Here is a 121,896-nt window from a genome sequence, read left to right as displayed (position 1 = left end):
CTTCAGACAAGCCTTGTGCATTACTCTAAGACTGGCTACAAATGTTACAGCTAGTCTTAAATGAGATTTAACCATTGTTTTAGTTTTCTTACAGGATCCCACAGAGATACCATCACCCCCTAGACAACAGGAAGCAATTCTAAGAAAACCACACCCATCCCCTCTCCCAACAGGTTTTATTGTCTCAGGGTTATGGATAATTGTCATCTGTTAGGGGTTGGTTGTAAGTTAATAGGGTTGGGGGTGAATCAATAAAGTTTAGACTCAGGAATCTGTTTGGAAAAGAAAAAAAGGGGGGGGATAGATAGGATAGGATAATAAGGTAGATTTTTGTATCTACTTGTAAACTAACTTAGCAAACTATCAGTTCTAGATACTTTGCATGGTATGGATTCTTATATATTGATACAAATGTAAAATTATATTTCTTAAATTATCTTAATACACCTATTTAAGCCAGGCAGTGGTGGCACATGCCTTTAATCCCAGCACTTGGGAGGCAGAGGCAGGTAGATCTTTGTGAGTTCAAGGCCAGCCTGGGTTACAGAATGGGTTCCAGGAAAGGCACAAAGCTACACAGAAAAACTCTGTCTTGAAAAAAACCAATATATATATATTTAAGATATTTTGATTTAAGGTAATTTGTATACTGATACAAATTCAAGCTGTATTTGTCATATTGTATATATGTTCCCACTCCTGCTAAAAATATTTTTGTATATTGGTACAAATGTAAAATTAATTCTCATGCTATATGTTTGTTTTACCTCTGCTTAGGATATTTGTATATTGATATATATTAAGAATATTGTTTTATGGCTTTATCAAAAGGCATCTTCTGAGGCCAGGACAATATGGCACCATCCCTGAAGTGGCCTTCGCAATCCGGAAAAGGTACAGTGCCCTTTTCTTCGAAGGCAGCTGAACAGGCAGTGGGCTGATGGCTTCTGATGTGCAATGGAACAGCAGCTGAAACAGTTATTCTTGAAGAGTAACTAAGCTCATGCCTCTCAATAGTAGACTGGCATTTAATAGAGGGATGTGGAGAAAAACAGGATGCTGAGATAAAGCCATATATATATATACAGCCAAGAAAAATGGACAGCTAAATTAAAAAACCATCAATAATTTCCAGAATTTAAAATCCTGAATCATGACATGACACTAGTGGAATTCAGGTGTTTCTGGTACATAGACTGCTCTCACCTAATGTGAGGTTGAACTGTTGACCTTGTGTACATCCTATATCACAAATGAGTCTGTCAGATACGCTAAGCCTATAGGCTAAAGATGATGCCCCAGCACTTCGGAGAAACCTCAGGTGACTATCCAGGCAGCTGGCTGTTTCTGTCAACTCACAAATTTTTTGGAAGTTGTTTGCATGCACTTTCTGTTTTTATTTTTGTTAGCTAATATTATTTCCTTCTTGGGTCTCTGAGGGAGTTGAAGATTAGTTAATTATAGTTAAAAGTTAGTTAGTTATAGTTAAAGATTAATTAGGATAAAAATAAATTAGATACATTTTGGACTTACCAAAATAGGATAGATAATAAAATTATTTTCTCTAAATTTGTCAAATACAAATGGACTAGACATTGTTTAGGTATTTACTTGTATATATTGTATATAGTTATTGTACTTTTGTATATAGTTTTTCTTTTGTTAGTTATAACCTTTTGCTTTTTTTCTTTTTATTAAAATAAAAAAGGGGAAATATGGTGGAAAAAAGAAGAATATTGCTTTCGGGGTTGGGGATTTATGTAGTGGGTAGCCATTCCAGCTTGGATCTGGAAGTTCCAACTCCCATTGAGACTCTGGCAACTGTCACGCCTACGAGGCAGGGCGAGGGGAGGCGCCTGGGGACCCGAGAGCTGGATAGGCCAGCGCTCTCTCTGTGCGCTCTCTCGGTGCCGGTGCCGGTGCCGGGACGCGGAATGGTGAAAGGTGAATTGTGCAGAGCTCCGGAGAACACCGCTGGATTGCAATACACCTTCCCCAAGCCCCACAGTCCCACAATCCACGTATAAAATAATCACTCAGACACTTATATCACTTATAAACTGTATGGCCGTGGCAGGCTTCTTGCTAACTGTTCTTTTATCTTAAATTAACCCATTTTTATAAATCTATACCTTGCCACGTGGCTGGTGGCTTACCAGAGTCTTTACATGCTGCTTGTCCTGGCGGTGGCTGCAGTGTCTCTCCCTCCTTCTTCCTGTTTCCCCAATTCTCCTCTCTCTTTGTCCTGCCTATACTTCCTGCCTGGTCACTGGCCATCAGTGTTTTATTTATATAGAGTAATATCCACAGCAGATTTAGCTCAGTAGTAGAGCGCTTGCCTAGCAAATGCAAGGCCCTGGGTTCAGTCCTCATCTCTAAAAAAAAAAATACCACTCTTGGGCATATACCCAAGGAACGCTGATTCATACCACAAAGACACATGCTCAACTATGTTCATAGCAGCACTATTTGTAATAGCCAGAACCTGGAAACAACCTAGATGCCTGTCAACTGAAGAATGGATTAAGAAAATGTGATACATATACATTATGGAGTACTACTCAGCAGAGAAAAACAATGAAAGCATGAAATTTGCAGGCAAATGGATGGAACTAGAAAAAAATCATCCTGAGTGAGGTAACCCAGAAGGACAAACATGGTATGTACTCACTCATAAGTGGATTCTAGATATAAAATAAAGAACAATCAGACTACAACCCACAGAACCATGGAGACTATATATATAGCATGGGGGACCCTAGGACGACTGTGGCTTATAATAAGTTTTGGGTTTACTCAATTACTGAGCAAGCCTCAATGAAACATTTCACTATTAAGATAAGAATACATACTGTATCAAGCTGATAATAGAAACATAATTAATTAATTAATTTAAAAAAAGAAAAGAAAAATTTGAACTATTAAAAAAAGAATATTGTTATCATATTGCATTATACATTTCTACCTCTGATTGAGATATTTTGTTGTATATTGTCACAAATTTGAGGTCATTGTCTTTATACTGTGCATCTGTTTACAGATTGTTTATTTTTATAATGTGAAGCTTTAGTCTTTAGGTTGATAATCATTATAGGTTAATAGTCACCCATGCTTATCATACTTATAGTTATGTTAGTTAGGTTTCCTAGATATGCAGAAACATATGTCAGATGGATAGGTAGTCTTCAAACACTTCATAGACCTAGAGGATATGGCATTTAAATGTTTTAATAACTTAGAACTGTGTTGATATGAGACACAATTGCTCCTGGTAGCACCAATCTACTCTCAAGAGGATGTTGGGCATTGAAGATACTCCATACTGAATTTGCCTTCCTCTTGGCATAAATGGCCTGTTGGGCATAGAACTGTCCTTGCCTTGACTTCTGACAGTAAGCATGCTGTACATTCTGGAGAAGCAAGACGCAAGGAAAGTAACTGCTGAACCTTGCCAAGCTAGGGTAGGACAGTCTTTCAAGAATTTTCTGCTTCTGAAAAATGGTCTGTCAGATATTCTAGGCCTGCAGGCAAAGATGGTTGCCCCAACATTGCAGAGAAACCTTGGGTGACTGTCCAGGCTGCCAGCTGTTTCTGTCATTCCTTGTATTTTTTGGAATTTGCTTGCTTGCACTCTCTGCTTACTCAGGTAGTATTATTTTCCTTCTCGTGAAGACTAGATGGTTACGGTTACAATCCCCTCATATCAATCATATCATATCTAAGAACCAATCAACCAAAAAAGGAACACACACACACACACACACACACACACACACACACACTCCACAAAAACACAAAAATGAATAACAATATAAACAAGCAAAAGACCAATAAGACAAAAAAATGCCCAGGCAAAAAATCCACAAGAAAACCACTGAATTTGCTTAGTTCAGTCAGCTACTGCTCGGCATGAGGCCCACCCCTAAGTGTGGTTAACATACCCAGTAGAGCTTTTTTGGAGAAAACTGATTTTTCTTTCACAAGTGGCTGTCAATTGGAGATGGCTTCCTGGTTAGGGATGGGAGCTTGTCTTGACTTTCCCCTCAGCGCTGGCTCCCTCCCCACCTGGCTTGAACCGGTGCAGGCCCTGTGCATGCTGCCACAGTCTCTGTGAGTTCATGTGTACATCAGTCCTGCTGTGTCTGGAAGACACTGTTTCCTTGGGGTCATCCATGCCTTCTGGGTCCTACAATTTGCCACTTCCTCTTCACAGAGATCCCTGCGCCCCGAGGAGAGGGTTTGATGAAGACATATCACTTAGGACTGAGTGTTCCAAAGTCTCTCACTCTCTGCATATTGTCTAGTTGTGGGTCTCTGTATTTGTTTCCATCTGCTGCGGAGGAAGTGTCTCTGATGAGGGCTGAGCAATCACTGATCTATGAGTACAGCAGAATGGTGTTAGGAGCCATTTTATCTCTATGTTCCTTTAGGAGAACTATAGTATTCGATTTCCCCTAGACCTGTGACCGATCTAGTCTCGGGTTCTTGGCTACCTGAGCAGTGTCAGGTATGGATACCATCTCATGGAATGGTGCTTAAATCTATCGGATAATGGTTGGTTCCTCCTACAACATCTGTGCCAATATCGCACCAGCATATCTTGCAAGCAGGCTAGTATTGCAGGGTTTGTAGCTGGGTTGGTGGCCTCTTTTCTCCTCTGGAAGCAAGCAGAATGCCTTTCGGGACCATGGACACTAACTAGTCAGCAGGGAGAAAGCTTGATAGTTAGGCACCAGACTTCTCTGTGTTCAGTGAGGTATGGAGGTGCTGTCTTCAGTAACAGGGCCTCTCCATCAGGTTGTAGAGAGTAACAATAACCTTGGCAATAGTTTGTGATGTATTTGGGGTTTCCATGGGGTCCCTTTGGCCAATGACTCAACAAGATATAACCCATTCCTGGCAATGGAGGTTTTACTTGGTGACATAAGATGTCTAGTTTGGGTATCAACTCCCCTATGATTTTGTGACTCTGTTTAGATTCCTTTCATATATATGTATAATTTAGGAAGCTTCTGCAGCAGTAGGTTTCCATTCAGTTTTACAAACAGCCTTTCTTGTTAGTTGTCCTTTCCCATATCCCCTCCTTTACCCTTCTCTTCCATCCCCCTCCCTGTTTAATCCTCCTATTCTAGTCTCCCCTTGTATCTCTATAACAATACGTTCTATTTCCCATCCTTGAGACAGCCTCACTTCCCACTTAGTCCCTTACTAGGTACCTGTGGTGGTTTGAATAGGGATGACCCCCGTAGACTCATGTGCTTGAATGCTTGGCCCATTGGGAGTAGCACTAATATTATATAATATTAGGAGGTGTGGCCTTGTTAGAGGAGGTGTGTCACTGTGGTGGCGGGCTTTGAGGTCTCATATGCTCAATCTATGCCCAGTGTGGCACACAGTCTCCTTCTGCCTCCTGCAGATCAAGTTGTAGAACTCTCAGCTCCTTCTCCAGATCCATGTCTGCCTGCATGCTGCCATATCACATGCACCATGATGATAATGGACTAAACCTCTGGAACTGTAAGCCAGCCTCCTAAGTGCTGGGATTAAAGGCAGGCTACAACACCTGGCTTCTTCCACATCTTGTAATGTGTTGGTGAGAATAAGAATTTTGTTTACTTCCTAAAATGTTTATTTCCAGCTTTATTTCTGTTTCAGATTTCTTTAGTGATTCTATTTCTTTGGTAAATTCAACTTTCATGTCTTGAATTGTTTTGATTATTTCATTCAACTGTTTGTATTTTCACAGACACCACCGAGGCATTTATTCATATCCTCTTGAGGTCCTTGAACATACTCATGGCTGCTATTTTGAAGTCCTTGTGTTGTGCTTCAGCTATATTGCATTTCTCAGGGCCAACCAGAGTAGGATTATTGCCTTCTGGCAAAGGCATCATGTCCTGACTGTTTCTGTTTGTTTTTGTGCTGGGATCCATATCATCTGGTTATGATATTTCAAGGGTGTTTTTTGGTGTCAGTATCTGGTGTTGTCTTTGTTGGGTGGGTGGTCTACTCTCTCATTGCTCTTGCCCTCTGGATCCTAGGCATTGTGGTGGCGTGGGGTCCCTGGTAGAGAGTGCTTCTGTGGGGTGGTGGCTGACAGAAAGGGATGGAGATGGGCTAGGAGGAAAGGCTGAGAGCAGCTTCAGGAAGGAGCGGGGACTGAGATCGTAGGACATGCGGGTGGCGTGGAAGGAGAGGCTCCTGCCAGTGGACACCACAGGGCTAGAGTAAGTCTGGAGAGAGCCTAGCGGAGGACGGTGAAGACTGCCCACCGCAGTCCCAACCTGGCGTAGCCTGAAGCTCCCTGGCAGAAAGTGTTTCTGGAGAATTGGCAGCTGACTCGGAAGAATGGAGATGGGTTAGAAAGGAAGGCTGAGAGGGTCTGCCAGAAAGAGCTAAACTGGGTCTGAACAAAAGGATAGAGTTCCCAGGAAGTGGAGGTAGGATGGGAGAATGGTCTTCTCCAAGCACACTGCTACATGACTGAGAGCCAGTCTGGAGAGGCCATCATGGAGGACCAGAGGATTGGTAACTGGATTCTGGAATTTGGTCTGCTGGGATATGGTGCTTTGGCAGACTTGTGTGAGAGTTCAATCACCCCTTATATAGAGGTAGAAAAAGAAACCATGTGGACCCCTGATTGCTGCTCTAGGCTAAAATGCAGGTTTTATAACCACATACACATACTCTAGCAGACTGTGAGCAGTGACCCCCTCAACAGACAAGACAAAAACACTGTTTGGAAAGGGCATCTAGCCAGGCAGTGGTGGTGCGTGCCTTTAATCCCAGTACTCAAGAGGCAGAGGCAGGTGGATCTCTGTGAGTTTGAGGCCAGCCTGGGCTACAGAGTGAGTACCAGGACAACAAGGGCTACAACAGAGAAATCCTGTCTCAGAAAGGAAGAAATGGGGAGAGAGAGAGAGAGAGAGAGAGAGAGAGAGAGAGAGAGAGAGAGAGAGAGAAGAAGAAGAAGAAGAAGAAGAAGAAGAAGAAGAAGAAGAAGAAGAAAAAGAAGGAACTTTAGAAGTAGCTATAATCAAGTCCCCATAATAAATACTCTTTATTTACTTATTTACTTTTGGCTCTTTTGTGTTTGTTAGTTTTGTCTTTTTTTTTTTTTTTTTTTTTTTTTTTTTTTGAGACAGGGTTTCTCACTTTGTAGACCAGGCTGGCCTCCAACTCAGATCCAGCTGCCTCTTCCTCTGGAGTGAATGTACCACCATGCCTGGATCCCCATACTATTGACCTTTTGAGACAGGATCTCACACTGTGGCCCAGGTTGACCTGGAACTCTGTAAGCCCAGGTTGACCTTGAACTTGCAGTGATCTCCTGCCTCAGTTTTCTGAGTGCTGAGGTTGCTGGTGTGAGCTACATGCTCCACTAAAGCCCACCATTTCATATAATTACCACATGCTAATGAAAATGTCTGAAAATTCAAAAGAAGCCACAGTACTAAGTGGAACAATTTTGATAGTTTGAAATTGAAAATTGAAAATTCAGCCCAGCAGCCAGTTCCGTTTTTTTTAACCCTGAGGCATCTGCCTCATCACATAGCCTTGGCCACCAGGTGGCTCCCACTCACAGCCATGTCTAGAAGGATCTAAGGCAGGATGCTTATTTCCTAGTGTTAGGTACTGGTGGCCAAGTCACTAGAGCTCAAGAACCCTCCCACTTCCCACCCTCGCTTTCTTCCACAGAAGAAAAGAGTTGATCGAATAAGGAAGATGAAGTCCAGGAAAAGAGAAGTTAAAAAAAGAATATAATAAATACCGCAGGGAAGATGGCTTAGTAAGTACCTGGTACACAAATATAAGGACCTAAGCTCAGGTTTCTGCATCCACTTAGAAAGCCAGGCACCTTGGCATGTGCCTATAGTCCCCAGCACTACATTGATGGGGAGGGTAGAGACAGAGGATCCCCACAGTTTGCTGGCCAGTGACAGGCTCAGTGAGGGACCCTGTCTCAAAACCTGAAGTGGAGAGTGACTGAGGACACAGGTACTCACAAACTACAAGTGGGGTTTCTGGTTTGCTTGATACTTTTTTGAGTAGGTGGGGAAGAGGTGGGTGGATCTCTGTGGGATCAACGCCAGCCTGGTCTACACAGGAGGTTCCAGGCCAGCCAGAACTAGTAGTGAGACCCAATCTCAAAGAGAGAGAGAGAGAGAGAGAGAGAGAGAGAGAGAGAAACTAGGGGGGGGAGATGGGTGTGGTGGTGCACACTTAGGAGGCAGAGGCAGAGGTTGGCAAATCAGTGTGAGTTCAAGGCCAGCCTGATCTACATAGTGAGTTTCAGGCTAGCCAGGGCTACAGAGTAGGACCTCGTTTCAAAACAAACAAACAAACAAATACACCAAGACAACAATAAAATATGAAAACAATGACAAAACAAAACCAAGTAGCAAAAGGATATTTATATACAATTGAGGGTTTAGAAATGAACCTCAGCTGGGTGGTGGTGGCACACGCCTTTAATCCCAGCACTCCGGAGGCAAAGGCAGGCGGATGTTTGTGAGTTCGAGGCCAGCCTGGTCTACAGAGCAAGATCCAGGAAAGGCGCAAAGCTACACAGAGAAACCCTATCTTGAAAAACCAAAAAAAAAAAAAAAATAAAATAAAATAAAATAAAATAAAATAAAAAAAAAGAAATGAACCTCTGCATCTGTGGATTATTTACTTATTTATTTTAATACTTGAAATGAAATGGAACCAGGTTCTTTGAGTATACAACATTCCAGCCTGGTAAATTGATTTTCTGGCTTTTGTTGTTTATTTTTAGATTTTGTTTGTTTGTTTGTTTGTTTGAGACAAGATTCCTCTGTGTAACAGCCCTAGCAGTCCTGGAACTCACTCTGTAGACCAGGCTGGCCTCGAACTCACAGAGATCTGCCTGCCTCTGCCTCCAGAGTGCTGGGATTAAAGGCATGTGCCACCACATGCCAGCTAGATTTATTTTTATTTTATGAGTGTTTTGCCTGTGTGTACTCATGCCTAGTACCCATGGAAGTCAGAAGACGGCATTGGATCCCCTGGAACTGGAGTTACAGCTGCCACGTGGGTGCTGGGAACTGAACCCTGGTCCTCTGGAAGACCAGCCAGTGCTTTTAAACACTGAACCATCTCTCCAGTCCCATCATTACCCTTTTTATTTCCCTTCTACTCTCACTTAATCTCCTTCCTCAAAAGATTCTTTTCTCATTGAATTGTCTTAGTATTCAAAAACCAATTTAGGGACTGGGGAGGTGCCTCAATGGTCAGGAGCATTTGTTCTTCTAGAGGACCTGGGTTCAGAAAATCTGGGAATGTAGCTCACTAGTAGATCCCAGTACTGCAAAGAAAAATGCACATCATTAAAACTAAAAGTACTTGTGTTTGAAAAGACACCATTCAAAGCTGAGCATGGTGGAGCATGTCTTGATCCCAGCACTTGGGAGGCAGAGGCAGGCAGATTTCTGAGAGTTGGAGGCTAGCCTGGTCTACAAATTGAGTTCCAGCCAGAACAGCCAGGACAGACACAGTGATTCTCTGCCTTAAAAAATAAAATAAAAGGCACCATTCAGAAACTGAAAGTCAAGCCAGGCAATGGTGACGCATGCCTTTAATCCCAGCACTTGGAGGCAGAGGCAAGTGGATCTCTTGAGTTCACTGCCAGCCTGGTCTACAGAGTGAATTCTAGGCCAGCCAAGGCTACACAGAGAAACCCTGTCTCCAAAAGTCAAATAAATAAATAAATAAATAAATAAATAAATAAATAAATAAATAAATAAATAGGGGTTTAATAAGAAGCAGTTAAGAGCAATAGCTACTCTTCCAAAGGACCTGGGTTCAATTCCCAGCACCCACATGGCAGTTCACAACTGCTGGTGGAGTTTTCCTGTTCTGACTGCCTGCTCCCAAATAACTGACACAGAGACTTATCATTAAGTATACATTCGCGGCCAATAGCTCAGGCTTGGTACTAGCTAACTCTTACACTTAAATTAACCCATATTTCTTGTCTATGCTTTGTCACATGGCTCATGGCTTGTGACCTCATTTTCTACATGTCCTGCTTCCTTGGCAGCTTGCTGGCATCTCCTCTGACTCTGCCCTTCCTCATCCTATCATTCTCAGTTTGGCTTTCCTGCCTAACTTTATCCTGTTCAGCTATTGGCCGGTCAGCTTGTTCATTAATCATGGGGTCATATATTCACACAGTGTACAGAAGGATTATTCCACAGCAACACAACTGTCTGTAACTCCAGTTCCAGAGGATCCAGCATCTTCATACAGACATACATGCAGACAAAAAACATGTACATTAAAAAAAATCATTTAAATAAAGAAATAAGAAAGGAAAGAAAGGGAGAGAGAAAGGAAAGATGCTTCCGTGGTTAAGAGCACTGACTGACCTTCAGAAGACCAAGGTGCACTCCCTAATACCCACATGGTGGCTCACAATCATCCTTAACTCCAGTCCCAGAGGATCCAATGCCCTTTTCTGGCCTCTGCAGTCACTGCATGTACATGGTGCACATATGTGTAGGCAAAACATATATACACTCCCCTTTGTTGCTTTGGTCACAGCAGTGAGAAACGTTATATTAACTAACACACTCTAATACGGGTACCTCCTAAATGCTGCTCTAACACAGAGACAACTCCCCAAACCCCAGCAATCTTACCGGGAAACATGTCACTTTGCATGTGAAGGAGCTGATTCCTGCCTGCCAGCCCCTTAGGCAGAGGATGGGGCCTGGTCATCTGAAAGACCAGGGCAGGACTAGTGTTGGGACTTTTCAGCCCTGTCTCCTGAGCCCTGGGTAAAGAGAGGAACTGAGGGATACATTGACTTCCGTGGCCAGGATGGAATTAATCATGTTGTCTTGGTTAGTTAGTTAGTTTGTTTTTCTAATCAACTTGATCCAACAACTTGACCCAAGCTACAGTCCTCTGGGAAAAGGAGCCTCAATTAGGAAAATGCCTCCATCAGACTGGCCTGTAGACAAGTCTGTAGGGCATTTTCTTGATTAATAATTTATATGGGAGAGCCCAGCCCTCCAGGAGACGGTGCTAACTCTGGGTGAGTAGTCCTGAGATGTATAAGAAAGCAGGCTGAGTGCTGGGTGTGGTACCACAAGCCCTTAGTCCCAGCAATTAGGAGGCAGAGGCAAGGGTATCTCTGAGTTCAAGGCCAGTCTGGCCTATGCAGTGAGTTTCAAGACCAGCCATAGCTACATTGTGAGACCCTGTTTAAAAAGAAAAAGGAAGCAGGCTGAGCGAGCCTGGAGAGCAAGGCAGTAGGCAGCATTCCTCCAGGTCTGCTTCAGCCCCTGCCTCTAGGCTTCTGCCTGAACTCCTTCATGATGGACTATGATTGTGGGCTGAAGAAAGGCCTTTCCATCCCAAGTGGCTTTTGGTCGTGTCCTTATCACGGCAATAGAAATCTAATAAATACACTCATCTATGGAAAGAAGTCCTCATAAAGACTCTCAAGGCCAGGGCTTGGAGAGCTAACAGGCAAGTGTGGAGTCTTGGAGGGTGCCGCCCAGAAAGGTCATGGAAGCCCAGGCCCTTCCCCTGTACCTTGCTTAAGTGTTTCCTTGTCTGTGTGCTTTGTAATATCCCTTCTAATAAACCTGGGCTCGAGTTTTTCTGCCTTGCCCACAGTCAGGACAAATCTTTGCCACCCGCCAGTCCCACAGTCGCTCAGACCCAACCAAGTAAACACAGAGACTTATATTGTTTACAAACTGTATGGCCGTGGCAGGCTTCTTGCTAACTGTTCTTATAGCTTAAATTAATCCATTTCCATACATCTATACCTTGCCATGTGGCTGGTGGCTTACCAGAGTCTTCACATGCTGCTGGTCATGGCTGTGGCTGGCAGTGTCTCTCCGCCTCAGCCTTCTGGTTCCCAGAATTCTCCTCTCTCCTTGTCCTACCTACTTCCTGCCTGGCCACTGGCCAACCAGTGTTTTATTTATTGACCAATCAGAGCAATTTGACATATAGACTGTCCCACAGCAGGCACCACTGAAACAAATCCATCAAAACCAAAGATGGGTTATGGAACTCCCGATTTATTTGAGACTGGGGCCCACTGTGTAACTCTGGCTGACCCTGACCTCACAGAGCTCCACCCACCTCCACCTCCCAAGTCCCGAGGTGAAAGGTGTGCGCCAGGAAGCCCAGCATGGGACCCTGCTTCAGAGCTGCTTAGTCAGGTCAGGTGAGCCAACAGAGGGCTTCTGACTGGCTCAAGCGGAGGCATTCTTGGGGACAGTTCCCTCAACACGTGGGACCAGACGTGACACCCAGGTAGACCAGAAGGCAGGCTGCTGTGCACTGATGCAGGGCGGCTGGCTTGCTGGAGCGAGATAGCCCCACATGTTCCGAGGTCACAGAAGCCTTGTGTTGACAGATGTGGGGTGAGAACAGAGGAAAAAGTCACTTTGGTTTTCCTGACACACAGGTATAAACTGAAGACCACTGGAAGGTAGGTGTACAGGAGATCCACCGCCCAGAGCATAGGCATTAAAAACACAGAATAAAGGTCAAGAAACTACCACAGAACATGTCTAAAAACTGAAGGATATGGGTCCCGAGGCTGACAGCTCTGAGTGTTCAGTTTCATGAAGAGGCACGAAGCCAACAATCTCTGCCAAGGAACATCTTCAGGAAGCAGAAAGGGAACATCCTTCACGCTTCTAAGAAAAAGGAACCACCAGGCCCGAGGAGCGGGAACCCGGTGGCGCACATCTGTAATCCCAAGACAGGAGGAACATGAGCTTGAGGCCAGCTACACAGTGTGACTGTGTCAAAAACCCAACCACAGATGGCATTAGATGCCTGTGACTCTGGAAGCAGGGGGACAGGGATGATGGATGCAGGCTAGCTGCCGAATTTTCACTTTAGAATTTTATGCCCAAGCACATTTTCAGTCTGGTAGAAAAAGAGGGATTTTCATCATACAATTTTTTTTCCCCCCAGGCACAAATCATACAAGATCTGGCATCTGGCAAAAATAGGATCCAACCCAGGAAAAGAGACAAAGAGAACTCCAGAGACGACAGCTGTTTGTCAGGGTTAGAAAGCAACCTCATCCAGACTGCAGGACAAGACATTTGTACTCCTGGAAAACAGCCTGGCCCTGGACAGATGCTCCAGAGACTGAAACAGGAAACCACGGGGGTGGGTGGGGGGGTTCCACCCCCGTAAAAGGGGAAAAATCTCAAACAAAACCAAACCCTCTAAAGGCTTAGACAGTGATGCAAATTAAAGAAATAAGGTAACAAGTCTAAAAGGGAAAAAATAAACATAACCATAATATATTATCGGGGTCAAAGACTACTCACATATGGCCTTAATATTTATATTGAAACTCATCATCTAAAGATTATGACAGACCTAGATTGAGAAACAGAGGGTGGAGTAGAGAATATAAGAAAATGACTACTATACACAGTTAATAATAGAAAATATTTAAAATAAGTAGATCAAGATGAATCATTAAAAACATGTTAAGGCAAGAGTGGTTGTCTGGAGAGAAATACCAAGAGATGGAAGATGATTTTTGTCCTTTTCAGTTTTTTGAGACAGGGTTTCTCTGGGTATCCCTGACTGTCCTGGAACTTGCTCTGTAGACCAGGCTGGCCTCGAACTCACAGAGATCCACCTGCCTCTGCTTCCTGAGCGCTGGGACTAAAGGCCTGCGCCACCACCGCCCGGTCATAGGTGATTTTTGTCAATATACTTTTTAGTCATATAAAGCTGGATGTGACAGCACACACCTTTCTTTTCAGCACCCAGCACCTTCAGGCTAAGGTAGGGGCAGCTCAGGAGAGCAAACTGGAGTGAACAGATAATCCGTGTAGTCCGAATGAGATGTCCTCCACACTCATAGGCATCTGAACGCCGGTCCTCAGTGGTGTTTGGGAGGCTTAGGAGGTGTGGTCTTGGTGGAGGTGTGTCACTAGAGGAAGGTCCGAGACAAGGCCATTTGGAATGTTAAGATGTCAATCCTCAGCCTACCACTCCTGTGACCCAGCCTCCACTCCATCATCATGGACTCTAACCCTCTGTGGCCAGAAGCCCAAATGAACTCTCTTCTAAGTTGCCTTGGTGGAGGTATTTTACTGCACAGCAATAGAAAATAACTAATACAGTCTGTCTATAGGATGGGAAAAAGACCTTTGCCAGCTACACATTAGACAAATTAATACTGAGGATGTATGATATTAAACATCAAAAGATAAAAGAAAAAGCTAAATCATACACTCAATAAAGGGCTAATAAACAGAATAGAAAAAGAAACACACTGTTCAACAAATACTTAAAAACACATTCAGCACTATTAACAGGGAGACACAAATTAAAGCAACTTTGAAGTTCAATCTCACTGAAGTCAGAATGGCCATCATTAAGAAAACACATACTGGCAAGGATGCAGAAAGAGGAAGGCTTATTCTCAGGCGGTGGGAATAGAAGTTTGTATAGCCATGTGGAAATCAGTATAGAGGTTCCTCAAAAGGCAAGCAAGCTAACAAAAGAGAGGCAAGCCTGGCACTATGGTGCACACCTTTAATCCTAGCACCTGGGAGGCAGAGGCAGGCAGAGCTCTGAGTTTGAGGCCAGCCTGGTCTACAGAGCGAGTTCATGGATAGCAAAGGCTACGTGGTGAGACCCTGTATCAAAACCAACCAACCAACCCAGAAACTGAATGTCCACTTGAGGAGGTTGTTTCTAAAACCTTAATGGGATGCTATGGAGTAACAATAAAGAGTGAAGAGAGCTGGGCGTGGAGCTTAACGTAGCACTTGGCATGCATGCGGCCTTGGGTTCAATCTCAGCACTGCTAAGAATAAGAGCTTCCGTGCTGAGACCCACTGTCAAGAAAACGGATGGAAACAAAACAAAAAACCACAGTGTTCTTGTGGGCTACAGTGTATTTCTCCTCATACTGCACTTCTCCCAGGATGCACACCATGGCCATTTGTGGTCTATAGGGAAATGAAATGACTTTTTAAAGCATATGACTGGATCTATTCAAAAGAAAGACTACCCCAGAGTAAACCAAATGCCAGAGTAAACCAAATGCAAACTATTTCAAACAAAAGGCTGTGAGCTTGGCAGTCTTCTCCAGTGTGACAATAACACTGTTCCAGGGGAGAGGCTGTTTTGGCTTATGGGCAGCCTGTTCCCCGTGTGGGCCTGAGGTGAGGCTGATCTCTCAGCAAAACAACGCACTGTGCTGCTGCAGACAGAGTGGCGAGTTAGGAAGGGGCCAGGGCCCAGCATGCATCCCCCGGGGCTTCCTACTCCTCCTCACCTACTTTCTACCACCTCCCAGTACCGTGAAAAGATGCAGCAAGGATTAATCCCTGGGTTAAGGCAGAGCCCCTACCGTCCAGCTGCTTGTAACAGCATCACAGCTTGAGGGACGCCACACTTCCACCCCAGCAGTATCCACACTTCCACCCCAGCAGTATCCCTCTTCCAGGCTGGGATGACCCAGGAGTTGCAGCTGCTTACACTTGATTTGATTCCTATCGTCTCTTTTGAATCACAACCCACTCAGAAACCCTAACGAGGCATATTTATCCCAATTTTACCATTTACAGATGTCACACGATCTTAGGTTGATCTGGACTCACTCTCTCTGCCCTCTGTTGTCAGAAACCTGGTGGCCGGTAAATCAGTAGGAAAATGCTTATTCTGTAAGACCTTACAGGCTTCAACAAAACACCACCAACGAAGAGACTTGGATTTAAAGTTTTAATAATAAATTGTGCCAGTAGAAGCTTTCAAAGGCAATGATATATCAATAAATAATAGTTAAATCGAGTTCCTGAGAAAGAACCTACCACATGAAACTATGTCAGAGCGCTGTAAATAACACGGCATTACTACAAAATAGCAAGAATACTGTAAGTCACAATACAAGCACAGCAGACTTCAGAATATGCCATTCATACAAATGTAAACCAGGACACAGGAATGTTTCTTAGACATAGATAAATTTGTAAGTGTTTCTGCCTAGATACATACTAAGTAACGGATACATTATGCTAAGAACCTCAAGGAAAGTATGTGGAATAGTATAATGAAAATGTGATGCATTCCATCTTTTAAAAAGCAAAAGAAACTGAATGTATTCAAATATAATCACTTTAAATAGGAACCATACTAATTTGAAGTAAGGAATATTTTGTGTGTTTATCTATAGTTATATATACACCTATATGTCTAAGAAAAAAATGTATGGCTTGTTTTTGTACTTCAATGTCACTTTGAAGAATCTTTTTTCTTTTTACAAAGTTAGAAAAACGTGTTGGTTAAGCCATCTTAAGATCTGACACCTCGCCGTGTGAGAAGCCCAGGAGGACTGAGTCTCACGGTGACGCCTTGGCTGACCGAGGAAACAGGACACAACACTTACCTCGCCTTTTGGTGCGGGAACCCCTTGGTGAAAAAACTTAGGTCCCCGCTACAGCTTTCCACATACCAAGACTGACGGCATGCTGGACTAGAAAAGTGGACAGAGTGCTACGATTATACCCAACGTTTTGGCATAGCTGAATTAATCCCTTTTGATGTGTTTCATATATGACAAACGTTTACATTTGCTTCCCAAAGAACCCAGTCATATCCAAGACACACACGTTTAAAAAAAAAAAAATCACACTTCAGTTACATATAAGCATTTCTTTAACAATAAGGGCTACAATCATCACCCACACAATACATTATCAGCACACTTTCTAGAATACCTCATTTAAAAACATATTCACAGGACCTGCTGTGAATGGCAAGATACGGTAATTTATAATAGAAAACTGCTCCCGCAGCACTTTCCACACCTCAGACACGGCCCGCCCATCACTGCCTGTGTCACTCTCTCTAGGATACTATAATAGGCAAAGAAAAGGAAAAGCACAAAAGCAGCTTTTAAACATTACATCACAACTTTGAAATGTGGGAAAACTATAAAACAAAGCCACCGTGTAGATACACGGTCTGCGTGACTTGGAGCGGAGCGCGGTCTTTTCTCTCACTTATTGCACAGACTTCTTATCACATGTTCTTCAGTTCTTACTTCGTTTCTACATGTGGACAAGTGCTATCAGATAAAACACATACGGAAGTAACAGCAGCATGGTTTGTCAAAGTTAATCCTTATAATTTAGTAAGAAAAAAATGGGTATCCATAAAATAAGTGCTCTTTCCATATTGTACTAAATTTTTAAAAATATTGTTTTAATGCAGTGAAGGTCCTCAGAGGACCAATTCCAAGTCATGGTGACCCTCCCTGTTGCCCATTAGCCAGAACTAGAAATGAAGGATTCCTAAACTTGAGTTTGTCTTTATAAAAATCTTGTTTGGGGTTTTCTTGTCAGCGACCAGAGCTTCCCGAGATGTGATCGCCGAGGCCCCGGGCCGCTTACACGTACACCGGCTGGCAGCTCTCGGCAGCGGCGGCGGCGGCGGCGGCGGCGGCACTCCCCAGCTCCGCATCCTCGGGGTCTGCGCTCTCGGCCGGCTCCGAGGGCTTCGGGCACCGGAAAGGGTAGCCGTTGTCGTCGAAGAACCTGCGGAAGGTGAACTCGTAGAAGGCGTGCTCTGGGTGCTTGCTGTGGGGGGAGGCCAGCGTGTCCCAGGCCTTGGCGCTCTCCCCGCTGGCCTCGTGCCAGGGGCTTTCTTCATCCACCGGGTCAAAATTGGAGGTGTCCATGGGGTGGCTGATGGTGGGGACGTAGGGCGCGGGCTGCTTCCGGATGTCGCGGGAGAAGTCGATGGCGCTGAAGAAGGGGTGCGCCTTGAGGTCGTCGGCCCCGTCCCTGCCCAGGCGGCTGTCGGCCGCGCAGCACAGCCTGGTGATGAGGTCGCGGGCCTCGGCGCTCAGCTTCACCTGCGCGGGGATGTGCAGCGTGTTCTCCCAGTTGATGACCTGTGCGGGGCAGAGCGAGCGGGCGGGGTTAGAGCTTCCGCAGCCTAGGTCCAAACTCTTGGGCGATGGCGAGGGCTTTCTGCCGGGCCACCACAGTGCTCACTTGGTATGGGCTGCGGCTGGCGGCTGGCCTCTGGAATTTTTCTTTTCTTTGAGAATAACTGACCCCAGCTGGCCTTGGCCTCATCTGGGTGGTCATTAACTATTATCTGTCACGAAGCCGTGTGTACCGGGAAGAAAAAACTAACATCTGCTTTGGTCAGGCTTAGGCCCAGAGTGGGACTGGACAGTGTACCCGAGGGCTGCTGGAGAGGCTCCACCTACAGCAAGTGTATCAGAGAGACTGAAACTATGAAATGTGAGCCGGGTCTCTGTGAGTTCGAGGCCAGCCTGGTCTACAGAGCGAGATCCAGGACAGGCACCAAAACTACACAGAGAGACCCTGTCTCTGAGAAAAAAAAAAAAAAATTATGAAATATGACCCAGGTCTTCTTGATTATGATACCAAGACACCAGCAGGAAAGAAAAAGTATGTTGGGTTTCATGAACATTACAAACTTTTGTGCTATGGACGATGGCACACATCTAGCATCTCAGTGCTTCAGAGGCGGGGCAGGGCAGCTGCAGGCTCAAGGCCAGTCTGGTCTACATGGGGAGTTCCAGGCCAGGCAGGGGTATGCTACTGGGACCTCACTAACTGAACTTACTAAGAATGAAGAGTACCCATCAAACAGACTGCATCTGCAAAGCATACATGTGTAGAGGACTTAATATCTAAAATGCATAGAGAACTCCTCCAACAAATAATCTGAATTTTAGAACAGGATTAAAGACAATTGGCCATTCTCATAAAACTATACGATTGGTAAATGAGTCCGGGGGCACATGCTTAATATCACTAACGACCAGGGAAACCCGAATGAAAACCCTGGTGACACACTACCTCACTCACACCCACCCATTAGGATGACTGGGTTGGTGGTGCATGCCTGCAATCCTGGCACTCGGGAGGTGAAGGCAGATGAGCACCAGCAGGTGGCGGCAAGGATGGAGATAAAATGGTACACCTCTGGAGTGAAATGGAACACAGATGTTGCCAAGCACCGTGGTTCAGATGTGTAATCTCAGAATTGAGGAAAACTGCAAACTGAGACAGGAGGATGTCTCAAGCTTAAAATTAGTCTGGTCTATGTATGGTGAGACTGTCTCAAAAAAAAAAAAAAGATGGATGAATGAATACATGCATATAAAACAGTGTGGTTGTTCTTAACAGTTTGGCAGTTCTAAGAGGGAAAATCCAGAATGATTGAGGAGGGCTTGAAGCAGGAGCAGAGCACCTGTGTGCAGAGACACACTAGTCACAGGAGCCAAGGGACACCCAGACACCTGTCAGCCGGTGAATGGGTTATGAAAACACGGGGCACACACTTAAAGGACGGTAATTCAGTCTTAGAAGGAAGGAATCCACACACACACACACACACACACACACACACACACACACACACAGGGACGAACCTTTGAATCCATATATATATATTCATATGTATATGCTATATACATATGAATATATATGTGTGTGTGTGTGTGTGTGTGTGTGTGTGTGTGTGTGTGTGCGCTAAGTGAAAGAAGGCAGTGAAAATAAGACAAACAGTAAGCACAGAACTCCACAGCTATGAGGTACCTGGTCAAATTCTGAGACAAAGGGTACCAGGGCTGGGGAGAGGGGACAGGAGCAGTTATTCAATGGGTATGAAGTTTCTATGTGAGACAAAATATCCAGAAATGGTTTGCAGAGCCCTGTGTGAACACACTTAAGGCTGACAGATCATACACTTCAAAATAGTTGAGTGTAAATTTCCTGTCATACCTATTTTGCCACAATAAAAAAAAAAAGTATCTGGTTTACTATCACGTAGGCAGATCAGTGAGTGGTCAGTTCAGCTAGTAAGCAGAAAATGCCAAAACCAATTGTGCTGTTCAGAGTTACACTGAGCTTTGATTCAAAGCCTGTCTGTCTGTCTCTCTCTCTCTTCCCCTTCCCTCCCCTCTCCTCTCCTGACACAGTGCAGTTTTCTCTGTGTAGCCCTGGCTGTCCTGGAACTCCCTCTATAGACCAGGCTGGCCTTGAACTCAGATCCCCCAGCCCCTGGCTCCTCAGTGCTGGGATCAAAGGCATGTGCCACTACCACCCAGCTGTTCCAGTTTGTTCCACTCCACCATGGACTGATCAGGACATAAAAACTCCCTAGACTTTTGCTTCTGTAAATCCACTCAAGAGTTCAGATTTTCAGCTTAACTCTGAACTAATTAAGGATTACTCATTCAGAAAGTGGCTGTGAATCTAAAATGAATTACTGAATGATTAGCTGATAGGTTCAATTATTTCAGTGAGTATTGGGACTAACACAAGTAGCCTGACCACTGAGCTGCTAATTATAGCCACGGTGAGTGTCCACATAAGCACAGGGCTGATGTTCTCCTCAGGACACGCCAGGCAGGGGGCTGATCCACAGCTGCCACCTGAATTTCACTGTGTGTAGTTCCTGCCTGGACATACAACCAGGGCAGACAGACAGACAGACCAACAGACAGCAATGGTTTAAATAAAGCTACAGGTATACAAATACATTAAAACTCAGGTCTAGCTTTGTTTTAATATAAAAAACTTCAAAAGTATAGGAAAAATAACAGAACCTTTCTTTGGAAAATCCCACTACAAATGACTGCCATTTCTATTCTATTGAGTGTAAGAGGAGAGGTCCAAAACTGGCCAAGGGTTGTGAAAACCACGGTGTTCTGCATCATACGGGCACACACTCCTTGCTTACCTTCAGCTGGGTTTCCGTGGGGGTAGGTGCCAAGAAAGGTGGCTGCCCAACCAACATCTCAAAAAGAATCACGCCAACACTCCACCAGTCACAGAGCTGTGTGTACCCTGAAAGACAGCATTCCCTCAGACACACAGCAAAGACTCCCCTCAGGCATGCGCACTTAGATGGACTACGATATCACACTCCACCAGTCCCAGAGCTGTGTGTACCCTGAAGACAGCATTCCCTCAGCCCCACAGCACAGGCTCCCCTCAGGGCCTGAACACTTAGATGGACTATGATGCTAAAAGGAGAGAGCTACTTAAATGCATGTCCTCAGGCAGGCGGCTCAGACTGGCAGATACAATGAGCTCACACAAAGGTGCAAATAGATATCACACGGCTACAGACATTTGGATTTTCTTATTTTTGATCACTAGTCTTCATAAACACAGGATGCTTTTATAGTAAGAAGACAAGACAGTAATTAATTTTTTATAACTATTTGAGAGCGAGCGAGCAAGTGTGTGTGTGTGTGTGTGTGTGTGTGTGTGTGTGCATGCACTATGGCATATGTCTGGAGGTCAGAGGACACTCTGTGGGCGTCTGCTCCCTCCTTCCACCATGTGGGTCTCAAGGACTGAACTTGGGCGTGGTAGTGCTTTACCCACTGGGTATGGGGCAGGTGTAGAAAGTAGGGCGACTTCCCAGGAAGTTTACAAATCTGTTTAGGATGATGCTGAAGAACATGGAGACTATGGAGAGACCCTGATGTCTCAAAAGCAAAAATAAACAAGAAGGAACATGAAGGTAGCCCACTGTGGCAGTGGACAATTAGCAGTTCACCAAGGCACTGGTGAAGCCAAGTATCCTGCCAGAGCTCCCACCTCGGGTGGTCGGGCTGCCTACAAGGAGGCTGTGGAACAGGTTCATTTATCTTTGAAGTTTCCCACTGTTCCTTCAGGGCCGCACACCTCAGTCAAGCACGGCTTGGTAGTAGGCTCTGGAACAGGAGTAACGAGTTGGAGCATGGATTCTACCTTCATCAGTCCCTCTTGGCACTGATGGCTGCAGAATAATCCTTGCCCATGGGTTCTATAAAATAGTACTCATGGCTGGAGTGTGGGACCTCTCCTGGGCACCAGAACTAGCATTTGCAAGCTTTCAGGAGACACCTTTGTGTACAGGGCTGAGTGGATCAACAGCCCACATCAGACCGTGACCACACTGATGGAAAACCTCATCCTGAACCGAGTTAGACTAGGTCTACAGATACAATGGGAACGGAAAGACTGTGTCTAGATTAGCTACAAGGTTAAGGTGACAGCCCACTGTCACGATGGACACACTTGGGGTTCCTCCAGTTCTGATGCAGACACTGTCCAGACTATCCAGGAAACAAATTTCACCAACAACTAGTAATCTGATGCCCATTAAGGTTTGCACACACTACCTCCTAGGAGTTCTAGGCCCAACACGGAGAATTAATCTGTGAGTCAGACATGGAGTAACTCAGCCTGGACAAGAGAGAGGTAAACTAGAGCTTGGAAATGATGGGCTAGGGAGGGCAGTGGCCCTATGACCCCAGACAGTTTCATCAGTTGACTGTATTTGTTAGTTAATTTATTTTTATGTGTATGGGTGTTTCCCCTGCATGTATGTGTATGTGCCATTTGTGTGCAGCACCCATGGAGGCCAGAAGAGGGCACTGTATCCCCCTGGAAACACGGTTGTGAGCAACCACTTAGATCTGGGAATTGAACCTGAGTCTTCTGGAAGAACAGCCAGTGCTCTTAACCAGTGAGCCATCTCTCCAGGCCCTAGCTGACTCTGAAAGAGCCAGTTAATTGGAGAGTCATTCTGTTGGATCTGAGGTAGAAAGCCCACAACCCACACTCCTCAGTTAGAGGGTGCAGGAACACTGGCTTAATCACGGTGAAGCAGAGGCCCCTCCAGATCAGAGGTGAGATGATGGAGCCCTGTTGCCGGGCTGGCATACCTTTGCGGAGAAGCACCTCGGGTGCGATGTAATTTGGGGTCCCGACCAGAGAGTGAGCCAGGCACCGCTGGTGCTGCTTCTGCGCTCTCTGCTCCAGGGTCTTCAATCTGTCTCCACAGCGACAGTTGGAGACGTCATCCCAGAGGTCACCAGGCTCCATGCTGTCCTGTCTGACGTGGTTCCCTTTACCGAGGGAAAAGGTGCAGTGACAGAAAAGAGCAGAAAAGAACATCAGTTTTGAAACTCAACATTGCAGCAAATCCACAGCTTAAAACAGAAGAGTAATTCAAGATGTCAGTTCATGCCAGCACACGCTCTTTCTCCTTCCACTGACAAACCCAGGGCCTTCTGCATGCCAGTCAGATCTCTTTCACTGAACAACTACTCCAGGAGCCTTGAGACTTATTTTTCAAGGTTTCTTTTAATAGGGCAGTGTGGGAGTTCTTTATAAAAGCCTTTAGTGGTCAAAAAACCATCGTAAGAAAGTCCGCTAACAAAGAAAATACCCTCCACATAGCATAGCACTCCTTTAGGAAGGGAAGCATACCACACAAATCACAGTAACCCACCAACAGATCATTTAGAAATGAGCAGGTGCCATAAGGACTATGTGGCACGTGGCGGGGCTGTCCCCAAGGGGGTGTGGGGGTGACACAGAAGGCCTGAAGTAGTACCTTTCTGGTAGTACTTGGAATTGTGAGTCCACCTGAATCCGGTGCAGAGGCCAAAATCTGTCAGCTTAATGTGACCATCCAGGTCGATCAAGATGTTGTCAGGCTTGATGTCCCTGTGGATGAAGCCCATCTTGTGGACACTCTCAATGGCCAGAGTCAACTCTGCAATGTAGAATCGGGCCAGGTGCTCAGGGAAGACTTCCATCCGGATCAGCAGGCTCATCATATCCCCACCGGGGATGTAGTCCATCACAAAGTACAGGCTGTCCTTGTCCTGGAAGGAGTAGTAGAGTTTGACCACCCACTCATTGTCTGCCTCAGCCAAGATGTCCCTCTCAGCCTTGACGTGGGCCACCTGGTTGCGGTTCAGGACGTCTTTCTTCCTCAGAGTCTTCATGGCATATAGTGCGTGGGTGTCCACCTTACAGGCAAGGCACACTTCTCCAAAGGCACCGATGCCCAGAGTTTTGATTTTCACAAACATGGACTTGTCCATTTTGGCCCTCTTCAGTCTGTTGTAGTTGGACTCCTTCTGGTAGAGGATTTTCCTCATCTGCTCCTGCTCAGCCTCACAGAGTCCAGCCTGCACACAAGGAAAATCATAAAGTCATGTTATAGGGACCCCGCGGCAGCCAAGTGTGTGGGGCAGGGACACCTTGGACCAGCGAGGGCTCTTCAGAAAGACGACGTCTACCGGACTACAGGTGAGGTACCAGCCAGCCTGGATCTTTGTATGTGGACGTGGACATCTATCTCTGCATGAACATCCATACACATATATGCAAATATGGAATCCAGAGAAAATTCTTTCTCTAGGTGATTTTAGGTTCTAAAAGCCAGGGAAAGCCACTACTACTACTACTAAAAAAAAAAAAAAATTGTGGAAAACATTCCTGGAATTTGTAATCTAGTGTTTTAGTAGTTCAAAGAAAACAGGAAACAGGTAATGAATCTGGACCAACAGGAAATGAAAACACAAACTTAAGTTTTAGAATTTGAAATGACTGGCTCGTGCAATGTAATTTACTATCACAATTAAATTTAAAGTAATGTCATAAAAATTACCTTCTCTAGTACTCTACAGTATCAATTATAGAATGTTCAAAACACTATTTTACTGGAGTAGGAGAGATGGCTCTGTGGTTAGGAGAACTGGCCACTCTTCCAGAGGACCCAGGTTCAGTCCCCAGCACCTACATGGTGGCTCACCACTGTCTATAACTCCAGTTCCAGGGGATCCAAAGCCCTCTTCTGGCCTTCACAGACACAAGCAAATATACATTCAGGCAAAACACTCATACACATGAAAAGAAAATATATCTAAATTGAAACCAAGGTTGGATAAAGCACAGGGACAAATAACCAAATGAATGGAAACACATGAACTATGAACCAAAGGCTGAGGGGCCCCCAACTGGATCAGGCCCTCTGAATAGGTGAGACAGTTGATTGGCTTGATCTGTTTGGGAGGCATCTAGGCAGTGGTACCAGGTCCTGGGCTCGTTGCATGAGTTAGCTGTTTGAAACCTGGGACTTATGCAGGGACGCTTGGCTCAATCTGGGAGGAGGGGACTGGACCTGCCTGGATTGAGTCTATCAGGTCGATCCCAGTCCTCGGGGGAGACCTTGATCTGGAGGCGGTGGGAATGGGGGGTGGGCTGGGGGAAGGGGAGGGGGGCAGGAAGGGAGAGAACAAGGGAATCTGTGGCTATTATGTAGAACTGAATAGTATTGTAAAATAAATTAAAAAAAAATTAAAAAAAAAAAGAAAAAAAAATGTATCTAAAATAACACACACACACACACACACACACACACACACACACACAGTCTCCTGGGCTGGGCACTGTGGAACATACTTACAACCCTGGCATCTGAAGCTGGGGCAGGACTGGGAGACCCATTTCAATGGGGGCTACGGATGAACAAGCCGTCTCAAAGAAGCAAACTAAAAGCACTATTTATTACTCTGGATCAATGGACCACCAATATTGCATTTCTCTCTAAAAATATCTAATTTAGGAAACTTTTTTAAACGTTCTTTTAAAATGTTAATAGCAGGTAAACCTTGTACTTTCTTTAAAAGTAAGGCCACACCACACTGATCAGTTTGCTGATGTACTTGTTAGACAGGGTCCTCAGGAGGAAAGCAAAGGGAGACCACACACTGTGGCTTCTCCCAGCGCCTGGCTCATGCCCATGTCTATGAGGTGGGCGTGTGGTGAAGGTGCCTATCTGCTGCTGTGGACAAGGAAGCTGGGAACAGAGTAAGAAGGAAGTGAGAAATTACTTTGGCCATTTCCTGCTCCAGCTGCAGCCTCCGGCTGACCTTCTGCTGGTAGGTTTTGATGACATTCTCCACGTGTTGTTCCATGAAGAACTTGAAGGCATACGGGGAGTAGCTCTTGATGCGTGACTCTCTCTTCTCCTCATCCCTGCTGTTCTTGCGGACCGGCACCGGGGAGGTCTGGATCTGCTTCTTGTCCCTGCCAGCTTTGTCTCCCTTGGCGCCCTTGTGGCTCTTGTCGCTCCGTTCCTGCTCGGCGGCGCCCCCACGCAGACTCTGCTCCACGCCGGTGCACAGGCTGTCCAGGTCCAGGTTGTACTGCTCGGCCTTGCTGGGCAGCAGCAGGTGCTTCGGGTAAGGCGGCGGCGGGCACCTGCGCTCGGAGCCACCGTAGTCCACGTCCAGCGGGTGCTGGCCCGGGCTGCCCTCCTTGGTCTCCAGGCCCTCGGTGGCAGGAGCTGTGGGTGCAGGCACCCAGGCAGGGTGTGAGGGCCCCACGGCTGTCTGGGGCTCGGGCCGCAGCACACGCACGCTCTTCACAGGGTGCAGGATGTGAGCAGCTGTCACCGCGGTGACCGTGTTGGGGGCGGGCAGCGAGGGCTCGGGCTGTGGGTTGCTGAAGGAGTTTGTCCTGCTGGGGGCCGCCCGGAAGGCCACGTGCTGCCGGGTGGCCTCTAGACCCTGCTTCTGCATCGAGTCGCGGCGTGCCAGTGGTGCTGCCGACCAGGACACTGGGGAGCCCAGCTCATACAAGTCGGCGGCGTTGAGGCTGTTCCTGGATGGCGCTAGCACTGCCTGTGGGGGGCTGTCGCCGGAGAACGTGGGGCCCCGGGCACCCAGCACATGCAGTGGGTGGGCCCCGGGTGCCACAGCGGCCGGCTTGTGGTGGGCAGTAGTGTACAGCCCAGCGTGGGCAGGGAAGGCGAGGCTGGCAGGAGGGCCGCCCTGGGCTTTGGCCAGGCCGGAGTAGGCGTCTGGTGGTGTCTTGCTCTGGAAGGAGGGGCTGCGCTGCACCCCGTATCCCGGCTGCTCCGCTAGCAGGTGAGGACGACCATAGTGTGTGCCCGGAAAGTGCGCACCTGCCTCCACCGCTGCGCTGTAGCCTTTGGGAGGGTGCTGGTGACCAGGGGTGCTGTGAGTGCTGACCCCAGGGAAGAGGAAGTCTAAATATTGCCGTGGCATCTCCTCCAGCGCGGCGGGGCCCTCATAGTTTGCAGCACCCAGCTGGTGGTAGGATGGGAATGCTTCCCCCGGGCCCTCGAAACTGGGCCTCCGTGTCACCGGGGTGGGCACCAGGCCCTTTCCTACAGAGGAAAGAGTGAGAAGTCAGCCTGAGAGCACGTGGGACCCGTGGGCTGATACTTGCAGGCTGGTCCTCACACTAGCCTTATCTTTGGGGTTGGGCAGATGTATAAGGTCTTCTACTGCGAGTCCTGACAGGGTGGGTCCTGCCCTGGCAGAAACCAGTCTCTCTAATGTGGCATGCAAGGTAGGGGGAAATGGATGATGGGGCTAAAGGCCAAAGAGCATATGGAAGGTCATGGGTCGGGGGTACGGTGCCCTAAGAGGACACAGCACCCAAGGTCAGTCTCCAGACACGATAGGGGACTACCTGGACAGTCAACTTTGTTGTCTCCATGACATGCAGCTATTCTGGGGAGCCAAGTTTTTGTACTGTCATGATTTCCAAAGGGCAGGACTGCACCCATTTCTTTTCACTTATTTTCCAAACTAAAGATTTTCTGGGTTTCTGCCTTTATTAACGACAAACAAGGTAATAGATACCCAGCACTCACTAAGAACAAAACCATGAAGAGGAGGTGGAGAAACAAACGGCTCAGTGAGTCAAGAGTGCAGAGGACGGAGTTTGGTTCCCAGCACCCATACCCCGTGGCTCCCAATTGCCTGTAATTCCAGCTTTTGGGGACTCTGCCCCTGCACGGCATTCCAATTGACAGCATGTGCATGCGCGCACACCCCCCCATTAAAAATAAAAACCTTCTAAAAACTCCTTAAAAACAACCCCAAAGAGTCCCTCTCTGCAAACACCCAGACACGTGGGTGGCTGATTCCTTATTCCTGGCTTCTCCATTTTGAAAATCTTTCCTCATTTAAAGAGGATGCCTGGAAAGGACAAAGGCTCCTTTCACTTCCCTACTTGGATTCCTCTGCTCTGCCTGATCTGACAGAGGACCCTGACACCCAAAGGCTGTGTCTTATTCACTCTAGGGATAAGCCCCATGCCATCCCCTAACATACCCGACAGAAATAACCCAGCAGCCTTGGCACCGAACAGGAGTTAGTTGACGGGTGGCTCTGTGTACCTGACTGAGCAACGCTACTAGCACACCACACCTCAACCAAGCAGGAAGGCAGCTGTTACAGAGCTGGGCCCTGTTTCCCTGCGGCACTGCTCCCCAGGACAGACCCCAGAATGCCAAGAATCCATCCGAGAACAATGGCCAGTCAGAGCCGGTGAGAGAAATTTCTTTTCTCAAGAAACCAGAACACAAACACTTTGAAAGCCCTTGAAATGTCCTCATTCACCAGGGGAGGCTTTACCCCGGGTCTGCCACCAAGCAGGGGATTACATACATTCGTTATTTTACCCAGGAATCCACAGGCTATCTACTCCACCTAGGAGAGGACCATCCTGACATCTGGGGAAACAGAGTGGGCATCCCCTGTCCCTTCCAGGGCTGAAACACTGCTCACAGCTGCAGACCTTGAGAGCTGCCAGCTATCAAATGTGAAAAAAGGTTTTTGGAATTGATAAGTCTCCCTTTTCAAAGACACCTCCCCCCCCCCCCCCCGGCCCCAATAAAAGGATTTAAAAAGTTGAACTTTTTTCTTCCCCCTTTAAAGATGGAAAAATTCAACAGACACATAAACCCTCTCAACAGTAACACAAGCTGCCATGGAGAGGTGTCAGAGGGTCAGGTGAGCAGCTAGGTTAAATTCCAGGACTGACCGACTACCTGTGGATCACCCCACCACCCCAGGATCAACTTTCAGGGGCAGGCCTGCCTCTCTGGGTGGGGCCTGCTCTCAGACCACACCGCCAGCCTCACCTGGGGAGGTCTGCTTGATGACTCGCACAATCTGCTCATTCCTGGGGTCCAGGTAGCCCATCTTACTGATGTACTCCAAGGCTGCTTCAATACTTCTACTGCCTGTCTGCTTGAGAGCTCTGCCAGCCATCTCCTAGGAAGAAAGCAAGGGATATCATCGATGTCTTCATCATCATCATCATCATCATCATCATCATCATCACCACGCCGCCGCCGCCATCTTTACTACAACAAAGTCACTGGTGACTCCTCTCTGTGGCTGCTGGGGCCCCCTGCCAGGTGCTGCAGATGACCTGGAGCACACATAGCAGTTGCAACCATCTACACATACCACACCGTGCACCCAAGAATGTGCAGGGTCTCTGATGGTGGGTCTGAAAGAGACTCAGGCTCTTTAGAGAACTCCAGTGACCACTGGTGGGTCCAGAATGAAGTAGCATGGCAGTAGGAAACTGGCCTTGATCCCAGCTCCTCGGCTCTGTGCTAACTCTGGAATCAGTGGAAATGCACTGGATGGGAGCAGGGAGAAACTGCTGAAGCCATTTATGAGATGCTTGCTGAATGCCTCCTGTTGACAATGACCTCTGCCATCTACAGCAGTTAGGGAGTACAGCAGTCTCCGAGAAGCCCCTACAGCTCTGTTCGCACAGGGCATGTCCCTTAAAAGTGTTTGTAGAATAAACACACAGCGGGAAAGGGCAGGTAAAGTAGCCCGAGTTAAAGAGATGGCTCCCTTCTCCCCAAAGGTAAGACATGGCATAGGACATGCCCTTTCAAGGACAGATGTATTTGGAGAAGGTGGAAAGTCTAAGTGGAGAAGGTTACCCAGGGACGATGGGTGAGACAGAGAAGCAGCTGTGGGTGGGGCATGCTGGGATGGTGGTGGCAAGACCCAGGAGCATGTGATGTGACAGGGACCCCCATCTAGGGTGGGGCCACCCTTGGTTCTGCTTATTTACAACACCAAGGGAACTTTCAAACAGGGACATACATAGTGTGAAGATGAACTGGGGGCCACTGGGGGTGCAGACTTCAGGCACTCTGGGGCAGAGATGACAGAAGCAGAGGGGCAGGGCAGGGCAGCGGAGGCCCTGTCTTTAGGACTGGGAAGGCGGCTCAGCAGGCAAAGGCAGCAACAGAGGCTTTGGGGGTTTGGGGGGAGGGTACCAAGCACTGTAAAAGAGAAATGTGGGAAGAAGGCACTGGAAAGGGGCAGGATTGGGGAGACCCTAGCATGGGAGCAGGGGACAGAGGGGACACACAGAGGTCTTCAGCAGTAGGCAGTCCAGCTGTGGAGCAGAGAAATATTGTGACTAGAGAGCACGGTCCTCGCTGTTCCTGGCCAGGCCCGATGACACCTCATTTATCCCGGCTCGCTTCCTTAGGACTGGGAGGAATCAGCTGGGTATGGGGGCACGCTAGGTAGGCACATCTCTGTATGTTTGAGGCTAGCCTGCTCTACAATGCACATTCCAGGACAGCCAGGATTACACAGAGAAACTGTCTTAGGGGGAAAAAAAATGAGAAATCTGGCAGGGTCTAAATCTCCACATTATACAGCTTCATCCACCCACTTCACACAGTGCCTAGAACAAACCAAGCGCTTACTACTCCCCATGTGATCATCCAACATTAAATCATGTTCTCTGTTCCTGGCTGTGTGACAGCTGAGTGGTGGGACAAAAAAAGGGGGGGGGGTGGACTCCCTGTAAAGTCCCTGGCCAGATCTGGGACTCAACAAGACAGAGGGCCAAAGGAAGCAAGGATGAGCCCCGATGAAGGTCTGAGGGGCCGCTACCTAGAAACGGGGGGCAGCAGTGAGAGCTGAAGACGCAGGCTGGGAAACAGTGGTGGGGAATCCATGAGGCGGTACTTTGCCTGACGGAAGAGGCAACGTTCATCATCTGGAATTGCCAAGGAGGAGGCAGCAGAGGTCTCCTCACCTGGAGCCGGGGGATGACACCTCACCTTCCCTACTTCATGGCTAAGCTATGCGATGAGGTCATGTCTGCACAACTCTCAAGGACTTGGAGGCTGCTCTAAGACTGCATCTCAGCACACCACTTGGAGTCTTTTGTTCCCACTAAAAATGTGCCAAGTGGAGCTGCCCCTAACCACAGGCCTTTGGCACTAAGAGGCTTTGTGTGAACGACTCTGTCTCTTCCAGGGCATGTTATCTGCCTAAGCTCCTCACTTCCAGGACTTGCCGACAGCCAGGGAATGGACAGCAGGAGAAAAGGGCTTGTCACCTGGACAGGAAGCCGAGCTCCCATGACTTCAAGATCTGTGACTTATCCAGGAGGAGTCTAGCGAAGCCTTAGGTGAAGACTTGGAGTGGCAGGCATGTTTTAAATCACGAACCCAAGTGGCACTCATGAGCCAGCGTGTTTATAAATAAAACCTGCAGCCCTGCCCTTTGCGTTATCTCCATCACCACAGGGTCAGCAAGTCTGCAGTTTCTACAGAAGCTCTCAAATAGGCTCCTGTACATATTCCAAACGATGACGGGCTTTGGGTTTGTTCTGTGGGGCCTCACACGTGACGGCAACGCTCCACCACTGAGCTCCACCCCGAGCGAAAGGAAGCCCAGAATCTGTCCCTAAGTCCACCAGGAGCACAGCTCTCGGCGTGCAAGGACAATACATACGAAGTTAGGATGGGGTGTGGCAGGAGGTCTCCAGAGGACTGAGGGAGGCGAAACTCCAGCAGAGGAACCCGGCGTTTCCCCTTCCCTTCTCAGAGCACTGAGCCAGTGTTCTGAGTCCTGATCTAGAACCGTCTATGGCCACTCCAAAAAACAGTACTGAGATCAGATACAGAGGCAAGCTACTCAATGCGTATGTGCACACATGTGTACACACACACACACACACACACACACACACACACACACACACACGAGCGCGTGCAGGTATCACTCTTTGCTGCCAAGCAGCCGGGCAGCCTTCACAAGTCTTCTGTCTACTCCGAGCATCTGTTTCCTCATCTGGGAAGTGAGGCTACCTAGGGCTCTAGGGATCGAGGGAGGTGACTGGTGTCCCGTGTTCCAGGGCCATTTCCACATCAGCTGCTACACTTCTCTCGTTTGTCTCTGGTAGAAAATATAAAGACGACGTCTGTTGATTTTAAGTGCATTTCGAATCAAATACCTCTAATACTTCGTATTTTATTCTTTTAACCATAATTACATAAGACAATGTGTTGAGCTCCTTCTACCAGGCCTTAATACCTATCTCTGGCGTTGTCTAGGTCACCTCAAGGCCAGCTTAGGCTCATGGAAACGGCAAAGCCTTCCCTCTTGGTCCCTATGTGAATGGTGACAATGTGTACAGAGAATGTCCGCCATAGATTCCTCCCCACCTTCCATGATTACTGCCTGAAGACTACTCCACTGAGATTAGCTAAATCTGCTTCCTTGGTCCAGCTGAACACCATAAACGCTGCCTCCTTGTTTATCTACACGAAATAACCACATCTCCTTGCTCAACTGTATGCAACAATTCTGCCTCTGTTCGACTGTATACAATAGACACACCACAGCTTCTCCAGCTGGGAGCCCAGACTTCCCCAGGCCGGCTTCTCTGTTGTTCTGGGTCTGGCTGGTTATTGTTTCTTCACTCCCTTGCCCTGCAGCCCTAGTCAGGCCGAGTCCCTGGTTCTAAGAACCCCACCATCCCTAGGCAGCAGGCGCAGCTGCTTCTTGACTGATGTCCTCCTGCCAGCCTCTCAGGACTGTCTCTCACGTGAGGGCATCTACCCAGCTTCGGAGCTGTTCTGAAAAGTGCAGCTTCACTTCCTGTCCTCCCTGTCCAAGCACACCTCAGGCTGGGAAGCCCTGCCTCGTCAGCCTGGCTACCCACATGTCAGGAACCAGCCAGCTGGGAGGCTCCCATCATACTGGAAACGCCAGTGAGCTCTCTCTCTCTCTCTCTCTCTCTCTGTGGTTCGCTTCCCCACCACCAGTGAGGCCTGTGGGACTGCTGGAGGAGCAAGTCTGTTCTCACAGGTTCACCCAGCTCACAGGCAGGCAGAAGCCGGGCTGACAGTTGCTATACAGTGTAATGGTGTTACTGGCATCCCTTGTGACTGCAAGTTATTTAAATTCAGTGACAATTTATTATGTATGAAGGAAGGAATTTCCTTTGCAGATCCTCTCCCACCCCTTCCTGGTGAGGAAGCATTTTTCAAACGTTAGCAAAGCCATATCCCATGCTTTAACATTCCAACAATGAGGTTTGGCTGAGAAACTAGAAATGGAGTGCTCTGGCCTTGCTGGGTCTTCCAGGCCTTGTCTCAGTCTGTATCTGCCTGTTTCTGGGTCTCTCACAGAGCTTGTGATTTTCGTCCAAGGTTGGGAGAAGAGTGGCTAGGTCTGCAGGCCATGGTGACTGTTGTTTCAAAGCCCAAAGGATTCCATTTACTGGAGAGAACAGAGAAAGAAAGGGAAAAAGCGCGTGGCTGCCCAGGCTGGGGTGGAGTGGAGGGAGGCCAGAGATGCTCAAGTCGTGGCTGAGGCCTCCTGCTCCACCCACTGTCCTTCTCAGGCTGACTCTGCCTTTCTCTCAGTGGCGTCCAGGAACCTTCTGGAAGCACAGAGGAACACAGTGTTTCAGAGTATCCCACTGACAGTTGTCAGCCCTAACCAGAAACACAGCCCCAGGGGGACCCATGTGAAACTCAGGGTGCCCACCCATCTCCCTGCCTTTGTGCTTTCTGGAGAGAGCCTAGAAGGCTCAGCAGGGCTCTGAGAACATGCTCCAGAGAAGCCAGAAACACAGGGGAGAAAATGGAAGCAGTCTTGGCAGCTTCCGTGGGTGGACGTGAAAGGAAAAGGAGTTACTACCTCATACCTGTGCGGCACACGGAGCGTGTCTGCCCAGACAGCAGCCTCCAAGCCTGCAGGGGAAGCTGCAGCTCACGCATCTTACCATTTTCTTTTTTGTTGTTATTTTGTTTGTTTGTTTGTTTGTTTTGAGAGACAGGGTTTCTCTGTGTGACAGCTCTGGCTATTCTGGAACTAGCTCTGTAGACCAGGCTGACCTTAAACTCACGGAGATCCACCTGCCTCTGCCTCCCGAGTGTTGGAACTACAGGTGTGCTCCACCATGCCCGGTCTTACCCTTTTCTTTAGCCTTGGGGCTGTGTGCTAAACACTGCTGAGGAAACTATATTTTCAAAGGTAATTGATATGTAGGGAATGAGGAAGAAATGTGTTCTAAATCTAAACCAACATGAAAAAATTGTCAGCCTTGCCAATGATCAAAGAAACACTAATAAGGCAGTATCTTCTAGCTTGTCAACACCAAAATAAGATTAGTAATTATTAAAGAAGAAAAAAAAGGACTGGTATAGATTCACAGCCATGGTGTTGAAGGTTGTAGAAACCATAAAGCCACTTACAAGCAAAAACATTTTAAGAATAAAAAGTTTTGAGCTGGAGCAAAGGCTCAACACTTAAGAGCACGTGCTGCTCCTGTAGGGGACCCAGTTTGATTCGAAGCGCCCCCACAGTGGCTCACAAACACTAGGAACTCCAGTTCCAGGGGACCAATGCCCTCTTCTCACACCAAGCACAACGTGGTATACAGACAGACATACAGGCAAAACATGCATGCACGTAAAATAAAACAATAAAGACTAAAAAATTACTCTTCTAGTGCGATGTTTCAGGAGGAGAAGGTGTAGGCCACCAAGACTGACGGCCTGAATTAGTGGAAGGAGAAAACCAGCGCATGCAGACTGTTTCCACACATGCATACCCCACCCTACGCCCGAAACAATTTAAATATTAGTAACATTTGATATATTAATAACACTGACATATCAAAATTTACTTTGCGGCTAATTTAAATGAGCCATATTTAAAAAGCCTATCTCCATAATGCTGTCTGTCAAAGTCTAGATTCAGAGCCGTGGGGGAGGAGTTGGAAAGAGTCTGAATTTCTAGGAGTGGGGAAGCTGATTATTATTGTACTCTCAGAGCACACACAGCGCATGCGTGGAGAAGCCTCCACAATCACAATTCTATCAGCGGATACTTGCAGAATATCAATGTGAACAAGGGTGGGAACACTCACTGTTTCTTGGTAACAACCAAGGGGGCTTGTGAACAAAGCTTAATTAGAACACGAGGAAAATAAATCTGACTTAATTTGCTTTCATTTTGAAGTAATAGCATTTTTAGTTAAAGATAAGAACATTTACTTACATCAAATCTCACTGTAACAAAAACTGCCTATGCTGTTTTTATTTCCTAATTATGGATGGTCAGATCACAAAAATTCTCCAGATTAATGAATCTGAAGAGTGTGAGACAAGTAGCCACAAAGTTCCTCCCAAGTCTATGAACTCCACGACTGGGAGATGTTTGAGAAAAATAAAGAAAAATCTCTGCCACCACGGATACAAGAACCTAGGGTTTTGTCGACGGAAACCCATCCACAACCCCTACTAGCTTCTACACAGCTACATCCATACTCCAGGGACGAGAGTCCGTATTTCTATTCTGGTGCCCCTGGCTATGTCAGTGACCAACTGAGCACCAGGAAGTCCTCCCCCCCCCCCCCCCCCCCACTCTGTCTGCACAAGCCGAGGCTCTTCTATTTGCTCCAAACAATAGACTGGCATGAAGCAGTTCTTTGCCAGTTCTGGGCTTCACCCTCACGAAGCCTGGCTGCTTCCGTTTCCCCTTCTTGGGTCCATATAGCTGGACACCAGCTGCCCCAGCCGGCCCGCTGCCGCTCTGACCCATGAGTGGAGCTATTGTGCCCGGCCAGCGCCAGCTGGGCAGATGGGACGGAGCGACCCGGAAGGCCAGCAGAGAGCAGAACTGCCCAGCGAGGCTGAGTCAACCTCGAGTCACGAGCAAGGATAAAGGACCGCTCACTGCGCTTTTGAGCCGTAGGATGGTTTATTACGTGGCGCTGACTACTGACAACCACCGCTTTCTCTGTGTGTCATCTGGAAATACATCCACCTGCTGATCTTAAATTTTGAACGGTTTCATCTCCTAAGTTTTTACCTGGATAAACTCAAACCTGCTCTTCAGGTTAAAGTATTTTCATCTTGAGACAGAGGTAGGTGGATCTCTGTGAGTTTGAGGCTAGCCTGGTCTACAGAGAGAGTTCCAGGACAGCCAGAGCTGCATAGTAAGACTCTGTCTCAAAACAAACACACAAACAACCCAAAAGATTCAAATATTTTCTTAACAACCCAAAAGATTCAAATATTTTCTTAAAAAGAACTGATACTATTAACCGACTATTACCATGGAATGAGACAATAACGCAATGCTGACTGCTGATGAATTAGTGAAGTCAGAAACTAAGTCTTCACTTTAGTGTAGTCCAGTCTACACTCCTCCAGTAAACAGTGCTCAAGGGTGGACAGTCTGAGTCTTTAGGGGTTCTAAAGTATCTAACGGAGTTAACACTCACCTCAAAGTCACTGTTTTATTTTCATTCTTTTTCTAAAGGTATGTCAAACTCTATTACTAATGTCCACTCTTTGTGAAAAAAAAAAAATGCACTTCCATCTTTAAAAAGTGAAACCAACAGAAGATGGACCGGCACCAACAAAACCACTCAGGCAAGCGAGAACCGACCTCTACCTGTCCAACCCAGTCACAGCTGCAGCATTTAATGAACCATCACGTTCTAAACAGCATGCGGTCCACTAGGGAATGAACGTGGGCAAACGCACAGCCAGCTACTCCAGGCACAGGGAAGCAGCTCCTCCGCCAGCTGCAGGCAGGAAGTCCTTGGCTCTAACAACGCCAGGTGACATCAACTCACCTGAGACTACATGAGAGCCTCCCCCAGCAGGACTGACCTCCTTCCCAATCCTTCCAATCAAGACATCCCTACTTTTAGGGAATACACTACTCTATGACTCACCAAAACACACACACACACACATACGCACACGCACACACCTGCGCGCCAAAAAACAAAAACAAAAACAAAAAAAACAAAACAAACAAACAAAAAAACCCAAAGGCAAATACACAAAATCCACAGAGGGAACGACTATGCACCTTACTTTCAGTGGAAATAGCCTCTTAAAAAAAAAAAAGAAAGAAAAGAAAAAAGGAAAGAATCTACATGGAGCCAGGCCAGAACCATCAATGAGGGACAGAGCCCACCAGGAACCCCAGTGCAGCCGGCACGGGAGAGGTACATCCCAGGCAAAGGGAAGACAGATCCATAGAAAAGGAGTGCCAAGGAAAGTTCAAGAAACCACCTGCCAGGTAGGCAGACGCCCATTCCTTCCTACCACAAGAGGCAACCCAACAGCAAGCAGGCAGACAGCGCCTGTGGTGGGCCTAGCGTGTCAGACGGGGATGTAGCCAGGCAGGAGCCAGGAGGCGAGGAAGTGGGCCTCCAAACTACCACCTAAAAGATGACCTGGACAGCGGGTTCTGAAGGAAGGTGATAGGGACGGGAACCACAGCCTTGCACAAACTAGGCAGGAATTCTACCACCGAGCCCAGCTGCCGGCCCTAGTTAAGTTCTTCTGTCCTTTTCAAACACTACAGTATGATTTTAAAGTGAGAACACATCAGTAGGGGCTGTTACTTGTGTTAGATTGAGCCCGTGGGAGTTACACCGCCCAGGCTGGTCTTGAACCTCTGGGCTGAAGTGATTCTCCCATCTCAGCCTTCCCATTGTTTGTTTATCGAATGCGCGGAATCTCTGCAACAGCTCCCACAGTTTTGTTCAAGACTCGATGTAACTAACTACACTAGTCAGTCTCTTCTCTGACTCGGTTGCTGCCAGTGGACCCTCCGGGCACACCTATCAAGAACAGTGACCTGGATACTGAGGGTCCTCTTAGAAAGAAGTATTCTGGGCAGGGAACAAGCATGCCAGGCACTCGGCCTGTACAGACAAATCCAGCCAGCCAGAGAGACCTCATGTATGGTCCTGAGAGATGGGAAGAAACAGATAAAGTGGCTTTTTAAATAATGGCCTGGGCCAGTGAGATGGCTCCACATGTAGATATGCACAGACCTGACGACCAGAGTTCAGTCCCCAGATCCCACAAGGCATCAGGACAGACCGACTCCCAAGAGTTGTCCTGACCGCCACATGCATATCATGACGCAAGCCCAAACTCATGCATACAAACACAAAATACAAAAATTACAATTAAAGAGGCCTGAAATGGATGTGATGTATGTGTGGGAACCAAGATAAAAAGGACCTTCCTATAAAATAATGAGGAGGATCAATCATGCATAGCTCCGCCTACAGCTTCCTCCATGGCGACTGCCACCAATATTTGAATTAGTGCCTCTGGTTCTTCATCTAAGGCACACTGAAAGCTTTCAGGATTGGGGAAAGGACAGGGACAGGGATCTTATGCAGTGATATCAGATGAGACTCTCTTGAGAGTCCGTATTATTTATACATTCAGAAAATAAAGGCAAAAGGTGCCATTAGCACACGTCCTGCCCCGTGGCATACACACAAACAAGTCTCTGCTGCTGCTGGAACTCAGGCCCCTCCCTTACCTGTCCCCTCTCCTGACCCACCCACTTAAAAGTCACTGGCCACCTCTGCCATACCATGCACTATGTTTAACTCCCCTTAGCTGCCATTCCTTGTCCGCCTGTGTCCTACCTAACATCCTCGTGACTATGATAAATCCCTTTGGACGTACAAACAGACCCCTAACTTCCACCAACCCAAAGGCTAAGAATGCCATCAGATGGCATCTAAGGCCAATGGCTGAGATCCTCCTGCTCTGCCTACCTGATGTTTCCACCGGCGAACTTTGAGGTGCCTTGGTTTATGACTTTCTTTATTCTGTTACTATAAAATTTCATGACACCATCACCAAGCATGGAACATGTATTTGGAGTAACCTAAATTTCTGTTCCAGGGCCATAGTCACTCTGATTCTGGCTCCAGAATAAATATATCCTACTCCCTTTGAGGTGAGAGCTGTGTTTCCACACCCTCAACTAAAAGAAACAAGCCTATTGCTCTCTGGAGAGTTATCCGAGAGGACAGAGGTGGGCAGCTGGACTGACAGACAGGTGCAACATCACACAGGGCAGTGGTCTTACCACCTATCCAGCCGCCACGGCCAGTCTCCACCCTGAGCTGCAGATCCAGAGGGTTCTCCTGTGGGGGCTTCAGGAGGGTCTTGCCAGTCCCAAGAAACCTCTTTGCCTAGCTCCAGCTGTTCCAGACATTGGGTCTCCCTGGGCGGCAGAACTCCTCAGAATGACTCAAGTCCAAGACATGCTTAGAACCAAGAACTGAGCATGGTCCCTAATTCTCCTTACTCTAAATTGTGGACATTTATCCTTCAAAACCAAGAGACTGACTCTCAGTATGAGCAGTCATTTCCGAAGACAGGGAAAGTCTGAATTTTCAAAACCTACACAGGAGCTGGAGTTCAGTGCCTGTGCTAGCAAGGGCAAGACCCTGGCTCCACCCCCAGGACCTTAATAGAAAAACCCGAACCCAAATAGTCAAAGAAACTGTATGTCAGTAAACACGGAACTTCACTCCATGAAACACAAGCGATGTCTCACGCCCATTACGTTCAGGATGCCCGAGAGCAGTAAGGCTAGGGACTTGCAGACCCCGAAGAAAGGAGACGTGTGCCAAACGCAGGCCAGAGTTAAAAACACTCAAAACTGCATAGCCCCGGTACCATGTCCACCCCTCTTGGTGACTGTCCCAAGCAGAGACAGGCAGCAGACTGTGTTCAGCGTGTCTGCAGTGAAAACCAGACGACCTCAACGTCCACCACCACGACAGTGGAAAGGGCAGTGGAGCACGTGTCCCCAACACACAGTCCACCAGCTAAACTGAGCCGGCGCCATCCACCAACACGCATAAATTGTAACCACACAATGAAGAGCGCAGATCACAAAGTCCTACTGTATAAATCACAGTTTGCCTCGGAAGAACAAGCCAGAGCACAAGCTGGTTGAAGAGCCTGGAGGAGGAAGGCAGCTTTGGGAAGTAGGCACACAAGAAGGGCACAGCCCTGGGCACATGCCACAGAGCACTTGTTTGAAAAGTCTCTGAAATGGGCAAGAAAGATGGCTCAGGGGTTAAGAACACTGGGTGCTCTTGCAGAGGACCTAGGTTTGATTCCCAGCACCCATTTGGAAGCTCACAATTATCTGTAACTCAGTTCCAGGGAATCCGATGCCCTCTTCTGACCTCTGCAGGCAAAAGATCATAAACATAAAACAAACAGCTCTGAAGCAGGGCTGGGGAGATATTTCAACCAGGAAAGCTCCTGCCTTGCCAGCAGAAGGATCTGAACTGGATCCTACTACACCTTCAAGGAAAGCAAGGTGCAGACACGTGGCCTTGTAATTCCAGCCCAGGGGAAAACACACAATTGATCCCTGGCCTCCCTGGCCGGCCAGCCTGGCCCACCAGCAAGTTTCAGGACAGTGAGGAGACAGTCTCAACAACAAAGCGGACGGCACCTGAGGAATAACTAAGTTGTCCTCTGGCTCCGAGTTTGGCTTATGGATAAAAAATAGGGGGGCTGGAGAGATAGCTCAGCGGTTAAGAGCACTGCCTGCTCTTCCAGAGGTCCTGAGTTCAACTCCCAGCACCCACATGGTGGCTCCCAACCACCTCTAGTGGGATCTGGTGCCCTCTTCTGGCATAAAGTTGTACGTGCAGATAAAGCACTCATATACATAAATAATAAAATCTTAAAAAAAAAAATAGCCAACATCCCAAACGTCTCTGATAAGCAACAGTCTGCAATCTTTTCAAAAGAATACACTGTTGTTGTTGTTGTTGTTGTTGTTGTTGTTGTTGTGATAAGGAATAAAACTGAGTGACAACTATTCACAGCTAGTGTTAAGTAAACAAGGATGTCATCATCAAGGGAACATAGATGTGATCTGCTGCACAGCCAGTCCACAGCCAGAGGCAGCCTTCCAGGTACGGGGTATGGGGAGACCGTTTGCTCTGCAAGCCTGAGGCTCTGAGTTTGGATCTCCAGCACCCATGTAAAAGGCGGGTGCTGTCACAGGGGTAAGGGTGTGGAGAGAAGCAGATCCCAGGAGTTTACTAACTGAACCAGTAAGCAAAAAGAAAAAGTTGGAGAAGACAGAAGACAGAATTCTAGATAGGAACACCACAAATCACTGGACTTCAAGAAAACGTTCCAACACAAAGCTAGAACAGGCAGTGCATAGAAAATGATTCTACCTTTTGTAAAATTAAAAATCACAGCACTGAAAAATGTCAACGTGACCAGGGTGGCTCTCTCACGAAGTGGCTGTGTGAAGCACACACAGAAATGAACACGGGTGAAGCAGCGAGCCGGCCAGGACCCGGGGCTTCCCGCCTCATCCCACTCTTAGCTTTGTGAAGCATCTGCTCGGCTTCCCAAGCCCCAGTCCGGATGTCAGCTCCGGCTCAGTCAGAATCCGAGTCCCTGCATCCCCTACTGGCCTTAGACACGCATGAAATCTGCGTTCTGTCCCTCTGCTGCACTGGACCATACTGAGGCGTCACTTCTAACAGGGCATTGTGGGGCTTTGCTTTTGTGGAGTTTTCTTTTGTTTGTTTTCGTGTGTGTGTGTGTGTGTGTGTGTGTGTGTGTGTGTGTGTAAGTGTGAGTGTGTGTAGAGGACAGGGAGTGACATTGGCTATCTTACTCTGTCGCTGTCCAGCTTATTTTTACAGGTCTGGAGCTGACTAGTTCAGCTAGACTGGCTGGCCAAGAATCCTGGTTCTACCTCTCCATGGTTGGGATTACAAGTGCACACTGCTGTGCCTGGGATTACAAGTGCACACTGCTGTGCCTGGGATCACAAGTGCACACTGCTGTGCCTGGGATCACAAGTGCACACTGCTGTGCCTGGGATCACAAGTGCACACTGCTGTGCCTGGGATCACAAGTGCACACTGCTGTGCCTGGGATCACAAGTGCACACTGCCGTGCCTGGGATCACAAGTGCACACTGCCGTGCCTGGGATCACAAGTGCACACTGCCGTGCCTGGGATCACAAGTGCACACTGCTGTGCCTGGGATCACAAGTGCACACTGCCGTGCCTGGGATCACAAGTGCACACTGCTATGCCTGGGATCACAAGTGCACACTGCTGTGCCTGGGATCACAAGTGCACACTGCTATGCCTAGCTTTCACAAGGCGCCTGAGATCTGAACCCGGGTCCTCACGCTTGCTAGCAAGCACTTTATCGACGGATCCTTACACTCCACTCTACCCACACTGAAGGGGGGCCGTCGGGACGAAAGCTCACACTACCAGTCTCCAAGTGGAGGGCATTTTCTGAGCTGCCTCTTCTGGACAGCTAAGTGACTCCCTGTGAGAAGTCACAGCAGGGTGGTCCACACTCTCCGCTGCTGCTAGGAACCTCTGCCATGTTCCAGGAATTTTAACACCTATTGTGCTTCCTCCCCCACGAGTCTGGAAAAATCCAGGGGCTAGCTAGCTGGCTGCTGTCAAGTTCAAAGCTCAAACAAAACAAAGCTAAAGATTCCAGGACAGAGTGCTGTGTTTACTATTGTTCACTAAGTGCCCAACTCTTCTAGGAGACTTCCGATCTACTGCTGGTCCCGACTTCACCATTATTTCAGGACCCTCCCCCACCCTACTACAGTTTTGCAGACAGTCATTGAGCAGTGTCTAAGCCCTCCAAAACCTACAGAGAAAACAGCCGAACGAGGGGCCCACGGGATGAAGCGTGTCCATGAAGGGCCAGGTGTTGCAGTAAGCTGTCAACCCCGCCAGCATCCTTGGAAAAATGAACATTACAAGCCACACTTCCAAGTGGCAAGAGCCAGGCATGGTAACACAACATGCAATCCCAGCACTCAGGGGGCTAAGGAACAATGACCCAGGGTTCAATTATGCCTGGGCTACGCAGGGAAACCGTGTCTCAAACAAACAAAAGAGCCAAAACAAAAATGCACTAACACTGCACCCAGAAATACGGGTGGGAGGTGGGGGCAGCCGGGGCGGGGGCTGCTCTAAGTGTCGGCTTCATCAGAAACAACTAGTTCCAGGAGAGTCATCTTTTTCAGTGAGGGACTTTGTGGTCTCGGCTGTACCTTGGGTTGAGGTTATGGCTCAGTGGTAGAGCCTCTGCCTTGTATTCAGCTACATTTCTTTCACACGAAGCCACTAATCAAAGTGGGTATGGCACCTCACACCTATAAAACCAGCAATAAAGAGGCAGGAGGGCTAGCCTGGACTACAGAGCTTTAACCTTGTCTCAAAAAAGGAAACACACCTATTAATAATCAAACACTATGAAGCTCTTTTTCTGGGAAGTTGAGGACACAGCTCTGCGAGCAGACACTCTCTCTGCACATGGCACTCCATTCTCGTGCTGGGCTAGCTTCGGCCCCTTAGAAGAGTTCTTGCCTGCTTAGCTGGTCAGATCATCAGATAGGAGCTGCAGGGAGAGCGGGGCTGTCCAGCAGGGCTGCTGGATGACCAGAAGCACCTGGGTTGTGTGTTTACCCCAACCCACCTAGGCAGTAATTAATGCGCTTGAGGAAATGCTAATTATGTCTATTAAAAGTGAACAAACACTGTTTATTCATTCCAAAATCTGTGCAAAGAGACCAACTTTTTGTAGGCAAGACCCAAAAGCCAGTGGTGGCGCAGGCCTTTAATCCCAGAACTCAGAAGGCAGAAGCACAGGCAGACAGATCTCTGAGTTCAAGGCCAGCCTGGTCTACAAAGTGAGTTCCAGGACAGCCAGAGCTGTTACACAGAGAAACCCTGTTTCAAAAAAAAAAACAAAACAAAACAACAACAAAAAAGAGATCAAAAAAGAGAAGAGAAGTTATGCCTGGGTCACAAGAGGTACCTGGGTACCTGGGACACCATGCCCAGGAAGGCTTCATCTGTTAATGTCCCTTGCCGTTTATGGACACCTCTTGTGTTTCTATGGGAACGGTCTATTTACTCGCTGGTGACTTTTTTGCCTTGTTGCTCCTGTTGCTGTGATAACACCACGACCAAAAGTGACTTATAGAAGCGAGAGCTTATTCTGCTCTACAGTGCAGAGGGAGACTCCCTCATGGTGGGAGAAGAAGCAGAGGGCACACTGGAAATGGGGGGCAAATATAAACTCTCAAGGCCTGTTCCCGGTGACGTGTTTCCTCCATTTAGCAAGGACCCCTGTCTTAAAAATCCCATGACCTCCCCAAACAGTAACTGAGGACCAAGGACAGGAGCCTGTGGGAGACATTTCTCGTTTAAACCACCACACACAGACAGCATTCCAACATCTGTGGACCAAGCATTCAAAGAGACGAGCCTGTGGGGCCATTCTCATTCAGACCGGCACAGAAGGACACTTCCAAGATCCCGTGGCTTTCCTGTCTGTTTTCCCACAGCTACGTGACAGCAGGAGGGCATTTAGTCAGGATCCCAGTGATTCTCTGCAGCCAGCCATTTATATGAAACAAAGTCCAGTACTGGAACTTTCTAGCCACTGAAAGCACCATGCCACTGGGTTAAACCAACCCTGATGGCCTGCTGCTACCACGGTTGCCTTAGCTGATGCTACCTAAGCACCAAGCACAAGCTCATGGAGCTGACAGGAAGGAGGTGCTCTGGAACAGAGACTATGTGCCTGATCGTCTCAGCCACCAGGGAGGCTTCCCAGCGATGCTCGCAGTGTGCAGCCAGGGAAGGCTGAGGTGTGCACGCAGTGCTCCCAGGTCCTGCAGCCTCAACTGTCTGTCAGAATGGCTAGGGTTGTCTGCCCGGCAAACAAACGGTCAAATTCACTTCCTGGAAAAACCCGATTGCACAGTCGGCATGCCTTCCATAAAGTCCAATCTGAGCAATGAAAATAGGCATCAAGCCGGGCGGTGGCGCACGCCTTTAATCCCAGCACTCGGGAGGCAGAGGCAGGCGGATCTCTGTGAGTTCGAGGCCAGCCTGGGCTACAGAGCAAAATCCAGGACAGGCACCAAAACGACACAGAGAAACCCTGTCTCAAGAAAACCAAAAAGAGGGAAAAAAAAGAAATAGGCATAATAGTGGAAAGGCAGAACAATATGCTACAAAGCCAGAGAGAAGAAAAGGAGAGAATGTTTATTTGCTGAGGGGCTAAATTCATCCATTCAACCAAACTAAAGCTCCTTCCTCAGAAATGTACAAGTAACAGTAGCATCATCCTCTACCTCCAACAGCCCACACTGTTCTAAGATCTTTAAGAAAATGAAGCTGGTTTTAGAAAGAGGTTCAGACAACACATGCTGTCTGGTGGAGGAGGCCAGGCCATAAGCTCCATGAGGGCTCCTCAGGTCCTCTCATGAGAACCAGAGCTCTGTCAGTGGCTACTATTCTAGGTTCAAAGTGGACAGCGCAGCTGTCAACTGCCCCTTCAGATGTCAGAGTTTGGGATCAATGGATTCAATCAGCCTTGATCAAGAATATTCCAAAACTTGGTGGGGCAGTGGCACACGCTTTTAATCCCAGCATTAAGAGGTACAGGCAAGCAGATCTCTGTGAGTTAGAGGCTAGCCTGGTCTACATAGTGAGGCCCTATCTCAAATAATTAATTAATAATAATAATAAGCGAGCTAGGCATAGTGGTGAATCCCTTTAATCCCAGCACTCAAGAGATAGAGGCAGGTGGATCTCAGGGAATTCAAGGCCAGCCTGGTCTACAGATTGAGTTCCAAGAATGTTACACAGAGAAACCCTGTTTTGAAAAAACACATACACACAAAAAAAATATGTCTCAAAATATACTGGAGAAAAGACAGCTGAGAAACTGAATATCTATATGCAGAAGAATGACACTAGACCCCTACCCTTTTCTCTGTTTAAAAAAAAAAAAAAAAGGATCAAAGACCTTAATGGAAGAGCTAAGAGTTCAGAATTGCTAGGATAAAACAGTTTAAGATATAGACACAGGCATGGCTTTTCTGAACAAGGCTCCAACAGGCCAAGAAATAATTGATGAATGAGATTATGTGGAATTAAAAGGTTTCTGCATAGCAAAGGAAGTATCAGAGTAAAGAGACAGCTTATAGTGTAGGAAAAATAGCTTTTCTAGCTATACACTGAACAGGAACTTAGTTTCTAGAATCCATAAAGAACTAAAACAAAACACCTAAACATCTACAAAACCAAATCAATCAAAACAGGAGTGAGTACCTGAAAGTTTTCTGAAGTACAAATGGTAGAGACATATTAAAAGGTTCACCGTCAGCAATCATCAAAAATGCAAATGCTACTCTAGTCCACTTATTCAGAATGGGGATCATGACGACAAGAAATTACAAATGCTGGTGAGGATGTCCAGGGTGAGCAGAGCTGCTGCATGTCACCTGGTGCAGCGCCTGTGGGAAAGAAAGAGAGCAGAGCTGCTGCATGTCACCTGGTGCAGCGCCTGTGGGCGTAAGTGTGGAAAGTCCACAGGAAAGCTAGAAACAGAAGTGCTCTGTGATCCAGCCCTATCATTCCCGGGTTTCCCCCACAGGAACCTAGGTCACATACAACAAGCATATCTGTGCTCACTGAGGCGCTATTCATCATAGCCAAGCTATGAACCAGCCTAACTGCCCATCAATAAATAAGAAGAGACAAAGGTAAACACAGAGGAGTTTTATTAGGCCATACAGAAGAACAAAGTCACATTTGTTTAAAAAAAAAAAAAAAAGATGTGGATGCAATTTGAGATCATCTCATGCAACAAAATTAGCCAAGTTCAGAAAGATGTCAAGTTTTCTCCATTTATAGAATCTAGTCTTAATCATATGTGAATGAAAAGGGTTGAGAAGATGCTTGAGGTACAAGTGTGAGGACCCGAGTTTGGGTTCCTGGAACCTTGCAAAGCTGTAGCAGCATGTACACATGTCTGTGATCTCAGTGCTGCTACTTGGGACATAGGTGGAAGACACAGGAGAAGCCACATACTTGCATGCATCTAGTGTATGTGTCCAAAAGGAAAATGAAGACTACGACCTCTACAAACATGCATGCCCATACTGCCTACATTCACAACTACTACACATGTGCACATACACACTGTAGAGCACATGTACATGCATATATAATACAGATCATATACTAAAAATTTTAAAAATATGAATATAAGACATGTAAGTAGAAGGAGAACTTGGGGCATCAGAAGGAGGAGAGACAAAGGATAATGGAGGGTATGATCAAAGCGTACGATATATATATACAAAAATGTCACCATGGGCCGGGTGGTGGTAGCGCTCACCTTTAATCCTAGCACTCAGGAGACAAGCAGGCAGATCTCTGTGAGTTCAAGGCCAGCCTAGTCTACAGAGTGAGTTCCAGGAGAGCCAGGTCTGTTTCAAAGTAGAAACCTTGTCTCTTTTTTGTAACTTTGAAATCTTCAAAAGAACTATGGTAAAGCCATTAAGCGAATTAACACCACGGAAAGATCTGCTTTAAACTACAAACTGCTTAGGACAATTTTGAGATGACTAGCTGAGATGATCCAGCCTGACAGACTACATGAACAAGGACTTGAAACAAGCCCTGCACTTTCTCATTATGCAGCGGCTGGACAAATGATACAGGACTTGACAATTAACCCCAAAATTTCTTTTCAAGATTCCCTAAAGATATCTTCACCCCTAGAAAGCAAAAAGAAAAAGAGAATAAGATATGAGATAGATCATTGAATCCACTTTGATCAAAAAGATAAATAATAGGATAAATAGGTAGATCATTGAATCTACACTGAAGAAAAAGGGGAAGATATAAAAATGACAAAAGGTAGACTACTGAATGTATTATGAAAAGAAAAAAGAGAGAATATGGATATGATAAAATAAAAAGGGAGATTATGAAATCTACTTTTAAAAAGGAACTACTTGTTTTAAATAAGATAAGTAATGAAATTTTTTTGGTCTGAGTTTATCAGATGTTACTGTACTAGACATTGTTAACATATAAAATGGAGTTTTTATCTGAATCTGTCAAATATTAATGGACTAGACATCATTAATGTAATTTTTGGCTGTATATATTGTATAGTTTTTCTTGTATTAGTTATAAACTTTCTTTAATTTTAGACAAAAAGAGAGGAAATGTGGTGGTAATGTGTTCCCCAAAATACTGTGTACCTTAATAAACAAACAAACAAAAACCCCCACTATGGAACTTATTGTTTTGTACAATGAATATGCTAACTGAAAAAAATGGCCTGGGCTTTCATCATGTTATTCACTAAATAACAGAATGTAACAGCTGCTCAGTGCTGAGGATGTAGCTCAGTGATAGAACACCAGCCAATGCCCAAGATCCCGGTGCAATCCCAGTTCAAGGCCAACCTGGGCTACCTGATAGACTTTGTATCAAAACAAAACAAGATGAGATGGTTCCGTGGTTAAGGGCACTGACTAACTTTTCTTCCTCATCTCTTCTATGCACCCATTTTGCAATTGGCACAGGGTTTAAGGGCTGGGGATGGAAGGACTTGAACCTGAATCCTAGGTGGACCATCTCTTCTATGCTGACAAAGAGAAGAACGCTCCTTAATCCCTATGTGAAACACGCTTAACTGTCAACCAAACCTCACCATGTTTTAAAAAAATGTGCACGCGCGTACGCATATGTGTGTGTTAGTGTGTGCGCACGCGTGTGCGTGTGTGTGAGCGTGTGTGTGTGAACGTGTGTGTGCGTGTGTGTGAGAGAGCGTGTGTGCGTGTGTGTATGTGTGTGCGCGTGCGTGCATGCGTGCATGCGTGTGTGTGTGTGTGTGTGTGTGTGTATGTATGTGTGTGTGTGTGTGTATGCGTGCACGCAAGAGCACATGTGGAGGTCAGAGGACAACTTGTAGAAGTCAGTTTTCTTCTACCATGTGGGTCCTAGGGATCAAGTTCAGGTCACCAGGCTTGGCCACAAGCACTTTTCCCTACTGAGTCACCTCACAGTCCCCTTGTCATATACATCCTGAGCATCAAAGGCCATGCCTGCAAGTAACTGTTTACTATCGTGACAGCTGTAAGGTCTTAAAACATGAACTGTACAAAGGAAATTATTTTGTATTTTTTTGGTTGTGAGCCTAGCCTTTAATGGTTGAGCCATCTCTCCAACCTGAAAATTATTTTATATTTTTAGTTGAACTTTTAAATACTTTTTTTTGGTAGCACTGACTGGCCTGGAACTCACTATGTAGACCAGGCTGGTCTTGAGTTCACAGAGACTCACTTGCCTCTGCCTCTCAAGTGATCATTTCTTATTTTTGAGATAGGACCTTCACTTTGTAACCCAGGCTGATCTCCGACTTCAAAGGGCTGGGATTACAGATATGTTCCACCACGCCCAGCTTGGATAAGCATTTTAATCTCTCAAACATAGCTGAAGATCTTCCTGGGTAATAAAAGTGGTGGTTTTTGAGTTCAGGCCTCAGGATGTGGCCCAAGCTGACCTTGACCTTTCAGCTTTTATGTGGTACTGGGCATCCAAACTCAGGTCTTCATCACTCACAGCAGCCTTATACCCACGGAGTCATCTCCCCAGCCCACAGTCTTGATTCTTTGTCACTTAGAGTAGTATACTTAAGTGTTTATGAGGGACATCATGTCAGTATTTGGCTTTAAAATACCTAGATACTATACCTCAATTGAAGTTTGTTGTTGTTTTTATTATTATGTATACAGTGTTCTACCTATAGGCCAGAAGAGGGCACCAGATCTCATTACAGATGGTTGTAAGCCACCATGTGAGTGCTGGGAATTGAACCCAGGACCTCTGGAAGAGCAGTCAGTGCTCTTAACCTCTGAGCCATCTCTCCAGCCCCTGTTGTTGTTTTGTAATCCCAGAGACAGATGAAACAAGAAGCAGAGGGAATACTGTTTAAAAGCCTAGTAAGTAAGAATAACTGTCTCGCCGGGCGGTGGTGGCGCACGCCTTTAATCCCAGCACTCGGGAGGCAGAGGCAGGCGGATCTCTGTGAGTTCGAGACCAGCCTGGGCTACCAAGTGAGTTCCAGGAAAGGCGCAAAGCTACACAGAGAAACCCTGTCTCGAAAAACCAAAAAGAAAAAAAAAAAAAAAAAAAAAAAAAAAAAAAAGAATAACTGTCTCTGGGTGCTGGGCTGGTGGCTCAATCTTCCTCCGAGAGAATGTTATGTTGTATTAAGTGGGAGGGGACAGCTCCCTCCACCCCTTGGGCGCGGCTGCCCAGCTCCATAGCTCAGGTACCATGCAGTGTACCACCGACAGCATCACCTCCTAGGTTTCAGATAACGGTGGACAGACTGGCGGAGGTGGGAATCCCTGTACTTCCCAGGAGAGGGACTCTACGAGGGTCCCATGCACAGCACCCACACAAACAGGAATTGGGAAGACTTCGAGGCCAGCCTGCACTGAACCAAAAGGCCACAGACACCACAGGACAGCGGGAGTGTGACTGTGTGGCTGAGCAGGGGACTGCAGTCCAGCTGGAATGGCAGTGTGGGGAAAGCTAGAAAGGATAAGGTCACAGAGCTTGGTGATGGTGTGCGTGTGTGTGTGCGTGCGTGCGTGCGTGCGTGCGTGCGTGTGTGTGTGTGTGTGTGTGTGTGTGTAAATGTGAAGACCCATCTGAAGTACAAGAGCTGAACCAGTAACAGGAGGAACAGGAGTCTGCTAGGTAAGTGGGATCAGATGAAGGAGGAGGAGGAGGGACACAGGGCAGCAAACGAGGTGCTGGATGCTGCATCTGGAAACTTGCTGGAAGAGTCACTGTGTCAGGGCGGCGATGAGAAAACCTACATGCAGAGCAGGTCGGCAGTGAAAACGCACACTGGAAAGGCACCTTGAAAGAGCAGACAGCCCTGAGGAAAGCCCCCATTAACCCAATGACTGGAGTTAAGAACAATGGCAAAACCAAGTAGGATATCCAGACACTAGGAAGAATGCCCAGGACTTTCCTGGACCAGGGAGAGGATAAGAGGGCAAAAAGGACTTGAGGAAGGGAGAGGCATGAGAGAGAGGAGCAGAAGGGGCAGGGAGCACCTCCTGCCGGGGAAGACCCTGAAGCCGTCAACGGCATCTCAGAGACGGCAGTTCTCTGCTAATGCTTCTCCACTTTCCTGGGACACCCAAAGGCAGAGCTGTGAATATGACCCCCAGAAACCGTCCTACCAAGACTCACTGGCTCATTCCAGCCACCGGGAGGCTGCCGCTGCTTGGCTGAACATTTCCAAAGTAAAACAGAAAACCAGGAAGCAGCGGCAAGAATAAAGGAAGGCAAAGCCGGAAGGTGACAGAGCTACAGCGTTCCTTGACGCCATCTCTAAGATACTCTAAGAGGGGCAGCTGGCCAGGGTTCAAGCTGTTCTATTCTACCACATTCTTGGGACTCCTAGATGGCAAATGTCACCAGCCAAGGCTCTTTCGCTGAATAAAACCTTTTATAAACCAAATGAAATTATGTCAAATTTACAATGAATGTTTACTTGCTGGCTGGGTAAAAGTTTTGTTGTTAATCACTTATTCTTGTATAAAACAACTTTTATGTCCAACACGTGACTAATAATACTTCTAATATCATAGCCAGCCAAATGTATATCCACCAACCCACCATTCTCTGGGTCTGAGGAAATCTTCTCCATGTGATCCCATGGAAAAGGGGACCTGAAAGCTGGTCAGAGGACACTGATCTTACTAGTTAATAAAATATGGTGGATGGCACTGGATTTTGCCACCATAGTCTAACATGTTCCAACCATGTGCCAGCCACCATGCGGGCAGGCATTCTTTCTACTCTGCAAGACAGCTCATGATGCAGGAGTGTTTACCTCAATAATCTAGAGACAAGACTCTGCTGATACTGCCAGATGATGCGACTGTACTACAGACTCCTAACAAGAGCCACCTTCTCCCTTTTCCTGATGGCACACAGTTTTGTTGGTGGCCTTGTGCCAGCTGACAGGCCTGTTGCCAAGGCTCTTCAGCTCCCAGGTCCTGGCCTGGGGGAGCTCTTGAAGAGACAGCTAGTAGAGTGGAAGCGTCGGCTGCCTCCACCTTCGCATGGTACTGGATGAAAAGATGCCACTTGTGAAGGATGGACAAGAAGACATCCTGGGCCCTACACGACAGCCACATCCTCCTGCCCCCTGCAGCTGCCCCGGCACTGGGGATGGATTACCAGCAGTAACGCGACCAGCGCGCTCAGATGTTGCATCCACAGTCTGTCGGCCTTTGACACTTGGAGCATCACTGAGCACCTTGCTCCCGACAGTGAGGCTGGGTGCCACAGCAGCACTGAGCTGAGGAACATGGGTCAAAGGCAGTTTCCCATACCCCAGCGAAGACAGAAGGAACCCTTCACAAAGTCGCCATGGGTTGCCTGCACGTACATCTGTGCACTATGCTCATGCAGTGCCTGAGGAGGCCAGCAGGGGGAGTTAGATTCCCCCAGAACCGGAGTTAGGTAGTTGGGAGCGGCCATTTGAGTGCTGGGAATCAAATCCGGTCCTCTGGAGAAGCAGCCTGTGCTCTTCGCTGCATCATCTCCCCAGCCCCTCCTCCACTCTACAACCACAAAATGGTTGGCTGGCAACAGGCTGTGCAAACTGAACTCAGAGCCTTGCCCCCAAGACCCCTCCTGTCAGGCCGCTATGACTCCTAACCTAAGCTACATTTGTGTCACAGCCTGGGAACCCAGCAGACCACCACATAATTGCGACAGAGAACTGCAGGGTGACAGCATGGGCTTTAAGTAAATCTGTTTGTGATCACCGGCAAGCTTCGCATTATGGCACACCTAGAAAACGCTAGCACCTGTACTAAGGGGTGGGGGAAAGGCTGCTTAAAGTAGTCACCAGGGTCTCAGCTCACTAAAGGCTGTGAGGATGAACACCTCTGCACACTGGCAGCCGCACGGGGGAGGGAAGCATGGCTCCAGGGTGCCGGCAGCTTGGCTTCTCCTCAACAAGCACGTCTCACCCATCTGCCTGACCACGGCCAGCTCTCTTGCAAATTTAGGTTTGGGGTTCCAAAATCAGCTAAGACTTGCACCATCACAAATGTAGCGGATGGTGAGGAAGAGAAGGTATTGCCCTTAAGTGTGGTCTGCATAGGCAGGCAGGTCAGCTTGGGCACACAGTAGGAGCTTCTAACAATGTAGCGCCTGGCCGCTGTTTAAAGTCAGGACCTGGTCCACTTTCTGTTGCTCACACACATCCACTACCAGGCTCAAACATAAAGGAACAACTATCCCTTGCTGTATCTTAGTCCCAGTGAGCAGGGATGGATGCCTACGCATCATTTACTAACTCAGCAATACAGGAAAAACTGTAAAAATGCTATTTACCCTACTAATTCCATTTCTAAACATTACACCAAGGAAATCAGTGCCATCCATTCAGATTCATGGAGAAGGATGACCATTCCAGCATTTTTTTGTTGTTGTTTTGAGACAGGGTTTCTCTGTGTAGCCCTGGCTGTCCTGGAACTCACTCTGTAGACCAGGCTGGTCTCGACCTCACAGAGATCCGCCTGCCTCTGCCTTCTGAATACTAGGATTAAAGGTGTGCACCACCACTGCCGGACTCATTCCAGCTTTTTATGATAAAACAAGAACAGTTATTTGAGCAATGGACTATAATGCAGGCCTTAAAAGTCATGTTTTAAAATGGTATTAAGCAACATGAAAATGTTCATGTGGAAATGTTCGCCCCCTGACTTGCTTTAGGTATTTTTGTGCTTGCTTGGCTCTGAGTTCCAGAAAGCGGTGGCTAGAACAAAGCTGTTGCTTCCTGGGCTGAGCTGACAGTGCTCTACCACTCGGCAACAAGCTCTGATGAATGCTATGAAGGAATTCCAGGGTAGTGAGAGAAGAGTCCAGTTCAAACTTCAATCACCGGCTGAAGACAGCCTGGGGAGTCGGGGGAGAAGATAGAATCCACAGGACAAGAGCAGGAAAGAAGGGACAGGGACAGTCTACGGCCTTCTGAGGATGGTGGGGAATGTTTCCAGAAGTGAAGAGACCAGGGGTGCTGAGGGAGCTAGACGCAAACTACTACACGCAATGTGAACCCACTGTGCTGTACAAAAAAAAAAAAAAAAAAAAAAAAAAAAAATGAAAAGCATGTCTACCACATTCATCCACTGCTTAACAGGTCATATAATACACACTTCTTTAAATTAGGAAAACAATGCCCAATTTTAAAGCAAATGTTAAAGAGTGGTCAGATCTGTGTCCACTAAATTACAAGCAATCTGCTTCCAGCCACAGTACCATGAATACATCCCATCTCCTGGGATCTCTGAAGCTAAGGGCAGGGCTGGGCCTGGCTATGACTGGGATGGGAGACTTGCAGGCAAGTCTTGTCTTTACACTTCCCTCTATTTGCTAACCTTCACAAAGTGGCATGCCTTAGTAGTTAGGGAGAGACCGCACAGCGGGGATGACGGAGAGGTAGGAACTCCTGTATCTCCTCGGAGTCGTTTTATTTATCTACTTGGGCTTTCTAGGTGCTGGGGGCAGGGTCCCGGGCCTTGCATATGCTAGGCACATACTCTGTGGAGGAGCTACCCTTAAATCCTTTTAAAATATCCTTTTTCGAAAAGTATGTGGTTTACCTTTTGGCAGGGCCAAATTTGATTTGAAGGCCACTAGAAGAAGAAGGTGATGAGGCAAACAGCTGTCCCACCCAAAGACCATTGTGAGCTGTTTCCTGTCGCCTGCACTGCAGACTGAAATGCGGCTTTCCTCCTTCCCCACTTACTAGTACTTCAGGGGGCATTCATGTTGAAAGGGGATCCCTTTCAGAAAAAAGGAAGGAGGAGGAAACATGTAAGATCTAAATCCACCGTCTTTCCACTGGCCAATACCTGTACTTCAGAGATTCACTGGAGGCAGATCCCAGCACAAAGCCAAGCACAGCTTAGGCTGCTTCACACTCTCTTCCCTAGGTAGCCCAGCGAGGACTCAAACTCAGCACCTGGGTACAGGTGTGCACACCACTCCCAGCTCTCTACGCTCTTTTCATGTTAACCAGATAAACTTCATAAGGAAGATCTGCTTTGTGGATTATGGACTATTCCTTATCTGGTGTGTGTATGGGGGGGGGGGGGTTGGCGGAGGCTTTTGCCTGGACCAATATATGAATCACATCTGCTTTGGCAAATATTAACCAGCAGCTGGGAGGCCTGTCTGTGGGAGTTCTTTGGAGCCCAGGCCTCGGAGGGGAAGTGAGACAACAGTACTCAGAGCCTGCCAACACAGGCCTCAGTCCTAGGAGCTGGAAACGAAGTGTTATGGAGGGCTAAACAGGTCGGCTCAAATCCACACGTGGGCTTCGGGAAAGCCTGCTGCTAAAACAAAACCAGCTTGGCGGACACTGGGATCCCTCTGGGAAGGTGGGACACTACAAAATGGCACCTTGAAGGCCCCCAGATAAACAGACAGGGAGTCTGTTCCAGGAGGAGAATGGGCAGCTGGGAGTGTGCGGAGCATCACAGCTACAGCCAGAGCACTGTGGACGCCAGCGCTTGCAAGGGCTGTGCGCCCCACCAGCCAATGCCGGAAGAGGAGGCGATGATAACCCACACCCTCAGTGGGTAGGAGGGAGCCAGAGGGAAAAGTCACCCCACGTGGAAAACAGTCTGAAAAGCCAGCAGCCACCTAGCACTGAGCCCAGTGACAGACACTGGGTCGAAGCCCAAATCTGCAGCCACCACTATGGAAGTCAAGCAAGTACTCTGCAGGTAGGGGTCTCTCTGACTCCCCTCAACTCACTGTGGCTTAAAACAGGGACTACAGCCCACCTCACACGGCTGCTGTAACAGATGACGAGCTCAGAGGAGCTGCTGCAAACAGCACACTCCGCGCCTAGGTGAGCTCCTGGTACACAGGCTCTGCCCCACTGGGCGCTGCCGATGACTTGTGTGACTGCTGGGCAAATTTCACGTTCTTCCCTTGATGGCTTCACAATGTCACGAACTGACTTCCTTTGCTTATTTCCCACAGCACCCCGCTCACCTCTCGCTGGGCCTGTTGTCAGGAAGCCGCTGTGAGAAGGCACATCCTGACCACAGCCTGTACTCCTGGCCCACCGTAAAGACAGTCAGTCTGTTTACATTCTCTCTGCCCTGGTTCCATTACAGATCTGAATGACTAGAGCACGTACGTGTGGGGTGGGCTAGGAAAATTACGGCTGACACAGAAACCCAGGACCAAGGAACTGTTAAGGACGTGGAGCCACAGACTACAGGCTGGTTACAGACATGGAGTCCAGGGGAAAAACATCAGTCCTCAAGGGAGGCAAAACCATTTCCTTCTACTGGCATCTGGCATCTGAAAGAAATTTCTCATCTAAGTCTTCTCCTAGGGGACACAACCCAGGGAAGGTGCTATTCTAGACAGCCAGGAGCCATGCGTCTGCACTTGGATCCACATCCCTCAAGACCTCAGCCTCCAAAACACCTCAGGCTCCCTGAGAACAGGAAGCCAAATAATACCCCTCCATGGCTGGATGCAGAAGCTGTCTACCAACCCAGCAACACCCCTGCACCTTAGCAATGCCCCTAGCAACACTCTGTACCCCCATGCAGGTCCTCTGCCTGTCACCCAGCAACGCCTCTACATCTGCACCAGATGGACACTCTTGTCACCCAGCAACACCTCTGTACCCACAAGGACATGTTCTGCCTATCACCCAACAACTCTGCAACCCTCCTCACCACAAAGGTGCTCCACTTGTCAATCCTGCAACACCCTGCACTCCCAAGTGGGTGCTCCACCTGTCTGTCACCCACTACAGCTTAGGGAGATAATATAAGTCCCACACAGCTGTGGGACAGAGACAGGCTACCCGCACGCAAGCAAAGCTGCAGAGTGTGATAATATAATCGGAACCTCACCTTCCAAGGCCTGAATCTCTAGCTGAAGAACAGCTAACACCTCCTAGAACATTAACCTAGTTACATACACATCTCATAAGGCTTCATGTCATTTATTTACGAAAGTTACACGTATTATGTACACAGTATATCATCTGGCAAACACATTACAATGTTACATTCAAAATACCCTGACGCCTTTCACTTTTTCCTGATACTTCCATTTTAAAAGGTTTGATTACAAAAGTAATGCTAGATGGGTGTAATTAATGTATGAAAATCCATGGGGCTGTAAGTTTATAAACTGTGCATGTTTAAGATGTATATCTACTTTAATGTAATATTTAAAAGAAAATGCCCATTTCAAGCAGTCAAGTAAATATTTTCAACTAGTCATAGTATAAATAACAGAAAAATACAAGCCTGTGTGCACAGGCTTAAGACATCACTTGTGGAGTTAAGTGCAACAGAGCCAACAGGAGGTTCCCTGGGGCTCAGGAGTTCAAGGCCAGCTTGGACATATAGCAAGAACCTGGCTCTAAAAGAGATAGTACGTGTGTGCGCGCGCGCGCGCGTAAAGCATGGGCCACCACCACTAGGCCCTGTGGGGAAACATGGACCCCAGAAAACAAAGATGGCACTCTAAGTCAAACTAGGAAAGAACAAAGTTGCATCTAAACAGTGCACCTACTGTGATGTGACAGGGACAAGGGAAGAAGCGACACACACACACACACACACACACACACCCCTCCAGAGCACTGTCAATCTCCCTCCTGCTGTTTGTGTTAGCACAATGACTTTCCTCCCAGAGTCCCCTAAGAACAAATGCGCTCACTCTGGCCTGAGTTGGAGGGTGAGTGGGGAGGCGCAGCTGGTTTAAGTTGTAAAGTAACACTAGACAGCAAACTGACTGAATTATTTCGGGAGCATTAACTATGGTAAATGGGAGGCCTTTCTGCTAGCAATTAACATAAATTAGACGTGGATGGGCCCTTTGCAGGCATCATGAGCCTGAGCTTCCCTGTATTTGTATTTCACTGTATTAGAGAAGCAGCCAGGGCATTTCTTGCTCTGCAATTAACACTAATGGATTTTACTTTAGTAAGAGCCCACCTGTACTTTGCATTGTTTGTTTGACTTGTTTCTTTCTCTTGCATTTGAAGTACAACTCCGAAAACACCAGGCTGTGATTGCCTCTTTTGTTTGCAAGTGATTTTCATTAGAAGAAGATCCTAAGACGTGCTGTTGGCCTGAAAGCTGCCTCTTCAACCTCGCTGGCTCCTCAGAGCTGCTCCACCCCGACCCTTACACTACCGAGTTCTGTCAGGGAACAGCGCTCGCTGGGCAGCAGATTTAACTGCACACTCTCACAGTAAGACAGGTCAGGCAGCTGCTGTCAGCCTCCACTGTTACAGCAGGCCACAGATTACTGAAGGAGCTGGGCTGTGCAAAATGACTCCACTGAACGGAGCCCGCTAGAGCCAAGGTAACTCGGGCACATCCCCAAGTGTCAGAGAGGACATTAAAAAAAGTGGGATGTTTCACAAACACATCACCTCCGCGGTCAGTTCTCTGGGATCTGCAGCAGTAAACTACAAGAGGATTGATGTTCCCTTTGGAAGTAAAGGGCGACATGGTTAGCCTGTGCTAGGACTGTGATCCAGTCATTAAATTATTTCCAAGAAACTAAAAGCATTTAAGCCAACCTGATGTTCTTTGAGCAAGTCTTACAAAGAGACTTCACTTATTTCTAGTTCACAGAACTGTGACTTTTTTTTTTTGAGGCAGGGTTTCTCTGTGTAATTTTGGTGCCTGTCCTGGATCTCGCTCTGTAGACCAGGCTGGTCTTGAACTCACAGAGATCTGCCTGGCCCTACAACTGTGACTTTTACAATGGTACGTGGAAATAAATTATTGGCTTTCACAAGTCATTCCCTAACACAATTACATGTTTGCTAATTGCCTTTATACTTGGTTGGACACTAGCTCCCTTTCTATGGTCCTGCCCCTCAACTTGGATTCCAGTCGGACATGTACACTTCGCAGGGACCCCCCACACACACAGTTCTGAGTTGTATGCTGTCATGTAACAGATGCTCTCTGCTCCATCAACGGAGACTGAGAGGGCAGAGTACGCAGCCACATTCTGATGATTCCCACACTGTCTGCCAAGGCTTCTGACTTTCTCAGCATGGCGTATCTTCTGTAACAGTGTGGACACTATTTTTTAAAACAGGAGGAGACAGCTTACTATGGTGGCACACTCCTACAGCCCCAGTACTAGGGAGGTGCAGGCAGGAGGGCCAGGGCCAGCATGAGCTGCATGAGCTCCATGAGACTGTCTCAAAACAATCAGTGAATGAATGAATGAAAGAAAGAAATCAGAGTAAGTACAGGTATAAAACTGTCAAAGGATAAAATTTTAAGAAAACAAAAACAATAAACAGAGTAGTTAATACATGTTAAATAGCACTCCTACAGGAAGGAAATAAATGCTCAAACCAAAAACAAGGTAAGAGAAGTCAGTCTCTTCCCCATAGAAGCTCAGAATGAATGATCCCAAGCAGGTCCCAAGGAAAGGGCTAAGAACAGAACTGGAAGATGGCGTAGCTTATGCTTAGCATGCACAGGGCCCTGGGTTCCACACATGTACACACAAACCCAGGACAGAACGAAAGAGTCACAACAAGGAACAATTTCAAGAAGGAAAAGCGGCTAAGACCCTTGGAGAGAAGGTGGCCGTCGGCTGAGGACTCAGAAAAGGACTGTGTGTTAAACAGTTCAAAGTTTCCACAGAGCTGCTGAAGGGTGCTGGCGCCCGGACCCACCTGGTCGCATCCCGCGTTCACCAACTCCTGAAGCATCTGCCGGTTTACTTCCGCAGTGGCTGAAGTGCCCGATTCATTGGCAAAGGGCAGGAGGGAATATCGGATTTCCCTGAGCGCTTTTTGATAAGGTCCAAACTTCGGGGTGGCTCTCATCTGCTGCTGCCTGGAGGCATCCTTGCCCCCCAGGCCTTTGGCATCCAGGGGAGGGTCACTGTTCGGTGCCCCGGGCAGCCCCGGGGTGGAGGACTTGGATGGCTGCTTCAGGCCCTCGCGGATCTCCTGCAGGCGCTGCCGGCTATTTCCAGAGTAAGTTGTGGCAGGGAAAGTCTTTGGCCTCATCGTTAGTCCAGTTTCCTTTTACCATAAATACAATCTTCTCAAAGTGTCTTATATTTAAAAAAAGAACAGTCAATAGTGTCAGTTCATTGTAAACATGCTTTCAGAACAACTTCTTTCAAACGTTTTCTGTCCTTCAATTTCTGTAGTTCCTAAAGAGAATCTAAAATCTTCCAGAGATTTCATTTTGAAGACCATCACTCTCTGAAAAAAAAAGGGGGGGGGGGACAAAAACATTCATTTGTGGATTTCACACATAATGTTAAAGCTACTTTCCAGAAATGCATGGTGACTTTGGAAATATTCTACCTAGACAGTAAAGAAGAAGCACATCGCCTCTCAGAAGTGTCATTACTACTTGCCTCAGGAGCTGTCCCAAAGAGGTTCCCGTAACAGGAAGCCCACAGCTGAGTGTACCCCCCAAAACACCACACGGGGCACACACCACAGTCTCTGCAATTGCCAGCTCACTGTCATGTAATCTGAAAACACAGCTGGAGGATTTGGGGTTAAACATACTGGGCAGATTTCTGGCTTGTCTCCAATATCAATCAACTCCTGATCCACACCACTCTCCATGTGGCTTTACCCAACATCTTCACCCACCTGAGGCGGTGACCCTTCACATCTTTTGAAAAAGTTCCTCATGAAGCCCTCCCCAACTCTCTGAAAAAACAGATCGTCCTATTGAAGGTGTCGTTTACTGCGGTTGAAAGTGGCTGCATACAACACCTTGAGAATGAATGTAAGGGGCTGGAGAGGTCAGGAGGGAAGCATGTGCTTAGCATGCACAGGGCCCTGGGTTAAGTGTTGCTCTTCCAGAGGACCGGGGTTCAATGTCCACCACCCGCAGGGTAGGCCACAACCATTGTAACTCCAGCTCAGGAGATCTGATGCCCTCTTCAAGTAACATCAACAAATGTGGTCGGTGCACACACATACACACACACACACACACACACACACACACACACACACACACACACAGGCAAAATACCCAACACATGAAATACATATGTCTTTCAAAAGGAAGAGTGAGAAAGCGGGCCAGAGCGTTCCACTTAGCAAAGTCGGGTTAGGAGTGCTCAACCCTGGTAATGAGGAAGAAACGGGCACCTGGGAGACACTATCCTCAGGATGTGCACTTGGGACTTTCCCCAGGGCTAACAACACGTGGTCTGATCCTCTCCATGCCAGTCAGAGGCCACAGCTAGCAGCTGCCCCAGGATCACAAGGGAGGAGGAGCATGATACTCTGCAGCCTGCTGGGCTGTGAGCTGCAGGTTTTGTGGCCTGAACGTATTCCCCACTTACAATCTGTCCGGCGTATGCTGCATTTATCAAGAGGCCACCCAGTCACAAACAAGAAGCACCGATCCTCCCCACAGGGAGGCCGCGGCACGAAGATTGCCGCCACTCATTCACAAACTGTCTTCACCTGCAGGCGTGCCCGTGGTAGTGAAGGTAGGCTGGCACCCAGATGGTACCAAAGCCCACTGCCCCAACCCATTCTGTCTCTGCCCTCCCCCACCAACTCCCGCTCACTCTCCAGAGCTCACTAAATGGGCTTCAAGGGAGAGACTTTTGAGTTTCCATAAACAAAGATGGACTCCTAAATGAACACCCTCTACAGAAAGACAGAGAATCAGGACTTTCAGCTCCAGTAATCCTATGACCACAAACAAGATTCCGTTTCACAGCCATCTTCACGTGGGGGTAAAAATAAGAGTAACTAATATTGTCCAGTACTTACCACAGGCTAGACAATGTAGACAATGTCAGAAGTTTATATGAATTAACTTACATGCTGTTACATTGTTACATAACCACATACAGCAGGAAATACTAGCTATGACATTAAAGTGGCTGCTTTGTATGGGGACAGCGGTCTTTACTGTTCTAACTGTCCGCTTTCTTGGTACAACTGAGGAGAAACCATTAAAAAGAACCAGACTAAATTCTCAGTGTGAAATCTCTATTTTAATGCATGGTTTCTTCCCGTGGATCACTGAAATGCTTATGGAAAGCAAGATAGAGAGTGAGTATGAGGCCTGGACAGGTGAGCCCCTGGGCCCAGGTTGGCTAAGGCCTGGAAGCCTAGAACTCTGCTTAATTGATGTAAAACGAGGCATATTGCGAGCACACTCATTTCCAGGGACTTCCTGGTCTGAGCATCTGTTTTGAAAGACCTAGATTTCTAAAACCATAAGCTCACATTCCAACAAAAGCAGAAGGTTCCTAAGAGCCTGCACAGCATGTGCAGAGGATCCTGGGAGTGATTCGTATGGCTGGAAACTCGCAAGGAATTACTGCTTTTCCACTCAGAATTCACATAAAAGTGGGGTGTCTAAGCTTTAATTTTCTTTCCTTTCTGTGAAAAATTAAGAGAGAACATACCTAGGATAAACCCTGGACAAAATGCACTTGGGGGAGAAAGGGTCTGCTTGGCTCACAATTCCAGTCCACAGCCCATCATTAAGGGACACCACACAGTGGGAACGCATCAAATGCGCTCTCCTCTCTCTCTCCTCTCTCTCCTCTCTCTCCCTCTCCACTGACACAGCCCAGGACCCCCCAGAATGGTGGGGCCCATGTGGGTGAGTCTTCTGCTTCATTAAATCCAATCAGAACTGTTTCCCACAGATATACCCACAGGCCAAACTGATCAAGCAACCCCTCAGTAAGACTATTTCCCACATGATTCTATGCTGTGTCAAGTTGACAATTAAAACTACCAGCGCCCTATCTTGACAACCAATGACAGACACAGACCCTCTGCTCACCGCTCTGTTCCTAGCCTATCTGCTCTGCAAATGGGGTGGGGTCTTTTTTTTTTTTTTTTCTTAAGATTTTTAAAGTTTACTTTCTGTGTATGAATGTTTTGCCTCTGTGTATGTGTGTGCACCTGATGCATGCCTGGTTCTTCTGAAGTCCAAAGACATTAGACTCCCTGGAATTGGAGTTAATGAGTGGGTAGGAGACCCATGGAGGTGCTAGGGATGGAACCATGGTCCTCTAAAAGAGCAACAAGTTCTCTTAACCCCAGCCCCTGGGGATATCTTTTTTGAGAGAAGGCCTTGTAATACAGCCAAGGTAGGCCTGGAACTCAGTCCTGCCTCAGCCTCCCTCCCAGAGCTTAGATCAGAGGCATGGGCCGAGTGCCTGTTAGGCTTCAGGCGCTGACAGAATGACTGAGAACTCACCTCAGCAATTCACAGTGAAGTGAGGCAGAGGGCAAGGGAAGCAGGAACCGGAGAGAAAGAGGCCCCAGAGGAGAGGAATCCAGCACAGGATGGAAGGAGGATGCAGGGGAAAGTCAGAGACACTGAGCAGCGATAAGGAGTCTGACTGGAGAGGGGATGGAATTCCAGCCGGAGGGAAGAATGCAGGGCTCAGAACAGTGAGGCTGGGGCTTTCCTGGAGACAAACCACAGAGGCAGCAGGATTTTCTTCTGAAGGGCCCTTGGCAAATGTCATTCCTGGTCTCAGTTCAGAAGCGAGGCTGGGAATCTGTTGGCTGACTGAGAGGCGGCACAGCACACCTGCCCACAAATGGTGAGAAGGGCTTCCGGACCTGGTCACACCAAGCCAGAGGTCTGGGCTTAAAGGCAGAGGCAGCTGCCGTAAGAGTCCCAGGCATTTAACCAGCCTGTAGGCTACCCACTCACACACGCCATAGGGCAGCAGGACAGAGAGCACAAGCCCCTCCTGGAACTTCCCTCAGGGGAGGGGTGGTCTGTGACAGCCAGACTTTACTACCAAAGGACTCTAGCAGACTACAGAGAAGGCTAGCCCTTTCAGACATCGAGGCCAGGGAGAGGGCTGTGAAGAAAACGGCCACACAAAGTTCTGTTAAACCAGAACAAGCCACATTTCCCGCCCACCCCACAGCCAAGGCCAGGGCACAGGGCAACAAAGGAGGCCCTGGTGGGCCCAAGCCCTCCAAGCTTCCACTGGAATTGGAACTGAAACAGAGGCTGCTGAAGCCGGGAGGAAGAAGAGGAGTGGGGACCCTGGGCAGTCTCTTCCTGGCACAGCCATCCTTAGGCTGACAGCATTCACAAGGAGCTCACATGCTCGGAAGAAGCGGCTACACCAGCCGGCATGCCACTACCACCCTCCACCCAGACTCAAGGGACCTGTTTCCTTGACTTCTGATACCTAGGATCAGCCTGACCAGCTTCTGTACTTTCTACCGTGTGATTCTGCAGCCTCTGGCTTCTGTGTCTCCACTCGGGGCGTGGTTCTTGCTCCCTCACCCAGGCCATGTACGGCAGCAGCCATCACTCATTGCTAGGTACCGTTCTCCTGTGCGAATCTCGCACAACTAACCTATGGTGCTGTTGCCTTCAGACCACATCAGCACAAGCTCAGGGGCTGCAGCAAGAGGCCGGAGTGAGTGGTTTGCTCCAAGCCCTTGCTTCCCACAGCAATGCTTCCTTACAGTTCCTGCTGGGCCCATGGTAGCTGATGTGACACCTTTGTGAGAAAAAAAAAAAGATGTTTTCATTTCTATTATGCATCAGCTCTCGCCCTGGGACATTTTCCAAGGCTGTGGGCACAGTCCTGACCACGTATAGCCAACTCTGATACCATCTATCATAACCTAGCACAGAGTGGGGCAGGAAGAGTCTACATCAAATGGATGGGAGAAACTGGACCAACTTCCAGGCACTGGAAAAACAGGAATGGTCTCAGCACAGGTCACAGAAGAGGTGGCCATGTATACTCTGTAGAAAATGTGCATGATACTACCAAAGAAGGTGACTGTTGCTGCCCAGGTCCTCTGAGAGTGGCCCAGGGTCTCCACATATGCTGGATACACTCTCAAATGAACGGTTATACATACGATATGAGGCCCACACTCCTACATGTAGGACTTCTGAGCGGTGTACAAACTGAACATCCATACAAGGTGTCCCGCTCACTGGGTTAAGAATGAGCAGCTTCACACTGTGCAGCTTAAACTTCAAGATGGGAGACAGACAAAATAATCATTATTTAAGCACTGCATGAAATGTGTTAATGAAAAATTGACAAAACAAAACTTCTAGGGCTCTAACACAGGCTAGTGGAAGTGGCCCAGCCCATTATCACCAAGGGGCAGCACCGATCGGAACTGGTGATGTTCACAGGACAGGGTTGAAGTAGTGTATTACAGTGATATACACCTGAGGGTTCAGAATGGGCAGGCACAAAATTGAACTCAGGTCAGGAGACAAAAGCCAGCCAAAATTCATCATGGTAACTGAAAAGGGACCACGCTGAACACAGAAAGCAGGTATGCCCACGTGTCTCCAGGATGTGAGGATGGATGGTCTGAGAAAGTGAAACTGGACTTCCCTGTGTGGGAAAGAAAAAAGCAGAAGGAAAAAAGCCAGTCCAGCCATGACCCAGGCCAACTGAAACATGAACCTGTAGCCCAGAGACAGGAGAACTGAGATTAATGGAAGCAAGAGGACAGAAGGGATTGCCTGATGGACCCATGAGCAAGTTTCAGGTAGAGACAAGTGTTGCTTGCTGCAACAACAAGAATGTGTTTAATGTCATGGGACAAAACTGTACATACTCATAAATAGTTACACACACACATGCACACACACATGCATAATGGTTCTCTTTCTAAACCATGGTTCCTAAATGAAATACCTGGCCTAGCCACTGGGTCCTAATAGTGGGGCTGAGTCCCATGCAGTCTAGAGTTTAAACTCCAGGAGTGGTTCACACACCATCCTAGGCCCTGTCACCAAGGGAGGACATCCACACAACACCCCACATGTTCCACAAACACTCCAATCACAAAGTCAGCCGAGGGACTGGAGGTATGGTTCCGTGGAGAGCACCCACCTAGCAAGCAGGAGGCCCTGAGTTCCAGTCACATCGAGGCCCTACTGCCCCAATCCCCCACCCCAGACAAACAAAACCAAAACCCACAAAAGTTGGGCATGCAGGCAGGAAGAGCAACAGTTTAGTCTTGGGCTACAAAGTGAGTCTGCAGCCAGCCTGGGCTATTGAGATCTCATCTCCAACAAAAACAGTTGACCAAGGCAGGAAAAGCGAAGACTCCTCTGTCAAGGTGCACCTGAGCTGAGAAACACCAGGTGGTGGCAGCCCCAGGGTCAAGGGTTTTGGTTTTGTCTCCCCTTTCCAGACTCACAAACAATCTGAAGACAAGAAGTAAGCAGAGAGGATTTCAGGGACACCCCATAAAGCTACCACTTGATTTTCTTCAGTGTTCTGATTTTTTTCTCCCGAACTCTCCCCAACATTCTGTGGGAAGTGTTGGTCCTAGAAGACCTCAGGAACTCTGTCTTTTTAAGAGGTAAAATAGCACCCAGCAGTGCCCCAGGTCCTTGACAGAATCATCTAGAAAGCAGCATGTTTTCAGTTTCGTAAAAAAAAAAAAAATTATCTTCTCAGGTTGGAGACTCTGCGTTTTAAGGTTTAATTTGAAGACAGTTGGTTTTACAGCCAAATCTTGAACTTTTAAAAGAATTTTTTCATGGAAATATTCATCAGTCAAATGAAAAGTACAGCCGGAGATGAGCTTTGCCGAGCTAACTCCCACACCATCCAACAAGACTGACAGATGGACTTTTTCCTTCATCAGTAAGTTTATAAATACGGCCCTTGGGAATATCAAATAAAGTAAATCTAGTTTTTGGACTTTGTTTGGCATTAACAACTGATTTAAATGTATTTTAAAGGAAACTGAATACGACCCTGAAACTGAAAATCTGAAACAATTTAGCAACTCACACCTGTAATCCCAGCACTCAGGAGGCAGGACAAGAAGACTGCGGAAGGTTCCAGGCCAGCCTAGTCTACATGAGTTCCAGGCTCGCCAGGGCTTCCCAATGAGACCCTATCGGAAAACAAAGCAAAACAAAGACCCCCCAAACAAACAAAAAAATCTGTAACAAGCCACAGAACAAAACCACCTCAATGCAGAACAAGAGCCCATTACCAAACCTTCCGCTTGGCTGGCGGCTGCCGACAACTGCGTGCAGCATTTTAAGCATTCCTTCCATGCTTCCTACCAAACCCAGCTCTGTCCTCAACCCGATCCGGGAGAATGCCAGCAGATGGTCAAGAATTCTTGCTCTCCTTTCTCCTCATGCTTCCCCATCTCACACAGGCGGCCAAACACTCACCAAACACCAACCAACAAACCGTTCAAAACCCTTACCGGCAGGATAGTGCTTAGGACACACATCGGCTCTATTTTAGTTTAGTGGTTTTTTTTTTTTTAAATTAAAAAATTGTTTTACATTTGTTTGCGTATGTGTGGGTGTGTGAGCATCACAGCACACCTGTGGAGGTCGGAGGACACTTACAGGGGTCGGTTCTTTCTTCTCTTCTACCATGCAGGTGCTGGGGATCAAACTCAGGTCTTTAGGCTTGGGCCATTCTTGTGCCAGCCTTGTCTGTGACATGGTCTAACTATGTGGCTCAGGCTGGTCTCAAACTCAGTCCACCTGCTTTAGCACCCACCCCCTGCCCTGCACTGGAGTGGCAATGTGTGCCACCTCGCTATCAGCTCTCTGCATTTGTTCACATGGCTTGGGTTTGGTTTTTTTTTTTTTTTGGGGGGGGGGGAGGCGTTATTTTAAAACAGTATTTCTTAGACCAAAACCTCCAGTTATTATTTAAATTACATTCCCACTATAATTAACTAGCAAAGATGAAATTAAATCAAATGGAGAGGCCAGACCTCGAGCCAGACACTAAATGTCAGAATCACATACCACCGTCCAGGCCGGAAAGCCACAGGCTGAGGGTCTCTAAGGAAGGCAGTGGCCGTCTTCCTGGAGGTTCAGGAAGACGCCAGTTCCCCACTGTCCAAGAGTCACCAAAGGCCTTGGGGGAGCCTGTGCGGTGGCCAGAGTAGACAAGCGCATGCTCCTTCCCTGCAGAACTCATAAGAGCAAGTAGCTAAAGAGGACAGGGCAGGCCACCCCCAGCAGGGCTCCATATCTCTGGGCAAGCTGTGCCTCCTCTGCACCCACCCTCTCCAAGTTCCCCTTCTTCCCCAATCGGGAGTGAGAATGGACATTCCGCTGGAGAATCACAGAGACCATCAACCTAGCATTGGGAGTGAGAACGGACATTCCGCTGGAGAATCACAGAGACCATCAACCTAGCTGAAGAGCCAGTGTGTGTGTGCCTGCCTGCGGATGCACGAGCATGAGTCTTTCCGTGTGAGACCACTCAGAGAAAACCGTGCAGAGGAAGGAATGCTTGACCCGGAAGAGCTCAGGGGCTGGCTACTGCTGATGGAATGTGGAGCTACTCTGGGAGTCTCCAACTTCCGGGTAAAGGCTTGAACACACAAGAATGAAGAATGTATTCAGGAAGACAGACAATGCTGGGGGGGGGGGGGCAGGTGCTGTCTGGGGGACTTTTAATGTTAAAAAAATAAAATTAAACAGGAGAAGAGTCAGGAGGTAGGATGAGTTAATTAGTAATGGAAAGGCGCTAGCCCTCAGCATTCCTGCTCCAATAACTGCCAGGGCCAGAGTTTCATATTCTACCCAGGCCTACTTTATTCAAAACCAACTTCCATTCTTCAAGGTCTGTGTTACCCTAACTGATTTAGAGATCTGTACGGTCTGCAAGGGTATCTTAGCAATCAGGGTCAACAACAGGAAATGCAAACTCCTGCTATGAAATATGACCGTTTTCATTCATCAGCCAGAAAAATCCTATGTATGTCAAACATTGGTACACAAACAAAAACTACTTGTTAATTAGCTTTACAAACAAAAACAACAACAAAACCCACCACTCTCAATTACAATTAGGTCGACCAAGTCTAGACGTTAACCAACACGAAGTATTTGCCAAGCGAATGGCAAGCATTAAGCAATGCCTAATTTCCTCCATAATTTTAGCATCACCAATTATCTTTATTTCCAACATTACTGTTTTATTATTCCTTGAGGATGAAACAATAAATCAAATAGCATTCGGGTTCAAGCACAGAGGGAGCAGCTGAGTAGTAGATCCTTAGGAACTAAGGGTGCCCCTCGGAGGGTGGCACAGAACTGGCAAACGAAGGGAATAGTGGCCCTACCACTGGAAGAGGTCCTCTTCCTCTGAACTCCAGCCGCTTCAGAGGAATCACCATGGGCTTCTTAGAAGGACAGAGATTTCTGAGAATTTCTACAGCTTCCACAGAGCTGACTCGCTCCTTCTGTGGACAGCTGGACGGCTACCCATTTGCAGAACAGATTTAGTCAAGACAATGTAAATAAATTCATTGACTTTATCAACTGTCCTTCAAGCATATTCTTATTCTTAAATAGTATAGAATATTGCTTTGAAGTTTCACGTTATTACAAGCGTGAAATGAATACAAAACGTTGTGTTAGTCTGGATTTCCCAATACAAACACAACACCCTCCCCCCCCCGTTACCCTCCCCCACAAGGCTCCCCAATAGTTTTCGTAAGCATTTAGCGTGGATTTACCAGTTCCAAACCCTCCATTCCACTCTCCAGTGGGTTTTAAGAGCCTAGGGCAGGCTATTTACAACACAGCATTTAAAATAACAAGGCATTTTATTGTAAGCGTGTTCCCCGCCCACCACTGAAAGTCCCTCCCACCAAAGCTGTGATTTGCTAAGGAGAGAAATACCGACAGCTCCAATTTACACTTAAGACTATTCCAACTAGATGGAGAGGCTGAAGAATAACTCTCGGTTCAGAACGTATGCGATTCTGTAACTCTGTTCTAATAATTCTGCATAGCAGCCTCTGTTGGTCCCATACGAAGCTGACACTTTGAAATGTGGTAAAAGCTAAGCAATTTCAAAGGAGCCACGGTGGATTCGTTCAACAGTCTTCTCTATACCCGGATAACGAGACAAAATTTTACGAGAGGCTGAATACTGTAATGTCTCGTTAATTATAGTTAAGTTAAAACAGGCTTTCTAAGCAGAGTCTGCATTCCTGTACTGGAAGATTTTTGTTAATGCCTTATTACAACAGTTGCCAAGGAGGGGGGTGGGGGGTAGAATCATAAAAAGTAGCCGAGTCTCCAGATTTAGCACACAAAACTGGTGAGCATCATTTACAGATCTAACCTAGGGTTAAACGAAAACTACGGCGCAAGCTTTGGTACAAACCCCCTAATAACCAGCCATAGTACGGACACGCAGGAAAAGTTTAAAGAAAAGTCCTCCCCTTAAACTTTTTGTCAACAAAATCTGCACGTCCAGTTCTCTCCCGTCCCCTCCTCACAGGCGTGTTTTCCCTCGGCGGCTTCGAGCACCAGGCTGGCAGCCGAGGTCGCCCCGGGTGAGACCCGGGCCCCCGCAGGAGGCTCCTGTGTGGGTGACCTGGGCTGGGGACCAGCGCTGCGAACTCAGGCCCCAGCGTCGCGGCGGGGAGGAAGGAGCAGCGGAGGCCGGCCGGGGAGAAGTCGGCTCCAGAGAGAGAGGCGTTACGCAACGGCCCCGCACGGACCGCCGGACGGCGCGGCCGGGGACAGGACACCGGGCGGGGACCGCGCCGCCGGGGAGCCCGGGGTCCAGCGCGCAAGGCCGCGAGCGCGCGTGGAGGACGGCGCGGCGCCCCGAGGCCCAGGCTGGGCGGGGTCGGCGCCGCGGGACGCGGGGTCTCAGCCTCCGGACGCCACCGCCGCCGCCGCCGAGCACAACAAAGCCGCCCCGCCGCCGCCACCCATTGCCCGCACCCGCCCGGTACCGGCCCGATGGACTCTCCGCGGCCCGCGGGCGGCTCGACCGCGGGATCGGGCGGGCGGGCGGGCGGAGCCCCGTCCCGACAAACTTCCCGGCCGCGGCCCCTCACCTCCGGGAGCGCTCTACACCCTCGGCGGCGTCCTGGCCCGCGGCTCCGGGACCTCGCGCGCCGGGAGACCGGGCGCCGCTGGCGGCAGTGGTTGCTGACCCCGTAGGGTCGGGGGAGTCCGGGGAAGCGGTGGCGGCGCTGGCGGCGGCGGCTCCATCTTCCCGGGGCGCTCACGCCGCGGTTCCGACGCGCAGACCCGAGCGGGACATTCGCTACATTGTTGGCATTCCACGGGCGTCACGTGACCCCTCCTCCCGCGTCACTCCCGGCCGCATACCAGCCCGGGCGGGGCGCCCGCGGCCTTGCTCCCCACCGCCCGCTCCGCCCCGCCGGCCGCTTCCTGCGCCTCCCGGCCCGGCCGCCACCTGCCCTGCGCGCGGCTCGCGTCGGAAGTCGGCAGCCCCGGAGCGCCGGTTCTCCCCAGCGCCTCGGACCAGTCGGTTAAAAAAAGTAAGTTCACACAGGCCCCGGTGCCAGCCGCGGAAAGTAGTGCTGGCTCTTGAGACCCGAGCATCGAATAAAAAAAAAAAAACCAGGACGCCTGACAATCCGAGCTTAATAGGACGCAATTTAACCAGCTCCCTCCCCGGGCACGTTTTATGGAAAGTGCCTTATGGTTTTCTAGAACAGAACAGTACGAACCAACCAGCGAGACTGGCGTTTACACTTCGGCCACTCCTTTAGCCTCCATTTGGGGATTTGGTCCAGGGACAGACGCTGAGAAGAAATAACAGCGTGGAAGCCAAGTCTTCCATCTCCTATTGGCTCTCTAACATCACACTTCCCACCACCTACGGTCTGTGGTAAGTGATGCTGAGGACTAATGGTTTTAAAAGTCAACCTGGTTTCCTCCTTAATTAACAATCGTGACATTTGAAGTTTCAATTCCGGAAGAAACAATAATGAAGATCATTTGTTCCAGCTTTTATTTTATTTTTGTACTGGGGAAGGAACTCAAACCCTGGCTCCTGTGCTAAATCCAGGCTGAATTATCAGAGGAAACCTTGTCTGGACTGTTTAAACTACCTGAGAATCTCCTGAGAGTTCTCTTTTCTCCATCCTTTGAACTTTAGTAAGTGAGCCTCCTGCAGATTATTTTTCTCTTGTCAGCCTAACCCCGTGTGCTACGCTGACATGCATCTTGCACCCAATGAATGCATCTCCAACACGGCACTCACCTGGGTGCTTCCTCCCCCAACGCCAAGCACACGGGCAGCCTTCACTGTGTGTTTAAAGTTCTTGTCTCTTGCGCTTTAAAGGTGTAAAACACTTGGATCAAGCCAGTTGTTAGTGGTGCACACCTATAATCCCAGTACCCGGGAGACAGTTCGAGGCCAGACTGGTCTACAGAGAGAGTCCCAAGACAGCCATGGAGAAAACAACAAAATAAACAAAAGAAGGAAACTTTCATCAAATGAAAAATACTATAAAGTAAGTGGTGTTGTGGTTTAGATTATAAATGTCCCTCGAAAGTACCCGTATTCAGCGGGGCTGTGGTGGCGCACACCTTTAATCCTAACACTCCAGAGGCAGAAGCAGGTGGATCGCGGAGTTCAAGGCCAGCCTGATCTACAGAAGGAAATCCAAGACAGCCAGCAATACACAAGAGAAACCCTGTCTCTAAATAAATAAATAAATAAATAAGAAAAGAAAAAGAAAGAAAGAAAGAAAAGTACATGTATTGAAGAAGATTTGACTTCCAACCAAAAGTCTATGTTGATGGGTGGGACCTTTAGAAAGTGGAGCCCAGCTGAAGTTAAATCATCTTGTGTGCCCTTGAGGATGTCGGGACCCCCTCCTGGCTTTTGCTTCCAGGGTACAGTGAGGTGAGAAGCTCTATCATACCAAGAGAGCAAAGCCAGCCCCCACAGACACAGACCTCCTTTAAGTTGCTTACCAATACAAATGGACTCTTCCCATTCATGTGGAAATACCTAATCAGTTTTTTTGCACTTAGGGCTGGAGAGAAGGCTTAGCAGTTCAAAACACTTGTTATGCGGTCCAGCAACTACATCAGAAACCTCACAGATGCCTGTAACTCCAGGGATCCAATACCTTGTTCTGGCCTCCGAGGATATATGCGCGCGCGCGCGCACACACACACACACACACACACACACTTAACACAGACACACACATACATAAAAATAAATCTTAAAAAAAATCTTTTTGTGCCGGGGTGGTGGTGGCTCACACCTTTTATCCCAGCACTCGGGAGGCAGAGCCAAGCGGATCTCTGTGAGTTCAAGGCCAGCCTGGTCTACAGAGTGAGATCCAGGACAGGCACCAAAACTACACAGAGAAACCCTGTCTCAAAGAAAAAAAAAAATTTTTTTTTTTTTTGCAGTTGCAGTGACTATTATGACACTGATTATAACAGTGAAAAGGCAACAGCAAGGAGGGAAAATTCACATGGTGGTATACATACGGAGCGAAGAGACTGGCTTCGTTTTTGTCAAAGGATAGTGATTGCAGAGAGAATTCAGAACCAGTGTGGAATGAAGAAAAGCAGTTTGCAGAACTGTATACATTATGATACCACATTCATAAATAAACAGAGCCTTTGGAACCTATACTAATCCCATGTTTTGTGTGAGTGTAAACTCTTATACACCAAATTCATGACAGCGGTGGCCTATATAAAGGGAATGGGAACCGGACCAGGAGAGGAAAATCTTCAACCGAATCTATAGTGCTTGATTGCTTTAATTGAAAGGGGGACAGCAGGGGGCTGGGGAGATGGCCGAGTGGTTAAGAGCACTGGCTGTTTTCCCAGAGGACCTGGGTTTGATTCCCAGCACCCACATGGCAGCTCACAGCTGTCTGTGATCTAGCATCCTTGCTCAAACTATACATGCAGACAAAAATGTCAATGCACATAAAAATAAATAAGTTTTGAAAAAAGATGAAGGTGCTGGGCAGTGGTGGCACATGCCTTTAATCCCAGCACTCAGGAGGCAGAGGCAGGCGGATCTCTGTGAGTTTGAGGCCAGCCTGGTCTATAGAGTGAGATCCAGGAAAGGCACAAAGCTACACAGAGAAACCTTGTCTCGGAAAAAAAAAAAAAAAAAAAAAAAAAAAAAGATGAAGGTAAACTGTTACATTTAAGTTTTTGGTTTTTAGATTTATGTGTGTGAGTGTTTTGCTTGAATGTAGGTATGGGCACCACACGTGTGCCTGGTGCCCATGGAGGCCAGAAAAGGGCATTGGATCCCTTGGGACTAGGATGGTTGTGAGTCACAAGTACACTGTTTATACCTTTAATTTTTAAAAATGTCTTTAAATACATGTATTTGAGACTAGAGACAAATTGAAAATGTCCAAAATAGTCAAACAAATCAGGCATTATGGATCGTGCCCATGGTCCCAGCATTCATGAGATGGAGGCAAGAGGATGTGAAGTTAAGGTCATCTTCAGCTACACAGTGAATTCTAGTCCAGCTTTGAGGCCAGAGAGATCCCATCTTTAAAATAATAATAATAATAATCAATGTGTAGTCTCTGAATATAGTGATTCTAGTTGATTTTTTTGTCACAATTTTTGATACATCTATAGTAGGATAGCCCACAACAAAAAAATATTTTTAAATTAGCAAACTACTTGATGTATGTAGCTGAGGAGGGAAAGAGATAACACAAGGCCTCTTGAGCACATCATCATCAGTGACAAAACTATCATGTATAGACTGCTATATAATTTGTGTGTACTGTGCTGTAGCGCTGTCCTTCCCACCCAGTGATGCTCTGGTCTGCCTGAGTTATCTCATCCAATCTTCAAGGTAACCGTGCTATTAACCCTTTCTGATAGAAAACGACCTTGAAGTGCAGAGAGCCAAGTAATTTGCCCAGGATCAAAGAGCTGGGATTTGAATCTAGATAGCACTAAGTGCAGAGCTTAGGTGCACTGAATTACTAGGCTCTCTGCAGGGAATCACACGAAGTCATGATTACAATGCACTTACAAATACGGAAACGAGCCAGATTAACCCCTTTATGCTTTTGGTGTTGTTGGTTTGTCGGTGGGCCTCACAGGTGCCACTAAGCTGTACCCCCAGCAGGGCCTGAAGACAGGGGGAGTGTGTCTGAGAGCAGAGATGTTTGCCCAGGGAGGAGGAGAGGAGAGACTCCTGCAGTAAGGATAGGACAGTTTAGGTGTCCCCAAGCAGAAGATCCCCTAAGACTCACACCTTGCTCATGTTGTCGCTGAGTGAAAAAAAAATCTGATTATTTACTCAGCCTCTTCACACGGTAGATGTTTGGAGAGCAGACTCTGGTCTTCAGGCACGTGCTTTTCTCCTTCTTTGCCACCAGTGTGTTGGAGACTCAGGAAATCTGCCTCACCAAAATATAGAGTTCTCCCTGGACACTCAAAAATGTAGAGCAGGATCAGATCACAAGAGACCCGGATGACTGGTAAGAAGGCATGCCACACTGATCCTTTTCATTTTGGATTGGTTAGGCCCATATGTTTTGTCTCACTAACCAGGCCACAGCTTCCTCCACAACAGGAAACTATAAAGAATCTCTTGAGTGACATGCATAGCAAATACACTTTAAAGCCATCTTTAGAATGCCAAATATCAAAGTTTAAAGCATTAACCATTTCTGGTCAAGTGTGGGGTGCAGACCTGAAGTCTCAGCGCTCAGGATGCTGAGGAAGGAAGATGGAGTTCCAGGCCAGCTTAGACTATGTAAGGACACCCAGATGAATGAATGAGTGAGTGTTAGCTGTTTCTCTGAGTCAGCTAGGGAGAGCTCCTTCTCCATTGTTCTTTGGCTATTGTGGTTCTAAAAACGTATAGAACTTTGAGAAAAGAGTTAACCATATCGCCTTTGCTAGTTAGATAATAAATTTCCATGATGCATTTGAACTCCGCCTGCCTCTGTCTCCTGAGTACTGGGATTAAAGTCATGCACCCACCACCATCACCACCACCACCACTCCGAATTTATTTTTATTTTATTTGTTTGGGTGTTTCACCTACATGTATATCTGTGTACCATTTGCATACAGTCCAAATGAGGCCAGAAGACCAGAGCCAAAATAGGCCAGAGGTAGTGGAATCTGACTTTTAACCCCAATGACAACTCAAAATGTTTATAGGACACTCTGCAGATAATCACTTGGGGTGTGAAGAGCACTCCCCGGCTTGGCAAACAGAGGAAGGTGGAGTGTAAATGGGAAACGCTTTTGCCTCAGTTGGCTTTTCCTCGGCCACGGTTCTGTCTCAGGTGATCCGATACTCATTTTCTCTGCTATCATAAGCTTGGCTGTTGGGTGTGGTGGCTCAGGCCTGGTACACATGGAAGGTAAAAGCAAGATGCTCAGGATTCAAGGTCATCCTCACCCTCATAGCCAGGGAGATGGTATCTCAAAAAAGCAAAGCAAAGGCTGCTTTGAGACTCAGCAGGTAAGGGACTTCCCTTAACCACATTTAAGTATTTCACTCAACAGTGAAGCGGTTTGGGTGTCAGGGCTAAATCCCTAGAATATGAGCTCTCACACTTAGCTTTCAGTGTTAAAGCCAGGTGGGTGAACTCTTCCCTGATTTTAAATTATTTCTAATTGCTTTACTTCTAGTTGTGGAGAGGAGCCAGGTGGTAGTGGTGCACACCTTTAATTCTATCACTCAGGATGCAGAGGCAGGTGGATCTCTGAGCTCAAGACCAGCCTGGTCTACAAAGTGAGTTCCAGGACAGCCAGGGCTACACAGAGAAACTCTGTCTCGAAAAACCAAAAAAAGAGAGAGAGAGAGAGAGAGAGAGAGAGAGAGAGAGAGAGAGAGAGAGAGAGAAGAAGAAGAAGAAGAAGAAGAAGAAGAAGAAGAAGAAGAAGAAGAAGAAGAAGAAAAGAAGCAGCAACATAGACAAGCTTCCTATGTATTCCTATGTAGAGCTGGGCAGTTCAGGAACCAGGACCACGTTGGTGGCCCCTGGCAAATCCCACAGACCTGCTCTTCCAGATGCCTGCAGTGATGCTAAGCTATGTTCATTCTCCAAATAGCTGCTCTGCTTCTCAGATGAGTAATGAAGTATGGGGTTGCATCAGTCAGCATTGCTCAATACTTTGAGATCTGTTCCCAGGAAAGCCCAAAGCAGCCAAGTTCTGCGTTTACACAGTTTCTTTTGACAATTCCTGTTAGTAAGGAGATCGGTAGACACTCTTCTAGTGCATGCCCTCTTTGAGCTCTCCTGGAGCTGGTTCACTGTGTTGAAGAATTCCTCATTATGTTGCTGGTCGACTGTGATGTCTGTCACATCAGGATAGGAACAGAATGCTGCTCTGGCTGTATCTGGAAAAGTTCCAGATACTCTTTCTGTGTGTTCTGAAGCCTTCCATCAAAACTGGAAAACAAGTGAGGGTGGGGAGGGTGGAGGGGTTGCAAACCTTTAACCCCAGCTCTTGGAGGCAGAGGCAGGTGGATCTCTGTAAGTTCAAGGTCACCTTGGTCTATAGAGTGAGTTCCAGGTCAGCCAGACCTACAGAGTAAAATCCTGTGTTAATAATAACAAAAGCATAAAACAGAGGCCAGAGAGATGGCGCAGTGGTTAAGAGCACTGGCTGTTCTTCCAGATGACCTACCTACCTGGCAGCTCACAACTGGCTGTAACTCCAGTTCCAGAGGATCTGATGCCAACTTCTGGTCTCAGCAGGCACCAAATGCAAAAGAGGTACACAAACATACATAAGACAAAACATTGTTTTGTTTTCCAAGACAGGGTTTCTCCAGTGCCTGTCCTGGATCTTGCTTTGTAGACCAGGCTGGCCTCGAACTCACAGAGATCCGCCTGGCTCTGCTTCCCAAGTGCCAGGATTAAAGGCGTGCGCCGCCGCCCTGCGAGAAAACATTTTTTTAAAAGTTAATTAAAAAGAAAAAAAACTTGAAACAGGCTAGGTATGATGATACGCCTTTAATCCCAGCACCTGGAAAGCAGAGGCAGGTGGATCAACGTGAGTTCGAGGTCAGCTTGGCCTGCATAGTGAGAGATCTCATCTCAGAAACAAACAACAAAACATAAGGAACTGGTGTCCCTGGTCCACTCCGGTCTCAAACTTCTGGGCCCAAACAGTGTTCCTGCCTCGGTCTCCCAATTACTGAAGCTACGTGCCAATAGTTTCAGCTGGCTCATTAAAAACATTTGATTGTTTCTTTGTTTATTTTTGAGATAGGATCTCATGTAGCTGATAATGACCCTGAACTCTATCAGCTGGTATATAGGTGTGTACTGCCATACCTGCTAAAAAGTTTAAGGACTATTTTGTAGCAAATATTGGTAAATATTCTTTATGAAGAATAAGTCCAAGGCCTTTGTCTTACCACACTCAATTTCTGTAACAAAATGAACATTGCAGAGTCACTTGGGAGCATCCAGCCTATCTATCTAAATCTACAATAAATAGTTAATTGTGTAACTGATGGTAAAGGAAATGTGTTTTGATCTATTTTTAACTTTGAATTTAAAATGGACTGTGAGGTGCTGTTTGGGTTGTTAGGGGTTCCATAAACGACAAGCCATTTCCATTTGTCTATCGGATGCCAGGTCAGAAACGGAAAAATGAAATGTGTTATCATTAGCTGCTCGATAAACCTGACCTGAAGAAAGCCTGAGAGATGGTAATAAGTTGATTCCTCATGCAGAAGTGGGAGCAGGCCAGTGAGGCCCGGGCTGCCAGATTCCAGAGCAAAGGGAAGCAGTTGCTGCTGATTGTGCTAGATGATCAGTAATCGAAGGCCCAGAAGAGCTGGAACTGGGCAAATGCCCCAGAACGAATCCCTTTCAGAAGGACAGAGGTGAGCGGAAGGCCCAGGAAGGCCCAGCGTTTGAGAGAGTGCTATGTAGAAAGGGAAGGGGCTGAGCAGGCTGGAGGGAAGCTGGTATTTGAGGCATGTAGAGAATGGACTTGGAAGACAGCAGGGAGGGTGTTAGAGCAGCAGGGAGTGGGGAGAAGAAATGGCAGAGTTCCGTGATTACTGTCCAGTGGAAAGAGCAGCATGGTAGTGGTGTATGCCTGTGGTCCCTGGCTAGCCAAGGGGCTGGGGTGGGAGGGTCCCTGAACCCAGAAATTCAAGATCAGCCTGGGTCATGACCTAGAACAAACAAGCAGACCACGACCACCACCCACGACAAAGCTGGGCATGGTGGCATGTGAGGCCAGTACTTGGAAAGCAGAGGCAGGAGAATCAGGAGTTCAAGGTCAACCTCATCATGAATTCAAGAGTTCAAGGCCAGCCTGGGCTAGAGACAGCCTGTCTGAAAAACACAAAACAAAGCACAAAACACAAATTAAAAAAAAAAAAAAAAAAAAAAAAAAAAAACATCACTTGAAGCAAGGAGAAAGGAACAGGGACCGCTGTGCCTCCCTGTATCTCTCTTCACCAGCTGTTGTGAAGTGAACCAGACTCCTCCACATGTCCACCAGGATGTACTCGCTGCTGGAGGCCAAAACCAATAGGACCACTTGAATGGAACCTCTGAGACTCCCTGTGTATCATGATTTCCTCAGATATTCTGTCACACTAATGGAAAGCTGATCAACACGTTTAAGGGTGGGATTAGAACTTCTGTGAGTGTGGTAGCTACCATAGGATCTAGTCCCTTATCTAGTACCCAGCGGCCACTTTACCAAAATATGTATTTTTTAAATGATTTATTTATCTTTATTTTATGTGTATTGGTGTTTTGCCTGCATATATGTCTGTGTGAAGGTGTGGAATCCCCTGGAGGTAGGGTTACAGGCAGTCGTAGGCTGCCATGTGGGTGCTGAGAATTGAACCCAGGTCCTTTGGAAGAACACCCAGGGCTCTTAACCGCTGAACCATCTCTCCAGCCCCATGTATTGTTATATAAAGAACAGACAGAAGTTCTACTAAAGATGAGAAAAACAAAATAATCACAGTGCTTGCACTCTTCTTGGTGTCTTCTGAAATTAGAATACCTACCTACCTTTGTCCCTTTCTTCTTTCCTTAGTTCTTACATTCTGGTTGTGAGCCTAACCTTTAACAGCTAGGTTGTGAGCCATCATCTCTCCTGTCCCCTTCCTTTCCCCTTCCTTACATCCTTTTCTGTTTTTTTTTTTTTTTTTTTTTTTTTTTTTTTTTTTTGAGACAGTTTTACTGCATAGCTCAGACGGACAACCTTGTGATTCTCCTGCCTCAGTTTCCAAGGGCTGGGATTAGAGGCATACAAATCTATCAAGTATTTGAATGCTAACTGTTAACAGGAAATATAATTCTTAGCGCATAATAGTTTTTAATTGGTTACATTTCACGCCTTTCCAAAGAAGAGAACCTTAGAACCTAGGAATCAGTAACAGGTGTAACAGTACTTTCTAGTTGGGACTGTTGTTGGCCCATAAAGAAATGACACAGAAACTTATTTATTATGAAAGCTTGGCCTTTAGCTTAGGCTTATAACATGTAACTTAAATTAATGCATTTAAAATCTACACTCTATCTCACGGGGTTACTTCTCTTCCATCTTGCACCTCCTGTTTCCTCTCCCCATCTCCTGGCATCTCCTTCTTGAGCTTAGATTCATCCTCCTCTTCCTCTTCCTTCCTGAAAATCCCTGCCTATATCTCTTGCCCAGCTATTGGCCATTCAGCTGTTTATTACACCAATCACAGCAACACATCTTCACACAGTGTAAACAAATAGTCCACAACAAAAAGACACTTTTATCTCCAAATGGCTACTGCCCACCAAGGTGTTATTTTTATAAGAAATAAATTAAATTCATACCAGCAAGGCTTGACCTGCTCATGAATGCCTAAGTCTGTGTGTTTGTTTATGGTGCTGGAGATTGAACCTAGAGCCTCCTGCACCCGAGGCTTGTTCTGCCGCTGAGCTGTGTCTCCATATCTTCCCTATCCCCCATCCATTTTTAGCTTGCTGTTTGGAGGCAAGGTCTCACTGCATCCCCCAGCTGGTCTTGAACTTGTGACATCCCCCCTCAGCCTCCTGAGCTGCTGGCATTCGCAGCAGGCCTAGCCCTAGGATTACAAGGCTGTACTTCCCGGCTAGAGTTGGGGGCCGGGGAAGAGTATGAGGTGATAGAAATTGTGTTTAGACTTAGTCTTTACGTAGTCTTGAGTGGCCATAGACATGAAGCTACACTGTTTAGACAGTTGGAAATAAAGCCGCCTTCAAACACGGGCCTGACTTTCCCTTTGACGATGGAAGCGTGACACTCAGAGATCCCGTAACTTTAAGACACAAAGATCTTCTATTACGTTTGTATGTGTACGTGTGTGGCCACAGTAGAGGTCAAAGGACAACTTGTGTTGATTCTTTCTCTCCTATCACAAGGATACTCAAGCTGTCAGAGTTGGCACCAAGCACCTCTTAGCCTCTCAGTCATTTTGCTGGTCCCAGAATTTATTTATTTAGGGGTGTGTGTGTGTGTGTGTGTGTGTGTGTGTGTGTGTGTGTGTGTTCCTGCTTGTCTGTATGTACGTCACATGTATTCTGGTGCCTTTGAAGGCCAGGAGGAGGGTTCAGGATCCCCTGGAGCTGGAGTTACTGGTAATTATGATGTGGGTGCTGGAAACCACATCATGTACCACAGGATGGCCTCAAACTCACAGCTGAAAATGACCTTGAACTTCTGCCTCCACCTCCTGAGTGTTAAGTTTTTGCATGTAGGCTATCACTCTTGGTTTCAAAAGGAAAATGTTTTAAACAGTTAAAATTATATTTAAAATAATAGTTAAGGGCTGGCTCCATGAATCAGAGTACATACTCTTGCAGAGGACCCAAGTTCAGTTCCCAGCATGCATATCGTGCATCTCAGAACCACCTGTAACTGATGTTCCAGGGGATCTGAAGTCCTCTTCTGTCTTCTCCAGGGACTGCATTCATATGCACACAGGACCACACACACACATAATTAAAAATAAGTTTAAAGCACAGCTCAAAATTAAAACCGCATATTAGGTCTGTCTGGAAAGACGAAGCATGATAGTATAGGCCTTAGCAGAGTCTTGCTTCTCGGCCTCTTGTCTTGTAGCTCACTTATTAGAGAGGATAAGATCCCCCTGATGAGTGCAGCTACTCCAACATAAATGCAGTTTACATATGAAAATCCAGAGAAAATGCAGCTAAAGTCTGGCTTTGCGGGGAGTTAGGGCCAGTGAGGACCTTAGGTTCAAGGTTAACCTGAGCTACATAGTAAGAGAGATTTCCAAACAGATAGATGAACAAACGAAAATCTAAGAAGAGACATGTCAGGAAACAATGTCTGAACATTTTCATTGAATCTCTCCACCCTTTCTGGTCAACATTTTCTAAGTAGTAAACAGTGGACACTTGTAAAAGGAGCTGCACAAGGTATAAAGCCTTTGAGAGCAGGACTCTGTCACTTCAGGTGGAATTTGAAGTATGTTTTCACTTAGCTACAAATTACCTAGTGGATGAGTTTCAGGCTCAGTGCTTGGACTGAGCATCGTGGTGAGCTCCCCCGCCCCGCCCCCCACAGCCTGTCTCCGCAGAACACGCACTTTATAGGGAGAACTAGGCCCAAATTGAATAATTCCCAAAGAGAAATATGTGGTGAGAAACAGTACCGCATGCCACACAGTCTAACTTCTCCAACATAGCAATCTATCTAGTGGGCAAGAGAGGCCATCGGGGCTGGCGGAGCTCAACAAGAGGGAACAGCATTCCAGGTTGGGGCGACTGGAGCATTCCTTGGGAGGGGAGGCTGCACCAGCTTGCGCAGACACCACACTCAGTCCTGTCCACTCTTGCTGGACACCCCAAAAGATTTCTCCAGACAAGTCCTTCTCGGAGGCCATCACAGGAGGCTCTAGGGCCAAAGCTGGCTGAGCCAAATGTAGAGCTTGTCCCAACCTGCTTTTGTCACGCCAGCAGCACCTGGGTTGTCTATTTTATTGCAGGGACTGAGGGACCCACATCCCAGAGCATGCAATGCTGTTAGGACTCCATGAAAATGTTTTCATGTCTCAATTCCTTTTAAAACCATGAAGAAAAAATTAACGTAAGAAAAAAAAGTGCAGTGGTCCCCACCCCTCTATCTGAAGTCTCAGTCTCCCACAGTCAACCATGCCCCCCCCCAATTTTTAAATGGAAAATTCTAATCCCAGCACTCGGGAGGCAGAGCCAGGCGGATCTCTGTGAGTTCGAGGCCAGCCTGGGCTACCAAGTGAGCTCCAGGAAATGCGCAAAGCTACACAGAGAAACCCTGTCTCGAAAAAACCAACCAAAAAAAAAATGGAAAATTCAAGAAATAAACAATTAGGATAGGTTATAGCTCAGCCCGTAAAGTGCTTGCCTGGCAGGTGGGACGACCCAGGTTCAACCACCGGCACAAAAAGAGGAGGTGGAAAGAGAGGGGAGCGGGGAGGGCAAGGAAAAGAAGGGTAGGATTACTGTGTTGTAACCACTTCGGAAGAGACCGTCCATAGCATACAGCTGTGTGCTGTTAGAACTGCTCTGTTCCGCCATTAGTGTGGCTTGTCTCTCAGCACGCTTACTTCATAACTTAGACTTCACCGCAAGTGTTCGTAAGAAGACGCAGTGGACGTGGAGGGCGGGCATCTAGCTTCAGACATCTCCTGGGGATTTTGCTTGGAGAATGTCCTCAAGAACAAGAGCGGATGTTTATGTGTTTAGGATACTAAGGCCACCCTCTGTGTCACACCCCCTTCAGAAGGCCAGCCCCGATGGCCTCTCTTGCCCACCAGATAGACTGCTATCTGTTAGAGAAGTTAGACTGTGTGGCATGCGGTACTGTTTCTCACCACATAGTTCTCTTTAGGGTTGTTTGACTTAGGCCTAGTTCCTCCTACAAAGTGCACATTTTGTAGAGACGGTGTGTGCGCTGCTCAGGCTAAGACCGAGCTGACTTCACCAGCTAGGTAATTCATAGCTAAGTGAAAATATGAAAAATTCTAATCTAAGCAGAGTCAGGTGTGCTGATAAACATCTGGGGCTCCAGGTCAGCCCTGAAATCACCAGGGGGGACGAGGACTGTCAAGAGCATGCTGTGTGACCGAGCTGCCCTGTTTGCTGGCTTGGGTTGTTAAATGCGCTTTCTGCTTCCTGGTATTTTCAGCTCGTGGTGGTTTATCGGGACATCGCCCCAGCATGGACTGAAGAGCACCCATGCCACAGACTGAGTCACTTAAGCAACAGAAAGCAAGTCCCCCTCAAATCCCCATAGGCTGAAAATCCACCAGCAAGGTGTGGAGAAGATTGGTGCCCACAAGCTGAGGAGAACCTATTTCAGGCTCTTCTCCTTCTCTTGGTGGCCTTGGCTCATCTTTCCAGGTCTGTGGCCACCTCCTGGGTTTCTGATTGGCCCTCTGTGTATGTCTGCATGCCCGGCTCTGCATTAGGACACGGGTCATGTTTGGTTAGTGCCCGCCCTGACGGCTTCACTTCAATGTGACTGCATCTACACAGATCCTATCTGTAAAGAAGGTCACAGTCTGAGGTACTGAGGCTTAGGGTGCCAACATAAGCACATTGGAAGAACACACGCCCACCCATCATGAGGGCTCATGGATCGAGTCTGGCCCTTCGTCTGTTTTATATAGCCCATTGGGCTATTTATTTATAAGTTATTGGGAGAAGAAAAGCATTTCATGACCCATGAACAGGATGTGCAATCCATATTGCAGGGCCATGAAGCAAGCTGTAACTGGAATGCGGCCACGCTCACTCACTTCCATATCTCCCGTGGCTGCTTTCTGTCTAAAGCAGAGTAATTGCAACACACGCCATATGGCTTATAAAAGCTTAAGTATTTGTTATCTGTCCTTTACATGAAAAATTGCTCCAGAGCAATGCCAGCAGGCGTGGAAAAACTGTGAATGGGAGCGAGAGTCATTGAGACAAGATCAACACGATGTAGGGAGAGGCCAGGGGAGGAATTGGCTATCAATGATTCCTGTTTCTCTAACATCCCCCAGCCCCACCCACATTACCATATGGCCCAGGATGTGCCCAGTGGCTGAACCTGTGTTTAGACTAATGTACAAATGCTTAGCCTACAAGTTAGCAAAAAAAAAAAAAAAAAAAAAAAAGGAAAGAAAGAAAAGAATTAGAAAACTTTTTTTTTCCTCCTGTGAGAAACATTATACTGATGAAATGAGACAGTAGAATCCAAATCCAGGCTGATCTGCTAGACTACCACTCTAAGACTTCATTAAATGAGAGACCAGTGAGCCTTCAAGGGCAGTGGCGGAGCCTTATGTCAATTGAACCTCAGGGTCCCCTGTGTGATGCACCCCCACAAAAGTTCATGTGCTGAAAACTCAGTCCCCAAAGTATTTGCTGGTGGTGTTGAGAGGTGGAGCCTTGGAAATCGATTAGGGTTAGATGAGAAAATAAGGACAGCATCGCTTGATGGGCTGAATGAGAAGGGGAGGGGACGCCTGTGTCTACAGGTGGATTAGTTTGCTGTCTATCACTGTGATGGCTAAAAGTCACGTGGGGAGGAAAGGGTTGACGTCATCTTATAGCGTACAGTCCCTGATGGAGGGAACTCAGGGCAGGAACTTAAGGCAGAAACTGAAGCAGAGGCCATGGAGGAACACAGCTTACTGGCCTGCCGTCCATGGTTCCCTCAGTCTGCTTTCTTATACAACCTAGGACCCTGCGCTCAGGGGTGGCTGGGCTCTCCCACATCAATCACTAATCAAGAAAATGCCCCACAAGGCTGGAGAGATGGCTCGGTGGATAAGAGCACTGGTTACTCTTGCGGAGAATCCAGGTTTTGTTCCCAGCACCCGCACGATGGCTCACCGTCACCTATAACTCCACTCCCAGGGGATCAGGTGTCCTCTTCTGGCCTTTGGAGGCATCAGACCCACAGATGGTGCTTGCATACTTGCAGGTGAAACACCTACACACATTAAATAAATAAGTAAATAAATAAATAAGCCTAAAAAAAAAAGTGTCCTTACAGATTTGCCTACAGGCTAATCTGATGTAGGCAATTCCTCAATTGATAATGTTTTCTTCGCAGGAGCCTCTAGCTTGTGTCAAGTACAGCAGGCTACTGTAATTCCCTTTCATCATGACAGATGCAACAAGAGACCCTAGGCAGATGCTGGCACTTTGATTTTGGATTTTCGAGACTGGTGTGAGAAATACATTTCTTTATAAATTACCCAGGCTCTAGTATTTTGTGGAAGAACACAACGGGAGGCTAGAGAATGGTTCATCAGTTAAGGGTGCTTACTCCAGCTTCGTGGGTCCAATACCTTCCTTCCACCTCTGCAGGCACCTGCACACAGGATGTACAATACCTTCACACACATGCAGATAAAAACAACAGACTCCACACATACAAACAGACTAGGACACCTGCCTGGCTGGTGTTATGGATACCCAGCCAGCCGCCTTTCTTTCTGAAGGCCATCAGCCTATTTCCTGGAATGTTATTTTCCCCCCTCTAGGTGTTTAGTTCCTCTATCCCTCAAACACAGTTGATCCCCTGCATCCTTGTCTGGGAAAAGCAGCAGAGAGAAAGGAGCTGACTTCTTGGAAGAACTGCCTATGAAAGGAGAGAACGTGGGAGGTGGTACCTTCTACAGGACCACTGGCCAAGCAACCAGACCAGACAGATGGACAGAATGGACAGATGGAGACAGTAGGAAGCCCAGCAGGTGTGGGTAGGCCTTTCTCTCCGCCAGCCTGCTGGTGCTCGCCATGTGTTTTTGCCATCAGGCTTGAGGGGAGCTATGATAGAGATGCTGTGGGTGCCTCTGCCCCTCTGGGGCCCCCCCTCCAGCCAGGACCTGCTGTGAGGCTATGGTGGAGCCTCCTCTTCTTGAACAGGGGGCTAGAAATGAACCCCCCTGGGAGATGGTGAGAAGCCTCACCTTGCCACAGTGAAAAGCGCTGCAGAGATGATTTTAGTCTTGGTCCCAGCAGCTCAGGGCCCAGCAATGAGGAGCTTGTGGTTGGTGGCAGAATTGAATGGGATGTGATATGTTGAAATGAGTAACTTGCCGAGGGGTTGATCAGGCCAATAGCGTGGGCTGGTTCTTAGTTCAGGGACCCAGGAATGCTGTGTTAAAGTTTTGGTTTGTTTTCCATATGGGTTTTTGTTTGCTTGTGTTTGGTTTGTTGTTTTGAGACAAGAGTATCACTCTGTAGCCCAGGCAGGCCCCAAAGTTAGAGTAACCCTCCTGCCCTGGCTTCCCAAATATTGAGATTCATGTGTACAACACAACCCTTGGCTTCCAAGGTTATATATGGGTTTCGTTTTTTTTAATAATCTCCCCCTCTCTTTTCTCAAGAGAAAAAAAGGTCTTATTTATCTGACCTTAAAAACACTTCTTCCTGCCACCCTATGAAAAGCTCTTCCTGGCCTTAGATGGCAGGCACACAACCTCTAGTGCTTGCTCTACCACTGAACTAAATCCCCAACCCCAAGTTTCTTAACTTCTAGGGCTTCGTTTTTTCTCTTCTGTAAAGATCCATGCTGTCTCTAGCGTCAAGAGGATCAAGAGAGGTAGCATGTGTGAAAGCCCCGGGTGGAGAGTAGGGTGTGGAGTAAACCTTTCTTTCAAGCTTAGTGTCAAAAGCGGAAGAACATCCTAGAAGGGAGGATAGAGACCTTCCAGAATGTCCAGTCTCAGGAATCAAATTATTAGCACCAAATTTGAAGAGGGAAGCAGAATTGTGCAGAAGGTGACGGCCCCACGTGCTGCTGATCGCAGCATGGAGCTTTGGAGGGTTCTTAGGAGCCATGAGCAAAGCCTCTGGAAAAAGGCAGTTTTGGTGATTTTTAAGTAAGGCACAGTTACAACAAACATCCTGTGGCTTTTGAATAGTTTTTTTTTTTTTAAATGAAACTATTAAGCCATATTAAATCCTACAGGCTGTACATGCCAAGGAAAGCTAAAGGAATCTGGGGACTTTGAACGGAATTTCCCAAGCCTTCGCGAGGAACACCGCTGACCGCACATCAGAGCTGCAGCTGGGGAATTAATTTTAAGCCACTTTAAGGCCTGACAAGTGTTTTGTTTGGCAAGAGTAGAACCCTGATGTGGAGGGTTTGAAATTTGGGGTTCTGGTTCAGGGATAATCAGAGTCTTCCTTCAGCGCGATTGTGCGGAGAAGAAACAGGACTCACGAGTCAGACTAGAAATACACAGATGATGTGACCTGCGGGGAGCCCATAGCATTCTATCACGTCCTCCCTTCTCCCTTTCTCCCTCCCTTCCTCCTTTCTTCTTTCATCCTCTCCTTTCTTGGTAGGTTTGTGTTCACATTCATCATATAATTACCTGAGCTGATGCCAGTCAAGCAAGCTCTGTGCTCGCCCTGTGCTTTACTGAGAAGGAGGCCTGATGATGGAGGCCTGTAATCTCTTAACTGAGGAGGCCGAAAGCAGGAAGATTGTGAGTTCAAGGCCAGCCTAGGTTACATAGTAAGACCCTGTCTCAAAAGACCAGTAATTAAAAAATAAAGCAACGCACATGCACAGGAATGTCTCCCTGATGCAGGGCACTAGCTCTCTGGGCAGGTGTTTACAACAGCATGGTTCAAGGCAGCACCCAACTTCCTCAGTTCACATGCCCACAGAATGTGTCACTGAAAAACTTGCAGAATGTCAGGAAACTGAGACTCTGGGTGAAGTGAGCTGGTCGGATGATTTCAATTCCTTCCTTTGGAGAAGTCATTCCTCACACCACAAGGAATGCTGAGAGGAATTTGCCCTTTTGCTTTAGGAGACAGCTCTCCTATCTAATGGGCATGGTGGTCCGTGCCAAATGGGCTGACTGAGGACACGTGCCAGTGTGAGGGGTAAGACCCCCAGAATTCCCTGGCAGCTATTTGCAGCGGACCATTCCCTGGACGTTAATTTGCAATGAAGTCATTATCTCCAAGTTCTTGGAAAAGCAGAGCTGACAAAACACTGGCCCACGGGCTCCATTTAAGCGAACAAGCACGTCTTCGCTCCGTCGGAAATGGGTTTCAGATTTGAACCTGCGTTCCTCTCCGCTGAGATAATGAAAGCAAGCGGGGGTAGTTTTCAGAGGTGCTGGGTCACAGTGCCTATCTTCCCGGCAGTGCCCAGAAGCCCTCAGTGGTGTAAGGCTTTGTTTCTGTAGGTGTGCCTTTTAGTCAGATTGGCGAGGACTGGATGTCAGCCGGCGGCCTCCATCGAGCGCTTTTGTGCGGAGAGATTGTGCACAGAATGAATGGAATAAACCGAGGGGGAAGTCCCACCCAGAAGAGAAATAATGGCAGATGCTTTTTATAGAGCAACCCACCAAGAAGCTCAGAGCAAAATACTAACAAAGATTGAAGTGCCCGGAGGGCAGCGAATAGCAATTGAGGTTCAAATGGGGGCTGCTGCGGAGAAAAGACCGGAAATCAGCTCAGACTTCACGCCGGGGTCAGTGCTATGCCAGCTCAAGTTATTCACTCCCAGGTCCACAGCCTGGAAACACAGTCTTAAAACCACACCCCCAAATTAGCCTCAGAGAACTATAATTTCACTCCAATATCATTTTTATTGTGCGATCAAAAGCACTATCTGCTTCCCCGAACTACAATGGGGTACATGTAAAAAAATATCTGAGTTTTTGTGACTGCATAATAAACTGATGTTTGGTTTGAAGACAACCCTTAAATTCGTGGTGCTTGGTGGCAATAAGACAAAGAAAGGTTAAGAAGAGGCAGATTGTGTTCAACCACTGGGGCTTGGCTTCGGAACTGTTTCCCTCCAGAAGTTTTCGTATCGAGTGGTAAATTGATGCAATTGAACATTTCTAAGCAACCAAAATACAGTTATTTGAGATTAAACAACACCAAGTTGGACATGGCACTTGGGATTCGTGAGGTGGAAGGGTCAGGAGTTTGAGGCCAGCCCAAGCTACAGAGCGTTTTTGTGAAGGTGGATGGGCACCTTCCCTGTGGCTTCGCAAATGCAGGCTTTTGGTTTGCCAGAGTACCAGCCAGGTGGGCCGGAAGCCTCCAGAAACACCGTGTGCAGGGACACACAGGTACAGGGCGTTGGGTGGAAGTGTGGTCACTGTGACAAGATACCTAACTAAAGGAGGGGGGACTTACTGTGGCTCTCACGGAGCACTGTGCGATGGTAGGGAGGCATGGAGGTAGGAGGGTGAGACACTGGTCACATTGTGTCCCCAGCTGGGAAGGGGGGGGTAGGGAGGGAGAGAGGGAAGGAGGGGTGGGGGGGGGGAGGAATGCTGGTGCTCAGCTCTCTTCCTCTTTCCCCAGCCCATGAAGGGCACTGCCGGCATGCATGTAGGGTGTGTGATGGATCACCGTCCTCCAGGTGTGAGGTGGTCATTGCACTCCTGAACTGTCACCAGCTGTGACTGTTGGAAAGGGAGCTGCTCACACAAGACTGCTCCCTTTCTGTCAAGGAAGTGGGGAGGAGTTCATGAGGCCTCCCCTCCCTGAGGGCTTATACGGTGAAGACCCCTCCCCACCCCCAAGGGTTCATAGATAATCTTTTGTTGTTGTTTTTGTTTGTGGTTGAGATTGGCCTTTTCTGTGTAGCCCTGACTGTCCTGGAACTCTCTCTCTATAGACCAGGCTGGCCTCGAAATCTTAGAGATCTGTCTGCCTTGGCCTCCCTCCCAAGTGCCGCCGCCGCCGCCGCCGCCGCCGCCGCCGCCGCCGCCGCCGCCGCCACCACCACCACCACCAAGCAGTTACTGGAAGAGAAATTTTTCCTCTACTGCTATAACTGCCCATAAAGTTTCCCACCCTCCTATAAGAAAGTCCAGCCATACTCATTGGTTCACAAGCCACGTTGGGTGCAGTCATTTCTTTGTCCCTGTCCTTGGTCCCCTATCTGGGGTGAGCAGATGTTTCTTCGGGATTCCTTAGAAGTTCACACACTTGGAGCCTGAGCCAAGAACCAAAGATGAGTTCAAGAGGAGCGTTTGCATTGTCTGCTGTGTGTGATGAGATGTGTGGCTGAAGCTAAGCTGTCTGAGGGTTCAGCATCCGTGGACATAACCCCAACATGTTGTCCTCCATGTGGTGCGGACGGTCCTGCCTTCTTGCTGCAGTGAGGGTTGCCCTGTCCCCTGTGGGTGAAGATTCTCGACATGTGAATCCTGGGGTGGTCGTCTTCCTCTGTGTGGGATGCAGTGGCGGGCCTTCCTGATGCATGGGGTCTACACATGAGTGCGGGATGGTGGACAAGCCAGAGAATATATTACGATCTGAAGGTAGCGTGTATGGGAAGGGATGGTAAGCAGGCTGTGGTATCGGTCACATGACTCTGGGCTGTAAGACATGCAACTGAGGCTGAGCTATCTGCCCAGAAAGAACATGCCTGAGTAAGGAGGGACACGTGGATGCTACCTTTTGCTCTAAGTTAGCAGGAAAGAGGCTGGTGAAGGTAGGGGAAGGAGATGGAGTGCTGGAGAAACTTGCTGTTTCTCATGGCTGGCAGGGGAAAGGAAAAAAGTACAAATCAGACTGTTGCTGAACAGTCCCTCCTGGGATCCCCAAACCCAGAACTCAGGAAGAATTAGACAATGAGGAGGGAGGAAGGGAGGTATAAATTATAGAAGCTAGCCTTTAATACAGAAGAAAGGACAATCTATTCTATAACGTGCAGATGGGGGACTTAATAATGGTCCAATACAGAAAACGATGATAATCAGGGAGTGTTTTGCCTTGGGAAGAGACTTTGAACAACAGATGGGGGACCCTCTCACAGTGTGGACTGTGAGACTGTAGGACACGGGGGTGTAGGCGGAATATTCTGCCCCACCAGCCAGCTCCCAAATAATCACACAAAGACTTATTTTTAATTATAAATGCTCGGCTGACAGCTTAGGCTTGTTTCTAACTAGCCCTTATAACTTAACCCATTTCTATTAATTTACTTGCTGCCACATGGCTTTATTACCTCTATTCCATTTTGTGTGTTCGACTTGCTCGTGGCTGGCTGGCTTCTCCCCATGTCTCCTAGCAACTCTGCCCTTCTTCATCCCTGTGTTCTCTTCCTGTCTGCAAGTCCCACCTAACCTCTTCCTGCCTAGCTATTGGCCATTTAACCAACGAGAGCAATACACCTTCGCAGTGCACAAAAGGATTGTTCCACCACATGGGGGCAAATGGGGTTAGTCTGAAAACCATGCAAATGGAGCAGCTGAGCGACATAGCTACCCATGCCTCTTTAAGACAAAGGCTGAATAATCTGGGGCCGTATGAGGAAAGTCAGTCACTTTGGAGTGGTTGCATATGAACATGAAGTAGAGCAGGTTATTGTCAACCGTGGTCCCCATGAGCACCAGGGACTGGAGGAAAGCAAGAAGCACAGGCACTATGGAGTGCACTGCACACGAGAGAGGACGTGTCTGATGCCTGGTTCACTGTGCCAAACAGGGCCATCTTCCTCGGAGCGTTAAGAAAGAGGCTGATTCCCAGGGACCTCAGGACGGCTGTGGGGCTTTTGTGATGTTGCTGAGCTCCCTGGTAGAAGAGCATCATTCAGGCAACAGAGGCTTCAGCGGGTCTGGATGGTTTACAGAGGCAAGTAAGTCAGGTTCCTGTGAAAACAGACAAAGGGGGTTAGAAACAGAAAGAGCAGACAAGGACCCATCTGTGCAACCTGAAAGCAAACGTGGGAAGACCTGTGTTGAGTTGGAGTTTATAGGGAAAAATAAAAAAGACTGACAGCCAAGTCCATTGCTTGTGAGCCTCCGGAAGGCCAGGGTGAAGATAACAGTGGGAGAGCAGTGAAGGTGCAAAGGCGGTGCTTGCCCGCATCCCCACCCCGAGTAAGCCAAGCATATTTCCTCCTGCAAGAAAGTCTAGTGGGAGGGTGGAAATTGCTGGTCCAGCCTAAGGCCTTCCGTGATGCTTTGAAAGAAAATGACTCCCCAAGGGAATGGCACTAGGAGGTGTGGCCTTGTTGGAACAGCTGTGGTCCCTAGCCGCTCACTCCTGAGCACTTACTTGGAATGGTACTTACCTGGAATGGGTACTTACCTGGAATGGGTACTTACTTGGAATGGGTACTTACTTGGAATGGGTACTTACTTGGAATGGGTAGGGGGTGGGCCTTCAGAGACCCTGCCCACCCTCCGTAAAAGGTTTCATTACGAGTTGTGCCTCTGAGCGTCCTACAGATTTGGAGATTCGTCTGGAAGTAAGTGAGGAAAGGCATGCCCCAAAGCCATAAGGTGTTAAATGAAAAGCCCCAGGGCCAGGAGTGGGTTACTTCAGAGACCCTGGAGGCCCCTGAAATGATAAAGGCTATTGACGCTTATGCTGCTTGCACTCCAGAATTAGACAATAAGACCCTAAAGCTGAAGACGGAGCCATCAGAGGGGACCGGGCTGGAAACGCCTTCCCTCTCTGGCTAGCTCTTGTGGTGCCGGAGGGCGGGATGCAAGCTGCTGAGGGAGAATGTCACCAAGAGCTCTGCTCAGCTCTGGATTCTGTGTACTTCACAATCAACACGCCAGGAAAGGTGTGCCCACTGGGGCAAGAGAACGGGTCCTCCTGAGTCGCCAGCGGCTGTGGTTAGCTGTAGGAGACCTGCACAGGATTGGGCTTGTTACCTTTCCCTTGTGGGAGGGGAGGAGCTCGGGAGATTCCGCTCCCGCCCCCAGGATTTACAGACCCTTAACAGTTCCTAAGGAGGGCTCATGCGATCTCATCCTCACCAAGGATTTAGACAATTAAGGGGGGGGGTAATGAAGCTCCACCCCCCCCCCCAGATGATTCTACTGGTTACTGGGAGGGAGAGGAAGACTCATGGCTCTCACCCTCCCCATGGAGAGATATGTAGTTAGTAGTTGCTAGGAAAGAGAGATGTTTTTCTTCAGTGGTGTGACCACGAGTTACCGCGCTCCTGTGAGTAACCCCAGTTAAACTCAGTTCACAAAGCCACATTTGGGTGGAATTATTCCTTTGTTTCTGTTGTTGGTGCTCTCCTGATGGAAAAAAACCCAAGAGTCCAGTAATGGTCCCATCCGTGAGGCTGGATGTCTCAGCTAGTCTTAAGTATATGCCGTAATCCCAAAGAAGTAGGCTCTAATCCCAGCGAAGGAATGGATTTGCCAGTGAGTGTGCAAGCAGGCAAAGAGTGAGAGCTTCCTTCTGCCATGTCCTTTACATAGGCTGCCACTAGAAGGTGTGACCCAAATTTAAGGTGGGTCTTCCTGCCTCAAAGGATCCAGATTTGGGTTGGGGATTTAGCTCAGGGTAGAGCGCTTGCCTAGCAAGCACAAGGCCCTGGGTTCAATCCTCAGCTTAAAAAAAAAAAAAAAAAGAAGAAGAAGAAGAAAAGATCCAGATTTAGGGTGGGTCTTCATACCTCAAATGAATCAATCAAGGAGAAAAAAATATCCCTCACAAGTATACCCAGCAGCTTGGGTTTTAGTTAATTGCATCTAGTCAAGTTCATGGCCAAGAATAGCCATCACAAACTCTATCTTAGGGGAAAAGATGGTCAAAAGCATTTCAAAGCCAGATGTTTGGCACACACCTTTAATTTCAGTACTCAGGAGGCATAGGCAGGCAGATCTCTATGAGTTCAAGGCCAATCTGATCTACTTCCAGGCCAGCCAGGATTGCGTGAGACCCTGTCTCAACAAAACAAATATTCCAGCAAATAGAACTAGGAAACATGCAGGCATCGCTATTCTAATATCTCATAAAATAGACTCCAAACCAAACTTATCAAAAGAGACAAAAGGGAGTCACTGCGTGCTATCAAGGGGACAGTCCATCAGGAGGACATGGCATCCTAAGCATATATGCACTCTTCACAAGTACACCCAATTTCATAAAACAAATCCTACTAGATATAAAGTCACAGATTAAACCCAATACAACAATAAAATTAGAGAGAAAAAGAAGACATTTCAACAGGTATCAGTGAAATTGAGAAAATCATTAAGGACATATCTCTCTCTCTCTCTCTCTTTTTTTTTTTAAGATTTATTTATTTATTATGTATACAGTAAGCTTGCAGGCCAGAAGAGGGCATCAGATCTCATTATTGATGGTTGTGAGCCACTATGTGGTTGCTGGGAATTGAACTAAGGACCTCTGGAAGAGCAGCCAGTGCTCTTAATCTCTGAGCCATCTCTCCAGCTCCACTTGTTTTTATTTTTTGAGACAGAGTTTCTCTGTGTAGCCCCGGCTGTCCTGGAACTCACTATGTAGACCAGGCTGGCCTTGAACTCACAGAGAGCCACCTGCCTCTGCCTCCTAAGTGCTGGGATTAAGGCATTTGCCACTACCACCCAACAAGGACATATCTTTTCAAATGTCTATGATACAAACTTTAAAATACTGAAGGAAACTGAAGGAGATACCAGTAGATAGAAAGACCTTCCATACTCATGATTAGAAGGATCAATACCATGAAAATGATTATTTTTACAAAAGCAACCTTCAATTCAATATCAACCCCATCAAAATTCCAACACTGTTCTTCACAGAAATAGAAAGGAACAAAATTCATACGGAAGCACAAAAGAGACCCAGGCATCCAAAGCAACCTGAGCTAAACTGGGGATGTCACCATACTTAGCTTTAAGTTATACTACAGAGCCATAGTCATCAAAATAACATGGTACAGGAAAAAAAAAAAAAGGCTGGGTGGTTGTTGTGGGACATTAGTTGAAGATGTGTTACATTCTTTTATGCTGTGGAATATTGTTTAATGATGCAAAGAATGTGTTGCATTCTTTTATGTTGCATTTGTTTAACTCCGTAAAGCTGTGTTACTTTACCTGTCTAAAACACCTGATTGGTCTAATAAAGAGCTGAACGGCCTATAGCTAGACTGGAAAAAGGATAGGCGGGCAGAGAGAATAAATAGGAGAAAAAAAATCTAGGCTCAAAAAAAGAAGAGTGAGAAGTGAGAAAAGGAGAAGAGAACGCCAGGGGCCAGCCACCCAGCCACACAACCAGCCAGGAGTAAGAAGAAGAAAGATATATAGAATAAAGAAAGGCAAAAAGCCCAGAGACAAAACATAGTTAAAGAGAAACAGGATAATTTAAATTAAAAAACCTGGCTAGAAACAAGCCAAGCTAAGGCCAGAGCATTCATAAGTAAGAATAAGTTTCCACGGATTTATTTGGTAGCTGGTGGGCCCACAATGAGTAAAAAAACAAAAAACAACTATAGGGGGTGGAGATGCAGATCTTTATCCCAGTACTTGGGAGGCAAAGACAGGCAGATCTCTGAGAGTTCGAGGCCAGCCTGGTCTACAGAGTGAGTTCCAGGACAGCAAAGATGACACAGAAAAACCCTGTCTCAAAAGAAAGAAAGAACAGAAAAGGAAAAAAGGATATGTAGATCAATGGAATAGAGAACCCAGATTGAAGCCCACATAATTATGACCACCTGATACATTGGAGAAAAGACAGCCTCTCCAAAAAATGGTGCTATGAAAGCTGGGTATCTACAGGTAAAATAATCAAACCAGATAGATCCTTATCTCTCGCCCTGCACACAAATAAATAATAAATAAATAAACTTCAAATGGAGCAAAGATCTTAATGTAAGGCTTGAAATTCTGAAGCCTCTGGAGCAAGAAGGAGGGCAGACTCTTCAAGCTATCAGCTCCAGTGTGGGCACCTGATAGGACTCCAGGAGTCAGAAACAAGGCTGACATTGGTAAATGGGATCTTGGGAAAGAAAAAGGCTTCTGTATAACAAAGGAAATCCTTAATGGTGTGGAGAGACAGCCTACAGAATTGTCCAAAATCTTTGCTAGCTACACACTTTACAAAGGGTTAATATCTAAAAGGATAAACAACAACAAAACCCCCCAAAACAACAAAACAAGGAAATAAGTCAGTTAAGAAATAGACTATGGGAGGCTTAGTGCCAGAGAGCCCTTACTGCTCTCCAGAGGACCCTGGCTGGCTTCCTCCTACCCGGAGTAAGCATCTCACAAGCACCTGTAACTCAATCTCCAAGGGATCTGATTCCCTGAATAGGCTTCGTGTACACACACACACACACACACACGCACACGCACGCACGCACGCACGCACGCACGGCATTTACTCACACAGGCACATACATACACATAAACAAAAATAAATAATGGAACTGAACAGAGAATCCTCAAAAGAAGAAACACAAATGGCTATAAATATTTTCATGGTGTTCAACATCCTTAGCCATCAGGGAAAGTAAATTAGAACTATTTTGAGATTCCATCTCAACCCAGGTAGAAATGCTGTCATCAAGAAGGTTGTTTGGGGCGGTGGTGGCGCACGACTTTAATCCCAGCACTTGGGAGGCAGAGGCAGGCAGATCTTTGTGGGTTTGAGGCCAGCCTGGTCTACAGAGCGAGGATCCAGGAAAGGTGCAAAGCTACACAGAGAAGCCCTGTCTCGAAAAACCAAAAAACCAAGACAAAACAAAACAAACCAACCAACCAACCAAACAAACAAACAACAACAACAACAACAAAAAAGAAGGTTGTTTGGCTCAAACTCTGCCACCTAGGCAGGGGGATGGGGATCTATCTGTCCCTGGTGCATGGGCAGGCTTCTGGGAATCCGGTGCCTGTGTGATGCCTTGCACAGCCTTGGTGCAGTGGGAAGGGGCTTGGACCTGCCTAGGCTCAGTGTGCTGGGCTCTGCTGACTCCCCATGATAGACCTTGATTTGGGGGATGTGGGAATGCAGGGTGGCTTGGGAGAGAGGGCTGGGGGTGGGAGGAGGGGGATCTGTGGGTGGTATGTGGAGTGAGTAGAAAATTTCTTAATAAAGAAAAATGAAAAACAAAGAAAAAGAAAACAAATCATGATGGCACACGCCTTTCGTTCTAGTACTCGGGAGGCAGAGACAGGCAGATATCTGAGTTCAAAATGAGCCTGGTCTACAGTGAGTTCCAGGACAGCCTAGACTACATAGAGAGACCCTGTCTCCAAAAATAAACAAACAAATAAATAAACAAACAAAACAACAAACCTAAAACAAAAAAGGAAGAAAAAAGAAAAGAAATCCCAGTAGACGCTGGTGAGGATGTGGAGACAGGAAACTTACCCCTGCTGGTGGGAGTGTCAACCAGAGCAGCCGCTACGGAGTCGGAGTCGGTGTGATGGCTGCCGAGAAATGAAAAACAGAGGCTGGAGGGAGAGAACTAGAAGTTAAGAGCACTTGCTGCTTCTCTGGAGGACTGGAGTTTGGATCCCAGCACCCACATCAGGCTGCTCCAGAGGCTTCAGTGCCTCTGGGCTCTGAGACCACCTGCTCTTCCGAGTACACACCCACATGCAGACACACACCTACACACAATTAAAACAAAACAAAAAACAATGAAAAATAGAACTTGAAGGTGACCCAGCTCTCCCACTCCCAGGCATACGCTCAGAGGGCTCCATATCCTGCCAGAGATCCTTGTACAGCCATATTTGTTCTATTTCCAATAGCTATGATATGCAATTAGCCCAGATGTCGATCAACTGATGAATTGATAATGAAAATGTAGATCTTATGGAGCTGTGAAGAAAACAAAATTTGCAGGAAATTTGCAAAATGTCCAGGATGGAACTGGAAAATATATTGAAGTAACTCATGCTCAGAAAGATAACACTACATATTCTTTTTCATATGCAAACCATTCTAACTTATATATGCATTTATGTTGAGGTGAGAGTGTGCATGGAGCCCAGGAAACCAGAAAGGGGTTTATGAGTGGGGAGTGATTCTTTGAATGGAGAGAAATAGAATGGATATGATATAAAAGTGGTGAGTGTTGTGGGAATTCATTCGTTCAGCCAATGGCTTTGGGGTGCAAGCCCTAGGGCATGGCTTTGTCTGCATATATGACCCCTTAAGAGCTGAGGGAGAGGAGTCAGGCACTCTCTTGGGTGGTGAGGACTGGACCAGCCAGCGTGGAGCAGCTTGAGCTTGGTTCCCGGCTCCCCTGGGCAGAACGACAGGACTCAGCAACTGGATCAGTGGCTGTGTCTTCCTTATTCTGTATCCGTGAGTGTATTATCCCCATCTTATACTTTAATAAATTCTTGAGATCCTTTAACAGACTCTCGTGAGTCTGTTTTGGGGACACCTTTTCTGATTGAATTTGATGCCCACTCCACAGGAGGGGATTCATGTTGGGTACAGTACACCTAGTCAAAAGCCCATGGGGAGATTGTAGGTCCTAGTGGGAAGCCACTGCCATTGTAGTAATAAATGGACGTGTTGTGCCCATCAAATTGTATTCCAAACTGTTTCTGCCTGCACATCAGTGTTCCTATCAGCTCTGGTTCCAGGTGCTTCTTTTCACGGTGATTACTGGTCACCAGAGACACTCTACTGGTCAAGGGGCAGACAGTAAATGCCTGTTGAGCGCACAGCTGTAGTAGGACCTCTGTGTCGACTTTTCTAAGGTTCGGGGAGCACTGGGAAACGGGGCAGAAGAAGAGAGGAGCCTGAGGAAGGAGTGGGGAGCAGTGTGGACGGAACACTGACTTCTAAGCATGATATGTCTGTAGACTCTTGGACTCGTAGTAGCTGTGATTGCCTACACAGGATCTGCAAAAGGTTGAGGCCCTCAGGATTCTGCTGTGTAGGAGGGAGGGACCTGTGGGGCCTAACCCTCCCTCGGGATTTATACATAGTCGATGTTGGTGGGAGAGCAAGAGATGTTTCCTTCAGTGTGTATCCACTGGTAAGGTTCCGGTGTCCTGGAAAGAACCCAAATGAAACTCACTGAGCCACACACACACAAAGGACACAAATGTTGAATGAACGTTGGAGGATGTTGGATGTAGGAAAGAGAGTCACAGGCTTGAGATGAACATGACCGAAATGCACTATGTACATGTAATAAAATCATAATGAAACATTATTATGATGCATAATTAATATATGGTAATAAGACATTTAAAAAATATGTAAGACTAAGAAATTTGTCTAGCTTAGCCATGCTACTTGTCCTTAACAAGCTCACTGAGGTGTATCTAATGACATGCTTGTCTGTGTTGATTAAAGGGGGCCTTGTTACTAGATGTTACTCACTGGGACCAGAATTACAGGGTTGAAATTAATCTCTTATTAGTCCTTCTCTGGGGAGAAATAAATCAAAGGTGGATATGAGCAGCTTACCACACCTGTGCCGGAGGCGGTGTGGTACAGATGATGATGGTGTTGGCGACTACTAATGAGGGAGAGGAAGGAAAGATGGGGGTGAAGAAAATGCCAGAGCAGCTGTTTATTCTGTGCCTGCCGTGGCCCTTTCCCTGAGGTAAAGGCTCAACAGACATTTCAAATTTTTGTGATGGCGCTCTGGTAATATCCCATTTGGAAACAAAGAAACTGAGGAAGATTCTAAGCAACTTTCATCCTCTTCAAGAAAAAGCCTCTGAGGAGGAGAGGGCAGCCTGGAGAAGAAGGTGTTTCCTAAGGTAAACTGCCCCTGCAGCATGCTCAGAGCAGCCTGCCTCATTGACATTCGGTCTCAAGCTCTAGGTGATAGGAAAGAGCTCTGGCTGGCAAGAGAGTGGGAAGGCAGGAACCTCATGGGGTCATTGCGTTTTAAAACTGAAGCTAGAAGTCAGCTTAAGAAATCAGAACCCACCACAGGGACCAGAACCCATCACAGGGAACCAGAACCCATCACAGGAACTCAGAACCCATCACAAGAACTCAGAACCCATCACAAGAACTCAGAATCCATCACAGGGAATCAGAACCCATCACAGGAACTCAGAACCCCCATCACGGGGAATCAGAACCCATCACATGGACTCAGAACCCATCACAAGAACTCAGAATCCATCACAGGGATTCAGAACTCATCACTGGAACTCAGAACCCATCACAGGAACTAAGAATCCATCACAGGAACTCAGAACCCATCACAGTAACTCAGAACCCATCAGAGGGAACCAGAACCCAACACAGGAACTCAGAACCCATCATAGGAACTCAGAACTCCTTACAGGGAACCAGAACCCATCACAAGGACTCAGAACCCATCATAGGAACTCAGAGTTCATCACAGGAACTCAGAACCTATCACAGGAACTCAGAATCCATCACAGGAACCAGAACTCATCACAGGGACTCAGAACCCATCACAGGAACCAGAACCCATCACAGGGAACCAGTATCCCCATCCTCATCCACCTGTCAGTTCAGTCCTCTCCCGAGGAGAGACACTTGAACAGTATTCATGACGGTTACTAATTTTCACTTCTTCCTTTGTGAGAAAGCATATTTTAAAAAGCACTTTAGAAAATTGGATTCTTTTGTGGAAGCAGCTAAAATTATTTAAATGAACAGAGCCTTTCACCTTGTATTTTGTGAGTACTTCACCTGGCTGAAGAAAATTTGGTTCCAATTAAAAATGTGAACAAGAGCAAAGCAAGCCAAGGATGTGACATGAACATGTCAGGAAACAGAACCTTCCATCTACAAAACTGTTCCCTGAAATTGTGAGCATAAGGCTAAAGGCCACGCAGGATGCTCTGAACTAAAGCTACCCAGCACAGACACAGGGGCAGATGGCAGTCAGGCAGAAGAAAGACCTCATAGGCCTGGAGTTATCTGAAAACATCTTAGGAAGTTGGGTTTTTTTTTTTTTTTTTTGTTTCTGTTTTTTTGTTTTTGTTTTTTTTGATACAGAGTTTCTGTGTGTTGACTTGACTGTCTTGGAACTCTATAGACCAGGCTAGCCTCGAATTTACAGAGATGCACCTGCCTCTGCCTCCTGAGTACTAGGATGAAAGGTGTGTGCCACCGCCGCCGTCGCCGCCGCCGCCGCCCAGCCCATAGGAAAGTTTAATATGACAACTGTGATTTTTTTTATTTTTAAAAATGTATGTGTGTGTGTGTGTGTGTGTATACATATGTGTGGGAACCCATGGAGGCTAGAAGAGGGCCCCACTTGGGTGTCGGAATCCAAACTCCTCTTCTTGTGATGGAACAGCAAGGGTTCTTAAACTGCTGGGTCATCTCTCCAGCCCGTCTTTATTTGATGACTTTAAAGAACATGTGCTGCCTCTCTGATCAGGAAAAACGAACAACAACAAAAAACCCAACTGCAGACTCATTTTGAAAGATTGATAAAGGCTGGCAAGGTGACTCAATGTGCTTGCCACCAAGCATTGATGGCTTGGGTTTGATATCCAGGGCCCACATGGAAAATGTAGAGAATCAACTTTTGAAAGTTGTCCTCTGATCTCAACGCTCACACTGTAGCTTGCAAGCTCTCTCCGTCCCCCCAATAAATAATTATTAAACTAGGTGTGGTGGCTCACACCTTTAATCCCAGCACTCAGGAGGCAGAGGCAGGGGAATCTCTGAGTTTGAGGCTAGCCTGGGCTAGAGAGCAAGTTCTAGGTCAGCCAGGGCTACACAGAGAAACCCTGTCTCTAAAAACCATATAATAATAATAATAATAATAATAATAATAATAATAATAATAAACAGTTTTTAAAAGATTGGGAAGGGATATATGAAGGTAACTGGGATGGAAGTCAGCTCTGGGAGTTTGGGTGGAAAGAACCTGGTGCTCTATCTGTGTTCTAGTGCCTAGCATTATTGTTTGGATGTTGAATGTCCCCCTGAGTTCCACATGCTAAGTTCCCTTGGTGGCTGTGGTGGTTTGAAAGAAAATGGCCCCCAATGGAGTGGCACTATTAGGAGTCACGGTGTCTCTTCACAGCAATAGAAACCCTAACTAAGACAGAAGTTGGTAACAGGAGTAGGGTACTGTTGTGATAGGCCTGACCATGCTTTTGTTTAAAGGAATATGGACTTTGGGACTGTGGATTAGAAAAGCAGTTGAATGCTTTAACTGCTGCTTAATGGACCATCCTAGTAGGAGCATGGAGGATAGTGGTGCTGAGTGTGGTTTGAACTGTGGGGGGCTGGCTCAAGAGGTTTCAGAGGAGAAGAATTTTAATATGTTGCCTAGAGATAGTTCTTGTGATATTTTGGCGAAGAATGTGGCTGCTTTTTGCCCTTGTCTGAAGAGTCTGCCTGAGGCTAATGTGAAGAGATTCAGATTAATTCTGTTGGCAGAAGAAATCTCAAAACAGCCAGAAAGGCGGAGTTGTGGGACACTTGCTAAGGAGAGCTGCTAACAGGGAGTGGAACCAGCCCAAGAGAAAGACGTGTGCTGCAGTCAACAAAGCTGAACGGAGTTGGAGATCTGAAGAACATTTTGAAATCAGACATGGAGATGCAGAGTTTGGAGTTTGCCCAGCTCGTTTTTGGTCTTGCTTTGGTCCAGTATTTCCTCACTATGCTCCCTTCCCTATGTTTTGGAACAGTAGTGTATATCCTGTGCCATTATATATCTGCTTTTTGATTTTGATTTTATAGGGGAATTACAGTTAAGAGATTGCATGAAACTCAGAAGAGACTTTGAACTTTAGACTTTTAAATAAATTTGAGACTGTTATAGACTATGGGGATTTTTGAAGTTGGTTTGAATGCACTTTTTGCATTGTGATATGGCTAAAAGCCTTTGGGGGGTCAGGGAGTGGAATGTGATGGTTTGAAAGAAAATGTCCCCTAAAGGGAGTGGCACAATTAGGAGGCGTGGCCTTATTGAAGTAGGTGTGGTCTTGTTGGAGGAAGTGTATCCCTGTGGAGGCGGGCTTTGAGGTCTCAAATATGCTCAAGCCACACCCATGAGACAGATCACTTCCTGTTGCCTTCAAGACAAGATGGAGGACACTTGGCTACTTCTCCAGCACCATGTCTGCCTTCACGCCACCATGTTGCACCATGATGATAATGGACTGAACCTCTGAAACTGTGAGCAAGCCACTCCAATGAAATATTTTTCCTTTGTAAGAGTTGCCATGTCATGGTGTCTCTTCACAGCAACAGAAACCCTAACTAAGACAGTGGCACTACTGAGGAATGGTGGACTCTGTAGGAGGTAGAGAATAATAGAGATCCCTGAGTCATTGGAGATGGTGGGACCCTGGCCTCTTTCTCTTTGCTTCCTGGCCCCAAGGTGTGAAGTTTTGCTGGCCATGGGCCTCTGGTTGTCGCCATCCAGCACTCCCACCAGAGGCTTGTGTTTTTCTGGTCTTGATTGGAACCCAACTGTGAGATACACAAACCCTTTATCTAAGTTAATTTCACCAACACCAATTTCATTATGTTGATGGAAAACTGGCTGAGACCCCTAAGAATCAATTCTCTTCATCTTCTTCCTTAATAGGTTCAGGAGTCCAGGTGGCAGGAGAGACTTAATGAGCTGAAAACTTTATGTTTAATAATTCTGTGAATGAATTCAGTAGCTATTACCCTTGGTTGCTTTGTGGTGGTTTTGGGGGGGGGTTATTTTTATTTTTTTAAATTAGATTTATTAATTTTACTTTATGTGAATGTTTTGCCTACATGTATGTATGCATACCACATGTGCTTGTCACTCTTGAAGGTCAGAGGAGCGTACCAAAATCTCTGGAAATGGAGTTGTGGATGGATACAAGCCACCACGTGGGGACTGCGAACTGAACCTGGGTGCTTTGTAAGAGTAAAGAGTGCTCTTAAGTCCTGAGCTGTTTTTCCCACCTTTGTTTGTTCTTGTTGAGACAAGAGTCTCACTTTGTCGCCCTGGATAACTAACTTGTAATTCCCTATGTCGACAAGACTGGTCTTGAACTTGTGGCAATCCTCCTGCCTCTGCCTCTTGAGTGCTGAGATTACTGGTGTGCACCAGAGCACCCAGTCTGATTGTGATTTTAACATTTTTTATTTAATGTGTATTTGTGTGTTCCTGCAGAGGCCTGAAGAGGGCATCGAACTTGAGTCACAGGTGAGCCTGTGGGTGCTGGGAATCAAATCCAGCTACCCTGCAAGAATGGCCAGTGTTTTTAACTACCGAGTCATCTCTCCAGCCCCTTGACTGTTTTTGAAATACCAGTGCTGGGGCTTCCTCCAAGAAGCCCTGATTCAGTGGATCTGGGGTGAGGCCTCGACATTATTTGAGAGTTCTTCAGGTGAAAGTTATTGTTTAATGACTTTCTGTTTATGATAATAAAAAATTCCTGGAGAAGTACAGTAGTGGTGATGACATAATACTGTCAATATACCTGAGGCCACTGAGCTGAAATAGCTAGATTGTCGTCTTAATAGCTATACAGTACCACAACAAAACAGACCCTCCCCGTCCCAGGCAGCCACTCTCTACAAGCACAGGGCGGGACCTGGTTGAGGTATATGCTCAGGATGCATGAAGTCCTGGGGTAAATTCCCTAAAGGGTTTTTCTCATAGCTTCAGTGACATCTTATGAAATCGCTGACCTGATATAGATCCCAGGTGTCATAAGGTATTTATTACTGTGATGAACACCAGGACCCAAAGCAACCTGTGAAGGAAAGGCTTTATTTCAGTTTATGCTTCCAGGTAACAGCTCATCACTGAGGGAAGTCAGGACAGGACCTGGAGGCGGGAGCTGATGCAGAGGTCATGGTAGAGGCTGCTTTCTGGCTGGCTTCTCATGGCTTGCTCAGCCTGCTTTCTTATAATACCTGGGACTACCAGCTCAGGGAGGGGCACCACTGACAATGGACTGGGCCATTCCATATCATTCACTAAATGAGAAAATGTACCATGGGCTTTCCTGTAGGCCAGTCTGGTGGGGACATCTTCTCAGTTGAGATTTCTTCTTCCCAAATGATTCTAGATTGTGTTAATTTGACATAAAAGTAACCAGCACACTATCTGATATAAATTAAAATTAAATACAAAGTTGTTTTTTTTTTTTAATTTTTTTTTTCTCGATACAGGGTTTCTCTGTGTAACAGCCCTGTCTGTCCTGGAACTCTCTTTGTCATGGCTGACCTTGCACCCACAATGATCTGCCTGCCTCTCAAAGCTATTTTTAAAGATTTATTTTTGTGCATGAATGTTTGCCTGCATATATGTATGTATGCCATGGGTGGGCCTGGTGCCTTGAGAACCCAAGGGAGGGCTTTGGATCTCCTGGAACTGGAGTTATAGATAGTTGTAAACTTTCATGTGGGTACTGGGAACTGAATCCAGATCCTCTACAACAGCAGTGACCACTCAAGGCACGTCTCTAGCTCCAAGCACAAAGCGTTTGATTTGCCTAACGTCTCACAGGGCGTAAGTGGCAAAACCAGGTCCCAGACTCATACCTGACCCACTTTCCCAGGTCATTACATTGAAATTAATCAGAACAATGATGTCAGCAAGATGGTGGAAAAGAAACACCAGAACCCTTTCTCTCTGTGGACACACCCATCCAATAACACTTAATACACATTTTCTCCTTATGAGAAATTCAGAGACGAGGTGAGAGACTCCCACATCCTGAACAAGCACAGAACCACACATATCAAAAGTGCTTGGAAAAGTCAAGATATTCTGTGACCATAATCACGACCCTCAGCACAGCTCCGTACAACCAGAGACAGCAGTCCACACACTCTTCCTGGGAAAGGAGGGAGTTGGACTTAATATTGGTAACATGTCCATAGTCCCAATGGAATCAATGCAATCCCTGTTGATGCCCCAACAGTAACTTTCAGTTATAAAAAGAACAAGGTTGAGGTTCATTTGACATCATAAAGGGTCCCAAATAGACACAGGAATCTTGAAGAATTACAAATCTGGATGCAGCACAGTTGCCGGTTTCAACATCTATTTCAAAGCTCTGGTCATTAAAACCACATGACGCTATTACACTGCTATTATTACTGACTTACAGATAAATGGAGCAGACTAGGGAGCCCAGAAACAAACTCATCCATGTGTGATCAATCAATTTCTAAAGAGAGTACCAAGAATGCACAATGGGGAAAGAATAGTTTTCAACAAATGATGCCGGGAGAACTTGCAGAACAATGGAGTTGAACGCTGACCTCCTTTACTTCTCTGTTACTGTAATAAACACTGACCAGTACCAACTTGGGGGAGAAGGGGCTTTATTTGGCTCACAGGTTACAGTTCACCTTTGAGAGAAGCTGAGGCAGGAACTGAAGCAGAGACCATGGAGGAACGGTGCTTACTGACTTGCTTCCCTGGCTTGTTCAGCGACCTTACACAGCCCAGGATCACCTCCCCCATTAGGCTTTGACCCTTGTGCATCAATTAGCAGTGAATAAAATGACCCAAAGGAGGTGGAAAGATTTTAAGAGCTAGAGGCAGTGGATGATTCCAAAGAAACAGGATCTTCCAAACACAACAGGACTGACGCACATATGAACTCACAGAGAGGGAGAAAACCCATCAGACCTGCACAGGTCAAACCAGACAAAATTCCAGCACTGAGAAGGAGAAGTGAACACAAAGTCCCACTCCTAACCAAGAAGCTATTGGCAAATTGATACCTGATGGGAGTAGGAACCAATCCAGTGGAGGGTCACTGGTCTATCAACCACCATCCAGGGCAGGCCTATACTCAGGAGCTGGTTAACACAAAATAGACTCTGTGGTGGGTTTTTGTGGGCTTTTGTTTTATTTTGTTTTGGCACTTCCCTTATTTTTTTTTTTTAATTTTGTCTTGCTTTTGTTGTTGTTGATGTTTTTCTTTTTTTTTTCTTTTTTTTTTTTTTTTTTTTTTTTTTTAGAGAGAGACAAAGAGAATATGACGTTGGATGGATAGAGAGGTGGAGAGGATCTGGGAGTTGGGGAAGGAAAAAGGATATTATCAAAATATGCTGTATAAAAAAACTAAACAAAAATAAAATTATTAACAGAGAGCAAGAAGAAAAACCTCACAAACAAGGTCACAGGTCAATCCAATGAGGGCGGTTCCTCAGTTGAGGGTCTTCGACCTAGTTGTGTCAAGTGGATGACCGAAGCTAACTATGGCAATCGCTTATCTTCCATCATACGGAAAAACTGACTCAAAGTAGATTCCAAACTTAGACACGAGACCTGAAACTATAAAATCTGTAGAAGACAATGCAGCAGGAAAGGTTCAAACGATGTTCCTGGTGATGCACAAAAGACCTTCTACAAGTTCAATATCCCTTCATGATCAAAGCCCCGAAGAAATGAGGAGAAGGGGCACGACTCAGTGTAACAGAGGGCATATGTGAGGGGCATGCAACTAATGGTACTCTAATGGAGAAACATTTCCTCTAAAATATTGTATGAGTCATGGGTGCCCAATCTCCGCTCTTACTAATACAGTGTCCAAAGTCTTAGAGCAATTAGATAAGAGAAAGAAATCAAAGGGATAGAAATAGGAAAGGGAGAAGTGAAATTATCCCTATTTGAAAATGACATGATCCTATACTTTAAAAACTCTACTGGAATATTCTTAGACCCAGTGAACACTTCATCAAAGTGGCAGTGTGAAAAATAAACACACAACAGCTAGAGCCTTTCCTATACACCAGTAACAAACTCACCAAGAAGCCGGAGGAACAATCCCACTCACAACAGCTTCAAGAAAAGAGAGAAGGAGAAGGAAAAGAATACTGTGAAAATATTGTACTGCTGAAAGAGATTCCCATCATCAACCCAAATCCCACCAGAGTCCAATGACATTCTTTACAAAAGTCATGAAAAACAAAACCACTGAAATTCATATAAAAGTACAAAGGCCCCAAAATAGCGAAAGCAATCATCCATAGGAAGATCAATGCTGGGCATGCCACAATACCTATCTCAATGTCTATGAAAGAGCTGTGGTACTGGAAGAAAAATACCCACAGGTCAAAGAAATCTACCCAGCTACCAGCACCCGATGGTTGAGGAAAATGTAAAAACATGCACTGGAGAAAGAGCGTCTGGAACAAGTGATACTTGGGGGAACTGGAACTCCAGATGTAGACACATGAGACTAGATCATGTGTCTCAACCTTTCTAATACTGTGACCCTTTAATACAATTCTTCATGTTGTGGTGACCCCAACCATAATGTAAATATCTGTGTTTTCCGATGGTCCTAGGTAAAACCCTGTGAAAGGGCCATTCAACCCCAAGGGGCCACACCCCACAGGTTGAGAACCACTCAACCATATCCATACTACTTACTCTTCACACAGATCAATTTAAAGTAGAGCAAAGACCTTGATATGTGACCTGAAACTTTGAAACTGTGTGAAGGGAAACAGGGAAGATGTTTTAAGATATGGGCATAAACAAAGCATTTGAACAGGAAGTCAGTAGCACAGGAAACAATCAGGAGAATTGACGTGGGGTCACAGGAAATGTAAAGGCTTCTGTAAAGTGAAGGAAGCGATCAGCAGGGTGAAGAGACAGCCTATAGAATAAGGGAAACTTTGCCCACTACACATCAGATAGGGATAAATATGTTATATAAAGAAGTGCAAATTTAAAACCAGTAGACAAGGTCCCCCAGTCAATAAATGGATAATGTAACGGCTTTAATTGCTTGCTACTTGTCACTAAGGACTTCAAGTCTGAAAATGGAAAGGGGTTGAAAAATACTGAAAGCTGGGCGGTGGTGGCACATGCCATCCCAGCACTCGGGAGGCATAGGCAGGTGGATCTCTGTGAGTTCGAGGCCAGCCTGATTTACAAAGCAAGTTCCAGGACAGCCAGGCTGTTACACAGAGAAACCCTGCCTCAAAAAAAAAAAACAAACAAAGAATTGACAAAAAAAAAAAAGTATTGAAAATGTGGAATAGTAAATGACCAAGGTAAAGAAAGGGGACATGGACCAGGAATTAAAATGGAGTGAGTGTAAACAGGTGAAAGGGGAAGAAGATTTGGACAGGAGAAACCGTGGAAGAGAGCAGGAGAGTTGGGGGGGGGGGGCGGAATTCTCAGGAAAATGAAGCATTTCCAAATAGTTAAAAAAGTTATTTTAGCGGGGCAGTGGTGGCACACACCTTTAATCCCAGCACTCAGGAGGCAGAGGCAGGCTTTGAATTTGAGGTTAGCCTGTCTACAGAGCAAGTTCCAGGACAATCTGGGCTACACAGAGAAACCCTGTCTCAAACAAACAAAAACAAACAAACAAAACAAAAAATGTTTTTAAAGCGTGAAAGGGAGCAAAAAATACAAATTGAAGGCTTTTTTTTTTTAACCCAATAAAGGAAACTCAAAATACTACTAAATTCATTTGGTGCCCGCAAGAGAAAAAAAGAAAAAGTGAAAAACAGGGAAAATAAAAACCATTGGTTAAAAAAAAAGCATTTAAATTATATGAATATATGGAAGAGAATAACAAAGATATTTAAAAATGTTTAAAAAAATACAACGTGGTAAAAATCCTGCTGAACGGTTGCAGGGGAGGAATCACAAAAAGAAGTCACTTTGGATCCTCAAAACCTGGGGACGGGCCCCAAAAGGCCGGGCATAGTGGCCGCACCCTTCAAACCTGGAAGGCAGAGGCTGGCCCATCTCCATGAATTTGAGGCCAGCCTGGGCTATACAGCAAGTTCCAGGCCAACCAGAGCTACACAGCAAGACCCTGTCTCAAAACAAATAAACCCGTGGAGACTGCCGGTTAAATGTCCGTTGAGCTGTGGACTCTTGCCTCGCCTGCGGCTGTTGTTGAGTGTGCATCACACAAGTGTCTGATGAAGTCAGAGCTGTCTTCATAGCATCCCTTCTCTGCGTTTCAGCAGCCTCCTCCAGCCACATTTAGCTTTGTATTGATCACACACCCCGCCCCCTCCCCACCCCCACCCGGACACTGGGTGACCGCCCCAGCTGAGGGATGTCTCCCATGTATGTTCAGAACATGGGAAGCAGCCACAGCGCTGAGATTGGTACAGGCTGAGGACCTGCAGGTCTTCCAGGATACCGGTCACACCTACTGTGGATAACATGGATCGCCCTGGAACTTCAGAATGCACAGGCTCTTCAGTAGGAAATGACAGACACTTAGCTCCGGAATTTGATCCACCCACTGACTGGCCTGAGGCTCAGGGCTGTATCAGACCCACTACAGCTGATGAGATCTGCCCTAGCCTTCTAAGGAAGGCTATCACTTCCCAGCCAAACCTGGCTCCTGCCACCAGGTTCCTTTGGCTTCTCAGCCGACCCCTCCTGCTTTCCACGGCCACCTCTCTGGGCCTTCCCTCACCCATGGGCAACAGCAGGTCAAGCTGAGGCTTTCTGATCTGTAGATATTTCCTGTTCTGAGGTAGCTCGGTTTTTAACAACGGTCTCTCTCAGGATGGTGCCTGGCCACTGCCCTCAAACTCATATAATATGGCTGAATGGGATTTTTCTTCCAGCTCGGTCTGCTGGAGGAATCTTTCATTGTCCTGCCAAAACCCCACCACAGGACTTGAGGTTTTTGAGGACTGTGGGCTCTTGCAGAAGGCAGGACTGTCCCGGTTTCGGAAATGACTTCGGAGTCCCCTTCCCCATGTGGGAACTGAGCGACTGAGGCTGAGTTCTGCTTGCTTCTCCGCATGTCGCGTCTCGGTTTCTGAACCCTTTTGCTGTGGGATGTTCTGTATGTCCTGTGGGAGCCCGTTCTCGGGTTCCTCATGGCTTTACCCAGCAGGTCCGCATAGAGGATGATTAAGACCATGGGCCTGAGTGCAGGTGTCTGAGATGGTCTGCACTTGGCTGTGCTGGGGGATGGTCTGTATGTCAAGTTGCTCTGATTGGTCAATAAATAAAACCTGATTGGCCGTGGCTAGGCAGGAAGTATAGGCGGGACTAACAGAGAGGAGAAATAAAAGAACAGGAAGACAAAAGGACTCACTGCCAGCCGCCTGCCAGGACAAACAACATGTAAAAATGCTGGTAAGCCACGAGCCATGTGGCAGGGTATAGATTTATGGAAATGGATTAATTTAAGCTATAAGAACAGTTAGCAAGAAGCCTGCCATGGTCATACAGTTTGTAAGCAATATAAGTCTCTGTGTTTACTTGGTTGGGTCTGAGCAGCTGTGGGACTGGCGGGTGACAAAGATTTGTCCTGACTGTGGGCAAGGCAGGAAAACTCTAGCTACACCCTTTCCTGGCACCTTTACTTTCTTTGTGGATTTCTGAATCTTTTCTCTACTTCTCTGTTTGGGATAACGTCTTTTTTTTTTTTTTTTTTTTTTTCCTGATTCAGAGGAAGCCTCTAGTCTGCCATCTTATCTGGAAGCTGGGTCTTTTTAACAGCTTATTCAGTTATATAAAGCAACGGGTACATGTGCTTTGTGTTGTACTTGCTCATCTCCCTCTGCTAGTCCCTTCCCCTAGCCTAACAGTCACTTTCCTACTTTCATTGTTTTTTAAATCTACACTCTCCATATGAGAAAAAATGCTATATTTTTCTTTGTGGGTCTGGCTTATGTGACCAGAATTTTTAAAAAATCCCAATTCTTTAAAATTAGCATGTAAAGGGTTGGGGATTTAGCTCAGTGATAGAGTGCTTGCCTAGCAAGTGCAAGGCCCTGGGTTTGGTCTGCAGCTCTAGAAAAAAAAAATTAGCATGTAAAGTAATGGCTTTCATTATGGCATTTTCATACATTTTCATTTCACTGATTCTCCCACCTGCTTCTCTCCTCCTTTCTTTCCCTTCTCTGTGTCTGTAAGACCTCCTTTTCTCCCTCTCGTGTTCCCATTTTTAATTCTACAATCTATAGCTCTGCAGTGGTTTGAATGAAAATGGCCCACACAGGCTCCTACGTTTGAATGCTTGCTCCTCAGTTAGCGGAACTGTTTGGGAAGGATTAGGGGTGGGTCTCGTCTTGTTGGAGTGGGCTTTTGATAAACCAGCCTGCCTCCATCTTGGGTTTGAAAGCCATCTTACAGTAAAGCCAAATTAGGTTTATTCTTGTTTATGATTAAATATTTTTCTGCAGGATTGGGTTATGCCCCACCTGTAACCTTAACTATAAATGGTTCTGCTCTGCCTTTCCCAGGAAATGACAACCAAGCCTTTGCTTCAAAAAGTTGTTATGACCGCCTTGCAACCATGTCTTTGTTTCAGGAGGTTGATATAACCAACTTGTTAGGCTTATGTTCTACCTCTGTAACCCCTTCTATTTGCCTGCCAAATCCCCCCATTTGGAAACCCCCTGCTCTTGAGTTCTAAAAACCTTTAGTGCTTATCCCTTGAACCCTGCTCTAGGGAGAGACAGCCCATGTACATTAATAAAAAAGCTTGCTTTAATTAATTTGGTCATAATTTGAATGAGTGGTCTTTCTTCTCAAATCTATGGGATTAACATTTGGTGGCCCCAGTGAGATCAAGACCCCAAGCCAAATTCAGAAGCTGGGCCCTTCCCTCCAGCCCTCAAGGACTAAAGAGCTGTTCCCCAGGGGATGCCCACCTTGGAGACATTCCAAGGCCTGAGGGCATGCCTTCAGTTCAGTGGACTACCTAAGCAAATGGCCACTTCAAAAGAAAACAGGCAGCAAACACCATTTATGGAAGCCTCCTCTGGTAAGTCATAGATGATACTCTCTGTGACATCTGGTTCTGTGGGATCCAGATCAGGGGATGTGGGGACATCTGATGAGATCCAGTATTTCCCTATCCAGGGTAACAAATGAGATGTTGTATCGCCCACTGGTTGCTTGGGAGTTTGGCCAGAACCACCAGTTCTTTTTCTGACCCACCTTAGGACCCCAGGGATGCTCTGGTGAGTCTGGGAGCTGAGCTGGAAATCAGAGAGGCCCAGCACTTGACTCCCCACTGGCAGAGTTTCCATGCCTGGGTTGTGCAACAAAGCTGTGGAACCCCAAAGGCATTTGGCAATACTGGGAGCCAAGAGCTTCGACAGGCCCAGCGCAGGACATCAAGCATCATCACCTGGAGCTGAGATAGAAATATCAGAGAGGCCTGCCCTAACTGACCAGGGAACTCCAACACTTAGGAAGCCTCTGGTTGCAGAGTGCCTGGGTTGTAGAGAGAGGCAGTTGAGAAAAAGCCTCCTATTTCTTTTCTTTTTCTTTTTTAAACTTCTCTGGTCAAACTAGTTGTTAGTTATTTGCAGCGCTCTTACCCTGCAAGGAAATGTCATGAAACACGACAGAATCCACTAACAAGAGTTTTATTAAGATAAGAAAGAGAGACAGATGTGACAGGCCTGTGAAAACACATGTGAATACAGAGTGGAGCCGGGAATATGGCACCGGCTTATAAAGGCTGGGCTGCGCCTGCGCACACTGGCCCACGTGGCTATTCCACACATGCGTGTAGATCACATGGTTGCACTGCGTGCTTTACACAACCACGCAAAGCCACAGGGTCCTGGTCACACAAGACTTTTTGACCCGGGAATGGCTATTTTGAGCTGGAAATGGCTAGGCAGAAGTGTCTAGGTCTGCAACCATGGGGGTGTATTGTGAATCCCCTATCATCAGTGAGTCTCTGAATGAGTCTCCCAATTCTTGTTGTCATGGTCCCTATTGTTAATTTGGCCCCATGTCTTGTCTTGTGTGTTACCTGTCTGTGTGTTCAGACTTGTGACTGAAACAGATGAATGCCATGGGTTATACTACTGGTAAGCTGGACAGTCCTCTAGCCTGTGTTCTGTGTTTTATTTTTGCTGTCTCCATCCCTTGGATGTGTTTCTGTGCTCCATTAATATTTTCCAGCTACAGGCAGATTTGGGAGCTGGACTAAGCTCTAGCTGCTGCTACTCCCATGCCCTGCACTGGGGCAATACGGACCCCTCCTCCACAGCATGCCACTTGGGACAGCTTTGTGTACACTTGCCATGGCTACTTTGGTAACCAGGGCTCAAAATTTCTTTCTGATTGCCGGATTCAGTCTAACAGGGATTCAAATGTCTTTTGAGTATTGATAATTTCGAAATATTATTTTATGTTGTAAGTCTTTACTGAAAACTGGCTCCAGGATTAGAAAGTTTCTGTCCTATGTTAGAAGAGTCACATGGACTGTGATATGAGAGAGAGAGAGAGAGAGAGAGAGAGAGAGAGAGAGAGAGAGAGAGAGAAGCTAGAGTTTTCCTGCCTTGCCCACAGTCAGGACAAATCTCTGTCACCTGCCAGTCCCACAGCCGCTCAGACCCAACCAAGTAAACACAAAGACTTATATTGCTTACAAACTGTATGGCCGTGGCAGGCTTCTTGCTAACTGTTCTTATAGCTTAAATTAATCCATTTCCATAAATCTATACCTTGCCATGTGGCTGGTGGCTTACTGGCGTCTTTACATGCTGCTGGTCATGGCGGCGGCTGGCAGTTTCTCTCTCCTCAGCCTTCTGCTTCCCAGAACTCTCCTCTCTCCTTGTCCCACCTACCTTCTGCTTCCCAGAACTCTCCTCTCTCCTTGTCCCACCTACCTCCTGCCTGACCACTGGCCAATCAGTGTTTTATTTATTGACCAACCAGAGCAATTTGACATACAGACCATCCCACAGCAAGAGAGAGAGAGAGAGAGAGAGAGAGAGAGAGAGAGAGAGAGAGAACCCAAGGCAGAATGGCTAAAAAAAAAGACTAATGGTTAAATGGTTTCATTTAACTGCCTAAAACTTTTGCTAAGTTATAAATGTTACCTCAAGATTTATACAACTATTATATGAACTTTCTTTTTTTTTTTTTTTTGGTTTTTCGAGACAGGGTTTCTCTTGTGTAGCTTTGCGCCTCTCCTGGAACTCACTTGGTAGACCAGGCTGGCCTCAAACTCAAAGAGATCCGCCTGCCTCTGCCTCCCGAGTGCTGGGATTAAAGGCGTGCGCCACCACCGCCCGGCTTATATGAACTTTCTATATCTCAGGATTTGTACATTTATTGGATATGGTAAAAAGTCTGTAAAATCTGTAAAAAAAAAAAGTTTATTTAAAACTTATAACACAGGGTTAACAATTAGAAATTTATACATAAATAATATTACCACTCAAGCTGTAAAACTCAGCATATAGACACCACCAGCCAAAATGAAATCAAAGACCTAATGCATCAAAGTCCATAGTTCTGGGAAAGTATCCAAATGTACTAATCTTGCTTTTTAATTCCTGAAGTTCTGCTAACTGTTCTTGTTAACTGAAATATGTCAGCCTCCAACATGGTTTTTTTTTATGTTTAAAGGCTCACCCTGAGAAAGGCTCCAGGTTACACTAGAATCTCAAATACCCAGTGCAGTCACCAGTCAACTAAAGTTATGGTCTCAACTACTAAACACCAGAAACTGGGATATTCCTATCTCATGATGCATTAAGACACAAGCCATCTGAAAAAGAGCCTGTAGAACATCTCTCCTTACCTAGGGTCTATTCAGGCGAACAGAGACTGACTTAAGAATGTATGTCTAGCCTCCTTGTCTTTGCTAACCTTGTTAAGCTTTAGCGATTTAGATAAGCTGAGTCATATGAGAAACTGTGATATTCTGCAATGGTGCTCTGTGAAAGGACCAGGAAAGTAAAGTTGCCAGTCCCCCTGTGGACTGTACTTATGGTTTAGTTTCTATTTTAATACTAAAAAAGCTTCAATTCAAGAATTATAATTTTTTAAGGCTAAACTTAACAGGGATAAAACTGTACAATCCTAATCTGAAGCCTTAACTAATTATTATTTATTAATGAAAAATCAGGAGTCAGATATTGGTGTAAGAACCTGAAAGATCAGAAAAGCAGGGGAGCAGCCACCAGTGACATCCTAATACTTCTCTTCCTTCCTCCAAAAGGGCTGAGAGCCTCTCTCAGCCCAGCCCTGCCTTACTACTTCCTGTCTGTCTACAGCCCTCCAAACCTCTATGGTTAAATTTGGACAGCTTGTGGCTCTGCCCTTGACTCCAAGCAAGCTTCATTTGTCAGAACACAATCAAAATATCGCACACCACTCATCTCATACAAGTTTGTCCGGGGAGATCCCAGAGAGCATTGCATCTGGCTTGAATTCTGGAGTGTTAGCACCTGGGCTTTGAGCTGCCTTTTGTGATGTTACCTTTTGTTAATGATACCTTTTGTTATTGGTACCCTTTGTAGTATTTCGTTGTTATTATCTGAGTTCTTCCTGAAAGGTTCAAAGCCTTTGCAAAACTTGGTTGTGAAAAGACTTGGAAAACCAAGAGGTCTTTTGACGGAATTGCTTTGGCATTTGGTTCCTTCAAATGACTCTAGATAAGAGATTTTGGTATGTGGAAATTGACCTGCTAAGAGGTGTAAGTTGTATAACAATCTTTTTTTTTAAAGGGCCTTTTGCAAAGCAAGGGGCAGTCAATTCACTAGAAGCTAGCTGCCCTGCTGCTCTGCTAAGCCAAACTTCATCCTAGAGTGACCCTAATTCTTCCAAGGACCCATGCAAAACACAAGACTGTCAAAAGCTACTCACTGTTGTAAACTGTTAAAGATGATTAAGACATGCAAGTTAAGAGTCACTTAAAAATGATTAAATTCCTTAATGTCTTCAAAACTATACTTGTGCCAAGCTAAGTACAAATGTAATTTATTTATAGAAATAAGCTTTATTTAGCCTCCTGTGTATGTTTTCAAGGTTAAACCTAGAACAAGTAACTAAAAACAAGTAAAGTTCATTTAAAATCAAGTATACTTAATAGATGACCCTCAAAATTTTTCAGAGAGATCTGATAAATGTGGCATTTAAAATTTTAAGTGGAAAAGGCTTCCTGTGGTAGACAAAAATACCAGATCCTTTAGGCAACCCCAAGGTCTCCAAAGATGATGATGGGCACAGACAACTCTGTCTGGACTATGGTAATGATAACAACTGGGGAACAGTGTCCCGTGTCTCACCTGCTGCCAGGGCTCTTCTCATACTGTGGACACTGTTGGGTTGATTTCCTTACTCTGCCTTGTCACAGAAGGTCAGTTTTCCCAGGATCCTCCTCCATGGAAAAATTTCTCAAACCTTCTGGATCTCACAGCCAAAGACCTATGCTGTCCTATGCATAGATTTTAAATTTCTTTTCTTTTAAATTAATTAATTAATTTATTTAATGCCGAATGCTGTTTATTGAAGGAGGGAAGAGGTCTTAAATACAGGCTTACAGAACAATGGGAGAACCCCGGAGGGCAGAAGTTTGCTACCGATGTTTTACAATCTTGCATCTAAGCTGTTAACACCCATTATGCAGGATATACAGACAAGAAACTTCCCTTAAGCATTTAGGAGGGTGGAACCTGGCAGGGAATTAGCATAGGGAGGATATCAAGGTCAAGGTCAGCAAGCAAGGCAACAGTTACCCAAAATGGGAGCCAGGGCCTTACAGGTCCTCCTTTTACTAAAAAAATGAGCTTCTGATTTAGGTTGCGTGGGACATTAGCAGGTCACCTTACTTGTCATGAAGACACCTGCCCAGGCCACACAGGCATTCTGTCTTAGGTTGGTGAGCGCCCCCCAGGCATTACCCATCTCTGAATACTCATTATCATACAGGCTCAATCGTGTGTGAGCTGCAGAGTTAACTGCTGCCAAAGATCTCAAAGTGGCAGTGGGCTTGCAATCTGTGTGTAGATTTTAAATTTCTTCTGGTTGTCTTATAAGCTAAAACATCTCTATCTAATTTATATATCTAGCCCTCTTGCTTTTTAACTCAAAGGCATAGCTTTTACTATGATGCAAAGGCATGAGTCTACTACAGCTGTGTTACAAGATACCCGTTAGTTAGCTTTTTCTACAATATGGATTTAAATACAGATTACAAACAATGGTAATGGACTAGAAGAACAGTTGAACATTTTAAGCGGGGGTTTAACGGGCCATCCCTGTAAGGAGTTGGAAGACAGTAGTACTAAGTGCAATGTGGATTATAGCTGCCCAGCTCAGAGGTTTCAGAGGGGAACAGTAACAGCTGGGGAAGAGCCCATTCTTGTTACATTTTGGTAAAGAATGTGGCTGCTTTCTATCCTTGTCCAAAAAGTCTGCCATAGGCTCAGCTGAAGAGCCTTGGACTAATACCACTGGCAGATTTTAAGACAGCCTGTTATTGACTATGTCCTCTGGTTACTAGTGAACACTCTTATGCAGATTGACATGAAATGAAAAGGTACAAGCAGGGCGAAGAGAAATACAAAATGCAGAGTTTGAGGAGAAAAAAGAGCACCTGGAAGTGTAATGGAGCTAAGTTCTGTATTCAAGGAGACCAGAAGCTAAAAACAAACAAACAAAAAGACCTGGTGCTAAATGGAATAATGGGAGTGGTAACCTCAAGGCAAGACTCTCCTCAGCTAATCCTGCAACCTATAAAAGGAAAAGGTTGAAGGAATTTCCTAAACGACAACAGGAAGTTTATGCAAATATAATTCAAGGAGTAGGCCAGGTTCCGGCGCTAGCAGAGAGCAAATGGTGGCTTTGGCCACAGGGATCTGGCTTTATCAAGAAGGATACCAGAGTAAAAAGGTTGTGGAATCTTCCTCTGTGTTAAGGAAAGCTGCTGAGGCCAGGCATGTGTCAGGGGTGTCCTTCCTTGAAGTCTCAGAGAGGCCATTGTGTGACTCTGTAAAGATGAATCCTGGATTGACTTGGAGACCTCCAGATATTGGAGAAGCCAGAGCCATGGATATTTGCCAAGGAGAGCAGCATATAGGGTGTGGAACCGCCACACACATGCGAGTGAGAGGTGTGTGTGTGTGTGTGTGTGTGTGTGTGTGTGTGTGTGTGTGTGTGTGTGAGAGAGAGAGAGAGAGAGAGAGAGAGAGAGAGAGAGATGTGTTCAGTCAGCAAAGCTGAAGGATTTTGAGATATGAAGAGCCATCTAATAAGCCTTTTGACATCAGGCGTAGAGATGTAGAATTTGGAATCTGCCCAGCTGGGTTTCAGTCTTGCTTTGGTCTAATATTTCCTCACTATGCTCCCTTTCCTCCCTTTTGAAATGGTAATGTATATTCTCTGCCATGGTATGGTGATGAGATCTGCTTTTTTTAATTTTGATTTTACAGGAGGTTACAATAAAAAGATTAGCTTGAGTCTCAGAAGAGACTTTGGACTTTTAAGCAGTCTTGAGATTGTGAAAGATTAAGGAGACTTTTGAAGTTGAACTGAGTATATTTTGCATTATGACATGGTTACAAGACTATGGAGGCCAGGATGAAATGTGGTGGTTTGCATGACAATGGCCCCCACAGGCTTATATATTTGAATGCTTGGTTTGTTTGGAAAGGATTAGGATGTATGGCCTTGTTGGAGAAGGTACGGTCTAGTTGGAGGGAGTGTCACTGGGTGTTAGAGGTGGGCTTTGGGGTTTCAAAAGCCCACAATAGGCCCTGTCTCACTCTCTCAAACTGTAGCATACAGATCAGATGTAAGCTCTCAGCCATTGCCCCAGCACCATGCCTGCTTGCCTACTGCCATGCTCCCCATGATGGTGTTCATGGACTAACCCTCTAAAACTATGAGCAAGCTCCCAATTGAATGCTTTATTTTTTAAGTTGCCTTGGTCATAGTGTCTTCTTACAGTGATAGTAACCATAACTATGACACCCTCACACATACAAATGCATATATACACACATATATAAAGTAAAATCCAAAATCCACATATGAGAGAGAACATGTGTTTGTTTTTACACAGTATAATAGTTTACAGAGCCATCCATTGAAACCAGGATCTTGAAGAAACATTTGCATTCCTATTTTAATTGCAGGAGTATTTATTTACACAAGTCAAGTATGGAAAGAACCCAAATATTCATTAATAAATCCATAAAGATAATGTGGAAGCTGACTGTTATTTTGCCCAGATCACAGGGATGCACAAAAGACCACCACAGAGACTGAATATATAAAAGCAAAGAGCCTTTATTTCAAGCTTGGAGCTTAGACTCTCTGTCCAGTGCAGCAGTGAGAGCAGAGAGTCCCGAGACCAGGCAAGGTGTTTTTTTTTTTTTTTTTTTTAATCATAGCAGAGGTTGGGGTGAGGGGATTTCTGGGTTCAGGACCCTGATTGGCTGACATTTATCTAGGGGTGCTGGGAATGTTTGAAATGTCAGGTGTTTCCCCTTAGATGCAGGCCCTCCCTGGGTGGGGTCAGCACATGGCTTCTTCTGGATCCAGATGTTGCCTGTCAGTAGGCCTGTCATAAAAGCTGTGTCTGGGCCTCTAAGCCTGTCATGGCAGCTGTGTGGTCAAGCTGTTTTAGGACTCCCTACATTCCCCCATTCACAAGTACCAATGATAAGACTTAATCATGAGTTCTATCTGCCCAGGGGTTCAAGGGTATTGGGACCTAAGAACCATTAGCTAACTGATTTTTCTAGGTCAGCGACATCTGTATCTATTGCCATTCTTAAGGCCCTGTAGTTCTGATCTTTGAGTAGAGCCAGATTATAATCTTGAATAATAATTTTTAAGGACATATAGTATCTCTTTGGTTCTGCACAAAGAAAGTCAAGTGTCTTATCTTATTGCAGAACCATTTTAGTAATAAATTTATCAATTGACAACTCTGAACCTATTTTTCTGGTATGTCAGTGGGCATTTTAGTTAACCATTTTGTCCCCTATGCCAGGAAGTTTTCTTTTGACACAGCATTTCAGCCTATTCTGGGCAAGGAGCATGGGATGATGTATTTTCTTCTGGAACTGCTTTGCGCTGACAGTGGGGCATTGTTGTCAGGGTCCCAAAAAGGTTAAAAGGCTAGTCAAAGGTTGGGCAATGGGGCATCTGTCAGAAGCAAGTGGCTATCTGACCCAGCTGTAGAGACAGGGAACAATCACATTGGCTGGGCTGGATACATGTCAGTTTTTAGCAAGTCTAAAGTACCTAGTCATCTGAAGCAGTGTAGTCAGCAACTGAAGCTTGGAGGTGTCTGTCAGCCAAGTGGAAACCTGTTGAGAAAAATTTAAATTAGGAACAGAAGTTAAAATTTATGAACTTACTTGGAACTTTTAGGCCCATAATCTTAGTAATTGGGAAGGGCAGGAGTCCCAAGACCAGGAGAGAGAAAAATACCATCCTTAGGAATAGACAAGTGGGGGAAATTTAAGCTGTACTTATCTGGAGTCCTTCTGACCTCTGTGAAGTGGATCCAATTTTTATGACTATTTTAATCCTCTGAGGCCTATATGAATTATCTTTAAAATGCCAAAAAGTTTTAGATACATTAGTAATACCAATCTGTACTGAAATTCATATCATAGACAAAGCAGGTGATAGGTATATGTAAACCAGCAGAAATGGACTCACACCTTGGAGTCCTAGTAAGAACTACAGATTTAGGTTAAAAGCATGTGCATTTTCCTTCTGTCTAGAGATTGAGGTATAAATTGGACAGAGATTTTTTTTTTTGGCCTGATGAGAAGCATTTTTAAGTTTATATTTAGATGACAACCAAAATAAATCTACAATGTTGAGCCTGTGACTGTACAGTAAGTAGTCATTGTTCTACCAGCTTATCAGAATGCTATTAAATGTTAAGCTCTAAACTGTTATATCATAGAATGGAAGAGCAATCTGAAAAATTTTTTATAATTTAAATCATTCATTTATATCTTCATAACTTATTATTATGAATATGTTCAAGGAAATTAAAGAGGAGATAAATAAACCCCTTATTAAAGTCTATGAAAATACAAACAGTGCA

At 46.6% G+C, this 121,896-nt stretch overlaps 1 protein-coding gene across 2 annotated transcripts; it reads right to left on the bottom strand.

Annotated features, from left to right (window-relative positions):
- Positions 1-15,742: 15,742 nt before the first annotated feature.
- Lats2 (large tumor suppressor kinase 2) lies at positions 15,743-70,787 on the bottom strand. 2 transcript variants are annotated; one of them, XM_028870406.1, is made up of 8 exons: positions 70,559-70,787; positions 59,411-59,950; positions 28,774-28,906; positions 25,706-27,006; positions 23,416-23,998; positions 22,742-22,924; positions 20,761-20,867; positions 15,743-17,929 (listed from the first exon to the last, which is right to left on the bottom strand). In XM_028870406.1, the coding sequence occupies exons 2-8, from the start codon at positions 59,747-59,749 to the stop codon at positions 17,423-17,425; spliced, it is 3,153 nt and encodes a 1,050-aa protein (XP_028726239.1). In that variant the 5' UTR covers positions 59,750-59,950; positions 70,559-70,787; the 3' UTR covers positions 15,743-17,422. The 2 variants fall into 2 exon arrangements, with proteins under 2 accessions (XP_028726239.1, XP_028726242.1); XM_028870409.1 differs by lacking the exons at positions 15,743-17,929; positions 20,761-20,867 and adding an exon at positions 20,918-20,973 and having other exon boundaries at positions 70,559-70,646.
- Between the last annotated feature and the right edge of the window lie 51,109 nt (positions 70,788-121,896).

This window comes from Peromyscus leucopus, chromosome 9 (genome assembly GCF_004664715.2).
Source record: "Peromyscus leucopus breed LL Stock chromosome 9, UCI_PerLeu_2.1, whole genome shotgun sequence".
NCBI classification, from domain to species: Eukaryota; Metazoa; Chordata; class Mammalia; order Rodentia; family Cricetidae; genus Peromyscus; species Peromyscus leucopus.
Note: the sequence above shows the minus strand (reverse complement) of the source record. Positions and strands in the feature narration are given on the sequence as shown.

What these genes read in the sequence shown, in the direction of transcription:
- Lats2 (XM_028870406.1), bottom strand. Translation starts at nt 59,749, where the DNA reads ATGAGGCCAAAGACTTTCCCTGCCACAACTTACTCTGGAAATAGCCGG. An exon ending in TGAACGCGGGATGCGACCAG is followed by an intron (nt 28,907 to 59,410) that starts GTGGGTCCGGGC and finishes CTTTCTTCCTAG; the next exon opens with GAGATGGCTGGCAGAGCTCT. An exon ending in CGAGGTGCTTCTCCGCAAAG is followed by an intron (nt 20,868 to 22,741) that starts GTATGCCAGCCC and finishes GCTGTCTTTCAG; the next exon opens with GGTACACACAGCTCTGTGAC.